This window comes from Sardina pilchardus, chromosome 1 (assembly GCF_963854185.1).
Source record: "Sardina pilchardus chromosome 1, fSarPil1.1, whole genome shotgun sequence".
NCBI lineage: Eukaryota > Metazoa > Chordata > Actinopteri > Clupeiformes > Clupeidae > Sardina > Sardina pilchardus.
Window position 1 is genome coordinate 48,170,831 of NC_084994.1, and position 144,179 is coordinate 48,315,009.

The 144,179-nt window shown below is 41.4% G+C and overlaps 2 protein-coding genes and 2 long non-coding RNA genes across 8 annotated transcripts in view; 1 reads left to right on the forward strand and 3 right to left on the reverse strand.

Annotated features, from left to right (window-relative positions):
* Positions 1–38,983: 38,983 nt before the first annotated feature.
* On the forward strand, positions 38,984–106,536 carry LOC134093969 (NACHT, LRR and PYD domains-containing protein 3-like). 5 transcript variants are annotated; one of them, XM_062547317.1, is made up of 15 exons: positions 38,984–39,137; positions 39,552–39,629; positions 45,108–45,159; positions 47,509–47,584; positions 54,480–54,612; positions 54,909–55,022; positions 78,470–78,583; positions 78,850–78,963; positions 79,239–79,352; positions 81,890–81,973; positions 89,405–91,264; positions 100,251–100,427; positions 100,624–100,791; positions 101,099–101,272; positions 104,593–106,536. In XM_062547317.1, exons 6-15 carry the CDS (start codon positions 54,976–54,978, stop codon positions 104,621–104,623), a joined length of 2,883 nt encoding a protein of 960 aa, XP_062403301.1. In that variant the 5' UTR covers positions 38,984–39,137; positions 39,552–39,629; positions 45,108–45,159; positions 47,509–47,584; positions 54,480–54,612; positions 54,909–54,975; the 3' UTR covers positions 104,624–106,536. The 5 variants fall into 5 exon arrangements, with proteins under 5 accessions (XP_062403301.1, XP_062403293.1, XP_062403310.1 ...); XM_062547309.1 differs by lacking the exon at positions 47,509–47,584; XM_062547326.1 differs by lacking the exons at positions 47,509–47,584; positions 54,480–54,612.
* Positions 70,399–72,823, reverse strand: LOC134079910 (uncharacterized). Its single transcript, XR_009939138.1, has 3 exons — positions 72,367–72,823; positions 72,116–72,155; positions 70,399–71,156 (listed from the first exon to the last, which is right to left on the reverse strand). It is a non-coding gene; the product is annotated as an uncharacterized LOC134079910 (long non-coding RNA).
* Positions 83,158–86,209, reverse strand: LOC134093962 (uncharacterized). Its single transcript, XR_009940398.1, has 3 exons — positions 86,080–86,209; positions 83,830–85,988; positions 83,158–83,749 (listed from the first exon to the last, which is right to left on the reverse strand). It is a non-coding gene; the product is annotated as an uncharacterized LOC134093962 (long non-coding RNA).
* A 31,418-nt stretch (positions 106,537–137,954) lies between the features above and the next one.
* The window catches only part of LOC134094005 (zinc finger CCCH domain-containing protein 4-like), a 9,068-nt gene continuing 2,843 nt past the window's right edge, over positions 137,955–144,179 (reverse strand). Inside the window, exons 8-12 of the mRNA XM_062547362.1 lie at positions 144,025–144,133; positions 143,687–143,784; positions 142,919–143,181; positions 142,597–142,716; positions 137,955–139,137 (exon numbers count right to left, since the gene is read on the reverse strand). Of these exons, the coding sequence (XP_062403346.1) occupies positions 138,350–139,137; positions 142,597–142,716; positions 142,919–143,181; positions 143,687–143,784; positions 144,025–144,133 (1,378 nt within the window). The 3' untranslated portion in view covers positions 137,955–138,349. The remainder of the gene's footprint in view (positions 139,138–142,596; positions 142,717–142,918; positions 143,182–143,686; positions 143,785–144,024; positions 144,134–144,179) is intronic.

Here is a 144,179-nt window from a genome sequence, read left to right on the forward strand (position 1 = left end):
TTGTATTAATCTGAACAACTTTTACATTTAAACAATATAGTAAATCTTAGAAGAATTTGAGTTATGATTATGATTATGATTTTTGCACATCACGTATTTTGAAACACTTCTCCTACACAGTTTATCGAAATCATGTCATATAAGCACTAAAATGATCTTGAGGGGTTGCCTGAGAGGAATTGCGACCAGATTTTTGAATTTCAAAAGTATATCGAAATGGCGAAGGTTTGAATTATGGCGTTTTATTCAGAAACAGGAAGTTGGTGTTATAGGCAGAAAAAAGGTTTTGAATTGGATGTAATTTGGCAGCTATATGTGGAATTGCTTCTGCTAGTCAGAGACAGAGCTCTGGCCTAGGGTGTGGCTTTGGGACTCTATAGCGCCACCTAGCAGCACGTTATCTGTTGTGGTTGACACAAACATTCACGAAAATGAACCAAATTTGGTGGGCATGTGTGTTATTGCTATTGCTAGTCAGAGACAGAGCTCTAGCCAAGGGTGTGGCTTAGGGACTCTATAGCGCCACCTAGAAACCCATTATCTGTTGTGGTTGACATAAACATTCACGAAAATGAACCAAATTTGGTGGGCTTGTGTGTTATTGCTTTTGCTAGTCAGAGACAGAGCTCTAGCCAAGGGTGTGGCTTAGGGACTCTATAGCGCCACCTAGCATATAGGCTGTTGTAGTTGCCACATACATTCACGAAAATTAATCAAATGTGGTGGGCTTGTGTGTTATTGCTACCGCTAGTCAGAGACAGAGCTCTGGCCTCAGGTGTGGCTCAGGGACTCTATAGCGCCACCTACCGCATTGTCTGTTGTGGTTGATACATTCACGAAAATGAACCACATTTGGTGAGCATGTGTGTTAATGCTACTGCTAGTCAGAGACAGAGCTCTAGCCAAGGGTGTGGCTTAGGGACTCTATAGCGCCACCTAGGATATAGGCTGTTTTAGTTGCCACATACATTCACGAAAATTAATCAAATGTGGTGGGCTTGTGTGTTATTGCTACCGCTAGTCAGAGACAGAGCTCTGGCCTCAGGTGTGGCTCAGGGACTCTATAGCGCCACCTAACGCATTGTCTGTTGTGGTTGATACATTCACGAAAATGAACCACATTTGGTGGGCATGTGTGTTAATGCTACTGCTAGTCAGGGATAGAGCTCTGGCCTAGGGTGTGGCTTAGGGACTCAATAGCGCCACCTAGCACATTGTCTATTATGGTTGACACGTTCACGAAAATGAACCACATTTGGTGGGCATGTGTGCTATTGCTACTGCCTGTCAGGGATAGAGCTCTGGCCTAGGGTGAGGCTTAGGGACTCTATAGCGCCACCTAGCACATTGTCTATTATTGTTGACACATACATACACGACAATTAGGTACGCTTGTGTGTTATTGCTGCCACTAGTCAGGGACAGAGCTCTGGCCTTGGGTGTGGCTTTGGGACTCTATAGCGCCACCTAGCTTGTTGTCTGTTGTGGTTGACACATACTTTGATGAAAATTAACCAAATTTGGTGGGAATGTGTGTTGCTCATGCACATGCCCACCAACAAGTACGTGTTGCTTTGTTAGATTCCGCACATGTCACGGGTCCGCACCGCAGGTGCTCGGGCCCGCCATCGCCGCTTGCGGCTATATTTATTATTATTATTATACTTCTATTCCTCTTACCCTTAACTTTTTTGCCCTTTTTCACCAACTTGGCATGCTCTAACACTCTTGAAATTTGGCAGCTACCTGTAGAATTGATGCCTCTACTGAGAGACAGACCTCTGGCCTAGGGTGTGGCTCAGGGACTCTATAGCGCCACCTACCGCACTGTCTGTTGTGGTTGACACATACATTCACGGAAATGAACCAAATTTGGTGGACATGTGTGTTGTATTATTCTGAACAAGTTTTACATTTAAACTATATAGTGAATCTTAGAAGAATTTGAGTTATGATTATGATTATGATTTTTGCACATCACTTATTTTGAAATACTTCTCCTAGACGGTTTATCGAAATCATGTCATATAAGCACTAAAATGATCTTGAGGGGTTGCCCGAGAGGAATTGCGACCAGATTTTTTAATTTTTGAAGTATATTGAAATGGCGAAGGTTTGAATTATGGCGTTTTATTAAGAAACAGGAAGTTGGTGTTATAGAAAGAAAAAAGGCTATGAATTGGATGTAATTTGGCAGCTACATGTGGAATTGCTTTTGGTAGTCAGAGACAGAGCTCTGGCCTAAGGTGTGGCTTTGGGACTCCATAGCGCCACCTAGCAGCACGTTATCTGTTGTGGTTGACACAAACATTCATGAAAATGAACCAAATTTGGTGGACTTGTGTGTTATTGCTATGGCTAGTCAGAGACAGAGCTTTGGCCTAGGGTGTGGCTTAGGGACTCTATAGCGCCACCTAGCAGCACGTTATCTGTTGTGGTTGACACAAACATTCCCGAAAATGAACCAAATTTGGTGGACTTGTGTGTTATTGCTATGGCTAGTCAGAGACAGAGCTTTGGCCTAGGATGTGGCATAGGGACTCTATAGCGCCACCTAGTGCGTTGTCTGTTGTGGTTGACACATACATTCACGAAAATGAACCAAATTTGGTGGACTTGTGTGTTATTGCTATCGGTAGTCAGGGACAGAGCTTTGGCCTAGGGTGTGGCTTAAGGACTCTATAGCGCCACCTAGCGCATTGTCTGTTGTGGTTGACACAAACATTCACGAAAATTAACCAAATTTGGTGGGCTCGTGTGTTATTGTTTTTGCTAGTCAGAGACAGAGCTCTGGCCTCGGGTGTGGCTTAGGGACTCTATAGCGCCACCTAGCACATTGCCTGTCGTGGTTGACACGTACATTCACGAAAATTAACCAAATTTGATGGGCTTGTGTGTTATTCCTATTGCTAGTCAGAGACAGAGCTCTAGCCAAAGGTCTGACTTAGGGATTCTATAGCGCCACCTAGAGCATTGTTTGTTGTGGTTGATACAAACATTCACAAAAATGAACCACATTTGATGGGCTTGAGTGTTATTGCTGCCGCTAGATAAAGACAGAGCTCTGGCCTCGGGTGTGGCTTAGGGACTCCATAGCGCCACCTAGCGCATTGTCTGTTGTGGTTGACACGTACATTCACGAAAATGAACCAAATTTGGTGGGCATATGTTTTGCTATAGCTATTCAGAGACAGAGCTCTGGCCGAGGGTGTGGCTTAGGGACTCTATAACGCCACCTAGTGTGTTGCCTGTTGTGGTTGACATATACATTCACGAAAATGAATCAAATTTGGTGAGCTTGTGTGTTATTACTGCCGCAAGTCAGAAACAGAGCTCTGGCCTAGGGTGTGGCTTAGGGACTCTATATTGCCACCTAGCGCATTGTCTGTTGTGGTTGATACATTCACGAAAATGAACCACATTTGGTGGGCATGTGTGTTATTGCTACCGCTAGTCAGGGATAGAGCTCTGGCCTAGGGTGTGGCTTAGGGACTCTATAGCGCCACCTAGCACATTGTCTATTATGGTTGACACATTCACGAAAATGAACCACATTTGGTGGGCATGTGTGTTATTGCTACCGCTAGTCAGGGATAGAGCTCTGGCCTAGGGTGTGGCTTAGGGACTCTATAGCGCCACCTAGCACATTGTCTATTATGGTTGACACATTCACGAAAATGAACCACATTTGGTGGGCATGTGTGCTATTGCTACTGCTTGTCAGGGATAGAGCTCTGGCCTAGGGTGTGGCTTAGGGACTCTATAGCGCCACCTAGCACATTGTCTATTATTGTTGACACATACACAACAACTAGGTACGCTTGTGTGTTATTGCTGCCACTAGTCAGAGACAGAGCTCTGGCCTTGGGTGTGGCTTTGGGACTCTATAGCGCCACCTAGCTTGTTTTCTGTTGTGGTTGACACATACATTGATGAAAATTAACCAAATTTGGTGGGCATGTGTGTTGCTCATGCACATGCCCACCAACAAGTACGTGTTGCTTTGTTAGATTCCGCAAATGTCACGGGTCCGCACCGCAGGTGCTCGGGCCCGCCATCGCCGCTTGCGGCTATATTTATTATTATTATTATACTTCTATTCCTCTTACCCTTAACTTTTTTGCCCTTTTTCACCAACTTGGCATGCTCTAAAACTCTTGAAATTTTGCAGCTACCTGTAGAATTGATGCCTCTACTGAGAGACAGACCTCTGGCCTAGGGTGTGGCTCAGGGACCCTATAGCGCCACCTAGCGCGCCGTCTACTGTGGTTGACACATACATTCACGGAAATGAACCAAATTTGGTGGACATGTGTGTTGTATTATTCTGAACAAGTTTTACATTCAAACTATATAGTGAATCTTAGAAGAATTTGAATTATGTGAGATTTTCTGATTTTTGCACATCATGTATTTTGAAATACTTCTCCTAGACGGTTTATCGAAATTATGTCATTTAAGCACTAAAATGATCTTGAGGGGTTGCCTGAGAGGAATTGCGACCAGATTTTTGAATTTCAAAAGTATATTGAAATGGCGAAGGTTTGAATCTAGGTGTCTTATAAAAGAAACAAAAAGTTGGTGTTATAGGCAGAAAACAGTGACTAATGTGGATGAAATTTGATGGAGTATTAGTTAGTGTGTTTGTAGTGACAGTCATATACAAAGTTTTGAATTTGGTGTAGTTTGTGTTTTTTAAAAGCGTATTAATGATTGTGGTGGACACAGTTTTAGCTAAAATATTTTGAAGCGAGTTGATGAATAATTATAATCATATCAACCTATGCTGCCATTTTGATTTCAACCATGTTAACAGAAAGTGAGATATTTAGGTTTATTAGGTTTTTATAGGTCTGTGTGCCTAGCCGCGCACGGTCTGGCTCCCTCACTGTTTCCCTCCCCCCACAGTTCTTTCCACCCCTCCCCTCTCTCCCAGCTGGATGTCTCTCTAACCTCCCCCGCTTTCCACATAGAGACTCAGACACAGACACAGACACAGACACACACACACACACACACACACACACACACACACACACACACACACACACACACACACAGGTTTGAACCTAGGTGTCTTATAAAAGGAACAATAAGTTGGTGTTATAGGCAGAAAGCAGTGACTAATTTCGATGAAATTTAATGGAGTATTAGATAGTGTGGTTGTAGTGACAGTCACATTCAAGTTTTGATGTTGTTTGGTGTGGTTGTGATTTTGTCACTTATAATAGCATATTAATGATTGTGGTTGACACATAGTTTTACCTAAAGTATGAGATGAGTTTACAAATACTAATAGTCATATTAACCTATGCTGCAATTTTGACTTTAAACACATTAACAGAAAGTGAGTTATTTAGGGTTATTTGTTTGATGCCCTAGGGAATGAAACTCAATTGTCTGTAAAAGTCTCTCACTCATTTGACATTCTGTGGTCGAGAGCACTGTCCCCGCCCACTACACCATGTGATTTGTTAGTCAGTGCAGATCCAGGCGACCCCATAGAAGTCTCAGTCAATGTAGCTCTATACTGAGTGTTTTCGTGGATTTATATCGTGGAAACAGTGCAATCATTTTGACTTTTTGTCTACGGAGTTATTCTTGAAAGTAAGGTAACAGTTTTGTTGAAACGCAACTTTGCAAGCTATTTGATGCGGTTCAATAAGTTGGCTAAAGCGCTCGTTTCCTCCATCTAGCTAACTCCAAGTGATGTACGTTAGTGATATGGTGTTTACTAGCTAGTTTATCTCAGCTTACAAATAGAGCCTTGATAGCCTAGGTGACAGCCTAACTGGGCCTACTGAAACATAATCCAAACTTTTGACAGTTGTAAAATGTAACGTAAAGTTCAAATGTGTCACTGTTTGGGAGTAGCCTGCCGTTTGGGAGCTAACGTTATAGCAAGGCAGGTTTTTGTCACGTTCGGTAATTAACAAGTCCCAGTGCGATAACGAACGTCAAATAGCCTACTGTAGTTGGTCTTGTTTGAAAAGGTCTAGCGGAAAACACAACAGGCACCTAGGGCCAGCCGTAGTAAATTCGACCTGGTTTTAAATCTTGGCCTAAGCTAGCTAGCTAGCTAGCTAACTCCAATTGATGCACGTTAGCGATATGGTGTTTACTAGTTTATTTTAGCTTACAAATAGAGCATTGATAGCCTAGGTCTCAGTTTAACTCCTGAAACATAATCCAAACTTTCCACAGATGTAAAACGTAATGAGAAGTTCAAATGTGTCACATTTTGGGAGTAGCCTACCGTTTGTGAGTGGAAGCTAGCTAATGCCTTAATTAGTGGAGGACGTAAGTTTGAAACCACAACGAACTTACTCTGCCAAACTGAAGGAGGACGTTTCTCCATGGACATCTAGAAAGCAGGAGAGAAGATGACAGAACTAGAACTGGCCGTCTGCTTAGCTTTCAATCAAGGTAAGAACATTTCCCTGCAGTGCAAGGCAGGTTAATGTTATTCAGTTGTGGTGATTAATTGCCTTTAAATTGAGTGAACCATCTATCTATTCAAAATAATCTAAACGTTTCCCCTATCTGGAAATACGTTAGTTTGGTGCCACCGATTCATATGAGCAGTCGTGCAATGTGTGTGTGATCCAAGTGAAACCATACGAGGCTAGAAACAACCATATTTTTCAAACGATTGATTCCTGCAACTAATACATGCAAACAGCATAGGCAGACTGCCTAATCCTAGTTTTTGAAACGATTGAAGATGGTATGAACATAGTTTATCCCTTTGCATGCGTTTGCAAACATGCTCTGGGTAGACTTCAAAACGTTTTTTTATTATTTGATCTGCCATCACTAAGCCTAGTTAAATTAGGCTATAGGCCTATGCATTAATAACCTTGCCTATGATGGACTGAGAAATTTGCTGTCGACGTTAGGCATGAAACGGTAGGCTCAAATTATTTATTTAAAATACGTAATTTATGAAGTTGTTGTTGGCTTTGCCACGCGTTCGCATCCAGTTCGACGTGTCCGGATTTTCCGATAATGACGGCAATCTCGTGATGGCAATATTGACTTTTAATTTCTGCGCGTGTAAACTAGTCTAGGCTACAGTGCCTGAAGTTAGCTGTGACAGACTAGCCTACTGGTTTTCATAGTTTTAGCCACAAAGCCTGTCTAACCTAGGTCAACTGAATTGTTTAGTTATCACCTTGTCATTTCGCGTTTTTCCAGCCTTATCTCCGTGCGCCCCATTCAAGACGTCATTCAAAACATATTTCGGGATAGCCATCTCACTATGAGAAAACGTATGACGACAGTGCTAAGAAATTAACACATTGGCATGCTTGGTAAACTTGTCTTGCACATAATATTGAGCTGATTTTTTTTAGTGAAAATGGCCTGTAGCATTGTGCTGATAGATGAAAAAAAGTCGCCTATTTAAAGGCACAGTTTGAATTTTAATCCTAGCTCTCCATTTAGTGTGTGCACTTGAACAAATGATGTAGCTTATAACAGTAGGGCCAGACATTTGTTTTTAGGAGGAAAGGTGATGGACATATTACTTTGGAAGGATAGGGAGTGGTGCAATTTGATTTTCTTTGGAACTTAAATATCATCAAGCAACCTCTTCAAACAGCATCAATATATCAATAGGCCTATTCACTATTATATTGTACAGGACTAGAGCTAGAGGACTAAGGGGGTAGGCTATGTTATCAAGTAGGTCTATATTAAAACATGTAGTCAACATTATAACTTTATGTTGGTTTAAGTGAAAACAAAGCATGTCATGAACTAGGAAAATCCATGGTTCTACATCATTGTTGGCAAAATGATCATGATAGCTGCCCTACATATTTCAGCCATATCTGGTTTAGTCTTGAGTAGGCCTAGGCTACTTTGCTATAAATTAGTCGTAGACTTATTACAATATAGTCTATGTATATATATCGAGGGCTGAGAACCACAGGGGCGTAAGTGACATTTCACCAACTTTACAATAGAGCCAAAACAAATCTAACTGCTTATGTTCACAGTTAAAGACCTTTGGTTTTTGTTTTTGTCAATCATTTAATATTTATAAATATTTTACTTCTATAATTGTGTCAGCTAAAAAGAGCTCATCAAGAGCTTTCAGGTGATATATATAACTCAATTTTGACCAAAATGTCACTTACGCAACTGCCCCTTTGGTTCTCAGCCCTCGATATATGTTATAATGTTTATATGTATCACAGTTTATCAACAGTTCTCATAAAAGTCATCTGATGTTATCATTTAAGGGGTCATTTTTGAAAACTTTCTCCTGAGGGTGCTGGGTATATTTTCCTCTTTTTTGTCCTTTGCCAATCACACCCCTGAAATATGGTGTGAATCAATCTCATCGAGTGCTGTCATTAAGAAAAAGAACAAGGAAACTTGATATGACAGAGCAGGAAAGACTCATTTTCTATGCCCCATTCAGTTAACCTAATCATAGTTGCTGGTTCAGTATTCGGCTAAGGTTGTATCAAATTTCCTGGTTCTTTATCCTACAGTGACCTCAAACAACAGGGCTTTGAATTTGTTCACACACAATTTCAATACTGGAAAACTGGTCTTGAAAGTCCTTAAAAAGTGCTTGAATTTGGCCATGACAATGGTGTACAAAACCTGTGCATGTAAATTTAACGGTCTATCGTAGCAATAACAGCAACATTTTCTTTTATTTGGACTTCGAAAATACTTTTTATGAGGAACATTTAAAACCCTTGAACTAATAAAGTAAATTAAGTGAGAGGAAGTGTGCGGACCTTTTACTCTTTTTTTGAACATTTAAAACCCTACAATTTATCTTCGTGGCAGAAGGCGTACTTTAGAAATTTCACAGACAAAATTGTTTTTGCTACCCCTAGTCAGAGACAGAGCTCTGGTCTAGGGTGTGGCTTAGGGACTCTATAGTGCCACCTAGCAGATTGTGTTGTGGTTGACGTGTACATTCACGAAAATGAAGCAAATTTGGTGGTTTTACGTGTTATTGGTGTCGCTACTGAAAGATAGAGCTCTGGCCTAGGGTGTGGCTTAAGGACTAAGCGCCACCTAGTTTGTTGTCTGTTGTGGTTGACGTGTACATTCATGAAAATGAACCAAATTTATTGGACTTCTTTCGTATTGCTATCGCTAGTCAGAAAAGGAGCTCAGGCCTAGGGTGTGGCTTAGGGACTCTATAGCGCCACCTAGCGTGTTGTCTGTTGTGGTTGACACATATATTCACGAAAATTAGTCACATTTGGTGGGCATGTGTGTTATTGCTACAGCTAGTCAGGGACAGAGCTCTGGCCTAGGGTTTGGCATAGGGACTCTATAGTGCCACTTAGCACGTTGTCTTTTATGGTTGACACATACATTGACACAATTAAGTCCCTTTCCCACCTAACTTCTAGAAGTTACCCGGACATATTTACCCGGTAGAGGCACGACACGGACGTTTCCCACATGAGCTTTATGTCCGAGTGAGATACGGGTAATTGTGTTCACACTAGACCCGAGTAGGAGCCGCGAGGGGTGGGGCAATGTCAGCACTTGCAGGGGGAGGGAGATGACGCTAAATAAATGCGTTGTTGTGCTGTGTTGCCTGGATGATGCGAACTTACATCAGATCCAAAACATCATGAAACAACAGAAGTAGTTAGCTCGCTAGTCAGCGGGAGCTAGCATAGAGGAAAAAATAGCTAACGCCAGGACCACAGTATAAACAAAGCTCTACTTCAACCCTCTCTGGTATAAACATCCAACACAACAAATTAATAGAAAATAATGACACACCTGGAAAATATATAAACAGCACACAGAGGTCTGAGGCTGAGGCTCCTTCCCAACTCTTACAAAAAGCAACAATGCTAAATAACAGCGACGTTAACTATTAGCTGTTAATTGCTAACCACTGTAATAAACAGCTAGTTGCAAGCTTATCGACAACACTTCAAGCTATTCACGTTTGCAAGGATAATCCTGCCTGTCCCGCAACAAACACAACAACGTGATTGCAGTTTAAATTTTTATTGTACGTACACAACAAAATGTCACTGTTTTCTGTACTCCGGTGTTCTCGTCTGTGTTCATACTCGTAGGGCAATGTTTATCGTTACCATGGCAATTTGTACTTTCTGCCTCAAGCTGCAAGCAGGCTGCAAGGGCGCATTTCTATACGTCATCGGTACGCCCCCCATCTCTACCCAGAACTGTGCCGGCTGCGTTCCCACCTAAGCGCACCCGGGTAACATCTAGAAGTAGTACTAGGGGGCTAGTAGGGTGAGTTCCGGGTAAGAAAATACCCGAGTTTTGCGTTCCCACATACAGCCACCCGTTTGATATCCGTTTGACATCCGGATGTCTCGCTCATGTGGGAAAGGGACTTTAGGTAGGCTTGTGTGTTATTGCTACCGCTAGTCAGGGACAGAGCTCTGGCCTAGGGTGTCGCTTAGGTACTCTATAGTGCCACCTAGCATGTTGTCTTTTGTGGTTGACACATATATTCACAAAAATGAACCAAATTTAGTGGGCATGTATGTTGCTCATGCACAGGCACACCAACCCACACATGTTGCTTTGTTAGATTCCGAAATGTCACAGGTCTCCGCACCGCAGGTGCTCGGGCCCGCCATCGCCGCTTGCGGCTATATTTATTATTATTATTCTTATTATAGTATTTTCCTCTTACCGGACATGTTTTGCCCTTTTTCACCAACTTGGCATGCTCTAAAACTCTTGAAATTTTGCAGCCACCTGTGGAATTGATGCCTCTACTGAGAGACAGACCTCTGGCCTAGGGTGTGGCTCAGGGACTCTATAGCGCCACCTAGCGCGCTGTCTGTTGTGGTTGACACATACATTCACGGAAATGAACCAAATTTGGTGGACATGTGTGTTGTATGAATCTGAACAAGTTTTACATTTAAACTATATAGTGAATCTTAAAAGAATTTGAGTTATGATTATGATTATGATTTTTGCACATCACGTATTTTGAAACACTTCTCCTAGACGGTTTATCGAAATCATGTCATATAAGCACTAAAATGATCTTGAGGGGTTACCCGAGAGAAATTGCGACCAGATTTTTGAATTTCAAAAGTATATTAAAATGGCGAAGGTTTGAATTATGGCGTTTTATTAAGAAACAGGAAGTTGGTGTTATAGGCAAAAAAAAGGTTATGAATAGGATGTAATTTGGCAGCTACATGTGGAATTGCTTCTGCTAGTCAGAGACAGAGCTCTGGCCTAAGGTGTGGCTTTGGGACTCTATAGCGCCACCTAGCAGCACGTTATCTGTTGTGGTTGACACAAACATTCACGAAAATGAACCAAATTTGGTGGACTTGTGTGTTATTGCTATGGCTAGTCAGAGACAGAGCTTTGGCATAGGGTATGGCATAGGGACTCTAAAGCGCCACCTAGTGCGTTGTCTGTTGTGGTTGACACAAACATTCACGAAAATTAACCAAATTTGGTGGGCTTGTGTGTTATTGCTATCGGTAGTCAGAGAGAGAGCTCTGGCCTACAGTGTGGCTTAGGGACTCTAGAGCGCCACCTAATGCATTGTCTGTTGTGGTTGACACGTACATTCACCAAAATGAACCAAATTTGGTGGGCATGTGTGTTATTGCTAAAGTTATTCAGAGACAGAGCTCTGGCCTCGGGTGTGGCTTAGGGACTCTATAGCGCCACCTAGTGCATTGTCTGTTGTGGTTGACACATACATTCACGAAAATGAACCAAATTTGGTTGGCATATGTGTTATTGCTATAGCTATTCAGAGACAGCGCACTGGCCAAGGGTGTCTTAGGGACTCTATAGCGCCACCTAGCACATTGTCTGTTGTGGGTGACACATGCATTGATGAAAATGAACCAAATTTGGTGGGCTTCTGTGTTATTGCTATCGCTAGTCAGAGACAGAGCTCTGGTCTAGGGTGTAGCTTAGGGAATGTATAGCGCCATCTAGTGCATAGTTTGTTGAGGTTGACACATACATTCACGAAAATGAACCAAATTTGGTGGGCTTGTGCGTCATTGCTATCGTTAGTCAGAGACAGAGCTCTGGCATACGGTGTGGCTTAGGGACTCTATAGCACCACGTAGCGTGTTGTCTGATGTGATTGAAATATACATTCACAAAAAATAACCAAATTTAATGGCCATGTGTGTTGCTCATGCACATGCCCACCAACCCACACATGTTGCTTTGTTAGATTCTGAAATGTCACAGGTCCGCACCGCAGGTGCTCGGGCCCGCCATCGCCGCTTGCGGCTATATTTAGGGCCCGAGCACCGAGGTGCGGCCACTGAAAGTGGCTGCACCGTAGGTGCAAGGCCCTATTGTTTTTGCTCAGATTATTATTATTATTATTCTTATTATAGTATTTTCCTCTTACCGGACATGTTTTGCCCTTTTTCAGCAACTTGGCATGCTCTAAAACTCTTGAAATTTGGCAGCTACCTGTGGAATTGATGCCTCTACGGAGAGACAGACCTCTGGCCTAGGGTGTGGCTCAGGGACTCTATAGCGCCACCTAGCGCGCCGTCTATTGTGGTTGACACATACATTCACGGAAATGAACCAAATTTGGTGGACATGTGTGTTGTATAAATCTGAACAAGTTTTACTTTGAAACTATATAGTGAATCTTATAAGAATTTGAGTTATGATTATGATTATGATTTTTGCACATCACGTATTTTGAAACACTTCTCCTAGACGGTTTATCGAAATCATGTCATATAAGCACTAAAATGATCTTGAGGGGTTGCCCGAGAGGAATTGCGACCAGATTTTTGAATTTCAAAAGTATATTGAAATGGCGAACGTTTGAATTATGCGTTTTATTAAGAAACAGGAAGTTGGTGTTATAGGCAGAAAAAAGGTTATGAATTGGATGTAATTTGGCAGCTACATGTGGAATTGCTTCTGCTAGTCAGAGACAGAGCTCTGGCCTAAGGTGTGGCTTTGAGACTCTATAGCGCCACCTAGCAGCACGTTATCTGTTGTGGTTGACACAAACATTCACGAAAATGAACCAAATTTGGTGGACTTGTGTGTTATTGCTATGGCTAGTCAGAGACAGAGCTTTGGTCTAGGGTGTGGCGTAGGGACTCTATAGCGCCACCTAGTGCGTTGTCTGTTGTGGTTGACACATACATTCACGAAAATGAACCAAATTTGGTGGGCTTGTGTGTTATTGCTATGGCTAGTCAGAGACAGAGCTTTGGCCTAGGGTGTGGCGTAGGGACTCTATAGCGCCACCTAGTGGGTTGTCTGTTGTGGTTGACACATACATTCACGAAAATGAACCAAATTTGGTGGGCTTGTGTGTTATTGCAATCGGTAGTCGGAGACAGAGCTCTGGCCTAAGGTGTGGCTTTGGGACTCTATAGCGCCACCTCGCAGCACGTTATCTGTTGTGGTTGACACAAACATTCACGAAAATGAACCAAATTTGGTGGACTTGTGTGTTATTGCTATGGCTAGTCAGAGACAGAGCTTTGGTCTAGGGTGTGGCGTAGGGACTCTATAGCGCCACCTAATGCGTTGTTTGTTGTGGTTGACACATACATTCACGAAAATGAACCAAATTTGGTGGGCTTGTGTGTTATTGCTATGGCTAGTCAGAGACAGAGCTTTGGCCTAGGGTGTCGCGTAGGGACTCTATAGCGCCACCTAGTGGGTTGTCTGTTGTGGTTGACACATACATTCAGGAAAATTGACCAAATTTGGTGGGCATGTGTGTTGCTCATGCACATGCCCACCAACAGGCACATGTTGCTTTGTTAGATTCCGAAATTTCACAGGTCTCCGCACCGCAGGTGCTCGGGCCCGCCATCGCCGCTTGCGGCTATATTTATTATTATTATTATAGTTTTTTCCTCCTTACCTGTCCCACGGCCTTTTGGCCCTTTTTCACCAACTTGGCATGCTCTAAAACTCTTGAAATTTGGCAGATACGTGTGGAATTGGTAAAACTACTCAGAGACTGAGCTCTGGCCTAGGGCGTGGCTCAGGGACTCTATAGCGCCACCTATCGCGCTGTCTGTTGTGGTTGACACACGCATTCACGAAAATGGCCCAGATTTGGTGGGCATGTGTGTTCTATTAATCTGAACAACTTTTACATTTATACTCTATAGTAAATATTAGAAGAATTTGAGTTATGATTATGATTATGATTTTTGCACATCATGTATTTTGAAACACTCCTCCTAGACGGTTTATCGAAATCATGTCATTTCAGCAGTAAAATGATCTTGAGGGGTTGCCCAAGAGAAATTGCGACCAGATTTTTGAATTTCAAAAGTATATTGAAATGGCGAAGGTTTGAATTATGGCGTCTTATTAAAGAAACAGGAAGTTGGTGTTATAGGCAGAAAACAGTGACTAATTTGGTTGTAATTTGGCAGCTACATGTGGAATTGCTACTGCTACTCTGAGACAGAGCGCTGGCCTAAGGTGTGGCTTAAGGACTCTATAGCGCCACCTAGCAGCACGTTGTCTGTTGTGGTTGACACATACATCCACGAAAATGAACCAAATTTGGTGGACTTGTGTGTTATTGCTACTGCCAGTCAGACAGAGTTTTGGCCCAAGGTGTGGCTTAGGGACTCTATAGCGCCACCTAGCACATTGTTTGTTGTGGTTGACACATACAGTACATTGAAGAAAATGAACCAAATTTGGTGGGCTTGTGTGTTATTGCTATCACTAGTCAGAGACAGAGCTCTGGCCTAGGGTGTGGCTTAGGGGTTCTATAGCGCCACCTAGTGTATAGTTTGTTGAGGTTGACACATAATTTACGAAAATGAACCAAATTTAGTGGACTTTTTTCGTATTGCTATCGCTAGTCAGAGACGGAGCTCAGGCCTAGGGTGTGGCTTAGGGACTCTATAGCGCCACCTAGCGTGTTGTCTGTTGTGGTTGACACATACATTCACGAAAATTAACCACATTTAGTGGGCATGTGTGTTGCTCATGCACATGCACACCAACCCACACATGTTGCTTTGATAGATTCCGAAATGTCACGGGTCCGCACCGCAGGTGCTCGGGCCCGCCATCGCCGCTTGCGGCTATATTTTCTAATTTATTTCTTAATATCAGAGACCTGTGCTTTTCAGATTACCACAACTTTCAGTAGACTCTTCATATTATCTGAAATCTTGACTTTCCTGGTGCTTTTCCTCAGAATCACACAGAAGACCTGTAGAAGACTTCACCATGAGAACCCATAACAATGTATTGTTTTCTGGACAGTTACTACAGTGGCACTGATTTTAATTCTGCTTTTGAGCAGCCAGAGATTTGTTTGCTATGGTCTTAATCACCTGGTTAGATGTATCTAAACTCCAAAGTGTTTTTACTTTATGTGATCTTACACTTTCACTCAGCGAAAGGAACTGCCTGCCCTCAACATTTAAAAATACTTCTTTAAAGTGTAATGTGAAACAAAGATTGTTGATTGTCCTACTTCTGTCTTCTATCTGGAAATGTGCAACCAAACCCTGAACCTGAACTGCAGTACACCCAGACCCCGGCAGATGTTAAATTAATGCCTGGTCTCAAAGTTGTTCATCTTAATGTACGCAGCTTGCTACTTAAAATGGACATGGTCAAAATTTGGGTTAGATCAACAGACGCAGATATTGTGATCATCTCTGAAACGTGGCTTACAAAATCTATTACAAATGATGACGTTAACATAAATGGATACAATATTTATCGTACAGACAGGCCCAAAAAAAGTGGTGGACCATATATCATTTGAAATATCACAATATTCATCTGAAACTCACCCGCAGGACAGCATCTCCATCTGGTCATCATTTTGTACGTTTTTACAGCTATGACTTCACTGGCACTCTTTGCCTGAGACCCTGATCCCATGAGCCCCCAATGAAAAGGTGGTGGAGTAGCTATCTATGTTAAATCCGGATTTGATGTATCAATTTTCTTGTCTGAGCAGATGGAATTTTTGGCCTTAAATGTGGAAATAGCCAAATCCCTCAGTATAGCTATTGTTGGTTGTTATACTGTAGGCCCCCATCCACCACTAAGGAAGCGTTGTCATCCTTAAGGAAGCTTCTGTCCAGATTAAATTACAACAAGCTTTTAATGGCAGGAGACCTAAATTGGGATTGGTTAAACACAACTTCTGTAGAATTTAAATCCTTTTGTGACTCTGTAAATCTTAGCCAGTTGATCAATCAACCAACTAGGCCAAATATTAAATGTCTTGAAAAATCCACATTGATTTAATTTTAACAAATGTGCCACATAAATGTTCATCCCTTGGCGTTTTCTGCAATGATTTGAGTGACCACTGAGTAGTTGTAGCCTGCAGGGACACAAACATCCCCAAATGGAAATACAGGGTGATTTGCATTGAGCTCAATGAGCATCAAACAGGCTAATAGGCTAATTGGAAAAAGCACCATGCCAATCTCTAGCTATGGTGAAGGGTATGTGATGGTGTGGGGCTATTTTAATTCCAAAGGCCAAGGGAACTTTATCAGAATGCAAAATATCCTGGATCCATGAAATGGCTGGCCTTTAAAAATAAAAACATATAAAAAAAATCCTCCTGCTCCTATGGGAATTTAACATAGGGGTCAAATACTTATGCCCCCTGTATTTAAGGAAGAACATTGATCTATTTACGATACATTCTTCAATCACAAAGAAAATTAGTGTCTTTAGCGGTTTGATTTTTACTCATTTTTTTAATTAAGGCATTACAATCAATTCTCAAAAGATGATTTTATATTCCTCTTTTTAGTCAACTTTAGCATGGGTGTGAATACTTACTGAACCCACTGTATGTTGTAAGTAGAAAACACTGGTTCCCAAAGACTGGGTTGCTCGCGACCCACTGGTGTGTGTTGCAGAACAGTCATTAGTGGCGTGGTGCCCCCTAACGATACAGCATACTGTAGCAAACAAAAGTGAAACTAAATCTCTTCTGTAAATCATCCACCCACCCTCATCCGCCCAGAGAAACAGACTTTGTCCATCAGGTACACCTGGTCAACCCGCACAGTTTGTGTCAAGGCTAGGCTACGTTATAGAACTAGTTACAGAAATCAATCCAGGTTATGACATCTTGAATCCTGGTGGACAGGTAAGAGCAAAACATTATTGTATAGTCTAGGAATCAATTTTACACCCGAATTAGAAAATGTGTGATATTGTGTGATAAAATTGTGTTTTATTACCCTGTTTATCTATTAAATGTCTATGCAGGGATATATTGCAGGTGCATACGTAATAGATATCCCCACAAAACTTCCACGGCTGATTATTTACATTAAGTCAAGGTTTTTGGTTTCTGAAATTTTAAATGAACCATTATCTACTGAAATATGCAATCATTTCCATACATTTCAGGGATGCACTGATTAAAAAATTCTGGGTCGATATTGAAAATGAATACACTCTTGTATTCCGAATATAGTTCTATACTCCTTGCACACCTTTGGAATGATTATGCTCTTATACTTAGTATGCAAAAATCCGTCTGAATACCCTCTTGAATTCCTGGGCACTTAAGTTACTGTTCGTAGAGAAGAAAAGACTCAAAGACAGGTCTTTGTTTGAAGCAATAAGACACAACAACAGTGTTCTCAAAAGCTCAAAGTTCTTTACAGGAATCGATCAGTAGACTAGATAGAAGAAACGGAGTAGTACAATGGACTACTTCACAAATCTTACAATGACACATAGATCAAATCAAATCCCAAAAGAAGTGGTTTCTCTGTGTGAGTGTGTGTGTGTATGAGAGAGATAGTGATAGAGAGGCTGTGTGTGTGCGTGTGTGTAAGAGAGAGAGAGAGAGAGTGATAGAGAGGTTGTGTGTGTGTGTGTGTGTCAGAGTAGGCCTCAACCACAAACAGAGAATTTCTCAGATTTTCCCAGATACCGACGCATAAAGTAACTTTGGCTGATAACTGACATCAGTGGACACTTCTTTGTGTTACTTTGTGTTTGTTGTTAAACTTTAGTAGAGTGGAAAGTAAAACTGAGCCATTTATGTCTTTGAGGCCTTCATAGTACATTTACATATGCAGAATTGATGCATTACATTAACATCAGCCCCTGCCATCAGTAAATGCCATAAATTTGCTGAATGCCAATATCAGTAGCCTAAACAAGAGTGATATCGGTACATCCCTAATTTCAAGTGCAGAAACCTAAATACTGCATAAATTCATATTCAAATTCAAAATTCTTGTTTTTGTCTCTCGTTGTGGACATATCAAAGTGAAATCACGTAGGGTATTTTGAATTTTGGGTATTTTGAATAGATCCGAATACTGCCAAAAGCCATCAAAGAAAATCTGTCTTCTTCATTTTCACAACTGTGAGCTAGATGTGGCGCCCTCCAATGTACGGCTGACTACGCCACCCCTTGGGTAAACTAGAGCAAGGTGGGTAAACTCATGCAGCCCGATATGCCGACGATTGTACTTCGCCCTGCAGCTCACGCTGGAAACCTGCACATTTACGTCTCCTGCTTCCTGTCCACATTTGCCGGAACCAATCACAAGCTGGCTTATCCATCAAGCGCACCCGGATTGTTGGTCTGATTGGTTGAAGATTGAACTTGGTCTGGTGATATAGCCAACTTGACCACTTTGGACAAGGAGGGATTTCCAAGCCCTATACCTGTCCGTGCCCCCCAATAAAATAGTATCAAAAATAGAGAAAATAAGAGTGCAATGGTGTTATTACTTGCCTCAAATGACAAGTTCAAATATAAAGTAAATAGGTGTGTGAGGTGCAATTGTGTTATCACTTAAATTGATCACTTTGCAATCTCTTCTGAAAAAGAGCAAATGCATTTGGCAAGACGAGCAAGTGAATGTATGAGTAGCATCACTGCATTAGTGACTGCAGTGAACCTGTTTTGCACATCTCTTCCAAACTGGCGTCGCACGTTTGACACTCTTCAGCTGATCAGTACTTTGTTTTCAGTGAAGCAACAGATAAAAAGTCCATCTCACAGAGAAGAGATGTGGTGAAGGGGAGATAAATATGCACAGTTGCACACACCTCTCTGCTCGATGAGAATATTCCCTCTCCACTCCAAGCCAGAAGCTTGCCTCAGACATACTTTCCTCTTACAGTAAAAGATCTGAATCTGCTCTGAATCTTCCATCTCATCACAAAGTGCAGCTTTCACAAGGGAGCTACACATGGTCCGTTCGCTGCAGCAGTTAATAATCACTATAATCAATGGAAGTAGCTACACCAGACACGACAGTCGAGTGTACATTTAAAAAAAAATGGACAAGTCTTCTAAAATGGATTTTACGCGTCACGAACGGAACGCGCCTGGATAGCTCCCCTGTCAGTGTTGCGCTTTCAGTCTTGGGTTTTGATCAAGTTGACCATGCTCACAACTTCTGCTCCAATCTCATAAATTGATTTCACAAATCCCCCTGAGTTGATACACTGACAGTTCAAGCCAGAAATCCTCACAAATTACCTTTACAAAGTGTTTTGCTCATAATATGTCTTGTAACACATAAAAAAACATATGTACATGTCAAAAGGGCCTAACGTTTTTAGTCTTTCAATAACTCAGAGACATAAAGAAACAAATGACAAAATGTGAATTTTCATACTTGGAATTTGTTTCATATTATTCCAACACCACATGAATGCTGTACTAATCAAGAACCCATAGCTTGACAGATTGAGCTTATGGTGAAAGCTATCTTGACAGGTGATAGGCCTGGCTACTTATGACCCCCTGTGTGTGTGTCTCTCTCTCTCTGTTCTAGACACACGTTAATGTAAAATTAATGTCTTGTTGTTGTCAGTGATGTGGTGGCTGCTGCTCTTTCTACCGTTCTGTCAAGGTGCACAAAGTAAGTGTTTTTACTCATTTTATGTTGCTTCATCCATATTTACATTACATTACATTTGGCTGACGCTTTTTAACCAAAGCGACTTACAACATGGTTAAAACATTCTAAGCTTTTTAGAGCACTTCTAACAACAATTAAAAAAAAACACAATAAGTGCATCAATGAGTGTAATAATGCATCAATGAGTGCAATTGTCTGTAGTAGTGCTAGAGGAGAATGTTCTCTGAAGAGCTGGGTTTTAAGACATTAATTCATCCAGCCTTGATAAAGTACAGTAGCCTACTTTAGTCATTATTTTCACACTTTGGTTACATTTTTCTCCTGGTCCCCTATCTAATGTTGTTCTACATAATTACTGTAGGTAGACATAATTCTACATATAGTGACAGTGAACCGTGCCACCCAGGGTACGAGTTAGGGGGGAGCAGGGGGAGCCATGGCTCCCCTAGTGGCCTCCTGAGCTCCCCTGGAAACATGGTTTGTGAAATTTTGGGGGAGCTCTAAAATATTAATGATTGCCAAATAAATTTTGACCATGGTTTTCCCTCAAAGGTGTAAAATCAGATAAATAAAATTGTATTTTGAGTTCATGATTCATGAAAAAAGTGCCTGCTTTCGCGCTTGAAACGTGGGGACGCTGCCCGCAGCACCACCCACTACACTTATGATAATGGCTCTGTGCATCGTTGTGTTGTGTATGGCGTTGCGTCTCTCCAGGCAGGGAGAGGGTTGTGTTGTGCCCTGTATTGTAAAGGCTTTGCCATAATTTGTTCATGGTTGCAGCCGCTGGCTGCTCTTATTTCGTGTGTTTGGCTCTGTGTACAGGATATCCCATGTGGTTGTGAAACAATTGTTGAGTAGCCTAATTCTAAGTTGATTCAATTAAACAGTCAGAAGACACATTATTGGTGGTCCGTGGATTATTTAGCCTACTATCAAGTTCACTGAAGTTTGCGTAGCCCATTCGGGAAATCTGTTGACGTGATCCATCAGGGTGTTTCGTCTAAATATGGCTATATAGCTGTTAGACCTATCGCACCCGTGTGCAACAAATTTTCTCTTTATAATAGGCCTATGCCTATGCTGTTGCAGGATCGGCATTTAAACTTTGCCCCCCAAACCCCCCCCCCCCCCCCCAAAAAAAAAACCCCGCCCCGCCCCCTGGCTCTAATCAAATGTTTATGGTATGTTGGTCTCAAGGGCCCGCATCAACTTGGCTTATAACCAGTCATTCCTTTGACTTGGGTGTGGTTGTTTTGTGAGAGTGGGAGTGTAAGATCTTTAATGTCAATAAAGTAAGACATTTATAAAGATTGACAAAAAAGTTTCTCCAATTTGGTGCACCCCACCTGTCATGACTTTGAGAACTGCAGCAAAACTACAAAATGTGCCAAACATGAATGTGTTCAAAATCAAGGATATAGACAACAAAAGAATTTTCTATGAGAATTCTTGCCATGAATAGTATTCCTATACAGACAAATTGACAGACCACTCCTAAGGATTTATGTTGGATACAACTATTCATATACAACATAGCCTATAATATTTTCATTGATATACAGTATGTGCTTCTGTGTGTTTTATATCTACTTGGTTGGCTTAGAGTCCTTAAGGCCTCCTGACATTAAATGTTTTTGCATGTTATTTAGATTTTGTAGATGGACAGACATGTTATTGCTACAGTATAAGATATATCAGTATGAAGACTGTGGGGAAACACAGGTTGCCCTCTCTGATTCGTTCTTTCTGTCTTCAGTTCCTGACACATTCACCTTGTCTGTTCCTGATGGCCCACTCTCTGTTCAGATGGGATCCTCGATCATCCTGCCCTGTTCTTTCTCTCCTGCATTCACTGTATCACTAAAGGTTGACTGGCAACGAAATGATGAAACTCCAGTTCTGCATTATGAGAAGCAGCAGGTGCAGCATCAGGCTGCTGACCCTCAGTACAGGGGCAGGGTGTCCCTGGTGGGGCAGCTGGAGAAGGGGAACGTGTCTCTGAAACTGGACAACGTCTCAGCGGCAGACAGTGGAGAGTTTGTCTGTATCGTTGCTGGGGATAAGTGGTTTGAGCAGGCCAGTGTTCACCTCATTGTGAAAGGTGGAAACAAATAACAATCAATCAACAAAGTATTAGTGATTGCATTAGTGATTAATAATATTCATGTTGCTCAGTCATTGTTGATAACCCACTATAACATTATACTGTAGGTGATACAATAACAAACTTCCAGTCTCTTCAAATAAATGTGTAGATTAATGGATCTTCCTTCCTGTCTCCTCCACCCTCTCCCGTCAGCGATGGGTTCCCCACCGGTCCTTTCAGTCACTGATGGTGGCAGTGGGCAGGTGAATGTTACCTGTGTGTCAGATGGTTGCCTACACTCACCTGGAGAAACAACAGAGGCACAGAAATCCCCCGTCAGAACCATCACAGTGCAACAGGTGAGTGCAGTAATATACTGAAATACAACAATCAGTTTAAAAGATATACACAATTGCCTGTCTGTGATGTTTTTCTCAGATGCACGTGGACTTGTGAGTGTGTCTTCCTGGCTGCTGCACTCTCCCTCTGATTCTGAGTGGGTTGAGTGCTCTGTTGGTCTGTCTGAAGAGGAGAGGAGAGAGAGCAGGATCTTACCACTCATCTCTAGGACTGACACAGGTGTACTTCTTTGTAGGTATTACCGTATACATGTTTGAGTAAGACTTTGTTTTTGTGATTCATCAATAGTATGCGTAACTTACTGCACTGATATTACTGCTGTATTTACCATAATTCCAATCGGTATTATTTTGGGTGCAAAGGGGTTGAAAATGGCAAGGGAGGCAGTGACAGAGAGGCACACTGAAAGGTGGATAGGGTGACTTTGTTTGGTTATTGAGTTGGCTGATTAAAGAAAATGTAACTGTACATTTCACATTACTGTAACTGACTGAAGGTACATCATCATTCTACATATTCTGCAGTGTATTGTGGTGCTTTATAGAACACATTTTGTTTTTCATGGTCAAGTGGATCTGGAGAGGACACTGAGGGACAGAGAAGCAGAGCTGGAGACTCTGAAACAGAAGAGTAAAGGTAAGAGAGTTCTGTTCGGAACTGTGAAGATTCCACCACACAGTCACATCATCAAATATGGTCTCAGATTTGATGGTGCTCATGTCCGTTAAAGACTCACTGTGTTGAATTCTGTTGGAAGGCTTGGAAGAGAGACTGATTGCCAGTGGGTCAGAAGTTGAGAGACTGAAACAAGAAAACACAGGTTTTAATGCTCACATTATTTTAAATGCTGAATAGATTTTTTTGTGGGTATCATCAAAGATACCAACCCTCAACTCTGGTATTAATAGAGTTATGAGTTATGTTTCACTTTAGGTTCCTGTTTTGAACGCTAAAAGCAAAGATTCGCTTTTTCAACTGTCTCTGCTAAAATTCTGCTTTCTTATCGGTGCAGGTCCTTGGAAAGAAGTTCTCATTAGTGTTCTGGTTCTGTTGCTTCTTTCTTCCATTGCTGCTATCCTCATCTTGTACAAGAAAGGTTTGATCAAAATGCACAAATCAAATGAAATAATGTGAAGTAAAATGATAGGTAATAGTAATCGTATTAGTAGTAGTAGAAGTAGTAATAGTGGCAGTGGTATTAAAATCAGTAGGCCTACTATTAAAATTCAGTTCATTAGCACAATGCATAGGAATTCATTCATTTACTGTACATCATCCAGTCATATATGCAACTTGCTTATCATGTGAAATCATGTCTGTATAATGTTCACATTGCTGTTTTATTGTCACAAATATACAGTATATTTTGTAATCGTACTACTTGTACAGTATGTTGTAGACTAATAGAAGACCATTTTCTTGTAGGTTTTATTAAATGTAAAGAATTGCATGCCAGTGAGAAGGAGACAGAGAGTGAGTAACTACAGAAAAATTGTTGCTCTTTCCCACAAAATCCCATTATGATCATTTGTAAAGAACAATCAGAATGGTCATTAGTGTTTTCGTCAACATTCATCATGTCAACATCATGTGACAACAATAATTTCTGCCATATTCCAGAGTCAGTTGGACAACAGGTGGAATTGCGCGCCAGTGAGTGGGAGACTTAGTGTTAACTGCTGAAAGATCATTGCTTTTCCAGCACCCTTTTCCTACTCACTGGAGACTATTAGTGACTGAGAGGCAAAGCACAACAAAGACACTAGGATGTTGAGCTATCTAACTAAACATAACCTCAAATGTGCTCTATTCATAATCTCATAATGTAATTCCATCATGATCTTTTGTAAAGAACAGTCAAAATGGTCAACATTATATCAACATCATGTGATAACAATAATTTCTACCATATTCCAGAGTATCAACAGGATGAATCGCGTGCCAGTGGAGGGGAGACAGGGAGTGAGTATTATTAACTGCTGAAAGATCATTGCTCTTCCAGCACCTTTATACTCACTGGAGACTACTAGTGACTGAGAGGCCAAATGAGAGGCAAAGCACAACAAAGACACCAGGATATGTGGTGGCATCTGTAGTCAAGGACTCAGACATTACTGTACTGAAGCCTCCTGGGCCTTGCTGGTTAATGTTGACTACATTCACATGGACAGATGCATATAAATGTACCTCATGTCTCATTTGCCAGACCTACTGAAGAATAAGGAGGAGGTGAAGACTCTGCAGAAGAAGAATACAGGTATAGCTCATACTCAGTGTAAACAGCACTAGTTTATTGATCAAACCTTGTGATAATATAAATCTCCTGCTGTAAATGTATTTTGTACATTAAATCATATCTGCATGTCAGGACTGCAGACTCAACTGGATGAGAGAACAAGAGAAGTGGAGAGACTGAACCGCCAAATTAAAGGTAATGCCTGAATATTTATCACCATGTTTCTATTACCCATGAAAATTTAAATAGACATTTTGAAATAATAAATGCATTTTTATTTAACATATACCGTATTGCTTACACCAACATAGAGGACCTGTACAGTATGTTATTGTGTGTGCACATGGAATGGTAGGAAGGTCCCATGAAAGAGACATGCAACCCAAAATAAGAGCACAGTGGTCCTGACTAAACTATTATAATGTGTCTCATGATTTATCCACTGCTGAGTTATTTATAAAAATGTAATGTGTGATTTGATTTGTAAAATGCAAAATAACAGCTGATGAAGACGAAAGAAAAAAACAGGAGGGAAAAGTGAATGACATGGAGAAAGAAAATCAGAAGCTGAAGCAGCAAAATGAAGGTAACACATTGATATGAAAGCTCTGGAACACAGTCTCATGATAGTTCATTTATTTCTAATGTCTTTCTTATAAACATTAGCTCAGAAATAGCAATTTCTCTATCATTGCATTTCTGGCATTCAGGCATTTGTGTTTGTGTTGAAAGGCAGTCATACATGAGGGTGTTAAATGAGTGAAACAGAGGCATTCTGGCCTTAGTAGTAATGTACTCAGATATACTGAAGCCTCCTGGGCCTTACTGGTTAATATTGACTAAATTCACATGGACAAATACATACAAAATGATCTTCTGTATTATTTTCCAGAGCTGAAGAAACAGAGTGAGGAGGTGGAGAGTCTGAAAAAGGAGGAGACTCTGAAACAGAAGATTACAGGTATTGCTCGTACTCAGTGTAAACAGCACTAGTTTATTTATCAAACATTTTGACATAATAAATTGACTCCTGGTGTAAATGTATTTTACACATGAAATCATATGTATAGGCCTATCTGTATGTCAGGACTGCAGAGTCAACTGGATGAGAGAACGAGAGAAGTGGACAGACAGAACTGCCAGATTAAAGGTAATCATGTTTAAAATGAAAGAGGCATTTTAAAATAATAAATGCTTTTTATTGAACATATTGAAAGAGACTCTCTCCTTAACTTAAGTGGTCCTGGCTGCACTATTATAATGTGAATAATATACACTACTGAGTTATTTATAAAAATGTAACATGTGGTGTGATTTGTAAATTGTAAAATAATAACTGATGAAGATGAGACAAAAAAATGGAGGGAAAAGTGAATGACATTGTTAAAGAGAATCAGAGGCAATTAGGCCTTAGTCATGGAGACATACTGAAGCATCCTGGGCCTTACTGGTTAATACTGACTACATTCACATGGACAAATACAACATTACCTTCTGTCTCATTTGCCAGACCTACTGAAGAAACAGAGTGAGGAGGTGAAGACTCCAAATGGAGAGGAGGCGGAGACTCTGAAAAAGGAGGTGAAGACTCTGAAACAGAAGATTGCAGGTATACTGTAGCTCATACTCAGTGTAAACAGCACTAGTTTATTTATCAAACCTTGTGACATAAATTGACTCCTGGTGTAAATGTATTTTGTACATCAACTCATATCTGTATGTCAGAGCTGCACAGTCAACTGGATGCCAGTAAGGGAGAAGTGAAGGCACTGAATCAAAAGATTAAAGGTAAAGCATGAATATGTTTTATCGTGTTTCTATTGCCAGTAGCCACATACAGTATACCAACAAAGAGGACCTCTACTGCATTGTATATGCACATGGAATGGTAGGGAGGTCAACCAGGGGCGCAGATGGGTGGGGGGACGGGGGGGATGTGTCCCCCTCAGATTCTGATTGACCTCGATCTGCGCCCCTGCATTCAACCCAAAATAAATGCCTTTTTACACTGATCTGAAAGATCTGGAATACATGTGTTTTATAACCCTTCACTTACAGTATTTCTAGTTTCCTTCTTAATATCAGAAAGCTTTTCAGATTACCACAACTTTTTTAGACTCTTCATAGTAATCTATTTGAAATCAATCTGAATCTCTTTCCAGGTTCTTTTCCTCAGAATCACAGACTAGTAATCCTAGTAATACCGTGGAGGACAGCGAGACGTTATAGAGGTAAAGATGGAGAATCTTCATACCTTCACATGTGCATGATATCAAACAGGACTCCTGTTTAAACCGGTTGATGACCGGTTTGAGCGCTTTGTGAGTCTTGCTCTTGCTCTCTCTTTACAGAAAACCTCACCATGGATGAAGCCAGTGTAAAGGGTGGCCTGAAAATACATACTAGGGGGAAAGGAGTGAAGTGCACTAAACTAAACAAAGATGAACCACTTAACACTGACCATGTTCTGTGTAAAGAGACCTTCAGTTCAGGAAAACACTACTGGGAAGTGAATGTATGTGAGAAAGACTCCTGGTTTGTAGGGGTTTGCAGTGACACACTGAGAGGACAGAGTGGAGTGCCTTTGACTCCTCAAAATGGCTGCTGGCTTCTCTGTTATGACCAAGACCTGCGTGGTCTCTATGTTAACACTGATCCGGAAATCACTTCAGTCCAGGAGAGAAAGCATTATCCGAAAATAGGAGTGTTTTTAGATTGTGATAGGCATTTTTTGACCTTTTATGATATCAATTCTGAGTCATGCCTCTGCACTATCTGTGATGTGGGATCGACTCTCGGACTGGTTCCTGTGTTTAGCCCTGGAGGGAGAGACACGTATGATTTGAAAATTATGTATTGAAATGATTGGTTGTGCATTGATTTCTTTGGTTCTTTGGAATTTCACAAATGTATGTAATATTCTGTTTTTGCTATAGTATGTAAAAAATAAAACGCATCTTAGTAGCAGTCTTCATCCATCTAAGTTGTAAGTGAAGAACATTGGTTCCCAAAGATTGGGTCGCTCGCAACCCACTGGTTTTTATCTCCACTGAGATTTTGTAGTCGTGATGCAGTTCCGGAAAAAGAAATAGGTGTACCACAAAGCAGTACAAAATATGACCACTGCTCATTCCTGTTCATTTTCTCTGCAAAATAATAAATAATGTTTGCCAGTTTGTCTAAAAACGGGTTAAATGAATTAAAGCGGGTTCAGTTTTCTGTGTGTGTTACAGCCAGCCGAGCTAGATGCTACAAAATGACCCAAAGTCACAGAAGTTTGAATATCTACAGGGGTATTTATTATGACCGCCGCACAGCGAAGTGTCGCTGGTATATAGGTTTATTTTATTTTATTTTTTTTGCGGAGCAAATTTCCATCAAGGATTCCTGGGAGACTGAAAGACCAGGGTGCACGAAAACTTGGTGGGCATGTAGCCCCACATGGATAGCATGTCGCCATTTTTTTTTTTTTTTTTTCATTTTTATCCATCGAAGTGTCGGACCATTGTGACACCCTTTGAATGTATGCCAAGTTTTGTGGAATTTGATTCATGGGGGACCATTCAATAAATTAATATGTACATTTGGTGACTGTACACCATGCACACGCATGCACAATCACATTTAAAGATACATGCACACACATGCAGGCACACACACACACACACACACATAGACAAGCACAGACACATACATACATACACACAGGTACACACACTCTCATATTCATGCATTTACACAGGTACACACACTCTCAAATTCATGCATTTACACACAGGTACACACACTCTCACATTCATGTTGTCGTGTCTCCTAGGCCCCACCCATGGAGCACCGAACGCATGCGTGAATTCGCGCCCACTTCGCTGCTTTTGCGTCAGCGCAAATCAGCCAGATGTGAGATGTCCTCTCAAGGAGAGACACCTGCCTCGAAAACTATGATTAAAGCCTACCTTACATTGCCAGACTTTGCAAAGATTTGGAAAAGATTTTTGAAAAACTACAGTCTCAGACCCTCTCACATCTAAAGACAATTCATTGAGTTTTTAGTCACAGGCCAGTCTCAGATTAGGATTTTGCAAAGACTGTGGGTCACTATTTACAAGACTGCTGCTAGATTCCTTCAAATTATTTCCATCGTGCAATAGGCTACACGTCATCATTCACAGGAAATCACATGATAGCCTACTCATATCAAAGTAATTTTTTCGCGTTTCTGCAGCATTGTTTGATGTGTGACATCACTAACAGATATAGAGCTGTTCTGTCACGTAGAACAACCGACTAATAAATTATAAGAAATGAAATAACAAATAATCATAAAGGCTACAGCTGTCGCCTATTTTGCCCCTTCCTGTTTCATGTTCGCGCAAGGTTACTATTGGTTTTTAATGTTCACGTCACTATTTGCATGAGCCACGACTGAAAAGACTTCCGATAATATCAAACATGTTTGATATTGTCGTAACGGCAAAACTAGAAAAAGACTGCCTCCGACGGACTTAAAACCGCTAAGATTGGCACCTTACACTAAACGATTTAGATGACGGGAGCGCGCTGCGATTTCAGTACAACTCCCAAGATTTCCGCCCGATTTTGGAAATTTAGTCGCCGACTGTTAAAACAGACCAAAATCGTGCAATGTAAGCCAGCCTTAAGTAGATAAAGAAAGTAACATAACAGAAACCATATAGTACACTGTTGTCCCTCTAACCACTCTTGACTGAAGTGCGCCAGTTTGAATGTAAGAGAAGGAATGTGTGTAACTGTTGAAGAACGTGTGTGATTAGGCCTACTTGAACAAATAGCTCCGAAAGACTGAAATGAACGCTTGGTGATGAGGAACGTGTGAGACTGAAAGTTGTGAAGACTGGATGAATGACACTATGAAATTCTTATCCAATAAACGACAGAATGACTGAACAAAATGTTATGCTATGAAAGTGCCAATACAACATACAAGAAGTGTTACGTTAGATATGGGGTTTTGGGGAATAATGTGTAATAAAAATGTATGAAAATACTATAAAACGACTTACGTGCCTTCAATAAAGACATGCCTCTTCTTAGCCTACCTGATTAATAAACCACGACAATGTAACCAAATGCAATGAAATACTTATAATCCTGAATGTAACAAATATACTCCCTGCGAACGCAAATGTGTACGATGTTTGAACGTAACCAACCAACATGTTTAAGTAGGCTATACACTGTTGAATGTAACCAAGTACTCTTAATAGAATGTAATATGCAGGCTATATCTTAATGTGTAATGCCTGTTATCAAATGTAAACTGTTTGTATGTTAAAACCTGTAAATGCCGAGATTGAATGCATCTCTGTCTCAACTAGAATGTTCTCGTCAACACTGAATGTATGTAAAACTCTGCTTTGTAACCCGGAGATGTGTGCCTTTGACTGTCTAGAACAGGGGTCGGCAACCTTTGAGACATCCAGTGCCAACTTAAACATTTCTAGTCAATGAGTGTGCCACTAGCAACAATGGTTAAAAAAAAAACACACACAAATATACTTCTACAAAATTGGAAATTTATTTTTCATTGAAAATGTGCTTTAATTTTAATTTTTATTTTTTTTAATCATTATTATAGCCATGCATAACAAAACGGCCACAACATTTTTAGGCAATAGCAGGCCTATTTAACAGAACTGTGGGCTGAGGCTAAAATGAATTATAGGCTATGTCTCAATTAAAAGTATCTTCAGTGTGATCCCTGTCCTTGCTTATCTTGGGAGAGCTTTTTTATTTGGGGTTCGTAATTTGTCACTTTTAATTGTAAGCACGACTCGGAATTGTCCGTGGACAAACGGCTGCGGATAGGGCTGAGCACACTTTTCATGTGCGAAAATACCTGCTCACACAGGTATGTTGAGCCGAACACTGACAAGAGCGCCAACGCAATGCTCTTGAGACAGCCGAACTTTTCTGGTGCAGACGTCCAGCATGCGAGGATGCAGGCTCCGTGTTGTTGCACAGGGGTGGATTCCAACTGCTTTCGGAGCTCTGCAAACTTCGTCACCCACAACGATGAGCTCTTCAGCTCTATCAGCTGCATCTCCACGTCCTGTAGGCCTACATCCATCCAGTCGAACAGAGCTACGTCCAGGTCATGTCCATCAAAGCTGTCAGGCTTGATCAAGTAGGAGAACATCGGACCGTAACGTTTAAAATCCACAAAGCGGGTCGTGAACTCGTCTTCCAGCGCACGCATGTATTCGGCTATTTCAGCGGTGCTGATGCTGCGATGTGAGGACAACTCCCTCAAGTGTCGGAAGTAGCGGAAGGTGGAGGAGGCAATGTCACCTGAGAACACTGCAAGCTTGGTGACAAAAGCAGTCCACGTTTCAAACATGTCCAGAACAGTTTGTCCTGCACCTTGCAGTCTGAGATTTAGCTCGTTGAGGTGCCCGGTGATGTCTGCAAGAAACAAAAGTTTCACAATCCACGTCTCGTCCTCCAGTTGCGGATAATGTTGCCCCTTCTCAGCCAGAAACACCTTGATAGCATCGAGGCAGCTGACAAAGCGCTTCAGAACTTTTCCGCAGCTCAGCCATCTCACTGCCGAGTGGAGAGGGAGATCTGGGTATGCACTGTCCATTTCCTCGAGCAGGGATCGAAACTGTCGGTGTGTTAGCGCAGATCGTTTGACGAGGAAGTTGATCACCTTTGCTACTGTAGCCATGACATCATTGAAATCCGTTTTGGACATTTTTGCACACAGGTTTTCCTGGTGAATAATGCAGTGGAACTTCATGACGGGGTGGCCAACTTTTTCTTCAATTAGTTTGACGGCTCCCTTCTGCTTGCCAACCATTGAAGGAGCGCCGTCTGTAGTTACAGCAAACACCTTCCTCATATCAACTTCTCTCTCCTCAAAATGTTGCATAATCGCAGTGGCTACGTCCTCGCCTTTAGTTGTGTCTGGCATGGGCTGTAAACAGCAGAGTTCCTCTCTCACGGTTGTGTCACAGTATCTTGCCATGACAGCCAATCGCGGGATGTCATTGACGTCCACACTCTCATCTAGGGCTAGGCTAAAAACACTAGCATCTGTCAGTCCCTTTGTTTGCTGGGCCCTAACATCACCTGCCATTTCATGGATGCGTCGCTGAACAGTACGAGCTGACGTGGGCATGTCCTTTATTCGTGCTTTGATGGTGTCTCTGTTGGGAAAGTTGTGAAAAAGAGTCTCTGCGCAGCTGAGAAAGGCCTCCTTTATATACTCCCCATCAGTAAACGGCTTCCCATGCTTAGCAATGCAACTAGCGAGATTATAACTGGCTTCTGTGACATGGCCTTGGCTGTTCGCAAACACTTGAAGAGAGCTAGACTGTTTGCCATACCTGGTCACGGCACGTTTAATGGCTTCGGCTCTATCGGCGGGGTCTTTATACGTCTTGTCATGCTTTGTCTCGAAATGTCTCTTAAAGGTTGGGTACGGAATCCGCAAAACGGACGGCAGAGTTTGAACATATACAACCTCAAGTCCCGCCCTCCATGCACGAGCGACAATTCAAATGCGCAGCGCGAGAGCGAGCCAGGCTAAATGAAATGCCAGCCTGGCGTCTACAGCACTCCATACAATCTACAGTCTCCATACAATCACTCACATCAACTTCCCCAATTACATTCTTTATTCACCTCCAAAGGGTTGTAGTACATATGGTTCAGTAGCCATAGGTGTGTATATTTGAACAGAATCTGGTTTGTTCTTACCAGGGCGATTATCTCCTGAAATATCCGAGTTTAGTGCTGGCCCGTTGGTTCGCCTATTCCACTGTAGCTCCAAGCTGTTAAGTTTCGATTTCATGTTTACAACACTCTTCGTATCACGGTAAAATGTCATTTTTGCTACATAGCTTATTTATTGCGTGGGTGATTGAGTTTCCGTAGGTATCCGCTGCCTTAGTTAGTTTGTATAGAAATGAAGTGACACATACAACAAGGGGAACATGGACGTGCAGCAGCAGGCAGTTGGTTTCGTTTCAGCACTGACTCGCGGTCACCAGCTTTCGAAAGGGTCGCGCGCGGTGGGGAGGGGGAGGAGGAAGAGGAGTAAGACGTTAGATTGACGAACGAGCTGCGAAATGATGGTATGGGGTGAGGAATACTATTGGCTGGAGTTTTTCGAGCCCTGCCCGTTCCGCAGATGATTGACGTGTTTAATTTCCATTTCAGTGCTTCCAACTTAGTGGCTATAAGTGGGTTAGGAATAGGATTTCAAGTGATTTTGCAAAAATGGCCAACAAAGCTAATTCCATACCCTACCTTTAATGCTGGAGGTTCGGCACACAACATTTTCACAGCACAGGGTACACACAGCACGGTCTTTGACACACACAAAACCATATTCATCGGTCCAGGAGGGCTGAAATGCCCTAACTTTCGTTTTTTTAGCAAGAGGCTCTGTCATCATTTATATGCTATCGGTAACTTAGATTAGGCCCTATCTATGCTAATTTTACACAACAACGGTCTGTGGGAAAGTGGGCGGGAGTGCGTTCGATTGGAAGATCCTGCTGTCAGTCTGAGATTATTTTTTTTTTGCCGATGCTGATGGCGCGTGCCAGTGATTATGCCTCGGCGTGCCAGCAGTGGCACCTGTGCCATAGGTTGCCGACCCCTGGTCTAGAATGTTCTGAAGTAAGTTTCGTCTCCATAAAGTTCTGTGAAGAGGGCACCGCCCCAGGAATGTGTAGGGGAGGACCATGGGGTCACGGAAAAATCAGGACTATAAGTAGCAGGTCAACGAAAGTTCGGGGCTGCTTCTTCTTCTTTCCTTGTCTTAAGTGTTGTGTTACTCTGTTGCTCGTGATAGTCATTATGTGGACTCCGTACTTCATCGCGAAGCCAAGGATGCGGGACTTACTGTGCGTTCACACCAAGACCGTCAAAAGCGGCAAGAGCGCCGGAAATCATTCATTTTCTATGAAGAGTCGGCGTTACCGGCGTCAAAAGCGTTCTGGGCGTGAGCGTGGCTTCATGAGCTTCACGGGCGTCAAAAAGAAGTTGAGCCTCAGTTAACTTTATGCTAATTAGCTATGACACGGTTCGGCGTCAACTAATCAGAATGTCAAACTCGCAGGATTGCTGCTTGTGGTTTGTCCAAATGTTTCACGTCATGGCTTTGACGCTTTCGGCGCTGAACTGGGTTGAGCGTCGGGCTATGAGCTTCACCAGCGACTTTGACGCTTTTGACGGTTTTGGTCTGAACGCACAGTTAGTGCTCCAGTGAACATCGGAACTCCGCATCATCCACCTGCTTCTCGTGGCCTTGCACCCGGACAAGGGAGATCACTGAACGAGAATTCATTTGGACTCTTTGGTTTTTTCGACACTATTGGATTAATTTCTTTCGTTTTTCCTTTTTCAACACAAAATGGAATTACGACGACTATTGGATTAATTTCTTACGTTTTTCCTTTTTCAACACAAAATGGAATTATCTTTTTCCTACATATTATAACCAACAAGCTGTATTGTGCCGCATTTTTGCTGTATTTAAAAATGCTGAATTATAAAACTATTTAAATCCAACGTCCGATTCTTTCAGCTTGTATTCCGTTTTGGGACGAGGCTACCACTTCCCAAACAGGATGGTAAAGATAACGTCTCTCTTCTGTGATTCTTTTCTATTCTTTCTGAGTCTTAGTTTAAGCCTTGAAACTAAGCACCTCTTATAAATGACCTGAGTTTCAGCTGTTTACTGAGACCGAATATTTTACGCGTGAGTTAACTGTCAGGGCCTTGATGTTCCACTGCCTTCTTATATACTAAAAACCCTGGTTATTCTCCTGGAAGACTTGAGCACCTTCCTCTAGACAGTCCGGGGTTTATCTGTATACATAGAAGTCTTAGGTCATTGACATCACAGAGGTCGGAGCGTAACCTAACCTGACAGTAGGTGCCTGGTATTATAGTTCAGCTATAAGATTCGATTGTGGTGGCCGGTGTACGTGCGGACAGCTGAGGGCGTATCGTACAGGCCATCCTTTCAACTCCAGGCAACAACACAATGTACACACACACACACACACACAAAGACACACACAGTAGACAGACAGACAGACATAACCACGCACACACACACCTGCATGTACTGTACATGCACACATGCACAAACACACCCCCATGCACACATAGACCCCCCCCACACACATAAACACACACACACAGAAATACACACACCACACACACACTCACAAGTGAACATAGACACACACACACACACACACACACACACACACACACATAAAACACACACAAACGCAGGCAAGCAGACGCACACACATATACACACACACACATCCCTTTACCCCCAACACACACACAAGCAAAAACTCACAGACAGAGAAGCACACACACAAGCAAGCGCACACACGGACACACACTAATTTACACACATCAAAGTTGCAGCAGGGGATGGGAGATGGAAACAAATTGACTGACAAGCATGTTTTATTTTTGTGGAGAGAATGTGCAGGACTCCGCTGTGGTCATATTTTGTGCCGCTTTGCGGTACATCTACTTACAAATATATACAGATAATAATGCAAATAAGGAATTTGCAGTGACACAAAATTCAACAACCTCAATACTCAAGGCACTCTGTTGATTCAGATGTTGATACAATATACCCATTTAAGTTATTTGTGATTAGACTTGAAGACTAGTGCAGCCAGTCAAAATACAATGGAGCCAATAAAATGGACAAATAGAATACCCTATTAGTCCAGGGCCAAATGGCCTGTTTATTCATGTACTGTACAGTTGTAATAATTGTTTCAATAATGTTGTCAACATCACACTTGTTACAACATTAGGAAGATCAGATCTTATCTGACACAAGATTCCACACAGCTTCTTGTACAGGCCATGGTTATCTCCAAGCTGGACTATATTGTAATTCACTGTTAGCTGGCCTACCTGCTTGTGTATTAAGACCATTTACAATTGATTCAGAATGCTGCAGCACACCTAGGATCAGGATCAAATGGGCATTGTCGCAAGTCACTCGCGCAAGTTTCTTTGGGGACGGTCCTAGCGCAAAAGGCTATAATGACAGCGTGAAAAGTGAACATTACGCTTGGCGCAAAGTGAAAAGGGGTTGTCTTAATTTAGTTAATTAGTCGTGGGTGTCTTTTGGGCGTAGCGTGCAATAAACCAATTAGATTTCACACTCCCATTCCCTTTAAAAGCCTGGCGCATTGTTCAATGGCCTGTCGGTATTATCATGGCGGATTTACCTGGGCGTCTACTCCAGAAGAGACCGACTTGCTCGTGTGTGAGGCATGGGCGGCGCGTAATGGAGGCTTGGGCCTTCCCAACTTTTATGCTGGGAAATTGTGAAAATAATGTACATGATTTGTGAATATTATTTTCTAACATGGATAGTTCCGGTCCTTGATAATGATTGGCTGAATCGCGTTCGATGCTGTTTTAAAATCCAACACAAACATACCGCATTTCGTTAATGCACTACCACAACTTGCACAAAAGTTAAAGTGGCTGCGTCTCGATGTTGCATGGCAACCATTCATATGGAGGAAATATTTATTGGCGGAAGAATGATTATCTATGAATACATCGACGTATAGTTACCGTTTTAGAAAAGCAATAAGCCACTCGGGTCCGTAGTTTACACTGATTTTAGAACAGCTAAGGGGGGTTTTAGGCACGTGCCTACGGTCTCTCGGGGCTTATGACTTAAATAGATTATTTCAGAATGAACGCAGAAGCCGCAGCAGTAGCCAGAAGCCAGTTCTCACTAGTCTATGAGCATGGTAAAGTTGGTTTTATATTGGATGTTGGATATTCGACACATTCGAAAAACCTATTCAGCACTGGCTACAAAATGACAAATTTGTGTCAAACCAACGTGCACGTGTTACTACAAGGCTTGCCTACATAACACAAAGCTTCATTTGTCAAAAAAACTTATTTTGATTTTTAATGTTGATACATGCTTTTTAATCTATTCTGCGACTTCATTTTTTGACTTACCCATGTCAAATAGGGTGAATTCAGTTAACTGCCCCACACATAACACAAAGCTTCTTTTCTCCAAAAAACAACCTTTGATTTCATACAACTTTTAAATGTTCAAATGCTATAAATCTATTGTGCGGTCTGACCTTTTGACCTACATGTCAAAACACATATGGTGAACTCAGCTAACTCTCCTACACATAACACAAAGCTTAATTTCTAAAAACCACAGTTTGAAGTTGTTTGTTTCTAAAAGCCACTGTTTGATTTTATATATTTTTTAATATAAATACCATGCTTGAAATGCTTTAAATCTATTCTGCGGCTTGACCTTTTCGCCTACCCATGTCAAAACACATCTGATTACCTCAACTAACTGCCCCACACATAACACAAAGCGTTTTTTCCCCAAAAACCAACCCTTAGATTTTATACCATTTTTTTTATGTGAAAAAAGGCTATAAATCTATCCAGCGGCTTGACCTTTTCGCCTACCCATGTCAAAACTCATCTGATGATCTCACTGACTGCCCCACACGTAACACAAAGCTTTTTTTCATTAAAAAATTGTATAAAATCAAAGGTCAAGCCGCAGAATAGATGTATAGCCTTTTTTAACCATATTAAAAAATGGTATAAAATCAAAGGGTGGGGTTTTGGGGAAAAAAGGCTTTGTGTTATGTGTGGGGCAGTTAGTTGAGATAATCAGATGTGTTTTGACATGGGTAGGCGAAAAGGTCAGGCGGCAGGATAGATTTATAGCCTTTTTTCACTTAATTTTTTTAATATAAAATCAAGGGGTGGGTTTTTTGGGAAAAAAAGCTTTTTGTTATGTGTGGGGCAGTTAGTTGAGATAATCAGATGTGTTTTGACATGGGTAGGCAAAAAGGTCAAGCCGCAGAATAGATTTAAAGCCTTTTTTTCACATTAAAAAATGGTATAAAATCAAAGGGTGGGTTTTTTTGGAAAAAAAGCTTTGTGTTATGTGTGGGAGAGTTAGTTGAGATAATCAGATGAGTTTTGACATGGGTAGGCGAAAAGGTCAAGCCGCAGAATAGATTTATAGCCTTTTTTCACTTATAAAAAATGGTATAAAATCAAAGGGTTGGTTTTTGGGGAAAAAAAGCTTTGTGTTATGTGTGGGGCAGTTATTTGAGATAATCAGATGTGTTTTGACATGGGTAGGCGAAAAGGTCAAGCAGCAGAATAGATTTAAAGCCTTTTTTCACATTAAAAAATGGTATAAAATCAAAGGGTGGGGTTTTGGGGGAAAAAAAGCTTTGTGTTGTGTGTGGGGCAGTTAGTTGAGGCAATCAGATGTGTTTTGACATGGGTAGGCAAAAAGGTCAAGCCGCAGGATAGATTTATAGCCTTTTTTCATATAAAAAAAATGGTATAAAATCAAAGGGTGGGTTTTTTGGGGAAAAAAGCTTTGTGTTATGTGGGGGGCAGTTAGTTGAGATAATCAGATGTGTTTTGACATTGGTAGGTGAAAAGGTCAAGCCGCTGGATAGATTTATAGCCTTTTTTCACATAAAAAAAATGGTATAAAATCAAAGGGTTGGTTTTTGGGGAAAAAAAGCTTTGTGTTATGTGTGGGGCAGTTATTTGAGATAATCAGATGTGTTTTGACATGGGTAGGCGAAAAGGTCAAGCCGCAGAATAGATTTATAGCCTTTTTTCACATTAAAAAATGGTATAAAATCAAAGGGTGGGTTTTTGGGGAAAAAAAGCTTTGTGTTATGTGTGGGGCAGTTATTTGAGATAATCAGATGTGTTTTGACATGGGTAGGCGAAAAGGTCAAGCCGCAGAATAGATTTAAAGCATTTCAAGCATGGTTTTTAAAAAATATATAAAATCAAACAGTGGCTTTTTTTTAGAAATTAAGCTTTGTGTTATGTGTAGGAGAGTTAGCTGAGTTCACCATATGTGTTTTGACATGTGTAGGTCAAAAGGTCAGACCGCACAATAGATTTATAGCATTTGAACATTTAAAAGTTGTATGAAATCAAAGGTTGTTTTTTGAAGAAAAGAAGCTTTGTGTTATGTGTGGGGCAGTTAACTGAATTCACCCTATGTGGTTTGACATGGGTAAGTCAAAAAATGAAGTTGCAGAATAGATTAAAAAGCATGTATCAACATTAAAAATCAAAATGAGTTTTTTTGACAAATGAAGCTTTGTGTTATGTAGGCAGGCAAGCCTTGTAGTAACACGTGCACGTTGGTTTGACACAAATTTGTCCCTTGTAGCCAGTGCTGAATAGGTTTTTCGAATGTGTCGAATATCCAACATCCAATATAAAACCAACTTTACCATGCTCATAGACCCCTCCCCCTTCAAGTAACCGACAGGTCTCTTTCCTGGAAACCATGTGACTACCCTCCCAGTTGATAATGCTCACATGCAGCGATAGCAGCAGCACAGCCTCAGAGATTCAAGAGAGTCACTTCAGGAGTTTTACAGCACAACTTATTATTATTTTAAGGTTCAAGAGAATTACTGAAGAGGAGCATAGCCTTCAGGCAGTCACAGATCAAGAGAAGCATAGGCTACATAAAGCAGTCACAGATCAGGTAGGCCCTATTTCATACAAGAGTTCATATTGTACAATACATTGCACATTATACATAACACTCCTACCTTATCACGTGACATATTTTTTCAACCTTTCAGTTGTGTTGATAATGCTGTCAATGTAATATGCTTTTCTTAATTGAGATGCACTGTAAAGTAGAACATTAATATTCATACATTATGTGTTTGACCAGTAAGTTGCCTAAGCACGAGACTTATAGAGATAAATAATCAAGAATGGCATTTTGCTATAATTGCTACACATTTGACGTTCACTACTGTTGTTCGTACACAATTCCATGTGAGGTGAAATGTTACTTGCCACACAGGCGGTTAAATTGATACACTGTAAGAAAATGTGATATAGTCATGTCTTTTGCTGAGTGTTTCTCTGCTTCTTGTAACAACAACAGGCCTGTTTCCTGGAAACCATGTGACACAGAACACAGACTAGCCCCACCCAGATGGACTTCTAAGATGTTATCTAAACGGTAAAACATTTTATGACACTTGCCACAGGAACATAGGCCTACTGTTCACTCCAACTTAACCAACTAAAGGGTTGAATGTCGTCCTTGTGCTGTATTCCTGCCTGTTCCATGCCATGTGACCTCATACTGGAACACGTCTTTCCAAATGTGGTGTTTAGAATCTAACAGATGTACATTGTTTGTTGGTACCAAGTAAGAAAGAGAAGAGGTACAGAAGTAGAGAAGAGGGTTATTCATATGTGTGCTTTTTTTTTTACATCTGATTACTAATTGAAATCAAGTACGTAACCGAACAAAGGAATCACAAGCTGTCTCTTGGAATTCTAGTGAAACTTGATATGCCTAAATATCTTCAACTGCAAGTATGCAGTTAATAGGGAAATAGATTTGTTATTTAGACAAGGTGCACTTCTCCCCACTGTGGAATGTAGAAAGGTAGGCTACAAGGATTTGAATTCAAACACACCCAACAATGTACCACTTGTTGATGTCATTGTGGTTCATTGACATGCAGTATGTCCTTTTTTCTGTTAAGGGCTGATTAGAGGCAATATGATTGGTTGTCGTTGTCAGTGCCCTTTACTTTGTGAACTTGCACAGGAAAACTTGCTCATAACTGAAATACTGCGAAACCATTGTTTTACTAATAAACTATTTATTGTAGTATCTACTTTTTTTTCAGTGTGCCCACACCCCATACACTCACTACATTAACTTGTGCTGCACAATTCCCACATCTCTGAAACCAGTCTGAGCAGTTTCATTACTTTCGGGCAACAACAATCTTGTTTGGGCTTTGTTATTATTGGGCTAGGCCTGAGTTTCAGTTGACATTCAAGTTGGACTGCCTAAAGCTATTTGGATAAATAATTTGGATAGGGAACCTACTTCCGGCCTATTGGACCTAAATCGCAAAAAAAAAAAAATGAATGAGGGTCAATGGAGAGATAATTATTATCTTTTGGTCCCGTTCGAATTGTACTATGGATTTCACGTATGATGTGTGGGAATTTAAAAGATAATTTTTCACGTCAATAAAGTACTGTTATGCAATAGACTTTAAAAGTTATGCTAGTTTTGTGCGAATCCGCCCAGTGGACTACATGTCTCGTCTCAAACGATGTACGTCAACAACATTAAACGAGCGGCTTGCTAGTTAGTTAGCTGTTATGCTAGTTAGCGGTTACATCTTGCTGCCAACTATGTCACTTTACTGTAGCTTATGTACAGTCTATGGACGAATAACTCATTTGGAGTGTTTAATGCTCTCACTCATGGTATTTTCACCGGCAAGGGGGGAAGTTCAGACTGCTGTTGCTGGTGCCGGTGGCTGTGGCTGACTGCCTGTGAAGTGGGCTAATGTCACTAACGCGACTGATGTGTTGTAGTCGTTGGAATTAAGATATTTCACAATGTTGTAATTCACTAGTTACGAAATGAACTGCAAATGTCTTTACATGAAAATTTGTCTTTAAAGGGGACATATTATACCTCTTTTTAAACAAGTTAGAATTGGTCTATGGGCTATACAAAGCATGTTCATGAAGTTCTTTGCACAAAATCACTCTAACATAAAGATATTTCACCAGCTCTATTCTTGCCAGTTTCGGTCTCTTCCAAATTGAACCGTTTAAGGGCTCTGTTACTTTTATGCAAATAAGCTGTTGCTGGCCACGCCTCCGGCTGTGTGTACTGTTTACGCTGCTCGTTTCACACAGAGCCGGTATCCAACCACATAAGATAGACCCTGGTGCCAGGGTTGGTCTATGCAAATTTCCTTAGTATGACATCACAATAAGGGAGCCATCCAAATGGCTCACAGCAGCATACTATTCTTGACACCAAAGTCTTTCTACTGACCTACAGAAAACGGATGGATGTTTTTTTTTTCGCGTTTGGAGTGTTTATAAGAACAGTAGAGGCCCAAATATGAACACAAAGGCCCCCAAAAAGTGAGTTTTGCATAATATGTCCCCTTTAAAATTGACAAACATCATATGTGTAATTCATAGCACAAGACGATCGGGACCAGAAAATAATTTATATTTCTCCATAGACTCTCATTCATTTTTTTTCCGATCTTAGGTCCAGTGGACCGACCGGAAGGGGCGGTCACTTAGGTTCCCTATACAGAGCCAAGACCATCATAAGTCTTTGAAAAAAACAAAAGACCTATTGTTTACCCTATAATAATATAATATAATAATATAATAATAATATACCTTATTAAGCCCTGTCCATCGAACGGACTAACAGCCGCATTGAGATTTCTTCAGCCTTTTTATTTGCCTCATTCATACAGCGGCCAAGTGTAAACTAAAAGGAGGCTGTGGGGTACACTGACTATCATCAACATGTTCTCAGCAATTACTGGCAGATGCATAGAACACAACAATTAAATGGTTTGCGTACCCCATGGAGGTATTATAAGAAAAGAACTGGAGAAAGTGAACAAGTCCCGCCCCCATTCATTTGAATGGGAATGCTAGGCAAGTGAAAATTGCCAAAATTTAACGATTTCTTCAGGCTTCAACATGGCGTTTCAAGGGGCTTGTTTCCGGTGCCGTTTTACTTAGCCAATTAAGTGCCAAGTTACTGATTGACGTAAGGTACAGAAGGAGAGCTCGTACCCACACTAATGGTGCATTCCTTTTTTTAAAGTATATTTTTTGGGCTTTTTATGCCTTTAATTTTGACAGGACAGTAGAGAGAGACAGGAAGCGAATGGGTGAGAGAGTCAGGGTGGGATCCGGAAAGGACCACGGGGCGGGAATCGAACCCGGGTCGCCGGCGTGTGGTGCAGGTGCCCCAGCCAGTTGCGCCACGGCTGGGGCCTAATGGTGCATTCCTTTTAGTGTTGTCAGTCTCGTACGTTTACCCGCCCGACTTGTGAGAATGTGGCTAGCGTGAACTCTGGAGTTTGTAGTCTTTTGGGAAAGAACATGGATGCCACCAGGGCAGCAACTGTCTCTTAGTGCTGGACATTTGTCTAGAACACAATACGATGCCCCTCATTCTCCCTTGTTGGGTATGGTAAATGTGAATGAATAATAAAACCATTTTTGAGCAATTTCAACAAGTGGTGTCGCATTTCTAATGAGCTAGATGGGCATTAGCAGGCTAGCTAGTCATTGTTATTGTTTTGCGCTAGCCTCTTTAGCAAACCATCTGGAAAACAGATCATTACATTGTATTGCACGCACAGCAAGACCGTTAAATGTATGAATTGGTGACCGGATTGAAGCAGCAATGTAATCTAGTGTGTTAAAGCATTCCATTGTCATTAAAACGACCAACACGGTACAAATACAAAGAAAACACATGTCATCTCATCTCGACTATGGGCGCAGCCATGTTTGTTTACAGGTCGTAAGCCCAACTCGGGGTACTCGCAAGTACTCCGAGGTAAAGGGGGCGTTCCTCCGTAAAATGCCGCAAGAAAGCTGGGTAATTTACACTTTACAACTCGGGCGGGTGACTTACGATACAAATGGATCGCAGGGTAAGCTTGTGCATGAGCTGAGAGTGGAACAGCCACCAATCAGCATGAGGAAAACGGCACAGGACATGATGTATTTCTGGAAATATTCTGGAAAATGGCGACGAGGAAGTGCCTTGCTAATCGGTGAAGCTAATCAGTCAAATCCTGACCCCCTGGCGTATCCCATAGCCTAGTTTTGGTTTACAGTGTCCGCAGCGTGAATAAGGTGAACAGAGATGATTAGATTTAAGTTGAAAACAACATGAATATTAATTCAACACTGATATGTGGAATGTTTGCTTTCAGTCTTGTATATTCTCTCTGTAAATTAGGCCTATGTTAAATTAAATTCCTTCCTCCCGACTCTAGCCTATTCTAAGCAGACGTCTGACTGCATGTAATTGCCTAGGTTCTGAAAATGATCAGGGGCCGGTTTCCCGATAACGTTCACTCTTAGCGAGCTACGAAGACTCCAAAGGTATAACTTACCAAAGTTGTTTACCTTTCTAGTCGTGGTTCCCGAACTATCACTTAGGAGTCTTCTTACGAAAAGCTCCTTACGTCCGACGTATAAGGCACTGTCCACCATGAAGGTGCTGAATTAGGTGACATCGATTGCTCAGAAATCGATTTTGTATTTCACGCGGAGGCTTGACAGACTTAAGAAAGCGTTCTTTGCACCAAAAAACACTGCTTATAATAGCCTATCGCCCCCACAACATTCACGCAACTTCAACGTGGATGAACTTATTAGCACACAATGATAAAAAAGTAGTCTAGAAATTAAATGATCTACGTCCACCAAGTAGGCTATGTTTTCATCTGGGTTTGTTTGTTAGTGTGTTAGTTTGTTTTCCGCATGGATAAAAAGATTCGAACGCTTCATGTTTGAAAGCGTTTGAGTGCTTTTCTAGTTTGTTTGTTTGTTTGTCTGTCCGTTTGTTTGCAAGATAGGCTAACTCTAAAAGTTAAAGATGGATTTCGATTAAATTTCCAGGGAAGATCTGAAATGACCCAAGGAAGAAACTATTTAATTTTGTGAGTGATTCGTATACCGTCTGGATGCAGGAGGCGTAGGCTACATGTGTTTGCTTGGGGGAGGTTTGTGCTTTTCTAGTTGAAATAGGCTATGTAGACTTTTTTTTAAATCACAGCTGATTGACCAACATCCTCATTCAGTATTGTGTGCCTTTGGTTAACATTAAACATGACAGCAAGCCAGCACATTAGGCCTAAACATTGTAGGAAGGTGGGGGGAAGCAAAGAATAAAGCGCTTTTAATTATTTTCAAATGCGTGCACGTTTCATATTTGTATGAAAACATTTCTAGAAACTATTTTCTAAATTAGCATACTTACATAAAATCATTGGCGAACCAAAATAGTGATTTTGTATCATATGAGTTGCATGCGTAACCGAAATTGCTGTAGGGTACAGTGGCGGCGACTAGCGTCGCGAGTCGAAACATTGCTAAGGTGCAGCTAAGAGAGATCTGAGAGTGCTCCAGACCACTCTTACCAACGAACGACGTGCGAAAGACATTCGTAGCAAAGAAGGTTTCGGGAAATGCGTGAGGTACTTAAGGTAGAGCTTAAGATAGAGGTTACGAACTACGTAGCGTTAAGAAGGCTTCGGGAAACCGGCCCCAGATCCCCTTTGTGAGTTTCTCTTCCTTTTATCATAAAATTATCAATTGTTATGAATATTTGCGTTTAATGTGTAACTCCAGCGAAAATTGACTGAGTCTGGAGTCTGGAAGAAAATACATCAACTAAGCCGTGGAGACGTTGATCAAGCACTACAGAGCTAGCAATGGCATAATCTAGAGCCTAATTGCAAACAGTGGGTTAGCTAAGGGCCGTGAGCCAAACACTTTCAAAATAGTATTTTTAAACCAGTAATATTGCTCAAAACAGCGCCACGTTAGTAGCTAAACAGTCCTCTGTAATAAACTCTGGTTCGTAAACTTCATTGTTGGTGTTTTGTTTTATGTGTAGGGACCCAGAGCAGGATCAGGAGGAGCATAGCCTTCAGGCAGTCACAGAGCAGGTATTTGTTTTTTACAATACAACTGTTCATATCTTTTAAAAGCCCTGATGAAGGCCACTGCAGGCCGAAACATGTTGGCAAACTGTTCAATTATGAACTAGCTCTAATTTAATTAAAAGCTTTTTTTTTTTTTTTTTTTTAAAGATTTATTTTTGGGCTTTTTATGCCTTTATTTGGACAGGACAGTAGAGAGAATGACAGGAAGTGAGTGGGAGAGAGAGTCGGGGTGGGATCTGGAAAGGACCACGGGGCGGGAATCGAACCCGGGTCGCCAGCGTATGGTGCAGGTGCCCCAGCCAGTTGCGCCACTGCCGGGGCCAATTAAAAGCTTTTTAATGAAGACAAAGAGTGCCTTTGATTTCTTCAAAACCTCTAGACTAACTTACGTTCAACCAAAGAGCACCTTCGCACTACTAAACAGAACGCCGAAGCCCTCTGACCTACATCTTCTTTGTCAAGTCAACCCAACTTCGGAGGAGCGCCACTTTTTGAAGTGTTGAGCATCACCTTATAACAAAGACCTACACAACATACGGTATGGAATCGATTACTTTTGCTTACTCAGAAGAAGATGGCAAACGAATCATCACAAGTGCCTCATTACTAGAGGATACGGGATTAATGGCTACCACGGATAACCAACAAGCCCGTGAGATATGTATGGATTTAAAACGCCTACAAGAAAAATACATTAAATTGGACCTTAACGCCATTACCCTATCGGATTATTGGAGGACAGGATATACCCCACGCGGACTCAGAATTAAGAAATTCCCAACATTTGATGTAACTGAGAAAAGTGAATTTAAGGTTAAATGGGAAAAGATTCTAAGTAAGTGTTCTTTCCATGGAGGTATTATAAGAACTGGAGAAAGTGAACAAGTCCCGCCCCCATTCATTTCAATAGGAATGCTATAGGCTAGTGAAAAGTGGCAAAATTGAACGATTTTTTCAGGCTTCAACATGGCGTTTCAAGGGGCTTGTTTCCGGTGCCGTTTTACTTAGCCAATTAAGTGCCAGGTTACTGATTGACGTAAGGTACAGAAGGAGAGCTCGTGCCCACACTAAGCTTGTGCATGAGCTGAGAGTGGAACAGCCACCAATCAGCATGAGGAAAACTATGGGAAAACGGCACCGGACATGATGTATTTCTGGAAAATGGCGACGAGGAAGTGCCTTGCTAATCGGCGAAGCTAATCAGTGAAATCCTGACCCCCTGGTTCTTTCGATTTAATGCTTTTATTGATAGAGGAAGCAAAAAAAGACAGAGTTGTCACTCAACAGAAAATGGATGACCTCAACAAAAAACTGGAAGAATTTAACAACAACAAGGAAATCGAGGACCTACGGCAAAGACTGGATGAGAATATCAGCAAATTTAAAGAACAAATAAAACAAGATAAACTACGAAAGTTCCAAAGGGACGAAAAAGACTACAAAGAAAACAAAGTTTATCTTTGGAATAAGGAGAACACATCATACTATCACGAAGCGCAACAAAGAAGACCCAGAACTGTGTCATTCAACTTCACAAGTGACGAAGAGGATCGGGATATGCCACACACATCCACAAGAGACCAGTCGGGAAACGACATGACTCCAATGCAGAAGGAAAGACACAAATCGATGAGAGGAAGGGGGAGGGGACGTGGAAGAGGAAGAGAACAAGAAGAGGTCGAAAGAGATCCAGTGCCCTATCCCATACGGAGTCGCAGGACTTAGTGATAAATCTCTCAGACACACCCCTTTCAGAAGCACAAATTAGTGTTCTATCAAAAGGACTTACCTATTCACCGACCACTTCCTCAGATATCTTTGATGTCAAAATTGAGCTCTTTAGATTTTATAGATCGCTACACCTTAAAGCATGGTATAAGCTGAATCCTTCTGAGCCCCCAGTGAATTATTCCAACACACCATTTAAGCCCAAATCTACTTTTTGTAGTATTGTTCAGAATGCCACTCTGAATACTTTTGAGAGGAAAGTGAATTATGAGATAGAACAAGTGCTCACAAAGAAAAACTCTCAGCACAAACGAAACTTGACCAAGGATGAAAAGGACGCTCTTAAAGAACTAACCGACAGTAAAGATATTGTGATAAAGAGAGCGGACAAAGGAGGAGCTATTGTGGTATGGGGATATGAAAAATATGTCAAAGAAGCGCAACGACAACTCAATGACGAGACGTTCTACCGACCATTGAAAACAAATCCAATGGAAACATTAACAAAGGAACTTCATGAGAAATTACGGAAAGCGAGGGAAGAAACCCTCATCTCACCTCAAGAACTTGAATTCATTTATAAACCTTACCCACGGATGGCCTCTTTTTATCTTTTACCTAAAGTACACAAAAACATCACCAACCCCCCAGGGAGACCAGTTATCTCCGGAAATGGAAGTCTACTGGAACCAATATCTAAGTATGTTGATTTTTTTATTAAGCTGCTACTCCCAACACTGCCAGCATTTATACAGGACACAACTGATGTTTTATGCAAAATCAAGGACATGACTATCAGCCCTGTAGCACCGCATTATGTAATAACACCGCATTATGTAATAATGTAATAAATGTGCACGCCATTATGTAATAATTGCCGCATTTTGTAATAATCTGCCGCATTATGTAATAAACTTCTTGAACGCAATATGTTATACGTTTTGCCGCATTATGTAATAAGTTATTACATATTGCGGTTGTTACTACATAATGCGGTTGTTGCGGGGGTTTTTTTTTGCCAAATGTAACAATTGGTGCATTATGTAGTAACCAACCAAAATTGACATTTTCATTGATTAAGAACAGCATGATAATGTGTATTTTACTCAAAAATGATAAGTAAGGGGACAGTATGTTAACTATTGCTCAGCTTACATTGTAACAATCCACCTTTTAACTTTGGTTGTGCTCATTTAAATGCACAAGGGGTTCTTTTCAATTAATATTTGCAGTCATATTAGTCATGAGATCAAGTTTAGAGGTAAGTGCTTCTGATAGTTAACCACTTTATACAATTGTCAAGTAAATCTCTGTCTTTGCTCAAGCAGCAGCAAAGATAAGACATACAGCACCAAATTATTAAACATGGGCTGTGCACATGATGGGTGTGCCATGCATTCTGTTTTCTGTTAACAGATATTATTATATTATTGGCTAAGTTAGCTGGTGTTGACATAGCCAACCATAAGCTAAGCTAACATGTTACACATTAACATAAAAGGTTTTCTTTTCAAGTTCATTGAGGACACAGTATCTCAGTCTAAATCCTGCTTAGTTTGTTGTAGTACAACAAAACAAAATTAATAATAATAAATATAGCTGCAAGCGGCGATGGCAGGTCCGGTCATTTCGGAATCTAACAAAGCAATACGTAATTGTTGGTGGGCATGTGCATGAGCAACACACATGCCCACCAAATTTGGTTAATTTATCATCAATGTATGTGTCAACCACAACAGACAACAGGCTAGGTGGCGCTATAGAGTCCCTAAGCCACACCCCAGGCCAAAGCTCTCTGACTAGCTGCAGCAATAACACACAAGCCTACCTAGTTGTCGTGAATGTATGTGTCAACCATAATAGACAATGTGCTAGATGGCACTATAGAGTCGCTAAGCCACACCCTAGGCCAGAGCTCTGTTTCTGACTAGCGGTAGAATTAACACACAAGCTCACCAAATTTGATTCATTTTCGTGGATGTATATGTCAACCACAACAGGTAACACACTAGGTGGCGCTATAGAGTCCCTAAGCCACACCCTCGGCCTGAGTTCTGTCTCTGAATAGCTATAGCAAAACACATGCCCACCAAATTTGGTTCATTTTCGTGAATGTACGTGTCAACCACAACAGACAATGTGCTAGGTGGCGCTATAGAGTCCCTAAGCCACACCCTAGGCCAGAGCCAAGGGGGCAGGCATATTCCCGGAAGTAGAGACACGAATTGAGCTGGTTATCAACACTCTGCTAACTCCCATGGACGGCCATAGATTGCAGATTTTTTTGCGATCCCATAACTTCATGTAACATGTGCCCTGTGTCGCCCTTATAGCTTCTGTGTATTCTACAGTATATAGGGTATCGAAGGCAAAACTAATTCACGTCTTCCCCGTATATAACGTTGGTTTACCGCAAAAAAGTATAGTTAGCATGTCGGTTGGAGGGAAGCTAATGTTCGACAGGAGATTCCCCGTAATGTTTGGATAAGAAGCTCAGTCCAGCCTGCACGAAAACCATGATGGAAAGTCATTCGCAAGATCAGTGAAAAAGCGTGTAGCCTACGGTAGCCTACTGTTTGATAGGGTAAAGCATTACCTAGAGGCAAGTAAACAAAATAATAATATTAATTAATAATGGATTGACAGTTGTTCTGAAAATCCCATCTATCAGACCAGTTAGGCTACAGCAATGTACAGGATGGCTAACGTCACAAAATGAGTATGAGTCTGCGCAGTAAGTAAAGTAAACAGATTTTTTTTCAGCCCCCTCCCATTGAGAATAACGGAGTCTGTTTGTTCATTTCTTTTAGGTCTATGGCCAGAGCTCTGTCTCTGACTAGCAATAGCAATAACACACAAGCCCACCAAATTTGGTTAATTTTCGTGAATGTATATGTCGACCACAACAAACAATGCGCTAGGTGGCGCAATAGAGTCCCTAAGCCACACCCTAGGCCAGAGCTCTGTCTTTGACTATCGGTAGCAATAACACGCAAGCCCACAACATTTGATTAATTTTCGTGAATGTATGTGTCAACCACAACAGACAACACGCTATGTGGCGCTGGATAGAGCTCTGTCTCTGACTAGCGATAGCAATGATATACAAGCCCACCAAATTTGGTTAATTTTCGTGAATGTATGTGTCAACCACAACAGACAACACGCTAGGTGGCGCTATAGAGTCCCTAAGCCACACCCTAGGCTAGAGCTCTGTCTCTGACTAGCGATAGCAATAACACATATAATGTGCCCACCAAATTTGGTTCATTTTCGTGAATGTATGTGTCAACCACAACAGACAACGCACTAGGTGGCGCTATAGAGTCCCTAAGCGACACCTTAGGCCAGAGCTCTGTCTCTGACTAGCAGAAGCAATTCCACATGTAGCTGCCAAGTTACATCCAATTTAAACCTTTTTTCTGCCTATAACACCAACTTCCTGTTTCTTGATAAGACGTCATAATTCAAACCTTCGCCATTTCGATATACTTCGACAATTAAAAAATCTGGTCGTAATTCCTCTTGAGCAACCCCTCAAGATCATTTTAGTGCTTATATGACATGATTTCGACAAACCGTCTAGGAGATTTTTTTCAAAATATGTGATGTGCAGAAATCATAATCATAATCATAACTCAAATTCTTCTAAGATTCACTATAAAGTTGAAATGTAAAATTGTTTAGATTAATAGAACACACCACCACAACACCACATGTCCACCAAATCTGTAACCTGACTTTCGCCAGATCCTGTAGTTCGCTGTCTGCTTCACACAAGGATCTGGGACTTCTCGATAGGAGATGTATTTCTGAAGGCGGGTCCTTGTAAAACATCCTCGCATGTGATTTGATAAACCACTTGCCTGTTATCTTGAATGACGTGCTAGGCTTCTTCAAGTTCTTGCCAAACCCGGTCGGAAGAAGAGTAAAAACATCCTTGCCACCAACAAATGTCTTCAAAACTATTCTCTGAAAGAATGAATACTCGATAGATTCGACAAAACGGTTGAAATAGCAGAATCAATGTCAGCACAAGACTCCTCGCTGCGTGCCGCCATTGTTATTTGAATCAAACACTCGCATCGGCGCTCCTGATTGGCTGCTCATTTTTTGATCACTGTGGCAGGGGTTTGGATTGCCCTTGCGTCCAGACCCTTGTGTGGAGCTCAGCGAAACGCCTCTGGTGGAGCATGGCGGAACTACAAGGGTCTGGCGAGAGTCAGGCTACCAAATCTGGGCCATTTCCGTGAATGTATGTGTCAACCACAACAGACAACGCGTTAGGTGGCGCTATAGAGTCCCTGAGCCACACCCTAGGCCAGAGCTCTGTCACTTAGTAGTGTTACCAATTCCACACATAGCTGCCAAATTTCAATAGTTTTAGAGCATGCCAAGTTGGTGAAAAAAGGCAAAACGTGGCCCGGAAGAAATTTAATCTGAGCAAAAACAATAGGGCCTTGCACCTACGGTGCAGCCGCTTCAGCACCTCGGTGCTCGGGCCCTAATAACTTACGTTTAAACATTGCCTTTCCACTAGCAGGCCTAGCCTAGCCAGTACTGAGTCCCAATCAGTACCTTGCAGGAGGAGCAATATCAAGTACTGGCTTAGGCTAAGTGCCTGAACAGCATAAATCAAAGGGAATTCTGATAGGCAGTTCCCTCCATATACTGATAGTTTGGCTATACTGTATGTGTGTGAAATTTGAGTCATGGCCTGTTTTACTGTAGGTAAAGAACATTGTTAAAATTCACTTTATTATTCTGCAATTCCTTTGTGTGATCAGTGTGTTAGGCTGTATGTTGCAGCTGAATTGTTTTTCATTTAGTTGCTTAAATACTTAATTGCATCCTTAAATTAATACTTATTTGTAAGCATTAATTTGGAGTAAAATACACATTATCAAGCTGTTTTTAATCAATGAAAATGTAAATTTCGGTTGGTTATTACATAATGCACCAATTGTTACATTTGGCAAAAAAACAAAACGCAACACCCGCATTATGTAGTAACAACCGCAATATGTAATAACTTATTACATAATGCGGCAAAATGTATTACATATTGCGTTCAAGAAGTGTATTACATAATGCGGCAGATTATTACAGAATGCGGCAATTATTACATAATGGCGTGCACATTTATTACATTATTACATAATGCGGTGTTATTACATAATGCGGTGCTACAAGCCCTGAGTCGTATTTAGCTACTATGGATGTTGAAGCCCTATACACCAACATAGAGCACCAAGAAGGTTTGGCGGCGCTTGAGCACTTTCTCAACACTAGGCCCCACCCACATAACCCACCTACGAACTTTCTAATGGACTTAACAGAATGGACACTGTACAACAACACATTTTTGTTCCAAGATAGACTTTTCAAACAAATTAAAGGCTGCGCTATGGGTGCATGCTTCAGCCCGTCATATGCCGGCTTGTTTATGGGTAAATGGGAGGAGGACTATGTGTTTGGACAAAGTAATACTTATAAAAATGATATTATCTGGTGGTCTAGATACATTGATGAAGTCATTTTGATATGGAATGGAAGCGAAGAGTTGATAAGCTTTCACAATTATCTCAACAACACCAATGTGAATATAAAACTGTCACTGGAATACAGTAAAACTAAAATCAACTTCTTGGACCTAGAAATTTCGAAAGACATTCACGGGCACTTACATACTTCCATCTACCGTAAAGAAACACACAAAAACACACTAGGCCTACTACACGCAAAAAGTTTTCACTCTCCATCTCTAATTAACAATATCCCCTATGGACAATTTCAAAGGCTGCGCAGAATATGTGACGAGGAAGACGACTTTGAAAATAAAAGTAAGGAGATGCTGGATCGCTTAAAACAACGGGGTTATTCACCTAAGGTCCTGAACACAGCCCTCACTAAAGCTCAAGCGCAAGAGAGAAGCAACCTATTAAAGAGAAAAGAAAAATGTAACGACAACAACAGAATCTTTTTCTCAACGCGCTATAGCACAGAGGCAAATGACATCCGCAAGGTCGTCAAAGACAACTGGACCCTTCTGCAATGTGATGTCACCTTAAGAGACATTTTTAAAGAACCCCCTATTTTTTCGTTCAAAAGAGCGCCGACCATAGGCGACAAGGTGGTGCGGAGTCACCTATCCCCTAGGGAACGTACAAGGACGGGATTACCCAGAAGCCCAAAGGCACATTTAAATGCGGGCCTTGCAAAATATGTGACATTGTGGTGAAATCCACGAATTTTACACACCCAAGTACACAACAGATTTTTACCATTTATAAGACACTTTATAAACTGCCAAACTACCCACGTTATCTACCTTTTGAATTGTACTCTTTGTGAAGCCTTTTATATTGGGCGTACCAAAAGACGCCTTAAAGAGGAATAATGCAGGATTGGCGATTTCATCTCTGGTTTCGGTTTCGTTTTTCGTTTTTGCTCGTTTTATGCTTGCATATTTCTCTGCAGAGCTTCCCCGACAGCTTTAGCGTGTATATTTATACATATAGGCTATATATAAATATATAAATTGCAAGCGCGGCTCTTCGTCTCAGACTTCCAGATGTAAACAAGGAGCGATCGTCTCCTCCAGAAAGTTGCATTTTTGGGCAAATATATAATTTCATTGAGAGATGAGAAATATGTTATTCATTGGGGTTTTTTATGTCATGGCAATCTCAATAAGGAAATAAGATGTCAGACAGAGTTTCCTATTATAGTCACAAGACACAATTGATATCAATATCTTAAAATTAGAAGTATTTCCTATGTTTTCATAATTTGGGTCCATTGGGCAAAAAGGTTGTTAATATATGAAATTACCAGGCCCCCTGCTAAACCTTTAAGAGTCTACAAGAAAAAGGACTGGAAATCCAGAGTTCTCGCGAGAGCACAATTTGAATTGTGTCCGCAAGACACTCTGGCCATGAGCAATGATGCATGTTACGTTTACCCCAACATTCTGGGATAACCAAAAAAGGTGAGCTGAACTGATGACGACAGCTTTACAACTTTCGTTTTTGGTCGTAGTGTTATCCAATTGCGTAGAAGTCCAGACTAGCTATCCACCGCAGTAGGGCACATACAACTAAATAAAGTCTATTTATTGAAAATACAGTGTTATTTTATTCCATACAACAACGGATTTTGTAGAGGGAATCAAACAAATCCGACTTTATCATACAACACAAATGTTGTGAATCTGTGATGCTTGGTGTGAATTTTAACTGGCAGTTCTTCGTTTCGTTCACACATAGCTCATTAACATAATAGCCGGAGGTAACACTAGGTAGGGGGGTAATGTAAGTAACGGGGTACCAAATGTCCCGTTAAGTGATTCACACATGTGGGCTAGCCGTGTACCTCCGTTTATCCTCCGGCTTTCCACGTATGTGTGAAAACACTGGGTAACACTTTTTTTTAATGTGTCACTGTTACAGTGTACCTACCTAATTAGGTACACTTATAGTGAACGCCAAGGTAACAACTGTGAGCAATTAGTAAACAAAAGAGGGGAATGGGTGATGGTTCCAATCAATTTTTTTAAGTATATTTTTGGGGCTTTTATGCCTTTAATCTGACAGGACAGTAGAGAGAGAGACAGGAAGTGAGTGGGAGAGAGTTGGGGAGGAATCCGGGAAGGACCACGGGGCGGAAATCGAACCCGGGTCGCCGGCGTGCGGTGCAGGTGCCCCAGCCAGTCACGTCATTGCTAGGGTATCACATTTTTATTTGTTTTAGTGAATTGATGATTACAGAACTCCTGTTCCTATACAGTCTTGCGGTTCCTAATATTTATTATAGATACAGTATGATAACCTCAACTGATTGTTAAGACTCTGATCCACAAGGGTCTACCATGGTTGCCTTAAGTTTTGCTTCCTTCAATTCTTCTGTAAGTAACTTCTGTTCTTATAGTCTGTTATTATTATTTTTAAAAAAAACTTTTGCTCCTTTGCAGTCTTTACATTATGATCAGTAGACTTAAAACAAAACTTTTCTCTGATCCTCAGGGCTGTTCTCTGATTTAGGGATAAAGGGTCCACCTTGGAGCCCCTGGGTCCATCCAAAGACCTGAAGATGGATCACAGTGCAGAGAAGAAGCTTCAGAAGAAACTGAAAAAAAGGTAAAATAGTTGGTAAGGTACACTGGTTAAAGGGGGAGAAAGGGTCAAATAGTTGTCCTTTAGGTACACTGGTTCGATACAATAAGTAATTGCATAAATATTCACCCACTTCAAGTCAGTATAGTAGATGTAACTTTCACTGCAATTATAGCACAGAGTCAAATGTTGGTCAGGCTTGTTGAAACAGTTGGCTTGATACCAATGGAGGTGTCGGTGAGAACAGTTCAGTCCAGTTGCTTTTAATTCCATAATTATTGTTTACTGTAGTAAAATCCAGTGTGGTTAAGGTTGTGTGTGTAAAGATATATGTATGCATGAGTGGATAAGTATGGGGGATGTGTGTGTGATAGGAGTAGGTGTGTGGTTTCTATGAGGGAAAGGATAGGGGATACAATTAGTTCCATACTGTTGTTCTTCTTAAAGATGAACTGAACTGAAATAATTAACTTTGATGAAGTGTTAGTCATCACAATTACAAATAAATTGCACATAAATGTTTAATAAAAAAATTCAATACATAGCCTTTTTTAAGCAACACAAAAAATGCGTTTGTTAGTAGGCTAGTAGAACGCTATCAATTCCAGTGACGTCACTGGCATGGTAGGACCTCAGAAGCAACAGCTGCAGCATATGATATACTCACGAAAATTAGTAATTTTAATGCCATGGGTTACACATTTGAGGATCTGATGTCCAGGCATGTAGTGTCTGACTATCACCAGATGGGGGACGACAGTTTCAGGCCCCAGCAGCCCTTCAGTTTAAAAAAAAAAAAAAAACCTTTGACACGAGTCAGACGCATGTTGCTGTCACTTTGCGGCGATAACCGCTATAATACGAGTAGTTAAACAGAAATCACGAGTAGAATAATTTTGTTGACAAGGCAGGGGGTAGAGAGAATAAAATACAGATGATCAATTTCGTCATCATATAGCAGTTTGATAAGGAGTAGCGTTGAAACTGGTTCTCACATTTGTCATCCAGCCTGGCCGTTCAACATATGCAATCCTATAAATAAAAAAAACCCTGTTGCCCAATTATGCCCACGCATTAGTGATGCGCGGGTGGGCTTTTTTTAAAACCGCCCCAACCCGACTTTCAGGAGATCCAAACCGCCCCGCCCAATCCGCAAAAATATGTTCGAATTGAAATCCGACCCGACCCGCGGAAAGGAAAAAAACGCACCTAATGTCTTTCGTAGCCTAATTAGCCTAATTCTCCCACATGAGGACAACAGCGGGTTACAATGATCGGTCATTTTGACAATCTGCGCTCTTCCACACCATTCATAATCTGCAGCCTAGACATAGCCAGTGTTAAATCTCATCTTCATCATAACAAGTTTCCATTCATATTTCCCCTTGCAACTTCATAGGCTAGCCTACTTTTGCGTGAAACACTGCCAAGCATTTAACAAGCACAGCTGTTTATTTGTGTATGACAGAAGCGAGGTGTTCTCGCATTGTGCACAACCTTCGATATCCCAGATCATTAGGCTCCAGTCCATGTCCATAAAGTAGCGAATGCGCGATTGACTTTTTCAGTCAGTCACGCATGGCGCAATTAGGTGCTGAATTTAGGAGAAATTATGCTTTGCGCTCGACCACACCTCCTGTATTGCAGGCGTATCGCCACCTAATATGTCGGAAGTTAACAAGTGAGAAATTTGCATTTTTACTTTTTTGACCCGACCCACCCGCAATATTTAGAAAAAACTACTAGGCCTACCCAAATCCGCCCGACCCGCGGGTAAACCCGCGGATATCCGCGGGTAATGGGCTGAACCGCGCATCACTATTACTTAATAATTATGACCGCCGTGGAGCGAAGTGGCGGTCATATAGGTTTTTAATTTGTGTATGATTTATCACAGGCACGGGCAGGTAGAAGGTGGACAGGTGGAATATTAAAGTGCCCATATTATGACTATTTTTCCAGAAGTTAAAATGGGTCTATGAGTTCCAGAAAACATGTTTTTGAAGTTGTTTGCTGAAATAGCTTGTAGGAAAACATTCTTACCGATTTATAATATCCTCTAATTTAGCCCCTTTCAGAGTGTGCCGTTTTTGCTGCACATGATATATTTATGAACTGCTGCTCATTTAGACACGCCCCACTAATTAACTGTTAACTCGGTCATTATGTGCCCAATCAACAGATTTGTCAATTGCTGCGTTTACATGAGAGCTTTAATTCCGACTAAAACCAAGTTAATTCGGAATAAAAGTTAATTCCGCTTTAAAAGAGACCATGTAAACGCTTATTCCGCTTGAAAATGATTGTTCGGAATTAAACTTAATTCCGATTTAAGTGGTTGATTTATTCCGATGTTAAAGCGGAATTAACGCACTCCTTGATCATGTAAACCTTTATTCCGATTCAAAGTTTATTCCGTTTGTTTGGCGTATGCTCATACAAGGAGGGAGAAACACATGCTCGTTTCATTGCTAATTCGGCTCCGTCTTCTTCCCCCCTTCTCCGGCACTCTTCTCCTCCTCGGCTAGGAAACGTGAAGCTTGACAATATTCTCGAGCTGCTTAAATAGTAGGCCTATTATCAGAATTACTGCGAAAACCGTTTTCATTATGTTATTGCCCATGCTGTAACGTTAAAGAGGAACTATGCATGATTGGCGATTTCATCTCTGGTTTTGGTTTCGTTTTTCATTTTCGCTCGTTTTATGCTTGCATTTTCTCTGCAGAGCTTCCCCGACAGCTTTAGCGTGTATATTTATACATGTATAGGCTATATTTAAATATATAAATTGCAAGCGTGGTTCTTCGTCTCAGACTTCCAGATGTAAACAAGGAGCGATCGTCTCCTGCAGAAAGTTGCATAGGGTCTCTTTAACCCGAGATGACAAAAAAGCTGCTAGCCAGCTAAAGTTTGTTTTCTTCCGGTAGACCTTAATTAGGCTGCGTTCATGCGCCGCCTGTCCAATCGGAACCCTTCCCGATCCCCAGACGTTCAGCGGAATACAATAAAGCGGAATTAACCTATGTTCCATGTAAACGCCAATTCGGAATTATTATTTCCATGTAAACTCGAAGGAGAATATTTTAATTCCGATTTATTTAATTCTGAATAAACTAATTCAGAATTAAAAACATCATGTAAACGTGGCCAATAATGCTAAATATTACCCAGCATCTACTGTGCAAAGTTTTAACCTTGCATCAACATTATTTTCTTTATTATAATGAATTAAATTCAACTTTATCGTCATTGGGGAGAATAAAAGTGAAGACAAGAAGTAGAACATTTTCTTTTCAACATCCAAGTGTGTTTAAAGTTGGACTGCTTTCATATTCCCATGATGAGAGGCTGGTCATTTTGCAATTGCTTTACAAATATGAATTTGCTATGAATGGACACAGCCATGGGTAAGCCACTCCAATACCAAATATATTGAAACAACATATGAACTAAGGAATCTTGTTGTATTTTGGGACAAAACATTATAATAACCTTACGGGGTTTTGAGACGTAAGACTATTATAAAGACTAAGGATATTATAGAGATGATACAGAACATCACGGGCTATAGGCTACACAGTCGTTGTCATAAGGGTAGCTTTACATGCTAGACTTCTCCATCATGGTGACCCATCTCATAGCCACACCCACACTCACAGTTCTCATTGCCCCAACCAAACAATCATCACCCATAACCAACAGAACCAGTATTTTAAAGCCTACCTTACATTGACAGACTTTGCAAAGATTTGGAAAAGATTTTTGAAAGACTACAGTCTCAGACCCTCTCACATCTAAAGACAATTCATTGAGTTTTTAGTCACAGACTAGTCACAGGCCAGTCTCAGATTAGGATTTTGCAAAGACTGTGGGTCACTATTTACAAGACTGCTGCTTCCTTCAAATTATTTCCATCGTGCACTAGGCTACACGTCATCATCAACAGGAACTCACGTGAAACCTACTCATATCAAAGTCATTTTTCGTCATCGCGTTTCTGCAGCATTGTTTCATGTGTGACATCCCTAACAAATATAGAGCTGTTCTGTCACATAGAATAATTAGACTAATAATTTATAAGAAATGAAATAACAAAAAATCATATAAGCTACAGCTGTTGCCTATTTTGCCCTTTCCTGTTTCGTGTTGGAGCTAGGTCACGATTGGTCTTTAATGTTCACGTCACTATTTGCATGAGCCACGACTGAAAAGACTTCCGATAATATCAAACATGTTTGATATTGTCGTAACGGCAAGACCGACTCCGACGGACTTAAAACCGCTAAGATTGGCACCTTACACTAAACGATTTAGATGACGGGAGCGCGCCGAGATTCTAGTACAACTCCCAAGATTTCCGCCCGATTTTGGAAATTTAGTCGCCGACTGTTAAAACAGACCAAAATCGTGCAATGTAAGCCAGCCTTAAGATGAAAAAATTCTTATAGTGATCATGTAGATTTTTTCATCTAAATTATATAATATAAGATGTGAAGAGCTTGTGTACAGTGACTTGTTTATGGTGGCACACACTCTCCTCACCCTCATGAAGAAGTCTAGCATACAATGTCAAACTCTCTGAATGTAAATAAATTCTAATGAGTTTCCCGTCTTCATTAGGCGTATTGAAACGTTCAACCTTGAACCCTATACGTCTGTTGATGACGCCAACGGTCTTGATTTTCCAAAATAAGTATGTGAATTTTACATCCCCGTAACATACAACAACTTTTCACATCACTATTTACATAGAACTAGGTTTCCTCAAACGAAGCACTTAGCTTTGTCAAAATACAACTAGGGGCTTCTAAATGATTATGTTTGTACGCAGACTAAATGGCAATTTGATTATTTAGCGTTCATGTTACAGGTGTAAACAATCTTAAAGGGATATTCCGCCATTTGTGGAAATACGCTCATTTTCCACCTTCCCTCGAGCAAAACAATCGATATTTACCTTGTTCCCGTTCATCCAGCCATTCTGTGAGTCTGACGATACAACTTTTAGCTTCAGCCTAGCATAGATCATTGAATCGGATTAGACCATTAGCTTCTCGCCTGCTAGCTTCATGTTTAAAAGTGACTAATATTTCTGGTAATTTTCCCATTTAAAACGTGTGTCCTCTCAAGTTAGAAAGTGCAATAAGACCAACAGAAAATGAAACCTGCCGTTTTTCTAGGCTGATTTGACATGGAACTACATTCTCATCTGGCGTAATAATCAAGGCAACTTGCAGCTACTGGCACTACTACTGCTTGATGTCTATGGGGACTATTTTCAGATGGTGCGTACGATATCACTGCGCCTATGGTACGTTTGCAAGTTGCCTTGATTATTACGCCAGATGAGAGTGTAGTTCCATGTCAAATCAGCCTAGAAAAACGCCAGGTTTCATTTTCAGTTGGTCTTATTGCACTTTCTAACTTGAGAGGAGACACGTTTTAAATGGGAAAATTATCAGAAATCTTAGTCACTTTTAAACATGAAGCTAGCAGGCGAGAAGCTAATGGTCTAATCCGATTCAGTGATCTATGCTAGGCTGAAGCTAAAAGTTGTATCGCCAGACTCACAGAATGGCTGGATGAACGGGAACAAGGTAAATATCGATTGTTTTGCTCGAGGGGAGGTGGAAAATGAGCGTATTTCCAAAAATGGCGGAATATCCCTTTAAGATTCAGGTGGGTTCAATCAGCAATCAGATTCATTTCAATCAAAACAAAAGTGTCCATGTAAACTTGGCTATTGACTCAAGGGAGTCAAGGGAAGTATTACGTGTAGCCTTTTAAAGCGCCCAGATGTCACTGAACAGTTCCATCTCTCACGCTGCAGGTAGCTAATGCAGCAAGAGAGACTCTTCTCCCGGTGTAAAAACTACACTCTGACAGCGCGGCCGCATTTCTGCCCAGCGAATCAAATGCCCAATTGATGGAAATTCTACGTTAGATGTGAACAACAGGAGGCCGTATACATTTTGCATGCTTCATGTCTGAATGTCCGCTACCGTCAAAAATGCAGCAAGCAATTATAGCAGAATGTGCGTAAAACCTGTCTGAAAATTGCTATAATGAAATAATTGCTGGCTGTGGCAACAATTTGTTTAAAAGAGTATAGTTTGCAACATATTGAAAAAATGAACTGAACTAGTTCATTTTTAGAGCTGTGAACTTCGTTCATAATTTGGAATTATGAACTATAAACTGAACTAGTTCATTTTAAAATTTGTGAACTATGAACTGAACTAGTTCATGTAGAAAGTGAACTTTTCCAACACTGCTTTTATTCATGTATTGTTAAAATATGTTGTAAGTATAAATCCTTATCCCTGCCCACTTCGAAACACCTGATTGGTTTCCATTATTATGCAAAAGTTAGCTACAGATGGTACGGGTTGAGAATGCTCCTTTCTTTCCCGCACATCGGGACTCCCGAAGCATCGGGACTTTAATTAAAACTGCAACCGCAAGGGGGCAACATAAGACCGCCTTATTAAAATGAAGGTTCGGCTCATACCGGAAAACACGGAAAAACCCGAAGACACCGCGCTGGTGACAAGCGGAGAAAAGAGACATCACGCTCGGCATGTCAGATTGCAGTTTCAGAGTTTTCGAATGTTTTACAGCGTACCTCACAGCTGGCTCTCTCACTCGACGTAGCCTATAACTCAGTCAGTCCAGCAGAGATGCCAGAGCAACATTTTGGTCAATGGAGAGGGAGAGAAATGCTCCGCATATCCGTCTCATTTAATCCGTCTCATTTAATCATTAAAATGAAGGTGATGACTGGCGAAATTATAATCAAACGACGTTTCAATAAACCATTGTTGAAATTAATGAAAATGGTTTTAGAAGCCTTCAATTCAACCTGAAAGACTCGATATAGGCAACCTTAGATTAATTCATTAATTCATTACGGTTACAAGACCGCATTTCCGTGAATAGGCTATTATTGTCAAGGCGAAGACGAAAGAGATGGACAAGATGGACATTTAGACTACATTTATGCTAGGAATACTTAGAAATGTGTAGGCCTATAGGTTATTTTAAAACGGAGGCATGTTCATTTTAACCGGCGACGCTGGGTAGCTTACCCAGCACTTTATCACAGATTTTGTCCCCACCACTTTTGACAACTGAAAATAAAATGTATTTTACAGACATATCTTTAATATGCCTACATGCCTATCATGTCACTTTACTTATAACCGTAGGCTACATGCATGGAGAAGATCACGCATTTTGTAACATTGTAACAATGGATGGTCAGATATGCGATAGGGCAGTGAGGGTGATTCATTGTAACCATCGACTAGTAGGCCTAGCTCCGCAAAAGAAGTTTCTAGCAACTTAGAATATATGGATCTCGTTATGCATGTTCATGTTGATTCAGAGATAGACATAGACTACCAGATAGACATAGACTACCGTGGGCTACTGTGCGTCAATATAACAGCATTTTATCATGTGGTGAATTAGCCTAATGACTAACGTCAGTTTAACATGTCAGAACTTTTGATCGGCGTTTCAAGTGCATGCCGCGAGTAAATGAACATGACTGACTGAATCCTTTATATTTCTTGGCTAAGTGCGAAGAGATTGACACTTGAACTGTGGCGTAACTGGTTGAAGCATCTTAATCATACGTCAGCGACCGGGGTTCAAAACTTACTCTACGCACCTCCGGAACCCATTAAGACAAGGGGCATTATTTTATTAAAAAGTTTTGCGATTTTTTTATGATTGCGATGTCTGCTGAAAAGAAAAGTTAATATGTGAATTCGTGGTTCAGCGCACGCACACACACACACACACACACACACACACACACACACACACACACACACACACACACACACACACACACACACACACACACACACACACACATTTTTACATTTACATAATAGGGCTCGGGCACACGCCTTGCATTCTAGGAATGTCGCCGCCATTTGGTAGCGCACTGAACGTAATATCCATTCATTCAGATGCACAAGACAAGAAGCAGAAATATAGTAGCGATTTATTCTTTTCCTCTTGCGATCGTGGGTTGCACTGTTACACCCCACTTCACAGCAACATACTACCAAGAAGGCAAAAACTAAGTAACAGGAACACACTAAAAGGCGGGAGTAAATCCATAGTAATCCATAGTAAACTAAGGAGTGAAGCTGCCAATGTGGCTGTGCCCGCGAAGTTTTGATGTCATGATCCCGAGCACTGTCGGGTGTCTGTCGAGAGAGAGGGGGGAGGGAGGCAATCGTCCTCAATGCCTAGGCTATAATGTCTAGTGAACTGGTTAGACAAGTGTGGGGGAGGGGGAATGATCGCACAAGACAATTGCTCTTCATGAAATGGGTAGTCTCACAGACGTTTGTCGATGTTTAAACGTAGCCTACTACATCACTTGCGAAATCGGACGTGGCACATAGAATTATTAGGCTACTGGATTTAATATAGCATAGACTTTGTTCATCCTATATTAGCCTATATTAAAATGTAATGTGCTGCGGGGAAGCATTGGGGAAGTCAGTTTAAGTTGTCCTGTAACAATTTGCCTCTTATTATAATCAAGAGTAGGCTATGCAGCCACGCACATAATAGTCTAGATGCGAGCAACCCCATGCAAAAGAAGGCCTTAAGTTAACGGACTGAAGGCCTGTTTACATGTGAAACATGCATTAAATCTAAGAAACGAAAAACACAAATATCATGTATTGTGTCGTAAACAGTTAATGACTTCGTGGCCACTATGCGCAACTGCATCGCGCAGTGAGCTGAAGGATAGGAGGACCGACACTTATTAACACAAAGCTTTGTAAGGCACTAACAACCACCCCTCAAAGTTCATTGTCCATAAGTCCAAACAATAAGTATAAAAATCCGACAATCCAAAACGATAACGAGATCTCCCAGAAACGAAAAACAAGTTTGTTGAGTAGCCTAGTCCTTCCAACAATCTCAGCTTTTGCGTTTGTTAGATAAAAGGCATTCTGCCCTGCTGTATTCCAATGAGAAAAAATCATCCACAAGGTAGGCTAAGGGTCACGGTAATGCAGCATGCAGGAATCTATATACGCACAAAACGAATGAATGGGTTATATCGGCCAAAACGAATGAATGGGTTGGGAGAGTCGTCTGGCTGTGTCAGCAGACTGCAGTCGGTCTCGAGGGGTTAAATAGCGCACGTACTTGAATTTTAATCTGAAGAAGACCACACGAAAATAAAATCAAATCAAAAAAGAAGGATTTCAAGTGTGCGAACCTTTTTCCATTTTTGTATGATTTAGCCTACTCTTGTTCTGCACCTTGACCGGGGATGTGCACAAACTTTTTTACTACACTTGAATTTTAAACCAACTCTTCTCTAGCCTATATCCTATAGCCATACTTTAATAATCAGATGTTATGCTCATTTTTGTAGGCTACACCTCACCGGCAAGCACGCACGCAAATGCTGCTTTTGCACATCTACAATATTGGCCAGGCTATATAGAATAGGTTTTTAGGACTGTATTTTGCCTTCGTGCAACTTTAGTTGTGCTCAATCTAAATTATTGTCAGTAAGGATAGGTCATATTACCAAATGGCGAACCTCGAAAATTATTTAGGATATAGAGCCGTGTCCATTACGCATGCAGTTATTTTTTAGGCTATTGTTTTATTTGAGTGTTTTTGTCTACCATGGCAAACATAGTTGAAACGTTCGCTCTAAACTTATGTATTTCCAATCGGCTTTCACAAAACCGATGAGGTCCAGATCTCAGTGGCCTCATAGCTGCTTACAGCCATGCATAGTAAGCCTAATGATAGCCTAATAGTTATGACATTAATAGCCTATTAATGACCTCATGTCGCAATGGCACGTTGTTTGAAAAAAAAAAAGTTAAATAGGCCTAGGCCTACCGCCGAGTGGGGATATGTCGGAATGAACAGCGGATACCAGCTGGGTTGTAAAACATTACTGTATTCGTTGATCTTATCGATGCAGTCCTTGCGGCCACTTCTCCCCATCGAAGGAAACTTTCTGTTAAGTGTTGACAACACAAAGGCCTTCACGTTGTGTGGCAGTGCTTGCTTGCCCTTCGATCCATCCCAGTTGGTGGTTTTGCACCTGTCCCTGAGTTATAGTCTATATGAGTAAGCGCTTATGCTCTAACCGCATAATAAAAGAAGCACCTGCATTCCACAGCAGTGCTTATGGCAAGGCTATTAACACCTGTCACTGAGCTATGGACAAGCAGTTATGCTCGAAAATTATCATAATAACAGACACACCTAATTGAATGGCTCTATGTTTAAACACATCAAATTAGCAAGCATTTCCTCCCGATAGCAGCAACGTTTGCTTTCTTTTTCTGTCGGTCCGCGGTTGCTTGGTCAATTGTGCAGCAAATTATCAGATCACCGGACCTAATTTCACTCCATGTCTCGCGGACCAGCAGCAGTCTCCACGTTTCGCGGCCCATAGTTTGAGAAACGCTGCATTAAAGTGTCATTTGGTTGTAGGCTATATGTTTAGCGATTTCTTTGTGTGTTTTTCATTGTATTGTGTGTGCATTGAGTAGTTCCTTAAAATACGGAACAAAGGGCTTCTGTTCAATACGGAAGAAGACTACTATTAGGCTACCTAGGCTATATATTTCTTATAACGAAACGCGAAGAAAAAATACGAGGACTGACCGTCTCGTTTCTCCGCGTTTCCCCCAATACCATGGCGACAAAGAGAAATAAATATGATTTGACATTTAAGCTGATTGCTGACAAATTTGCCACACAATTCGGGAGAAGCAGCGGACAGGAGCGCCACCACAACCAAGCACTTCTAGCCCAAATTAACATGGCAACATTGCCTATGACTAAAGTGTCTAAGTAGGCTAGTCCTACTAATATTACATTTGATTGGTAACATGTTTGTAGCGCGCCAGTTTACCCACCCCCTACATCAAAACAGCTTAGAATCAATCAAAGAATCAGCTGTGTCGGCGTTAGGCTGTAGGCGATTTTCTATAACCACTTTCATTCATTTCAACAATGGTTCATTGAAACGTCGTTTGAATAATTTCGCCAGTCATCACCTTCATTGTAATGATTAAATGAGATTAAGGAGTCGACTATTGACGGATATGCGGTCTTCATCATTTTGAAATGCGGGATGAAACTTTCTGCCACCTGGTGGTTGTTTGGGTACATTGCCTACATTGCCAAAAAATCGGCTTGACGGCCTGCGGGATCTCTTCGGGAGTCCCGCGGGAGAAGGTGCATTCTCAACCCGTACCCACTGTAGAAATCTAGACGCACCCTAGTGGCAGCATATGTAATTTGTAGCCTTTATCTTGATGTGGGTCTGGCCCATCAGGCTATCCAAACGTAATCTATCCCCTAAAAGGACGTGGTGGGTGGGAATATTTAAATGTTTAGAATTGTGACGTGTAAAACCTAGCCGATTTTGAGTAGCTCACCTTGAAGGCTGAAGTCAGGATATATTCAGAAACATGTATCTCACTCAAAACAGCATGGATCGGTTTTTTTCCAAGTTTGCATGTGTGTGGAAGCACCAGAGACACACAATAACACATCAAATCCCAGAAAATATGGGCACTTAAACAGATCCGGGCGGGTACTGATGTAACTTTGATATTATCACGGGTTAACGGACGGGTGTGGTTCTGTACTGTGCGGGCGCGGGTGGGTTCGGGTCTCCAAAAATAGATCTGTCCAGGACTCTGCCAGACTGGACCCTCGAAAGGATGGTAGGGCACAGTTTCTTTGAATATCTCAAGAACTGTAGGGCCTATAGGAGGACCACCTGTTTTCTATGTTGGTCCATGTTAACCCATCCCATAACCACTCATTTCATGTATAGCACCACTTAGTTAAAAATGAAAAAGCAAATATGCGACACGCCTTGCATTTATAGGAAGTTAATGCACGTTTGAAGTGGTAATAAGGTCCCGACACCGCAAAAACTTGCCGTGTCACATCTTGGACATTGAGGGAAAGAAAATGCTTCCTGTTAACAAAGGCACATTTATTTTCACTCTGTGCTCTTATAGCAATATGATTCCAGTCAATTGCACGGATCACATTTGGGAAATTGGACTTTGCTGCAAATTGCGTGTCTTTATTTGCCTGTTCACCCACCATGTAAGGAAAGTTGATGTAGTTTGGTGATAAAGATATTACACCTCCTAACGTCTGGCAAAATTTGGCTGAAGGTTGTCTATCCCAGTCCCATCAGCGAGTTCTCGCTGAAAAGTGCCAATGGCAAAAAAGCCGATGCAAGACAGCACTTGCAGCAAGACTGGGATGGCATGGCATGATTCTGGCGTGTACCTCTCGGCAAATCCCTCTTACACCATTTGCAAGCTAACAGACATTGTTGAGACTTTTTGACAAATAAGACATGCAGGAAAGCATAAGTGGACAATTAACAAAACATACAATGTGTATAACCTATCAACATGTCTTTCTTGCCTCAAATAGGATAACATTTTTGACAGGTGCACCAAACAACAATCAACCATGTTAAGTCAATGTCTTTGATGCGCGTCATTGCGCAATGTCATGCTTGTGTTCAACTTCAATTTCGGGTAGTTGTCCCCATTTCCTCCTGAGGTCGCACTTTCTGCTTTTCCCTTTTTTTGTGTGTGTATGCATGGGTCAGAGCTTGCTTGGAGGTGCGCACATTTTACCGTCAAGTTCACTTTTTATAAATACCAAAGCTTGTGTAGAAAGAGGCGTACACATTCTTTTGTGCATACGCATCGTTTAGAAATGAGGCCCCTGGGGTTGCTATGCACAAAAAAAGTTGCGTGAACGGGGCTGAAATGTGCGTACACTCTGGATTTATAAAGAAAATCTATGCGGGAAAATATGTGCATTTCTACGCATCCTTTTGACCGTCCGTAAAGCTTACGCAAAGTTTTTCACACATGAAAATAAGCGACATCTAATGATGAAATCACAAAATAAAGCTCAGAGGGCATTAAAAAGGTCAACACTTCAACATTTCATTATGTTACTACCTTCGTGTAACCTGACTCTCGCCAGATCCTTGTAGTTTGCTGAGCTTCACACAAGGATCTGGGACTTCTCGATAGGAGATTTATTTCTGAAGGCGGGGCCTTGTAAAACATCCTTGGATGTGATTTGATAAACCACTTGTCCGTTATCTTGAATGACGTGCTAGCTCTTGCCAAACCCGGTCGGAAGAAGAGTGAAAACATCCTTGCCACCAATAAATGTCTTCAAAACCATTCTCTGTTCATCTTGTAAAGAATGAAACGGTTGAAATAGCAGAATCAATGTCAGCACAAGACTCCTCGCTGCGTGCCGCCATTGTTGTTTGAATCAAACACTCGCTTCTGTGCTCCTGATTGGTTCATCATTTTTTGCTCCCTGAGAGGAGTTTGGATTGCCCTCGAGCCCAGACCCTTGTGTGGATCTCAGCGAAACGCCTCTGGTGGGGCATGGCGGAACTACAAGGGTCTGGCGAGAGTCAGGCTAACCTTCGTGATCACTATCATTCATTCATATCACAGGCTATGAGGTTCGTAGCCAAGGCTGCCGACAAATAGGCCTACACTGTAAATCTACACTAAACTGCAAACGTTTTCAGTAAATCACGTTTAGTAATATTGATATTGATGTCCCTTAATAATAGTAATAGCCTAAATCATGCCTCTCCCGACAGTGCGACGCTACTTGCACTGCTTGTCTAAACTAGAAAAGTACTCCGAGAGCGCAGATCTCCACCAAGTGAAAACGTAACCGCCTTCTGGATCAGACGATGATTCAGATCACTCCCAAAATATAATAGTTTCTTCCTAGGGTCATTTCAGACCTTTCCTGAAAATTCCATCCATAACTTTTTGAGTTACCTTGCTAACAAACAGGCAAACATAACAAACCCCGATGAAAACATAACCTCCTTGACGGAGGTAATAAAGTTCATGATCATAGTGTACCATAATGCAAAATTCATTCGAATTAATGCACATTTTTTTCTGTTGATTTCGGCTGACATTGACACCCACGGATGTGTACAGAGATATTGCTTTCGTGAACCAAGTAGGCGCCTATAATAATACGAGGCCAGAAAACATTATCCCTTACAATTTATATTATATTAACGCATACCGTGCAAGCGTCACTACACTAACCTTACGTCTTTTCTCTCATTTGGGCCACAGGTTATTAGACTGCAAGGTATTCCGAGACAACCAAACCCATCTGACATAAAATAATGTCCACACATTATTATAATCGTATTTGTTTCAATAGCCTACAAATATTAATACTTTGCACCTTGGTGCTATGGTGCACTGTATATGATGAGCCCAAATACATGGCAAAACGTACGGTTATTCAGTTATTTTAATACAGAATTATTTCACTCGGTACGGTAGCCTATACTTTTTTCACATATAGGCTACACTTGTCCAATGTGATATATCGCTGTCAGTAAACTTTCACTTCCTTCTTCAGATTGATGTGACGTCTCCATCATTTCAACGATAGCCAATAAAATGATCGGTATACATGTTAGAATATTCATGAACCGTTTTGCATGAACCTTTTATGGGATATTGTGGGACAACAATTGGAGGAGTGTGGTGCTCGTGCACGCACACACTATTCAACTCAGATTGGTATTTATAAACAGCCACCTGCGTAAACTTGTGTGCCGCACGGTTTTATAAATCAGAATATTTTTGTGCATACGCAAATGCCAAGGTTTGGGCTTACTCAATGTTTTAGGACGGAATCTACGTAGAGTTTTATAAATGAGGCCCCTGGTCTTTTTTGAAAGTTATTGCGCTGTCAGTATCAATCTTGTAACACCAGTGGGGTATACTACGAATCTCGCTGAACATAACCAAGCTTTTCTTTGGATGACCAAATACGAAAGTCACAATCAGAGTTGAGTGGTATCACGAAACTCACTCACAGGTGAATTAAAACTAGGCTTTTAGCTCAGATTTGTGCCTGTTCTCGAGGTTTGGTAGCCTAGAAATCTAGACGCCCCTAGCGGCAGCAAAACTGCGGGGCAGTCTAGGCACGATCCATAGAGCTTAGGAGTTGAGAGCTGGAAAATCAAGCGTGTATAAAATCGGTGGGCGGGCTTAACATAATGGTGACTGACATGCAACCAGAAGTTGCGACGGTAACGCATTCTGCTATTTGAAAACAAGCAGATGATTCGTTTAGCGTTATCCTATTGCGTGGAGAGGGAAGGTTACGCAGCAAACAACTGTTTATCCCACCCCTCCAATTGAGCCCTGACTACGGTGAGTTCCCAGACCCTACATCTTGATGTGGGTCTGGCTCGTCAGGCTAGAGGTTTGGGTGACGTTGCCCAGATAGCAAAACCACTCTGGCGTGGACCTGGCCCACACCTATCATGCGGTCCGCCCCGGATCCGTCTCACGGACACGGTCCAGCGTCCAAACGCACAGCGGGCCGATAGTGGTCAGGATTCGTTTTATGGCTCTGCACCGGAGATGGGTCGGCGCTGGCCCATTCCCGTACCAAAACAGTAAAACTACACTGGGGTGGATCTGGCCCACACTTACCGTTCCATCCGCATCTGATCCGTTTAACGGACACGGCCCAGCGTCCAAACGCACATCGGCCACGAAGTGGTCAGGCTCCGTTGCACGGCTCCGAATTGGAACTGGAACAGCGCTGGCCCAGTCCCGTATAGATGCGGCATGGAACCGCGTACCGGATCGATGCCAGCTATGCCTTATTTTCGGCATTTATAGTTAGGCTACATGATGTTTAGTCTATGATGTGTTTGGGCTACCTTATTTAATTACCCTACAGTCAGAAGCAACAATCATAGGCCTACATCCGCATAAAGTAGCCTTCACATTTAACAATCTAACATTCTCGCTTGGTGTCTTTAAAACAAGGCTAAGAAAATTACCCAGCGACTAACATAGTCCAATACCCCAATAACCCTAATCAGAATCGAAGAAAATGTTTACTTTTTTTTCCAAAAAAACTTTATTCAAAACATGATGATCATCAATGAATCTAGCTTGCTCCTTCACACTGGCGTTTGCGACGTCCCCCCTTCTCGGTCATGCGCCAGCACATTGGTGAATGTTACGGTATCCGTTGCCTGGGCTGTCACTGGACACTTGCGTACCGTTCCTGTGGAAAAAGAAAATACGTTATATTAGTGTGCTACTAAATTATATGGGCAGGCTCGCACTGGTGCACCTCCCGCTGCTCGGGTGGAAGGAGTTTTCATTGTAGACAATGCATGCAACTTTACCAAACTGTAGCCGTTTTCAGACAGACGTGTATTTCCACAATGTCCACGGTGTGTAGGCTACGGTAGGGTTGTCTTTGCTGTGATGTCTGAATTCATATATCCGTATACTATCTACTTTCCTGTAGCTAACCTGGTAATTTCGCCGTAATGTTGTCGCCACAACTGTCCTGTGAATCCAGTCACGGAAACATTCAAAGGCTAGTGAAAACGACACTCTTCCGCGGTCAGGCATTAACGGCGCGGCCGCATTTGACAGAAATTGACAGAAATTCTAAAGAAGACGTGAACAACAGGTGGCCGTACATTCCGCATATCATGTCTGAATGGCCCGATTTCTCTCGCGCACACTCAATGGACACCCGCCCATCAACAAGCACATGCAATCCGAATAAAACATTCACAATCGTGAAAACAATGATGCATAGAAGACGACTAGCTGAATTAGCGTATTATAAAATCCGGTTAGCAAGCGGCGCACACTCTTGCATTCAAGTTGACTGATCATCTCAGTACCAATGTTTTCAACTCAAAAGACTCAAAAGCGCCTCTCTCAAGGACACAAGTATTACTCTACTTTTAAACTTAAACACACATGGGGAAACTTAACAGTCCAACCAGTAGACTATGACAAGCTAGCCAACTATGTTACTTTGTTTACAATATTTTGAGGCTTCAATCAGACAGCTGAATTAAAGAGGTGGAGTTGTAATGTGAATATAATCTGCATGAAGTGTGCGGTCATGAATATCAGACATTTCAGCATGTAGAATAAATAATTGTATATACATATAGGCTATATATATTTTATGTTGAATGTATCTCAATTCATCCTTACCTAGAGACAGCAGTTGCAGAGGCCTGTAGTTATTTCTCTTCTGAAATAAAAAATATGTGCATTCCATTAGCTTTTGAGGCATAAGGTGGATTTTTATTACAGCAGACAAAGGGATTCATGTATGTTGACATGTACCTTCAATTAATCCTGAACTGGTAACACCACTTACAAAGGCATATCACATGGTTATTTGTATTATTAATGTGTGGACCAAAAGTCAAATAGATCAAATGTAAAACTGTATAGCTTACTTTGTGTGGGTGGCAGGACAGGATGAGCTAGGGTAGACCCCCAAACCAGACCGGAGCCACTTGTGACTTGTGACAATGACCTGTAACACAGATACATGAATATGCATTACTTTCATCATCAGAAAGAAATAGCCAAATATTTATCAATACCAATATTACACCCCATTAGAAAATAGCATTATTTTGGGATCCAGAGAATATTTTCATTTTAGCTTCCCTTCCCATATATTCTAAACATTGAAAACAGTCTGGTCTATGACAAGGCAAAGCGAAGATATGCATCAAGTCAACTACTGCCTCTTCTATATTGCCCCTTTTCAGTCAAATCTTAATCCAAGAAACTTTCAACATCATTAAATGAACTTGTAGACGGCAGTATTTCTGCATAAAACAAATGGCTTCGGGATTTGTGCCCTTACACTTTATAAAAGTTAGGGAGGAATCTCTACTATTCAGTCCAAAAAGTCACTTGGAAACAAGACTTTTTAGATTGAATAGTAGGCCAGTTAGCGGGTTTCTCACTAACGTGTACAAAATATAAGGGCACGAATCCCGAAGCTTTGATCCTTACCTGGAAACAGCAGTTGCAGAGCCTGTGGTTATTTCTCTTCTGAAAAAAAAAAAAAAAAAAAGTACATTTCTTTAGAGAGCTTTTGAGGTATAAGGTGGGTTTTTATTTCAGCAGACAAAGGCAGTCATGTATTTTGACATGTGCCTTCAATTCATCCTGAACTGGTAACACCACTTACAAAGGCATATGGTTATTTGTGTTATTAATGTGTGGACCGAAAGTCAAATAGATCAAATGTAAAACTGTATAGCTTACTTTACTTGGGTGGCAGGACAGGATAAGCAAGGGTAGACCCCCAAACCAGACTTGTGAATGACCTGTAATACAGATACATAAATATGCATTACTTTCATCATCAGAAAAAAATAGCCAAATATTTATCAATACCAATATTAGACCCCATTCTAAACATTGAAAACAGTCTGGTCTGTGACAAGGCAAAGCAAGGATATACATCAAGTCAACTAACTGCCTCTTCTATAATGTCCCTTTTCAGTCAAATCTTACTCCAAGAAACTTTCAACATCATTAAATGAACTCGTAGACGGCAGTATTTCTGCATTACACAAATGGCTTCGGAATTTTTACTTAATAAAAGTTAGGGAGGAATCTCTACTATTTAGATTGAATAGTAGGACAGTTAGTTGGTTTCTCACTAACGTGTACAAAATATAAGGGAATGAATCCCGAAGCTGTTCTGTTCCTGCCTTCTAAAAGTGTCAACAATGTCTGAGCATGAGGGTGACAGGGCGCATAGGTTTACGTTTTGGAACCAGCCGCTAACGTCGTTCATAATTTAAAATCAGCATTTCAAATCAGGACAGGGAAACAATGTGAAATCAGCCTCCCTCCCAGAATGAAATGAGGTTTAAACACATACGAAATAGCTTAAGTTTTCTCTCGGGAGATAAGACTCCCGAGTCCAACATCTAAGCTTTCATAACGTTAACAAAAAACTATTATGTTTGTGTAACAACTTTAAGTTATCGTTGGTCAACAAGCTAGCCTGCTAATGCTAGCTCACGCAAGGCAACTTTTGTTGTTCACGGGCAAACACATAAGGTTACCGTCAAATCAAGTTGCGCTCATTTTAAATTCAGTATTGAGTTAATTATACATTTCTAAAAAAGTTCATAAAGTTGGACAGGACTAAGTGAGCTAAATTAGCTTGCGCAAGCTACACGTTAGCAGCTAGCTGCTAGCTGGTATGTAAATGTGAGCTACCATCAGCCGGCCATTATAGCACATTTTCGGATTACATCAGCAAACAAAGCTAGATAAGTAGGTAACTTGTGTTATGGAAGTACGTTTTCACTGGATAGACTAGGTAATTGCATAAATAAAGCATATAGGAGCATACTTACAGTGAGCCTTCAGACGCCACCGTTTTGTCTCACACTCGGCAGCACTCCATCAGCGAAAAAACTGATGAAATAAACCGTTAGGGCGCGTTCGGTGTCAGTGATGGGCAGTAACGCGTTAGAAGTAACGCGTTACTGTAATCCAATTACTTTTTTCAAGTAACGAGTAAAGTAAGGGATTACAATGGCAAAATCAGTAATTAGATTACCGTTACTTTAGGCTGCGTTACTGCGTTACTAAACTGCGATTTTAATTGCTTTGTGAGACTGTCTGGTGACAATCAGTATAATGTCCAACGCATTGCCAGAGATGTAAACAACAGACGAGACAACAGAGTGCGGGAGAGAGCATGACCATGCTGCATTTAATAGCCTACGTGAGTTGGGGTTTTCCTAAACTTTTATCCATAGTTCGGGACTTGGACTTCTTTTGCTTATCTTTACTTCACTTTTATTGTTCTTTCTACTTTCATTTCATTCGATGACTTATGCTTTCACTCTGGACTGATGCTTCAACTCAAATGTCTTTTCAAATTCGAAATTGGGGTCGTTGACGCAACTTGTTTTCGGTGGACATAATTAAGTTTGTACCGTCGGAGTCTTTGCGAGACAATGAGCAAAATGTCCGTAAATAATAGAGCCTGTATCATCTGCGTTCTCTGTAGTCGATTTCAGACATAACCCCTGCGATAGCCTATGAGGTTTGCCAGACGGAGGTCCGACTCTTCGGTTAATTATAGGCTACAGAATCTATGTATGTTTGAGTGAGGGGTGGCGCAGAATGCGGCTGCTGTCACAGGACTTACTGTTTTTATTTTACCACCGACAGCGCGCCCGTTCCGAATTGCAACAATGCAGCATGTATTCTGTTACATCCGCAGCATCGATGAAAGATTGGAGCGTGACATGCAGGTTAACTGAGCAACGTTTAATTGAAACTCAGCAGTGACGCTCGTTGTTCATTTCACATAATCTGAACGAATTCACGTTCTTTATTTACAAATGTGTTGCATGCAGTTCACAGAACTCGTTTATGCACAACACTGCATTTGATTCTATTTTATATTGTAGCGCCGAGGAGAAGTTAGGAGACAGAGGCTGAATGTCGTTCCAAAAGCTCCGGTAATTTATTCTCTCAATAAATTACAGGCTAGTACACGGGCAGCAGGAGGTGTCCACTCAAAAACAACAAAGTGCTCACTGCTAATACCTAATTTGCTAACTCAGTCACTCAATCACTCAACACAACTCACTCGCACGTAATTTACTTCAAATCTGATAAAACTTAGTAAACGTCTTAGAATCCCTTATTCTAATCCCTCCCCTATCAATAACTAACCTATCTGATCCCCTAAATATTCCCCCCTGGACACCTCCCCCCAATCACAACACATCAGAACTGATTGACACATTCTATGACACAGGAGGGAGAGGGAGACACAGACGCACACACACACACACACACACACACACACACACACGCGCACAGACCGGGAAAACAGGAGACACAGGAGAAACAAACAGAGCAGTCCAACAAGGGGCCTATAGCCTCGGCGCTACAATATGATGGAATATGCAGAAAGAATAAAATTAGTCTGAAAGGTGTATTGCTCAGGTTGTGTAGCCTAGTTAGTGTGTTTTTGAAAAGTAACTAAGTAAAGTAATTGTAAAGTAACTAATTACTTTTGGGAAAAAGTAATCAGTAAAGTAACAGGATTACTTTCTTGGACAAGTAATCAGTAATCAGTAACTAATTACTTTTTCCAAGTAACTTGACCAACACTGTTCGGTGTACGCATCCGTACAGGGTCCGTCGCGGACCCGGTGAATGAAGGCGCGCTGGCGAGGCGGAACGGGTCCGGTGCCCGTAGCCAAAACGGAGGTAGACTGTCAGGCGGATGTGGCCTTATATGGACCTTATATGCTGTATATATTTTTAAGGATGTATTCTATTTGTAAAGCAGTTGCCTAGTTGTCAATAGTCCAGGTAGGCGTGCGATCAGCAAGCAGGTGGCCTTTTCATGGAAAATTGCTGCCCAAACAAACCAACAACAACAACAATAAAAACAACAACAACAAAAACTTTCCTTGCACCCCCCAAAAATGTTAGCTGGATATGATTTTGAAATCATATCTAGGGTGATTTTTTTACCAGATTATCTGGAAATAAACGAGGATCAGTTATAAGTTTTGTTTGTAAGCTATTTGGCTGTGATTGGCCGTTGAATAGTTTGAAGGTGGTCTAGGTCCGTATTACAGATGTGGGCCACATCAGTGAACTGTCTTTGAGGAAGCTTTGGTTCCGATGTGGTAAGTGGATCTGGGCCAGATCTGCTGATCGTAAGAAAAACAGCACTGCAGTTAAAGCTGAAAAGTCTAACCGGCCCAGATCTGGTCCTTAGCCAGAAACCGTGTGTAAGCTACGTCCGGATCTAGAGGCTTTTATGCGGGTCCGGCCCAAAGGGGTTTGCTATCTGGGTGGCCAATCATGAAACGTGGAGATGCACAAGACCGCCTATATTAAAAAAAAAATGTATGATATTGTATGAAAAAAGGGAAAAGCAGAAAGTGCAACTCAGGAGGAAACAGGTACAACGACCCGAAATTGGTTCAATAATCGAGTTTAACTCATTGGCTGCCAGCGATTTTCAGTGCAGAGCGCTCCATACTGCCACGTTACGTGACGTTTTACAGCATTTTGACTGTTTTTCCAAGATCCACCGAACGGTGAGCTTTATGACTATGTACACACCGAAGGTACCAAATGAAAGAGTAGACTCTCTTCTTTCACCAGGAAAAAACGGTTTGTTTCTATCGTTTTCCGTTCTTTAGTAATAGTCAGTAGAACATGGGTTAGTTTTGCTAAAAACACCTGTTTTTCACCAAAACATGGAGAAAACGATCTTTTTGTGAAAATCAACTTTTTAGCGATTCAGTAGTATGTCAACCACGATTGCACTGTTATCTCGTCAGTCTCAAGGTTGCTAGGGACTCTGATGGTCGCTATAGACTCTGAACAGGACGGTAGACTTAGCAAGCTAGCACTAGCAAAGTTGTTGTTAGTCTATATAGCAATATCCAATGTAAATGGATCATACCGTTCACATGTTTTCCATCCTTGATGTAAGAAGTAAGCATATTTATTCCCTGCATCCGTGCAAACTAGATCCACTGTGGTCGATCTTCAGTGTGTTTACTTGCTGCATGCTGCATGCTGTCTCTGCATATGCACTCTAGGCAGATACTAATCATCCAAATGGCACTGCTGCCATCTAGCGGTTCGGATCGCTAGTACAGTCTGTTTACAAGCCTGAAACTCTGCCAGATCGTTCCCAGATCGAGTTAACACAAACATAACAACGCGCAATGACGCGCATCAAAGACATAACTGACTTAACCTAATCCTATTTAAAATCTAAAACGTGGTTGATTGTTGTTTGGTGCGCCCGCAAAAAAATCCCATCTTATTTGAGGCAAGAAAGACATGTTGATAGACTATTACACATTGCTATGCACTAGCAGCTATAATAGACCTTGACTTATAAAGGGAAATTGGCTTGGAATGTACGCGCACATGGTTTTATAAATCAGAATATTTCTGTGCGCACGCACTTTCTGAGTTTTGTGCGCACGCCATTTTCTGGCGTATATCCTGCGCAAAGTTTTATAAATGAGGCCCCAGAAGTTATAACCTAAGTAATTGGCTATTTTGTTGCTCTGTTTGGTTAGGTCTATCGAATGAGTGCAGAGCCAACCCCCACTGAAGCTATTCCAAAACATTAAAGAACTTACTGGCTTAATCTCATTGACATGGATATTGAAATCTCCGATCATAGCTAGTGATGATTAGCGACATAAGTTCAGAAAACTGGTCAGGGAGGCCAGTTCATAGTTTAGGAGAGCGGTATAAGGCCAATAGGAGTATAGGGTCAGACTTCAGAGTGAGGGTGATATTCTCGAAGGAAGCGAAAACGCCAAAATTGACTCTAGTGAAACTATATTTGTTTGAGAGAATGGTGCCACCCCCTCGTTTACCCTGTCTAGTTGAGTAGAAGAATTATAATTTGGAGGACATGTTGCCACAAAAACAGCTTTGTGTGTTTGTGTGTGTGTGTGTGTGTGTAAAGATTTGTTATCTAAATCTATTGGTCTCCTCTCCCCCTATAACAAGACCACAGACACACAGACCAGAGTCTCCAGTGCCCAGCTGTGTGTCTATGAAGAGTGATGGATCCATGTTTGAACCACCCAGATTCAGCAGTGGATCAGTACAGTCTAAACCACAGTGAGCTCTGTTTGTGTTAGTGGTGTTTATGGTGTTTATTGTGTCTGTAGGTGTGTGTGTGTGTGTGTGTGTGTGTGTGTACTGTATTTGTGTGTGTGTGTGTGTGTGTGTGTACACTGTATTTGTGTGTGTGTGTGTGTGTGTGTGTGTGTGTGTGTGTGTGTGTGTGTGTGTGTGTGTGTGTGTGTGTGTGTGTGTGTGGTGCTTTGGTTGTAACTTACTGTAAACTATTGTGTGAACTGTTCACAATGTCTCCCCATAAACAGATCGAAGGCACAGAGAGCTCCATCTCCAGTGCCCAGCTGTGTGTCTATGAGAAGTGATGGATCCATGTTTGAACCACCCAGATTCAGCAGTGGATCAGTACAGTCTAAACCACAGTGAGCTCTGTTTGTGTTAGTGGTGTTTATTGTGTCTGTAGGTGTGTGTGTGTGTGTGTGTGTGTGTTGTATTTGTGTGTGTGTGTGTGTGTGTGTGTGTGTGTGTGTGTGTGTGTGTGTTGTATTTGTGTGTGTGTGTGTGTGTGTGTGTGTGTGTGTGTGTGTGTGTGTGCGTGCGTGCGTGCGTGCGTGCGTGTGTGTGTGTGTGTGGTGTTTTGGTTGTAGCTTACTGTAAACTATTGTGTGAACTGTTTACAATGTCTCCCCATAAACAGATCGAAGGCACAGAGAGCTCCATCTCCAGTGCCCAGCTGTGTGTCTATGAGAAGTGATGGATCCATGTTTGAACCACCCAGATTCAGCAGTGGATCAGTACAGTCTAAACCACAGTGAGCTCTGTTTGTGTTAGTGGTGTTTATGGTGTTTATTGTGTCTGTAGGTGTGTGTGTGTGTGTGTGTGTGTGTGTGTGTGTGTGTGTGTGTGTGTGTGTGCTGTATTTTTGTGTGTGTGTGTGTGTGTGTGTGTGTGTGTGTGTGTGTGTGTGTGTGTGTGTGTGTGTGTGTGTGTGTGTGTTAGCAGGGACGTGCACAGAAATTTTGATGGGCAGTTGGTCTGACCTGAAAAAACAAAACGTATCACTAGGCCTATCTGCCCTCCGCTGGTCCACATTTTCCGTGGTCTGGAGGCTTGTGGCTGCTGTGTGATGCTGACCTTGTTAAGATGTCTTTTAAAAGATGTGTTATCTAAATCTATTGGTGTCCTGTCTAACCAGACCACAGACATTCAGACCAGTGTCTCCAGTGCCCAGCTGTGTGTGTGTGTGTGTGTGTGTGTGTGTGTGTGATGCTGACCTAAAGATGTTTTTCTAAATCTAAATCTAAAAAATGTGAATGAGAGTCAATGGAGAGAAAGTAAGGCTATCTTCCGACCGAGCCGAGGTGCATTCAGATCAGGAAAGCAGAGGTAGGTTAGAAGTTTGTGGTAATCGCCTGTTGCTTCGCATTTTCATTTCAGTTTAAAACGAACAACGTAGAATCCACACAACACCTTTCAACTTTAAAACGTCAAAGATAAAATCCACCGGGACGGTTTGCTTTTATGTGTATGTAACGGTATAGTGACGCATTTCATATCGATGCACTTTTTGACATGTCAGTTAGCCGACTCGTTTGCATCACTGGCTTGATGTAAAACTGCATTTCGTTACTGGTATTTCACTTGTGCCATGACAGTAAAATTGAATATACTCAAATCTAAAAACTCAGGAATAAAAAGAAAAAACTCCATGGCATGACCTCTTCCTAACTGACCCCCATTGAAAAGTCAAACTGCATGGAATTGACAGGGACTATGGCATTAATAAGGATTCTAAAATGAAAACGGTAATTGTTTTATGTTGCACTCAATCTTGTGGCCATATAGTGATGGTCCTGTTCTTCATTTGGAATTTGCGAAACAAATCTTAAAAAATTTACGAATGAATAATTGTACATATTTCCATGTCAGATGTCCCGCAAATTGACAGCATAGACTAGAATACCCTACCTTTAACCAAGGGGGCAGCAAACGTTCTGAGAGTGTAGACAGTAGCCTATGGCGGCCGCCATGCTAAAAAGTAGACCAGTGCTAGTTAGCCATTCCATTGAATCCTATGGGGCGTAAGCGCCACTTTTGACATCAAATTACGTTACAGCTGAAGCGTTTTAAGCCTTTACATGAACATTTTCTATTGTCGGAGTACATACTACATTGTGAAATTGACATCATAATCTCGTAACTGTCTTATCGGCTGAGTAATAAACGTTTTCCGAAATCAATGCTAAAGTGTTAATGCGCATGCGTACAGCGAGAGTAAAGCGTCGCCATAGGTCAGACTCGGTCAGACTACGTGCCTAAGTCACATGTACGACACCTGAGCCTGCGCAGGAGACCTACGACGGAAATAGAAGACCTAAAAAAAACGTTGAAATTTGCTTCCTCGGTCTCTGCTGCCATCTACGTGATAGCTCTGTCCATATCTTTTACTGTCTATGCCTTTAACAAGTACTGACCTTCAAGTCAATTTCACGAGAGCCAGTCCACCCTAGCTCGAGCCGGCTCGGGCAAAGCCTACTAATCGACAGCCAGGCTTGCTGTAGGCCTCCAGTTCCTCGCTGTATTACGGCTCGTACAGGTAATCACAAGCATCGAATTCACAAACCAGATCTTCAGAATCCCCATTTGCCATATCAGTTTCAAAATTACCATCCACCATCGTAGTTACTTATCAGCTTTTTCCGCAGACCACAAGCCTAGCCTGTTAGCTTAGCTTACGGCTACATTCACACATACCGGTACACTGGTATTTTCATAAACTAATATTTCCTTACCTCCGTTTTCAAAAATTACATTGTGCACACTTCTCAGTTTTTAGAAAAGTTTTTGTTGACACTAACTCGAGTATATGCCATCAAGAGCATGTGAAACCTGTAGGTAGTGCAACAAGAAGCTTGAGCCCACGTTAGCCAATCAGAATCCCGAAAAGAGCAACATCAACAAATCACTTCCTCTGTTTAATTTCAACTGTATTTGCAAATGCAAAAAAAACCTGATAAGGGTTGGCACAAACATTTTGCGACTGCTACTCTGAATGCATCCATAATCACCATAGCCAAATGAAAATGTAAACATTGGTCACACTTTTTGAGCAGATGCAAGTACTGCCACATACTGACACATTTGCTGCCTAGAAGGCATGTCGATTGCCTAAAACTATGTTTTTGGTCGTTTTCCTCAGTTCACATTCATACGTGAAACAAGAGTTTTCCTAAATCTCTATTTCGCTGAAGTTTTTAGAAAGAATCTGGTGTGTGTGTGTGTGTGTGTGTGATGAATAATGTAATGAGTTGAGGTGGTGATGGAGGTTGTTTTCTGCTTGTTCTCTAGAGTAATATCTGCTCCTGAGGAGGGGGGTGCTGCCTCTAACACCATTCTCTCTGAGGAACAACACACCAGCCATGGAGCTACCAGGTGAGGAGTCTCAAGGGGTTGGCGAATTGGGCGGTCACCCAGGGCCTCGCGCCCAGCCAATGATGTTAACATCTTGACGATGATAACGGGGCATATATGAAGGGAAAACGTCAGGGTGTTCAAGCTCATATATTACGTCTCAATTTTCGAGCTTACTTCATGTCATACGGTTGTCACAATCTCAATTTGACTCTTGGCTAAGAGTTGTCCAAGAGTGATGTTTGGTACTGCACAACGACTGTATACTCTTTGTCTTTTCGCAGGCTCAGTCAAATGCTGGGAAATACTCAAAGCCAGAGTGCCATATCCCACTGTTAAAACCTTATGTCTGAAACTCGCTGGGAATATCGGGTATAGCCTAAGTGTGAAAGCAATACAATACTAATCAAGTGATATCGTTGATTCTTGAAGTTTCAGAGGAAAGTAATGACGGTAAAATTAAAAGTGAAGCCATGTTGCAGGCTATTGAAATACAAAACTCTTTGGTGATATGGTATGATGTTCTGTTTGCCATAAACACAGTTTGGGAACATGTTTGGATTTCTTTTTGAGATCAAAAAACGATGTGGCATGGAAGAGGGAGATCTGCACAGTGCGTAAGCCTGGGCGATGCTCTGAGCGCGTCCGAATCCCATGACACAAACCCACTGGATCTTTTCCAGGAGCTGAAGGTCTTCGAGACAAAATTCCAAAGAGGAGAGATAGTGCACTCAAAACACTTTGTTTCCTTAAGGGGATAGAAGGAACATTCCCAAACTGCGAAATTGCTCAGCTCTTACTGACATCTGTAGCATCGGGGAAACGGAGCTTTTCAAAACGGAAACGTATTAAGAACTAGAAAAGCACTCCGAGAGCGCAGACCTCTGCCAAGCGCCTCCTGGATCTAGACCGTGATCCGGATCACTACTAAAATGTAATCGTTTCTTCCTTGGGTCATTTCAGACCTTTCCTGAAAATGTCATCAAAATCCATCCGTACATGTTATCTTGCTAATGTGGCAAAGTGAATGGTTTGCTAAATTGACACATGTCGACTACGCCATCTGAGGCCCTTCCCCTCAGAATATGAATGGTTAATGGATTTAAACTAGCTACCAGGTAACACAGGATCGGGGTCACGGAAAACCAGAGAGGCGTGTGTCCAAAATAAACTCTTTATTACAATTAAGAACATAGGGAGTGAGTTCTCTCCAGTCTGGGTTCGCTCAAGTCAGTATATCATTCTCCAGTGTGGATTCGCTAAACAGCAGTAGTACTCTCCAGAGTGAGTTCGCTAAAGTCAGTATGGTGGCTATTCAAGGAATGAGATACTCGTGAATAAATAGCACGTCAATGCACAGCACTCAGTTGTCACAGCAAACAGTGTTCACAATCACTTCAAGCAGGCTTATGGTGACAAATTATGACACGCAGTGCAACAAGCTAAGGATAGCCTCCACAACCGAACTGAATTCGTAGTCACTCGTTAAGCAAACAGCACACACCTGTCGTCACTTCAGTTAATCAACTTCGTGGCGGCTAAACACAGCCGACTCAAACGGAATAAAACCAACACAAACACAAACACCAAACAAAACAAAACAGCAGCGTTCGTTCGGAACTGGACCCAAGAAGCCTTGATGTTGCCGCTCCCTGTTACGCCCGAGATCTGCTACACAAAGAACATACAATTAAATCCAGGAAAGCTACAGATTAATTTAAAACAGTTAACGTGACCTACCACTCAGATGTGGTCAGTTATGAAGACCCATGCCATGTTCAGCGACTAGCTGCCGTCCTAAAAACCCCAAAGTGTGAGTTAGCCAACTGAATGATAAATAAACGTAGCCTACTACAAACCCAATGCCAATCGCCTACCAGGAAGTCGGCGGAAACAGAACCGGCCAGAGGAGAAGCCAAGACAGGGAACGGTGAGGCTGGAGTCAGGTTACCAATGTACCTACGACATCAGCCGTCAAAATAAAAGCTAAACCTTTATAGTCGTTCCCCCGTACTGATTGGCTCACTCTGCCGAGCTAACTAGGGGCGTGGACCTAGTCCTGTTACATTCTTCCCCGCCTTCCTGAATCGTCGTCCCGACGATTGATGGTCTAAGCCCCACAAAAATGAGGAGCAAGGATCCAGGAGGGCCTCCACACTAGACCCCGCTAATGGCCCTCACCTTGACGGTGACCCATGACCCGAAGGTCTGCAGGTGAGGAGGCACTACAGGCTGCTTGACTCACTTAAAAACATAACCCACGGCTGGTCTGTAGGCCAAAACGCCACGACAGGCAGGAGCCAGGGGGACTCGACACCCAGACCTCGCTAATGGGCCTCACCCCGACTGGGGTCCCATGTCCCGAAAGTCCTCATAGGAAAGAGCCACCCCTAGCTACTATAACACACAAATTACTAACACGCGGGTGGTCAGTAGGCCAAACACCGCGACACCTGACAGGAGGGGATCTTTCCAGACCCCGCTAATGGGTACCACAGCCCATGCCCCAAGGTCCCCATCGGTAGGATCCACTCCTTGTCAAACTGTACGCATAACATACAACACATAACACACTGCGCGGGTGGTCAGTAGGCCGAACACCGCGACAGAGGCCCAGAGCCTCCCAGACCCCGCTAATGGGTACCACAGCCCATGCCCCGAAGGCCCAATAGGGAGGAGTCACTCCTGGTTCCTGCACACATGACACCGAACACACTGCACGGGTGGTCAGTAGGCCAAACACCGTGACACAGGACAGGAGGGGATCTTTCCAGACCCCGCTAATGGGTACCACAGCCCATGCCCCGAGAGTCCTCATAGGAAGGATCCACTCCCGGTCCATCTATACATAAACACAAAACGCACTGCGCGGGTGGTCAGTAGGCCGAACCCCGCAACACAGAGGCCAGGAGCCTCCCAGACCCCGCTAATGGGTACCACAGCCCATGCCCCGAAGGTCCCAATAGGTAGGAGCCACTCCTGGTCAATCTGCAAACAGACAACAACACGTGAGTAGCAGCCAATCAATGCTGCAGACACACACACACACACACACACAACCGAAGCTGGCCATGCACCAACCAAGCCTACCTGACTCCTTCTTGGTCCAACAAACAGCTGCTGTTTTGTCTGAGAAAAATAAAGATAAACCAATAGTAATACGACAAAGCAAAGACAAAGTTACAAAAGACAGAAAAAACACTGGAACACACGTCTCTGGCTTTGCTATGTGATCCTGCCGACTACGCCAAATGTGGCAAAGTGAATGGTTTGCTAAATTGACACATGTCGACTACGCCATCTGAGGCCCTTCCCCTCAGAATATGAATGGTTAATGGATTTAAACTAGCTACCAGGCAACACAGGTTCGGGGTCACGGAAAACCAGAGAGGCGTGTGTCCAAAAATAAACTCTTTATTACAATTAAGAACATAGGGAGTGAGTTCTCTCCAGTGTGGGTTCGCTCAAGTCAGTATATTATTCTCCAGTGTGGATTCGCTAAACAGCAGTAGTACTCTCCAGAGTGAGTTCGCTAAAGTCAGTATGGTGGCTATTCAAGGAATGAGACACTCGTGAATAAATAGCACGTCAATGCACAGCACTCAGTTGTCACAGCAAACAGTGTTCACAATCACTTCAAGCAGGCTTATGGTGACAAATTATGACACGCAGTGCAACAAGCTAAGGATAGCCTCCACAACCGAACTGAATTCGTAGTCACTCGTTAAGCAAACAGCACACACCTGTCGTCACTTCAGTTAATCAACTTCGTGGCGGCTAAACACAGCCGACTCAAACGGAATAAAATCAACACAAACACAAACACCAAACAAAACAAAACAGCAGCGTTCGTTCGGAACTGGACCCAAGAAGCCTTGATGTTGCCGCTCCCTGTTACGCCCGAGATCTGCTACACAAAGAACATACAATTAAATCCAGGAAAGCTACAGATTAATTTAAAACAGTTAACGTGACCTACCACTCAGATGTGGTCAGTTATGAAGACCCATGCCATGTTCAGCGACTAGCTGCCGTCCTAAAAACCAAACCAAACCAAAAAAGTGTGAGTTAGCCAACTGAATGATAAATAAACGTAGCCTACTACAAACCCAATGCCAATCGCCTACCAGGAAGTCGGCGGAAACAGAACCGGCCAGAGGAGAAGCCAAGACAGGGAACGGTGAGGCTGGAGTCAGGTTACCAATGTACCTACGACATCAGCCGTCAAAATAAAAGCTAAACCTTTATAGTCGTTCCCCCGTACTGATTGGCTCACTCTGCCGAGCTAACTAGGGGCGTGGACCTAGTCCTGTTACACTAACAAACAGACAAACATACCCCGATGAAAATACAACCTCCTTGGCGGAGGTAATATTTATTTGCGCACCTCAATGTCGTAGGACAAATTATGTGGGCTCGCGCTTCAGTCAATTTTTTATGTGTCTTTTAATGATATTTCCCCTTTTAAAGACATGTCGACCATACATGTATTATACTAAACATACACAGACAGTAGCATATGTGTAAAGTAGGCTATTGTATGATTTCATGCACGTAACTGAAAAGGGTCTTGCACCCGTCAAGTTCGCACAGAGCCTCGCACCCCCCTTGCGACGGCCCTGTGTGTGTGTGTGTGTGTGGCAGGCTTTCTCCTTAAATTATAATACCTCATCTCCAATGACCATAATCACTGGGCCCCACAGGGCTGTGTGTTGTCTCCCATGTATGTGGATGACACTGCCCTTGTGGGGTACCTAAAACCTGAGAACACATTGTTGGCTTTGAGGAAGAAGTAGGAAGCTTTAAAGGGATATTCCGCCATTTTTGGAAATACGCTCATTTTCCACCTCCCCTCGAGCAAAACAATCGATATTTACCTTGTTCCCGTTCATCCAGCCATTCTGTGAGTCTGGCGATACAACTTTTAGCTTCAGCCTAGCATAGATCATTGAATCGGATTAGACCATTAGCTTCTCGCCTGCTAGCTTCATGTTTAAAAGTGACTAAGATTTCTGGTAATTTTCCCATTTAAAACGTGTCTCCTCTCAAGTTAGAAAGTGCAGTAAGACCAACTGAAAATGAAACCTAGGCTGATTTGGCATGGAACTACACTCTCATCTGGCGTAATCAAGGCAACTTGCAAACTACTGGCACTACTACTGTTTGTTGTCTATGGGGACTATTTTCAGATGCTGTGTACGATATCACTGCGCCTATGGTACGTTTGCAAGCTGCAATAGTGAACATTTTTCCCAAGGAAATTGAATAATTTTGACCACATTTATATGTATGTGAATTCTGTTCACACCGAGGTTAAGGGATTTTCGTGTAAATGAACATGTATGCATTTTTCCTGTGTGTAAATGGGACCTTAATGTTGATCGTTATGTCCTGCAGCTGTTTCATAAAGCCGTCCTCCAGAACATCTTGTTCTTTGGTGGTCATACATTGGCCGCTCAGTTGTGTAAAGATGTGACATAGAGCAAAGCTGAGTGCATCCTCAGCAACCCTTCACATCCACTTTTCAGAAACAGTAATTTTCAGTGATAAAACTGTTAGTGTAAGTTACATGAACATATATGCGTTTTTCTTATGTGCAGAAAGGTCATCAATAATAATTTGTCCTGTCGCCACAATCAGGCTCTTAAAGAGACCCTATGCAACTTTTTCATAGTTATAAAATCGCTCAGAAATCGTTGTTTTGCTTAACTGACCAGTTTCATCGAAAACGGTAATATTTCCTCCCGCCCCCAGTGGGTTCCGTATCATTGGTCCGACATCCCATTAGTCCGACATCTCATTAGTCCGAAAATGAACCATTGACCAGAGATCCCGTTAGTCCGACATCCCATTGGTCCGAAAAAAAGAGGCCCATTGGTCCGACATCTCATTAGTCCGACCATACAATGAATAAACAAATCCACATATGTGATGTTGTATGATATTACACTTTCTAGCAGACTAGTGTAGACCATCCCCAGGACTTCTTTATTGATGTCTGTGGGATAGATTATGTTTCTCATTGTATTAACCATTTACTATAGCTTACATATATAGTGAAACCCAGGTTACCATCCTTTACCTTGGAATGTTAAGATGGCCCCTGGGTCAGGTAAAAGCCCTGACACAAACATGGCTTCGGTTGAGGGGTTCTTGTAAACATTCTTATCTCTGTTAATTGCCAGTTGGTTAATGAACCACTGGTAAGAGCATCTGGTGATGTTCCATATACGTGTGTGTTAGGGTATAAAAACTGGCTTCACCCACAGTTGTGTGGGCTTGTTACTTTGACTTTCATGTGAGTAACATGCTCCCGGTATCGTGAATAAAGCTGCGGTCTCACACCAGTTGACACACGTCAAAGCTGTTAAGTTTCCTTAAGAGAAACAATCTTTGGGATGCCTTCTTTAAAATATGATCTGTGTGTTCAATAAAATGTAGGTTATGGTCTAGTATAATACCAGCTAGGGCAGTGGTTCTCAAACTTTTTCTTTCATTCCCCACTTTGATTAAGGGGGCTTTCTCGAGCCCCACCTGTCCATCATCGCTCTATAGAATGTATAGGTCAAGCTCAAAATTGTCATATTTATAACGTCACTTGCTAAATATACATCAGTAGGCCTAACAAATAACAGTTAGGCTACTAAAGATAAATATCAGTTCAAAAATAGAGAAAATAAAAATCTAAATCAATGACCAATAACGTCAGTTTTTTGTCATTGACAAGGTGTCAATCCTTGCTTCAAAAAAAGCTGATTTCCAATAATACAGCAAAAGGGCCAACCATATGCTACCATTGTGTTATAAATGAAGTTCAACACTCTCACAACCTCGTTCAAAATCTTATTCAGGTCAAGCCTTGACGCGAGCGCTTCCCTGAATTAAACAGTCTGTCTGTTGCGCATCGGGCACTACCCTCTTTATCACAACGATAGCATTTCTTTTACCTGCTATCGTCTGTGCGCCAACCGAGCAAAGTCCCTCACAGTTTTCCCATTTGATGTCCTCTTCTGCCAGGTAGACTAATTGTTGAGATCAATGTTGAATAGTTCATCTGCAGTGGCCCTACTTTTGGTATACTCGCAGAATAGAATATCCTCGCCCGCTGTCACATGACGTCTCCTCATGACCCTAACCCTAGATTTAACATTTAGATTTAGATTTAATATTTAGATTTAGAATTTTAGGTATATCATTTTTATATAATATTTAACATGTTTTTGACAACTACATATAACGTGTTGTTTTACATGAATCATTCTGTCTCAAATTTGAGGAAAATGAGCTAAATGTGAGAAAAGTGAGCTAAATGTTGAAAATATATCAGCTAAAAAATTGTAACCGAATTTTTACAATCGGCACTCCATAGTACAGTACATGTATGTGTATGCATGAGTGTTCTTGAATGGTTTGATATGGTATTAAATCATGTGTTTTGGTTTTCACACACAGTTATCAGCACAAATCCCACCTGCAGAAGAAGTTTAAGTGTCTGATAGAGGGAATCCCACAGCAGGGAGACCCCAGACCCCTCCATGAGATCTACACAGACCTCTACATCATAGAGGGGGGGAAAGGAGAGGTCCATGATGAACATGAGGTCAGACAGATAGAGAGAGCATCCTGGAGAGAAGCAGCACAAGACAGACCCATCAAATGCAGTGAAATCTTTACACGCTTACCGGAAGAAGAAAAACTCCGAAAAAAACACTTCACTGAAGAGGAAAGACATAGAAAAGAAGAGGCAAAAACGAAGGGCACAGTCTATCAGCCCAGGCAATACAAACCCCTCAGAACAGTGCTGACAAAGGGAGTGGCTGGCATTGGAAAAACAGTCTCAGTGCAGAAGTTCATTCTGGATTGGACTGAAGGAACAGCCAATCAGGATGTCCACTTCATATTACCTCTTCCTTTTCGGGAGCTGAACCTGATGAAAGAGAAGAAACTCAGTCTGGTGGATTTTATTCTGCACTTTTCCCCAGAAATCAAAGATCCCAGAGTCTTCTCAAGTTCAGAGTACAGAGTCATGTTCATCTTTGATGGTCTGGATGAGTGTCGTCTTCCTCTGGATTTCCGCTCCAACCCAACCTGTTGTCATGAGACAGAGCCAGCCTCAGTGGACGTGCTGCTGACAAACCTCATCAAAGGGAATCTGCTTCCTTCTGCTCTCCTCTGGATCACCACCCGGCCAGCAGCAGCCAATCAGATTCCTGCTGAGTGTGTGCACTGGGTGACAGAAATAAGGGGATTCAATGACCCACAGAAAGAGGAGTTCTTCAGGAAGAGAATCAATGATGAGAACTTGGTCAGCAAAACCATCACACATCTGAAGTCATCCAGGAGCCTCTACATCATGTGCCATATTCCAGTCTTCTGCTGGATTTCAGCCACTGTTGTAGAGAAAACTTCAAAAGAATCAGACAAAGTAAAAATGCCAAGGACTCTGACTCAAATGTACACACACTTCCTGGTGATGCAGACAAGCATTAAACATGTCAAGTACACAGAGAGAAAAGAGACAGATGAAGATGTGATTTTCAAACTGGGGAAACTGGCTTTCCAACAGCTGGAGAAAGACAATCTGATCTTCTATGAGGAAGACCTGAGAGAGTGTGGCATTGATGTCACAGAAGCATCCGTGTACTCAGGAGTGTGTACTCAGATCTTCAGAGAGGAGTCTGGGCTGTACCAGGGGAAGGTGTTCAGTTTTGTGCATCTGAGCATCCAGGAGTTTCTTGGAGCTCTGTATGTGTTCCTCTGCTTCAGCAACAGACAGAGAAACATGCCTGACCAACAGCAAAGCTCTTGGCTCTCTGCTCTATTCAGAGCTGCAACACTTCATGACCTACACAAGACCGCAATGGACCTGGCCTTAGAGCGTAAGAATGGACACCTGGACCTTTTCCTCCGCTTCCTTCTGGGCCTCTCACTGGAGTCCAATCAGAATCACTTAAAGCACCTACTGCCAAAGTGCAGCAGCCAATCAAATAGCTCAGAGCAAACGGTCCAGTATGTCAAACAGAAGATCAGAGATCAGGCAGGGTCAGACAGAATCAACCTGTTCTACTGTCTGAATGAGCTGAACCACCATGCTGTAGTGGAACACAAAATGAACTCAGTAGAGCTGCATGTAGAGACACTCTTACCAGGAGAGTGGAAAACTAAGATATGGAAGACATTTAAGATGTCAGAGGAGCAGCTGGCTGAGTTTGACCTGCAGAAGTACATAAAGACACCAGAGGAAGACCAGACTGAACTCCTCAGTCCAGGTGAAGTAATTCAGAAAGTGCTGCCAGCAGTTACATCAGCTCTGTAAGTAACACTTTCCGAGTGTCTATGTTTGTTCAGTATGTGTGTGTGTGCACATGCGTGATGGAAAGTGAGGGCATGGAGTGTAAGCTGCTGCCAGAGAGAATGTTGCATGTCACCCCTCCTGCCTCTTTACTGTCCGCCGTCACACCAGGTCCTCCGATACATAATCCAACAGGCCGGTTCTAGAGTAGCTCTTGTCCACAGGGATGGTGACCATTCCCTCCCATATGGGCCCACAGCACCTGATCACTTCCCCTCAGGAGAAACCACCACTCCTCCTATATGGGGAAAGTGATCATATCATTCTCCCGTTTATGCATCTCATTGGGGGCCAAGCAGCGAAGCTGCGAGGAACCCATAGTGATTGTACGTTTTCTTATTATTGGGGGCCAAGCAGCGAAGCTGCGAGGCAACCCATAGTGATTGTACCTTTTCCTATTATTCTTCTTCTCTAGTGGAAGTCTATGGCAGCCCATAGATCCATACAGTAAAAAGTTCTGAAATTTGGCACACTTATTCTACTCACAAATCTAAGAACTTTCACCAATTTACAGACTCCAGATCTCAAACCTCTAGCGCCACCAACAGGTCAAAATTCATCAATTTCTCAACAACATTAATGCAAATAACTCTCAAATGCTTAGACCTATCAAGCTGAGACTTGCTCAGTGTATTAACGCAAGAGGTATAGCCCCACCCACCAATTAACAAGACTTTTCCACAAACGCTGTAGCGCCACCAATAGACCAAGGTCAAAACTTTCAAAAAGTTTCACAGGTCACACATTTCATCCAATTCTCACCAAAATTTGCACACACCATCTTCAGACCATGCCTTCTTATTGCATTGCTTTTTGGAAGAATTGACCAAATTATTTGCCCTTAACAGCCAATCAAAATCGGCGGCAAAGCCGCCACACAGACATTAAACCTATATCCCTATGGAAGCCATAGAACCATACAGTAAAAGTTTTGAAATTTAACACACATATTCCTCTATGGCCAATGACCACTTTCCCCAATTTACAGACGCCAGACCCCAAAACTCCAGCGCCACCAACAGGTCAAATTTTATACATTTTTCAACAACAATAATGCAAGTAGCTCTACAATGCTTTGACCTATCAAGCTGAAACTTGCTCAGGCTTTAGCGTCACCAACAGGACAAGGTCAAAAACTTTCAAAAAGTTTCACAGGTCACATATTTCATTCGATACTCACCAAAATTTGCACACACCATCTTCAGACCATGACTTATTATTGCATTGCTTTGTGGAACAATTAATGGAAGTGCTCGCCTGTAATAGCCAATCCAAATTGGCGGCGAAGCCGCCACACAGGAAGAGAACCTATATCTCAGGAAGGCTTTCACGTATCAAGACCAAACTTAGTACATGGGCTCAGGACCCAATGAAGAGAAGTCTCAATAAGTCTGGCAAATTTTGACCACTATGTGGCGCTGTATTCAAAGAAAGTAGGCTCATATTTCAACATTAATGTAACACAAACAAACACATCCTCCTCTATGGTGGTCGTGGGGGGGGGGGGGGGGGGGGGTGGTTCCATTTGCACCCGCCCACTCTCCCATGTCATGTCTTTTGACTACTAAGGGGGCGCTATAACCACAGGAAGTAGGCTCATATCTCAGCAACGGTTTCAAGTATCAAAACCAAACTTGGTATATAGACTCAAGACACCATCCTGAGAACGCACAACACATGTCATGTCTTTTGATCACTAAGGGGGCGCTATAATCACAGGAAGTCAGCTCATTTTTCAGTAATGCTTTCATCTCTCTCTCTCTCAAACCCAGACACAAGCACACACACCCTCCTCTATGGTGGTCGTGGGGGGGGGGGCGTTCCATTTGCACACGCCCACTCTCCCATGTCATGTCTTTTGACCACTAGGGGGGCGCTATAATCACAGGAAGTCAGCTAATTTTTCCAGTAACGCTTTCATCTCTCTCTCTCTCTCTCAAGCCCAGACAAAAGCACACAAATACTCCTCTATGGTGGTCACAGGGGGAGGGGCGGAGGGGAGTTTGTCTTTCCAAATTTCCAAAGCTTGGCCCCCACATTGCTGCTCGCAGCTTTAATTAACTTTTGTTTTTGCATGTACCACCCATTGTTGATGACGCATTCTTGGTTCGGTTCAGAACTGGTGAAAATGGGGGCTGGTTCACTAGATAGCACCACGGTTCAAAGACTTTCGAACGGTACCAGTTCAACAGCGGGTTCAATGTCGGTGGAAAACCGCCTAAACTGAGATCAAACTCATGACAGACAGACAAACAGACAGAAGCTCTTGTTAAGCAGTGCTGCACCATCTTGTACAAAAGGGATAGGGTTAACAGTTAAAGGGTGTAGAGTGGTATAAATAGATGTCATTCCTTTTAAAAAGTGGGAGAAACATATTTATCCCCTGGTATACTTGCCATGTGGTTTCATCTTAATTACTATGTTGGGTAGTGGCCTATGTCAGGGATTAGCCATCTTGTAGAGCAGGGAGAGGCAACTCAGTGCAGCCCGTAGATGATCATTTGTACTTTTATGAAAATGCGGATTGTCGTCATTGTAATTATACTCTTCACTGATAGTGCTTCCTATGCAAACAATCTCGGGGCCTTGGACCTTACCCAGGGGCGGAGCGAGGGGGTAGCTTTGGGGACTGAAGCCTGAGTAAAACACGAGTAGTCACACGACCAAGTATGGTGAGACAAAATAAAACGTGGTGCATTTCTAAGCAGGTAAGGGGGATAACTATATTGTGTGGCGCAGTAATATCCTCACTCTTGCACTTTCAGTTTCACTTTGGAGTGATGATATTACTGCGCCGAGTCTAAGTGCTCCCAATGTTATTCCGCCACACAATATAGTTATCCCTCTTACCTGCTTAGAAATGCACCACGTTTTATTTTGTCTCACCATACTTGGTATACTGTACTGTATTTTAACACTAGAAGCGCCGTGCCGTTCTGACCCACTTGTACCTAGAAGCGCCGCGTCCCGGTCATTTGACCACTTTGACGACCTACTAGAAGCGCCGTGCTGGTGTGAACTACTTAAAGCGCGGCTGAGGCGGTCAAAAGACCGCTGAGTCCTTAGACTGGGAGGCTGTTACTTACACATAGCTAGATGGCGCTTCGTGCACGAATCAAATCGTTTGGTCATAAATTCCGTTTGCACTAAGTCATGTGTCATTCGTGTCAGACCATGTTGTTGATAGTCTGTGGTTGTTTCATTATGACATACAGCACGTTTGAGTTATCTGTTTATTTATTTGTGTTGATTTGTGTTGTTTGAGGTAAAAACTCTGGAGGAGTTCTTGAACAAACCTTAAGCAAACTTGACTTTCAACTTTTTTATAGTATTTCATTTTTTATATTTCGTTTTTACATTTTGTATGCTACTTAGAAATGTTATGTAGGCTATTTTAAAACGGAGGCATGCATTCTGTGATTAGGAGCCTGACCCGACGGGAGGGGAAGGATGAAAAATGTCGACCCAACACCGGTTTTGTTGGATCTCGAGATCCGTAACACCGGCCCGCAGTTCGGGTTTGGGCAGGTAATCTAAGCTCTAAAATGAATGGGTGGCTAGTTCTAATTCACTCCCCAAATTGACTTCTATTCATTTAATAGGTAGCCTATATGTTCGCGCCGCCGAAAATTATCGGACCTGGAACAAAGAGCCTAACCTAGTCTCGTTTCAGTTACACAGTAGCCAGGATTTCATGCCGCATTTTACAGGCTACCGCTGCTACTTTCTAAAACAATTTTCATTCATTTAGGGAGAAGCATCTTGTAGGGTCTAGCTACCTCGGAGGGAGGGAGATACAGTAGAGAGAGCAGCTATGCTGAGCAGGCATAGGCGCGAGAAGTAGCCTAATTAAAAATGATGAGTGAAAGATGTTCTCCGTTTTGGCTATGTTTGCGATGTTTGCGAGGCCTATTGTTTCTACAATTTAAGCTAACTTCTATGTGAATTCGTGATTCAGGATTGAGACACACATTTTAATAACTTGGTGGGGCAAAGCTGTAGCCCACTGATTAGAGCTTCAGCCCCCAAACCCAAGGGTTGCTGGCTCGATCCCTGACCTGTTCATGGCTGAAGTTGAAGTATATTCTATTCTATTCTTTTCTATTCACACAACTACACGCATGCTGGCGAATTCGAACATTCTGAAACGCGCATATGCGATGAAACATGATAGCGCATTCTTCCACGAGTTGCCTAAACAGCCAGCCTACAGCCTATGCAGGGGGCAGAGAGAGGGGGTTGGGGTGGGGAGGCAGTTGTCCTCAATGCCGCAGTGATGTCTGTAGCTTAAGTGAACTGGTTAGACGAGTGTATGGGGGAGGGGGAATGATCGGTTTCAAATAGGCTATGTTTGCATTGGATAGTGTGTTATGTATAGACCCCGAAGCCATTTGCTTTGAGAATAACGGCTGGCTGATGAAGTTATTGGCTGGCTAGCTGGCTCAGCCAAAACCTAAATGCTGCTGCAGCCGCCAAAGTTTTCATGGCTGATAATGGCTTTAGTTGCCACTTCATGTCTACAGATGTCTATTGAACTAGATCTCAACACACAATGTTATTGTATTGTTTGGGACAAAGTTCTGCACGTTTCACTTCAATGTAGACTGCATGCGTTGTGAACAGTGCAGCAATCTCTGGAAACGGTGGAAGTCGCAGTAATATCGCGTTCAATGCTGTAAATCCGTCTGTTTCAGAATATTTGGTTCATATCATCAATCTTTGGTTTTGGTGTTTGTGCAACCGGGCCCTGAAGATTTAACAAAAGTCTGAGTAGCCCTACGTAGGAATTAGGAAAGTATGTAAAGCAAGATCAAAATTAGGCTACCTTGTTTGCTTCTTTCCCCCATGTCATCTCAGCGCGAGAAAAAAACATCGCGGAGAACTTGCACTTTTAATTGGTCGTCAACTCACTGTGAGTCCTGTGTATCGTAGCAACGAGCACAATACTGATGTGGTGTATCCAGTGGTAAAATCTCATCGTTTATTTTTTGCGCGTGTCTCTATATGATATAATTATTTTTAGATGCAAAAAGTCTAACTGGCTTAGCCAAAGTTTGTCAGATGGCGGCTCAATTTGGCTTAGAAAATTATTGCCTGGCAAAATTATTTTTCATTAATTGTTAACAGTATTGGGATTCATCCGTTTATTTCAGATAGTTTGTTATTAATTGTTCATCGACGTTGAAAAACAGTCAGTCAGTCAGTGAATTCAGTCAATATAAGCTACAACATTTCGCTCGTGCCGAGATGTGAACCCGGGTCGACTGTGTATTAGACGAGGGAGTTAACGTTGCGCCACTTAAAGTTTCATACTTCATATAACTGGAAATGGGTGTTTGACGCGACGTAACTCAGTCAGTCCAGCAAATATGTAATAAAATGCGTATACATTAGTCTGAGCTTTAAAAGATAGCCTACAAATAGAAGATAAGATATACAACTATGAATGTACGTAGGCATACGCGCCCTTCGTACATAAATAGGCTACGACGAATTTCAGCTGAAAATATTTTTTACACACGTAGGCCTGCCTAATAGAACAACGTCACAACGTTTTCAAAACAAACTTGCATTTTACCACTGTAAATCGCCTCCATAGACTATGCCATGTAAATGAAAAATAGGTATTAAAATAAATCACATATAATACATATTGCACATATATAAATTCTCATGCCCGACTGACAGGAAACCCTTGCGACATCTGCTGTGAGAAAAGAGAATAGCAGCCTGGACAAACATGGCCGAACGAGAGACAACATAGTCAGAGGCGTAGCCAGAGGGGTGGCTCCGGGTGGCACAGGCCACCCTTGAGATTCAATTGGCCACCCCAGGTGCCACCCCAAAATCCTAGTCTACGATTCACCATTACTGTAACAGTCAAAGGCGAGAAATTTCTTGATGCACTTGCAGCACACTAGTTTGAAATATCAGGGTTCAGAAATATAAGCAATCTAGCAAACATGCTTGCAGTTATAGGCTACATGGCTTATTGTTTTTAGCATTTGAGTTTACAATAGGCCTACAGGCTACAGCTTGCGCTAACACGAAAACATATATTTACCTATCGCATCTGCCAGTGCCTATTTATCTTATTACACACACAAAACCCAGTATTGCAATTGTAGAATCACGTAATGTAGGCAATTTTTTATATCTGCCTATTCTACCTACTCAGCTGACACTGTTGTATTGTTATGTTGTATTGTAAATAGTCTACTGCCCTAATGTAATATTGACATTGTGGAAAGTTTATAGCTTAGGCCAGGGTTTCTTAACTGGTGAGTCGGAACCCAAAAGTGGGTTGTGGTACTGATAGGTCGCGGAGCTTGTGGCTAAAAAGAAATAAAAAATCGCCAATTTAAAATGCTACCTGATCAGATCGATCATTGGCCCATTATTTTTATAAACTTTATCCGTAGCCTATGTCAGTCATTGTCATGGCATGGACATAGACAAGTTTATGTGACAGGTCATGTTAGATATAATGTTAGGGAGCTATAGTTTTACAAAAGTATGCATCATTTTAAGATATCATGTGAAACGTAAGTTGGCTGCAACCCTTAAAACTTGAAGTAAGATAGAATATGATTAACTTAAATTGAGGACAATATAAGACAGTGTAGGGTGCACATGAGAGCATAAAACCATCCAAACTAAAGTGCCACTTGGAAACAACGCACCCCTGTCAAAGACAAACCTGTCGAGTAGTACTTTGAGGTAATATCAGCAGTTAAAGACTTCACAAATGTAATGCCAAACATCTGCATTTTCCACACAAATAGGCCAGGCACTTTGCGTGTCTTATGTAGGCTACCTCACCATATTCGTTGGCCTGAATGCTAAATAGTATATAGTTGGTCACAACTTTATGAACTTGTGAAATAATGGGTTCCAAAACCAGACCAGTTAAGAACCACTGGCAAAAAACCCCATTTCACTCTTCCACTTTTGCTCAAATGGCCTAATTTCTGAATGGGTTTTGTTCAGAGCTGAAAATGAGCTGAAAACTGTATTTGACATTTTATCCAATTACAAAGACATTTGATGTGAGAGTATGGTCTTTGTCCTTCTTTGTCCTTCAATTTATGAGTATGGTGCTTGGTGCATGGTTTTACTCATGCATGTGTTCTAATTTAACAACTTGAGCCTGTTTCTGTTTATTTAGATGCCACCCTTGAATTAACCAGTGCCCCACTAGGGCCACCCTTGTTACAAATCTCTAGAATCGCCACTGAACATAGTGTTGTCACATAAGTGAGCGCAAAATAGCTCTAAACTAGCTTGTACCGGTGTGCTTTTGATCATGTAAAAATTCTGGGTGATAAAACACGCGTATTTAGGAAAAGTCGTGAACGTAGGGTCCTGGAATTTAATCGAGTGAAAAGATTTAAGTTTTTTTGTAATCACTGCGGTCAAAAGACCGCAGCCCGGCAGTTCTAGGTATATCTAGGTCAAACCTACACGGCGCTTCTAGTAATACGCGTCAGCGGTCAAATGACCGGCGCTTGGCGCTTGGCGCTTGGCGCTTCTAGTGTTAAAAGGGAAAACATGGAGGTGTTTGGTCGCTTCTAACTTCATCTCTGTTTGGATCCTAATGAATGAACTGGGCTAGCTAAGTGCTAACAAAGTAGCGATGCACGCCAGAGCCAATGAGTGCACGCATTGAAACATGAGAGGTATCAACTCATCTTAGTTAAGGGAATAACATAGTTTAATATGAAAAAACGGTGAAGTGTTCCTGTGATAAGATAGCCAAGTGGTGTAGGAGGAATCAGGCCGAGACAGCAGGTTTAAGAGGGCCCACGGTGTTTTTATTTACAACGTGAAAAAAATAATCAAAATATAGTCCATGGTTCCGATCGGTCGCACCCGACGTGAGATGAAAAAAGATTGACAAACAAACATTTAACAAACACTGAAGTTCAGGTCTCATAAGCAGACCTACACGCAAGGCTCACAGCAGCCTTTTACCGCGCATCTCAAAGCACTTTGCAAAACGAACCCCTACACAGAGGAAAGCTAGCATTTAAATGGCCAATCAATTAATTACTTCCGCCAACACCGGCGAAGTCTAAACACCCATAAAAGGGCACACCGCCCCTACCTGGCGGACATCTACCTCAGTCATCAAACAACACACACATTTACCATAGCTTACATCAACCCCAAACGCCCATGCTCACACATTAAGCAATTTCCTCGCACGCCAAGGAACGTACCCAATAACATGAACACGGCAAATAATACAGGACATTGACATTAAACACATGACATTAAACAAAACTCCAAAATAATAGTGTGATGTGCTGCTGAGGCGGCACATCGTCACAGTTCCTTTGACGAAAACTTACGTTCTGTTCAACAAAGACCATTTCCTTCAGATTTGAGGTACGGCAATGGGCACAACCTTTGCACCAGATTATGCCAACCTCTTCATGGGTTTTCTTAAGTACAGACGCATTCACACACATTTGATTTGCCAAGAACATCATCTTGTTCAAGCACTATGATGATTTATTTTTTTTATATGGAGAGGTACTGAGTCTGAGTTATGCAAATTCCACTGATACATAATCTTGTGGATTCATTTCAGTCTTGAATATGGCAGGAATCGGATACATGTCCTTGTGGGACACTTATAGGTTATACTCCACACTGTACAGAAAACCCACTGACAAAAATAGCTTCTTATATGCATATTGTTTCCACCCAGAGCCCAGCAAAAAAGGGCTACTGTATAGCCAATTTCTATGCATAAGGCGTATTTGTCACAAGGAGTCACAGAAATTATATCAAGACACAACTAAATGCCTTGACAGTGCCCTGACACAAGTTACATCGAACGAAAATTCAAGCCGGCTCTGCGATCCAAAACCTGAAGACAGTGAGGCAGAGAGAGTAGAGGATTGGTGATTGATATTCAGATGTTTAACTCTGTTTCAGGCTGCATAGCTGTGGTCTGACCGATAAGAGCTGTTCCTATCTGGCCTCTGCACTGAAGACATCACACTCATCAAATCTCAGAGTGCTGGACCTGGGTAAAAATAAGCTGCTGGACTCAGGAGTGGAACTTTTATGTTCTGCTCTTTGTCATCAAAATTGCAAACTGGAGGAACTACAGTAAGCATCACTTCATGTAGTCTGTGTGTGTGTGTGTGTGTGTGTGTGTGTGTGTGTGTGTGTGTGTGTGTGTGAGAGTGTGAGTGTGAGTGTGTGTGTGTGTGTGTGTGTGTGTGTGTGTGTGTGTGTGTGTAAACGTGAGTGAGAGAGAGTAGAGGATTGGTGATTAATATTTAGATGTTTAACTCTGTTTCAGTCTGCATGGTTGTAATCTGACTGATAAGAGCTGTTCCTATCTGGCCTCTGCACTGAAGACATCATCAGATCTCAGAGAGCTGCGCCTGAGTAGCAATAAGCTGCTGGACTCGGGAGTGGAACTTTTATGTTCTGCTCTTTGTCACAACTGCAAACTGGAAGACCTACGGTAAGCATCACTTCATGTAGTGAGTTTGTGTGTGTGTGTGTGTGTGTGTGTGTGTATTGGAAAGTGAGTGTGAAGTGTTGGTGGAGGTGATAGGAAGCAGATATTTTAGGAGAGAGTTGTGTGTGTTTGTTTATGAGGTGTGTGAGTGAGAGAGAGGCAGGAGTGTGTGTGGTGACGGGTGGGGGGCAGAGAGAGAGGAGAGAGTGTGAGAGTGAGTGTGTAGACTGTGTGTGTGAGTGTGAAAGAAAGTGAGTGAGGGAGAGTAGAGGATTGATGATTAATATTCAGATGTTTAACTCTGTTTCAGGCTGGATAGCTGTGGTCTGACCAATAAGAGCTGTTCCTATCTGGCCTCTGCTCTTAAGTCTCCCTCCTCAAATCTCACACAACTACACCTAATTAACAACCATATTAGTCCATCAGCTGTTGAGCCGCTCTGTGCTCTAGTGAAGGACCCACACCGTAAACTGAAGACACTAGAGTGAGTAAATATCTAGTATCTAGGTAGCCTAGGTAAATGTGTTAAAGAGGACATAAAATGGATGAATCGAGTTTACTGCGTTCTCTGATGTTACAATATATTCAACTTTGATTTATAAAAATTAAACTCAATTAAAATTTTACAAGCCCAATTATATTTAGCCCCTTATATTTAGGCTGGGTATTAGAATGGTCAGTTTGACTAAAGGGCGCCCTCTTGGCAAACCCAATTGAACTTCAATGGTTTTGCATTATTTGACATCACAAGTACTGTAGGCTTTGTTCTAATTCGCCCATTTTTAGTGGCTAAGTGGCTAAGTTCAAGATTTTCGTATAAAGGAGGGCACAACCATGCCTCATGTTCATGATAGATCTTTGGTTATGCACAACCTCTCCTAATTCATCTGTAGCGGCCATTTCAAACTAAGATTTAACAGCCACGAGGCGAGCGAGTGTGAAGTCCGACGCCCATTCCATGAAAAGCATGCACGGTAAAGTTAAGTAAAATCCAAGGTGATTTATTTCACAGTCCGGTTCACTTTCAACAGAATGATTCAAGCAATAAACAAAAGATGGGTATAATGCTAATTCTTTAACTTGTTATGCTGACAAACAGGCCTAGGTTATGCAGTCGAAAACTATTGCCATTCACCCGCTCTCACCTAATTAAGATAGATAGGTAGAGTCTTTATTGTCCTATAAAGGATATTCTTTTTCACATGTCATTTCATCCATAAAAGATGGCAGCATTTGATGTAACATACATCTCATACATATAACACATCACACATCACACATCACACATCACATATAACATATAACATATAATATGACACCCACCATACCATACACACCCTATACCATACCATACCCCCATCCCTCTAGTTCCCCTCCCTCATCAACACAGTGCAATCAAAAGTGGACAGTGCAGACAACATAACCACAAAAGAATGGAGGGGATGGATTATTGTAACCGGAGTTTGTTAAGTGCAGGGATGGCTGAAGGTACAAAACTTTTCTTCAAGTGTGCTTTTTTTCCAGTCCAGGGCTCTGTATCTGCGGCCAGATGGGAGTAGGGTGAAAAACTGGCTCAGGGGATGGTCAGGGCTGCTTGCCATGGTGCGGGCAAGGCGTGTGATGGCTGTGTCATTTGCATGAGTGAGGCTGGGGGTGGGAAGCTGTATTATTTTAGATGCTAAGTGTGAGACTTTAATGAGTTTGTTCTTGCTTGTGACATTTAGTATGGTGAAAAAACAGGGGGAACAGTAGAGTAGAAGGGGTTGGATGATGCTTTTGTAGAGTAGCAGAAGGAGGTGGGGGCAACAGACAGTGATCTCAGTTTGCGTATAACATACAGTCTCTGTTGTGCACGTTTCTGTGTGATGGTGACATGTTCATTGAAGTTAAGCTTATTGTCAATGGTGAGACCAAGATATTTGAAGGTGCTGACCTGTTCAACTGGTTGACCATTGATGGTGATGTGAATGAGTCCAGGGGGTGATTTTGATGCATAGATTAAATTAGCGCTACATTTCGTGCCACTAGGGCACGTCAAGGGGAGGGGGTCAGACCCCACATCATCAAGGTGTCATCAAGTCAGAGCGTACTCAGGTCAAAAAGTATCTCAACATAAAACAATAATCTTTATAATAGTCATACAATAACTAATTTTCCTTTTTCAGGTCTAGTAACCAAAACTCACATAGGGAGGGAAAGTGAAAACCAGCGCCCCAAGTGGTTGCGTTCCTATCGAAGAGCAGCTCCAATGTTAAAGGGATAGTTCGGGTTTTAAGACACGAAGTTATATGGGTTCCCCGTCAGCAACGTTGTGCATCAGCACTGACTTACCCCGCAACAGCGTCCTGTGAGCCGAGATCCAGCCGGTTTTTGATGCTGAAGAAAGTAGTCCGGCAAGTTTCTGGGGTCACGAAAGTAAAGTGTTTTTCTTCTCAAAACCATATGCGTTCAAAAGAGTGATATATTTGCACCACAAAAACGTTGTCCAGGAAAAATTAAAACCTCATTATCACTTACTTATTTTTCGCGATTCCTATCACTGCGCGCTACTGACAGCTGGACAACGTTTTTGTGGTGCAAATATATCACTCTGTTGAACGCATATGGTTTTGAGAAGAAAAACACTTTACTTTCGTGACCCCAGAAACTTGCCGGACTACTTTCTTCAGCATCAAAAACGATCGAAAACCGGCTGGATCTCGGCTCACAGGACGCTGTCGGGGGGTAAGTCAGTGCTGATGCACAACGTTGCTGACAGGGAACCCATATAACTTTGTGTCTTAAAATCCGAACTATCCCTTTAAGTTCCATAGAGGGACTTTTCAAAAAAATACTACGCAGCTATACCAGCGATCTTATCCACCAAAAATATTTTTCAGTCGGCATACTGTAATAATCTACTAACTGTGAAAATATCAGACCCTATTTCGCCTTATTTAAAAAAAAAAACGTAATTGCTCGTTTCATTTCATAAATGGACTACAACTTCAAGTGACGTGACACCCTTCGACGACGTTACTCACCTAGCATGGTTTGTTTATTAGCCTGTTAGCTAGTTGGTTAGTTAGTAGACAATCACACTTACTGCCAGCTCTTGTGTGAGTAGGAGCACAACACAAGTTATCCCAACATAAAGGTAATTACCACGCGGTTTACATCGCTCTCTGTTATTACAAAAATATGATAAGCAAGTTAAGCAAATTGCCGTTTTGATCAGTTGGAGATGGAGCGCCCAAACTGGTGACGTCAAATGCTACTGTAGCTAGCTACTGTAGTTCGTTATCACCATGTTACAAACAAACTCAAAACAATTAAACTGATCCTAAAAAATAAAGTATGACCACTAGAAGCAATAGAGCTCACCTACATGCATAGCATATTGAAGGCATTTAACTAACTTCCGATCGTGGGCCGAGATATATTTTTTCTAAAAGAAAATCCCATCCACTCCCGCTAGCCTCTAGGAACGCAACCACCAGATGGCGATGAGATTACTTTCCCTCCCTATTACAAAAGGCAAACCTAAATAAACTTCAATATGGCTCCAACATCATCAAAACCAAGACAAAAATGATTTCCATTCTATGTCACCTTTAAGTGACAGAAATGTGTTGAAGTTCTTTCTCATCTTTTACTCCTCATATGTGTGTGTGTGTGTGTTTGGTTGTGTCCCTCTGCCTCAGCCAACACCTCTTCCCCTTTTCCTCTTGTCATCCATTTCTTTCTTTAATATTTGCCTTTCTTTCTGTTTCTTGGTTGTCATGGACACTGATTGATGATCCTCTTCTTTTCTTTGTCCTGCAGAACTGATCATGGAACAGTAAAGTTCGAGTAAAGTGTTGAGCCGCGGCCCTGAGCTTTCCATTTCAAACATGGAAAGCCCAAGGCAGGGAGAGCAACAATAAACCCTCCATGGGCTACAGAACAGAACAAACATCCATGACAAGACATTGAGAAGTCAGAAGTATGAGGGGGTAGACACACAACATTGACAGTCGTTTGCTCAGATCCTGTTAGGACATGTGTAAGGTTCATCAGAGTACTGGGATATGTATGTAAGCACCTGTAAAGTACAGGTTTTTTTGTTTCACTGTATACTCCACGTACCACAATGCTTTGTGGTTGTACATGTGTATTTACCTGATCCAATGAGATGTATTTGTTTGGTTGCTTTTATTTGAATTTTATGGATAACCAATGGTTGGTAGTTATTTTATTGTGCCTGCGAAATCGCGGGGAATACGAACGTTCTACCTCCTCAGCGAGCGAGACTGGCTCGTCAGTCCGAGGCCAGAGAGTGAGGAGTGAGGTCCTCTCTGTGTATAACGCACACCCGTCAAGATGGGGTTACATGTACATTTGTTGTATAAGAGCAATATAGCATGATTGAGGGATTAGTAATGGATATTCCCACAGCTGGTGTTGCCTGCCTACAACACCCAGTTGCACTTTGGGCAATTTGCATAATTATATAGGCAATTAAGGTGAATAGGGTGCAGGTGAATAGGGTAAAAAAATTAAATAATAGATATCACTATGAAACTTTCTTAAGGCTGGCTTACATTGCACGATTTTGGTCTGTTTTAACAGTCGGCGACTAAATTTCCACAATCGGGCGGAAATCTTGGGAGTTGTACTGAAATCGCAGCGCGCTCCCGTCATCTAAATCGTTTAGTGTAAGGTGCCAATCTTAGCTGTTTTAAGTCCGTCGGAGTCAGTCTTTTTCTAGTTTTGCCGTTACGACAATATCAAACATGTTTGATATTATCGGAAGTCTTTTCAGTCGTGGCTCATGCAAATAGTGACGTGAACATTAAAAACCAATAGTAACCTTGCGCGAACATGAAACAGGAAGGGGCAAAATAGGCGACAGCTGTAGCCTTTATGATTATTTGTTATTTCATTTCTTATAATTTATTAGTCGGCTGTTCTACGTGACAGAACAACTCTATATCTGTTAGTGATGTCACACATCAAACAATGCTGCAGAAACGCGAAAAAATTACTTTGATATGAGTAGGCTATCATGTGATTTCCTGTGAATGATGACGTGTAGCCTATTGCACGATGGAAATAATTTGAAGGAATCTAGCAGCAGTCTTGTAAATAGTGACCCACAGTCTTTGCAAAATCCTAATCTGAGACTGGCCTGTGACTAAAAACTCAATGAATTGTCTCTAGATGTGAGAGGGTCTGAGACTGTAGTTTTTCAAAAATCTTTTCCAAATCTTTGCAAAGTCTGGCAATGTAAGGTAGGCTTTAGTTGGTTACTTGTGCTAAGATGAGAAAAAATGTATTGCATGTTTTTTATATTTTAATGTTTACATATGCAAATGAGGCCATGTCTCATTAAACCCCACTATTACTAGCTTTAAATCCAACTTAAAGACGTACCTCTTCTCCCTAGCTTTTGACACTCCCTGACCTCTCCACCTCTCCCTCAAATGTTTCCTTTTTGTTTATCTCCACTGTTGTGTTATCTTCTTAACTTTTCTTGAATTTATTTTTGTTTTTTATTGATTTTTGTTGTTGTTGTTTGTTTGTTTTTATGTTTCATTAATAGTATCACAATGGCCATCTTTTGTCTACTAACACTGTATTATTATTATTGTTATTATTATTGATGATTATTATTATTATTATTAATAATTGAATCATTATTGTTATTTATTTGTTTTATGTAAAGCACTTTGGTGCAATGCTATTGCTTTTAAATGTGCTATATAAATAAAATATGACTTGACTTGACTTGACTAAACATGCGCTAATTTGCATACTGACAAGATCAGATTGTTTAATAATAAATAAAATAAAAATAAAATATTTTTTTTCCAAGGGTAAACATGTGTACTTGGGGTCTGAGTTGATGAAAACCTTTAAGGAACCTGGTCAGGAGGCAGTGTTGACCTATGGATGGACGGATTAAGAAATTAGGTGCTCCATGCAAAATAACTATAACAGCATGCACACACACGCAAACCTTCAAGAACTGTACATAATATGCAAAATAACTATATCCAGCATGCACACGTACACAAATACACATTAACTATACAAGAACTATACAACATATAAAATAAATATGACATTTTAAAGGCACAGGAGCAAGATGTTTTTGTACGGTCACAATTGAATTTCATCCACTAGGCCTGTAGATTACATTTATGCAATAAAACTTTAGGGTACTCTACATTTCTGGGTTTACTATTGGGCCTATGGGGATTACGACTAGACTAGTATGCAAAGTTTAGTTCATTGTTCCAATCCAGCTTTGATCATAGATTTAACAAGTAGCTGAGGACTTTACTGCTCATCTTTATTGCCTTGGTTTTATACAAGGTGCAGTGGACTTTCGGTCTATAGTTTATGCCCAATCCTATATTTGTTTTTCTTTAATGTCAACATAGTACAGGCAAACACTTCTTTCATCACAGCTGCACTCTTAAAAAGAATGTGTTGAAAACAACACAACTTGCATTTTTTTAAAGACATCTGTGTCCACACAGGGGGTTGCAGATGTATTATTTGGGGGCCCAAAGCAGCGCCCCTGCTGACACATAATGCAAGTTAGCATTGAGGCCCAACTTTGTGATACCACCAAAGGGGGCAGATGGATCGAGAAAGTAGTCAATTTTGCATTGCACCCAAGAAGACTTATGTCTACTCTACTCTCTAAAATGTCCATTGTCCATGTTTACCTCGCCAAGGAGGTTATGTTTTCATTGGGGTTTGTTTGTTTGTTTGTCTGTCTGTCTTTGTTTGCAAGATCATTCTTGGTAAGTTAGGTGGATTTCAATAAAATTCAGAAATCTCTGAAATGTCCCAAGGAAGAGATGATTACATTTTGGGAGTGATCCGTAACACCGTTGTAGGCAGTTATAATAATGGTCCTCAGTGATAATCCTGACAATACTCTGAAAATCCCAATAGTGCTTTTGCTCATCAGTTGTTCTATGACATAGACATACACGTCCCAAAAAACACAATAAAGAGTTATAAGGAAAAAAAAATAACCAAGAAAGTAACACTTACCCATAATCCCTAACTACTGTAGCTAGGACCATAACTTGCAATGCTTAAGTTCAGCCCACATGTTATTCAGTAGACTTCAAAACTAAAGTTGAAACACTGCCAAGTTAAAAAAGAGTTCTCTGTACTGATAGCAACAGCTGAAGCCTTGTTAGTTCAGTATTTTGCCAATCTCATAATCAGAGGGTTGTGAGTTCAATCCTCAGATGGGGCATGAATGATGTTATCAACTATCTTTTCACATAACTTAACAATATTCATGTCAATGTATCCTTGCAGTTAGTTCTCTAAACTTGCAAAAAGTAGTTGGAAAATGTTGTCTTAATTTTATTGAGTTAGATCCATGTGATCTACAGCTAAGAAAAGGCTATTACCAAAGCACACAGGAGACAGTCTTTTGCATCAGGAGACTGATACAATTCTTTTTTTCAAGGTGTCCAGCTTAGAGGAAAGTCTTCAATAAAAACATTCAAAGTTATTACTTCCAATAAAAGCTGAAGGTATAAATGCTCCTGCTGCAGGCTACATCCATGTGACAGTTTTTACAGTACCACCCTCAACCACTGAGAGAAATGGACTTTGTACTATGGATTCACCCTGGTCAACCTGCGTAGTTCGTGTCGAGACATTATAGCCTACACTAGTTACAGAAATCAATCCTATTTGTGACATCTTGAATCCTGGTGGACAGGTAAGAGCAAAACCGGCTATTTTAGGCTAGGCCAATCATTGCACTTGGCTCTTTCAATTACAATGTGAAGCTCTTTGCATAGCCCGTGGGTTGACCACCAGGCACGCCTGCAGGTGTTTGGTTGTATGCACTGTGCTACCCAATAACGAGAGAAAATGTCCCTGTCTGTGTGTTTGTACAGTATCCCATTAACTGCATGACAGTAGGCCATTTACAATACAATCTGTGAAGTAAAGTTACAGTAGTGAACACATCAAAATCAATTTAGATCTATATGCACTTAAACACAATTTGAACAGGAAAATATGCACGCAATTACACTGTTGTTTTCTTAAAAGAAATCAGTAAAACAGTATTCTGACAAATAAGCAGCATTTTAATGCCTACTGAGCCTAAGTGATGGGCTAACTATTATTAACATTCAACTGTCTATTATATTTCTTATTTGTAAAACAAACCACAGTGAAACGTATACTGACAAATACTGTAGGCAGCATTGTAATCCATCAATCAGATATAGGCCTATATTCTTTGTAAGAGCCTCATAAAAGGTCTCTTAAAGAGACCTTATGCAACATTTTCATAGTCATAAAATCGCTTAGAAATCGTTGTTTTGCTTGACTGACCAGTTTTATCAAAAACAGTAATATTTCCTCCCGCCCCCAGTGTCCTTATCCGCTAATTGCAGCCTTGCAGTTTGTCCAGGGAGCGATCGCTCCTAGTTTACATCTGGAAGTCTCGTGAGACGCGTGAGGAACGCTTTTGATTATATATATATATACATATTACTGTATAGATATATAGATACACACACGCTAAAGCTGTAGGGGAAGCTCTGCAGAGTAATATGCAAGCAAAACGAGCGAAAGCGAAATCGGCAATCCTGCATAGTTTCCTTTTAAGAAGGGTGACGGCCCAATGTTCAGGCTATTACTTGAATGCTCTCATAACTCTATTTTGTTCTGTATAAAAGTGATCAAGGAGTTCAAGGACTAAATTAAATGGATCAAGTGAACCATTACTGCATAATGTGTATACTGTAGCTGTATGACCGCCACATGGTGTTGCCACCTGCTATGTAAAGAAAATGCAGCATATAGTGCTGCATAAGTTCTCTCTTATCTTGTGTAAACTGCTTCCCTCTACCGCAAAGCGGTACAGAATATGACAGCCGCTCAGTCCTGCACATTCTGTCCGCAAAATTAATCCCAATCCCCTACTGCAACTTTTACAGTATATGTAAATGAGTGTGTGCATGTGAGCGCTTACATGTTTGTGAATGCATGTGCGTAATGTACAGTTACTAAAATGTACACATAATATTCATTTATTGTATGGCCCCCCTTGAACCAAATGTTTTAACCTGTCAATCAAAGATACCTGCAATTACCATGCGTCATTTTTGCTTTTTCATATCTGACTAGGTGGTGCTATACATTAAATGAGTGTTAGGTTGATATGGCCCCTATGTAAAATGTACCCTACAGTTCTTAAGATATTCACAGAAAACTGTGTCCAGCCATCTACAGGCCAGTTGGTGTACAGTCAATAAATGCACACATAAATTCATTTATTGCACACTTCAGACATCTAAATGGCATGTTGATCAAGAGCCTACAGCTTGGCTGGCGGTAGGATAGGTTGCTTATTGTGTGTGTTTGTGTGTCTCTGTTCTAGACACATGTAAAACGAATGTCTTGTTTTGTTGTTGTCAGTGATGTGGTGGCTGCTGCTTTTTTTGCCCGTCTGTCAAGGTCCGCCAAGTAAGTGTTTTTACTAAATTCATGTTACTTCATCCAGCCTTAGCAAAGTATCTGGTCTGCAATAGACAAGGAAACATTCTGCAATTGGTGATAGCTGACTTGTTGCCATGCTGTAATATAATGACATGGCAATATACTATTTATTGCCTTTACCTACAGTACCTGTATAACTGATGTTGCAATGCTACAAACCTTTTCGGTCATTCCCCACTTTGGACAAGAGTGGATTTCCAAGTCCTACCTGCCCCCCAAACAAAATGGTAACACAATTGTAGTAAAAGGTGTTAGGTTCAGTTGTGTTAAATGTATCACTTTGCAATCTGTGCAGAAAAATAGTAAATGCATTCGGCAAGATATATGAGCAAGTGAATGTATGAGTATCATCACTGCATTAGTGACTGCAGTCAGCCTGTATTGCACTGCACATCTACACAAAATGGTGCAGCAACAGCTGAAAAGCCCATCTCACAGAGATAGAATGTGGCCAAGAGAAGAAAAATGTGCAACCTTTCTGCCTGGTGAGAATATACGTTCCACTCTCCACTCCACTCCAAGCCAAAATTAAATTAAATTAAATTAAATTAAAACGGAATCTCTGCTCGAGGTCTGAATCTCCCATCTCATCACAAAGTGCAGCTGTCAGTGTTGTGCTTTCAGTCTTGAGTTTTGATCAAGTTGACCAAGCTCACAACCTCTCTCCGGTCTGGTTTATTTATTTATTTGCGGCATTGTATTTGAATTGGGCTCGCGGTCCGGGCCTTCTTGGGGTGGTGTTTCTAGAGTGGAAGTCCAATGGTTTTAACGATTTTAATTACATTACACCAATGTCCAATGATTTTAACGTTTTTAATTACACTACATCGCCTCCCTACGCCTCCCGACCCTGTCAACAGGATGACAGGATGACACGTCCAAAGACATGAAGCATTCTGGACTTTTGCTCTGGGGGCGCTGCTTCCGGGGGGCCTGGGCGGCGGGGCGGATCAGACTGTGTGTCCTGGTCGGGCCGTGGTGTGTGTTCGCGTGGTGTTGTGGTTGGGGTGGGGCTGGCGCGGGCCCCGTTCTCTCTGCTCGCGGATGGTGGTGGGGGGTGTCTGCGGATGGGTGGCGCCGCCTGTGGGCGGACTCTGGCTGGCCATGCTCAGCCATGCTGCTCCGACGCGCGGTTCAGGGGTGGTGTGTGGGTTCGCCTGGGGGGGGGGCATTGGGGGGGGCATTGTGGGTGGGTGGATGTTGCGTGCGTGGTGGGTGGGTGGATGTTTTCATGCGTGGTGGACGATGTGCGGGATGCCTCTTCGGGTTTAACTGGGTAACCTATTCCTACGCACCTGTCCCCACAAAAGAGGTGTGTAAAAGCGTTTTGTAAACCCTCTATAGTATAACCATTTATATCACCATTGATATACTTATTAATACTTAATATGACTTACAGTAATACTAACACACTCTATTTCTCTTCCCTTTCCCCTATACCTCACCTGTGAGGTAAACCATTACCAGCCATCAACCATCTCTGTGCCTGTCCCTCATCACACCTGAAGTCACATCCCTCTGACTGCCCTACCATCGCCATTGCCTTCGCCATCCCTATGACTGCCCTAACATCGCCTGCTGTGGTTCCCTGCCCGAATCTTTGGCCCTCGGATCCCAGCGACCCATCACCTTCAGAAATAACTAATGGATTACTAATGGACAATTTATTCCCTACACTGGACTATTTGAACTTTCATTGTCATTGTAACTTTCAAACTACAAATGACTGTACTGTAACTGACCCAAGGCAGATGGGTTGGGCCCTTGAGTCGTGGGTCTGTCTGAGGTTTCTTCCTATATGTATCTCCAATTCTAGGGAGTTTTTCCTTGCCCCTGTTACTCATGGGCTCTCTTTGAATGTCTAACACTCTGTAAAGCGCCTTGAGACATGTGTAATGTATTGGCGCTCTATAAGCGACATTAAATTGAATTGAAAAAATTGAAATTTATTTCGGGCCCAAGTTGCCTTGACACTAGCGTTTTCCTGTGAATAATCCGTTTTGCATCAAAGATAGGTGACAGTTCCATATTAGGTGCACCTCATGTCTTACCCGACACTTTGAGAACCACAACAAAACCACAAAATGTGCTAAACAAGAACGTGTTAAAAATCAAGGATATAAACAGAAGAGTTCCCACTTCCCGGTGAGATTTCTTGGCATGAATATTATTCCATTACAGCCTTAGGCAAAATTGACAGACCATTCAGAAGATTCATGTTGGATACTATACTTCCTATACTGTTCTATATCTATAAGACCATGTGGGGAAACACAGGTTGACCTCTTATTCGTTCTTTCTGTCTTCAGTTCCTGACAGTTTCAAGGTGTCTGTTCCTGATGGCCCACTCTCTGTTTGGTGTGGATCCTCGATCATCCTGCCCTGTTCACTATCTCCTGCATTCACTGTATCACTAAGGGTTGACTGGCAACGAAATGATGAAACTCCAGTTCTGCATTATGAGAATCAGCAGGTCCATCATCAGGCTGCTGACCCTCAGTACAGGGGCAGGGTGTCCTTGGTGGGGGAGCTGGAGAAGGGGAACGTGTCTCTGAAACTGGACAACGTCTCACCGGCAGACAGTGGAGAGTTTGTCTGTATTGTTGCTGGGTTTAAGTGGTTTGATCAGGCCAGTATTCACCTCACTGTGAAAGGTGAGAACAAATAATCATTCAAAGTATTAGTGATTAATATTCATGTTGCTCAGTCATTGCTGATAACCAGTATAACATTGTAGGTGATACAAAAACAAACTTCTATTCTCTTGAAACTGGATATTTGGAGATTAATTAATCTTCCTTCCTGTCTGCTCCACACTCTCCCATCAGCGATGGGTTCCACACCGGTTCTTTCAGTCACTGATGGAGGCAGTGGGCAGGTGAATGTTACCTGTGTGTCAGATGGTTGGTTTCCACAGCCTAAACTCACCTGGATAAGCAGAGGCACAGAGATCCCCAGTCAGAACCATCACAGTGCAACAGGTGAGTGCCTGTTCACTTGAAAACTAATATGCATCGTGCTGTGTTTTTTTCAGCCATCAGTTTAAAAGATACACAATTGCCTATCTGTGATGTTTTTCTCAGATGCACGTGGACTTGTGAGTGTGACTTCCTGGCTGCTGCACTCTCCCTCAGATTCTGAGTGGGTTGAGTGCTCTGTTGGTCTGTCTGCAGAGGAGAGGAGAGAGAGCAGGATCTTACCACTCACCTCTAGGACTGACACAGGTGTACTTCTTTGTAGGTATTACTGTATACATGTTTGAGTAAGACTTTGTTATTGTGATTCATCAATAGTATGCGTAACTTACTGCACTGATATTACTGCAGTATTTACCATATTCTGTATTTACCATATTTCCAATTGGTATTGTTTTGGGTGCAAAGGGGTTGAAAATGGCATGGGAGGCAGTAACAGAGAGGCACACTGAAAGGTGGATTGGGTGACTTTGTTTGGTTATTGAGTTGGCTGATTAAAGAAAAATGTAGGCCTAACTGTACATTTCACATTAACTGACTGTGAAGGTACATCATCCTTCTACATATTCTGCAGTGTATTGTGCTGCTTTATCAAACACGTTTTGTTTTTCATGGTCAAGTGGATCTGGAAAGGACACTGAGGGACAGAGAGGCAGAGCTGGAGACTCTGAAACAGAAGAGTAAAGGTAGAAGAGTTTTGTTCAGAACTGTGGAGATTCCACCACACAGTCACATCACCAAATATGGTCTCAGATTTGATGGTGCTTATCCGTTAATGACTCACTGTGTTGAATTCTGTTGGAAGGCTTGGAAGAGAGACTGATTGCCAGTGGGTCAGAAGTTGAAAGATTGAAACAAGAAAACACAAGTAGGTTTTAATGCTCACATTATTTTAAATGCTGAATAGAAATTTGAACATGTTTTATATTTGTTGTGGGTATCATCAAAGATACCAACCTTCAACCGTCTCTGGTATCATTTAATAGAGTGATGAGTTATGTTTGAGTTATGTTTCACTTTAGGTTTCTGTTTTGAACACTTAAAGCAAAGCTCCGCTTTTTCAACTGTCTCTGCTAAAAGTCTGTTTTCTTATCGTGTGCAGGTCCTTGGAAAGAAGTTCTCATTAGTGTTCTGGTTCTGTTGCTTCTGTCTTCCATTGCTGCTATCCTCATCTTGTACAAAAAAGGTTTGATCAAAATGCACAAATCAAATGTTAGAAATAATGTGAAGTAAAATGATAGGTAATAGTAATGGTATTTGTAGTAGTAGAAGTAGTAGTAGTAATAGTGGCAGTGGTATTACTATTAGTACTATTAAAATTCAGTTCATTAGCACAATGCATAGGAATTCATTCATTTACATCATCCAGTCATATATGCAACTTTGCTTATCATGTGAAATTATGTCCATATAATGTTCACATTGCTGTTTTAATGTCACAAATGCACAGTATATTTTGTAATCGTACTACTTGTATGTTGTAGACTAATAGACCATTTTCTTGTAGGTTTTGTTAAATGTAAAGAATTGCATGCCAGTGAGAAGGAGACAGAGAGTGAGTAGGCTATTAACTGCTGAAAAATTGTTGCTCTTTCCCACAAAATCCCATTATGATCATTTGTAAAGAACAATCAGAATGGTCATTAGTGTTTTTTGTCATCACACATCATGTCAACATCATGTGACAACAATAATTTCTGCCATATTCCAGAGTCAGGTGGACAACAGGTGGAATTGCGTGCCAGTGAGTGGGAGACTTAGTGTTAACTGCTGAAAGAGCAGTTAGAGACTATCATCCGCTGCGCGTCGGGGTTCTGTCCGTCCTGTCGGGAATTATTGACCGGCGTTCTATACATTATCTCTTACGTGACTGAGAGGCAAAGCACAACAAAGACACCAGGACATGTGGTGACATCTGTAGTCAAGGACTCAGACATACTGTACTGAAGCCTCCTGGCTTTACTGGTTAATGTTGACTACATTCACATGGACAGATACATATAAACTTACCTCATGTCTCATTTGCCAGACCTACTGAAGAAGAAGGAGGAGGCGGAGACTCTGCAAAAGAAGAATACAGGTATCTCATACTCAGTGTAAACAGCACTAGTTTATTTATTAAACCTTGTGACAATGTACATCTCCTGGTGTAAATATCTTTTATACATGAAATCATATCTGTATGTCAGGACTGCAGACTCAACTGGATGCTAGTAAGGGAGAAGTGGAGAGACTGAACCACCAAATTAAAGGTAATGCCTGAATATTTATCATCATGTTTCTATTACCCGTGAAAAATGAAAGAGACATTTTAAAATAACAAATGCATTTCTAATGAACATACTGTATATTGCTTATACCAACATAGATAACCTGTATTTTATTGTGTGCACATGGAATGGTAGGGAGGTCCCATGAAAGAGACATGCAACCCAAAATAAAAGAACAGTGGTCCTGACTAAACTATAATGTGTCTCAAAATGATTTATCCACTGCTGAGTTATTTATAAAAATGGAATGTGAGATTTGATTTGTAAAATGCAAAATAACAGCTGATGAAGATGAAAGAAAAGAACAGGAGATAAAAGTGAATGACATGGAGAAAGAAAATCAGAAGCTGAAGCAGCAAAATGAAGGTAAGACATTGATATGAAAGCTCTGGAACAGTCTCATGATACAGTTCATTTATTTATAATGTCTTTCTTATAAACATTAGCTCAGAAATAGCAATTTCTCTATCATTGCATTTCTGGCATTCAGGCATTTGTGTTTGTGTTGAAAGCCAGTCATACATGAGGGTGTCAAATGAGTGAAACAGACAGAGGCATTTTGGCCTTAGTAATGTACTGTACTCAGATAGACTGAAGCATCCTGGGCCTTACTGGTTACAGTTTTTGCCCGTTGCTTGAACACATTTTGCAAAACTTCGCTCACCGTACCAAAACTCTACACACTAGTGAACATAACACAACTCTAGGAAGTAAACCTTTCACATCTATGCCAAATTGAAACTCTTCTATCAGTACCTAAACTCTGCGATCAAAACCCAACAATCCTTTGTCAAAATGTAACTCTGGTGACAAAATGAAACACACTTGCATCATATGCATAAACTTGCAAATCAGGAGGAATACACTAGTCTACTTTATATAAAACATATTTGCTTGAATACATTTAGAAAAACTTCACTCATTGTGCCAAAACTCTACACACAAGGAAACAATGACACAACACTGGGAAGTATACCATTCACATCATCATTTCCAATGGCTAAATGAATGGGCTTTTTGTAGATGGCTGATTGGTGTTCAGTTTTGCAAGTAAGTGCGTTCAGGTGTGTATTTGAGCGGTTGCAATTACCCGATGTGTTTTGTATTTTGGATACATGTGTTTAACAAATGGTACTCTGAGATTTCATTTTTGAACGAAGTGTCTATGTATGACATAGAGAGTAGTATGCAGGACCAAGTGTGTTGCATAAAGGAGTAAGTGTGTTGCAGAATTGCAACTAGAGTGCAAAGCAGCACTTTTGTTTAAGGTATAGGTGCATGTGTTTGAAATATGGCAACAAAACTTAAAGTTGTGTTACTTTAGTCTAAGCATGGGTCTATAGTGTTCAAGCAACGGGCAAAAACTGTAATACAGTTTTTCTCAAATGCTAAAACACATTTCACAAACGTTTCCTCCATGTTCCCCAATGTCTAAACACAATACCCTTTTCTAAAGCTACATAAGCACAACCACACCTGCTCACTTCAAAACTCAAACTTTCACACCAAAAGAGCAGCTCGAAGCTTTCAAAAATGTAAACACTATACACATCATTACACACTACAGCAAAACAATTGAAAACACAATGCTCAATTTGTGAGAAGGTTCTTTGTTTCATAACTGCCAATGCATATTTTTTTAAAAACTTTAGAGTACCGGATCTTCTTAGATCTCTGCAGAGGATTAGGCATTTGAAGAGTTCTTTTCCAAAACGCTATATCCACCATTTTTTCTAATGAATTTTCATAAATATATTTTTTACATTTTGTTTTTCAAGTAATCTCAATTAACTGTATTGGGTTATGTTTAGTTACAGTAATTTATCTTTACTCAATAAAAACAAAACAACTGCATTTTTATTACCTGAAACACACAATTACTGTAAATACAGTAACATGATTTGTCACAGTACAGTCATGTCTATAAAATGGATTTACAGCGTTTTGGAAAATAGCTCTTCATTTAGAGTTGTGAGTTTCATATGAAGAGTACAGAAAATTCTCCAAGTACACTACTGTAACACAACTCAATGCAAAAAACATAATCTATTGCACACAGTACTCTTGAAAACGTGATCAGGGTGTGAAGTTCTTTTATTTTCTTCATTCACACCACACACACACACACCACAGTCACTGTGTGCATTAGCAACAAGTGTCTTCATTTTTGAGTCGTTGTGTGTAATGAATGACGCCAGGTGTGTTCATTGTGTTCAGTTATTGCTGACTGTGGCAAGCATTTTGCATCACATGAGCTTTCATTTGAGAATATGTTTTGCAACATGTGTTTTAGCAAGGAAAAATGTGCTTAGATTTATGAGAACGGAGGATTGTGTTTTGTGAATTGTGTCTTCATGTGAAATGTGTTTATGGTATTGAAAAATTGTGGCTAGATTTAGTAAATGTGTTTAGACAACTGGTCATTTGGTTTAGAGGATTGGCTTTTGTGTTTTAGCATTTGAGAAAAACTGTATTGACTAAATTCACATCATGGACAAATACATACAAAATGATCTTCTGTCTTATTTGCCAGAGCTGAAGAAACAGAGTGAGGAGGTGGATAGTCTGAAAAAGGAGAAGGAGACTCTGAATCAGAAGATTACAGGTATTGCTCGTTATCATTGTAAACAGCACTAGTTTATTTATCAAACATTTTGACATAATAAACTGACTCCTGGTGTAAATGTCTTTTATACATCTAATCATATCTGTATGTCAGGACTGCAGACTCAACTGGATGAGAGAACGAGAGAAGTGGAGAGACTGAACCGCCAGATTAAAAGTAATGCCTGAATATTTACCATCACGTTTCTATTACCCGTGAAAAATGAAAGAGACATTTTAAAATAATAAATGCATTTTTTTATTGAACATATTGAAAAAGACTCTCTCCTTAAGTGGTCCTGGCTGCACTATTATAATGTGCAAAGCGATACACAATATGACCGCCGCTCAGTCCTGCACATTCTCTCCACAAATATCAATCACGCTTTTGTTTCCATCGCCTACTCCATCCCCTACTGCAACTTTTATGTATGTAAATGAGTGTGTGCATGTGTGCGCTTGCTTTTGTGTATGAGTGCTTCTCTGTCTATGAGTGTGTGTCTGCTTGTGTGTGTGTTTTATGTGTCTCTGTGTATATGTGCACTGTGTTCTCTGCCGTCACTGTCACTCCAGTATCAGATAACACTCACACACACACACTCACACACACATACACAAATGTGCGCACGTGCACACACACACACACACACACACACACGCATACACAGGCACACACTCACACACACGCACACAAACACACACTCGCACACGCACACACACACACACACTCTCACACACACACACACACACACACACACACACACACACAGGCACACCCAGAGAGAGAGAGAAAGAGAAAGAGAGAACACACACAGAATACACACAGATAACACAGAACACACACAGACACACAGAGAGAGAGAGAAAGAATGAGAACACACACAGAATACACACAGAACATGCACATACACACATATACACACACATGCAAACAAACAGATGGGCACACAGAAACACATCCACACACACAGGCTATAGTACATCACACACACACTCACTTCTCAGCTCCGGTGGTCTCACACAGTGCTGCATCTCACAAAATGTACTCAAAGATGTATGTGTGTGTGTGTGTGTGTGTGTGTGTGTGTGTGTGTGTGCACTGTGCATCTGTGTGTGTGTGTGTGTGTGTGTGTGTGTGTGTGTGTGTGTGTGTTTGTGTATGTGTGTGTGTGTGTGTGTGTGTGTGTGTGTGTGTGTGTGTGTGTGTGTGTGTGTGTGTGTGTGTGCACTGTGTGTGTGTCTGTGTGTGTGTGTGTGTGAGGTGTGTGTAGGTGTCTGTGTGTGTGTGTGTGTGTGTGTGTGTGTGTGTATGTATGCCTGCGTGTGGGCGTGTTTGTGCAATGTTTTATGTACATGTGTGTATGTAGTGGTGCGTCTGTGTGTACTGTAGGTATGCGTCTGTGTGTGTGTATTTATGTGTGTGTGTGTGTGTGTGTGTGTGTGTGTTCCTGCATGTTTGTTGCACCCAGAGCAACCATTCTCTTTTAAAACATATATACTTGGAAACTAGTTGATTAAAGGTTTCTAATGGTGTCACTTATATGTTTCTAGGACAAAAACTAGTAGAGATTGAGATGTTTGGAACTGTTTTTCAAATCCCCAGGGGGGATTTAGACTCCAGAGGGTTAATACCACCATCTACAGGCCGATGGGTATACAGTCCTGAATGTACACATAAATCCATTTATTTTATAGCCCCCATGGATGAAATTCCACAAAACTTGGCATACTCCCAGAGGGTGTCAGGTTAATCATACACATAAAATGTGGTGCAGTTCATAAGAAGATAGGGGCAATTAAAGCAATATTACATTGCATTTTCAATTTTTACCATGGGGGTGCAAATCACAAATGACTGGTTATAAGCTAAGTTGATGCGAGCTCTTGAGACCAACATACCATAAACATTTTGTCATCCTCGGTGCCACGGTTCAGGTAGTTGTGTAGGAAAGATTTTGGGCTTCGGGCGGGGGCAGCGCGGGGGGGGGGAGTGACCCATGGGGACGAAAAAATTTTTTTCCGCACAAGTCTACTGGGGCTACATGCCCACCAAGTTTCATGTGCCCCAGTGTTACGGTGTCCCGGGAATCGTTGACGGAAAATTCAGAATCGATGACGGAAAAAAAAAACCTTTAACAACAACTATATGACCTCTTCGCTACCTACGCTAGCAGCGGTCATAATAATATATACACTACTGAGTTATTTATGCAAATGTAAGACGTGGTGTGATTTGTAAATTGTAAAAAAACAACTGATGAAGATGAGAGAAAAGAAACTGGAGGGAAAAGTGAATGACATCGAGAAAGAGAATCAGAGGCAATCTGGCCTTAGTCATGGAGACATACTGAAGCCTCCTGGGCCTTACTGGTTAACATTGACTACATTCACATGGACAAATACAACATTACCTTCTGTCTCATTTGCCAGACCTACTGAAGAAACAGAGTGAGGAGGTGAAGACTCCAAATGGAGAGGAGGTGGAGACTCTGAAACAGAAGATTGCAGGTATATAGCTCATACTCAGTGTGTACAGAACTAGTTTATTTATCAAACCTTGTGACATAAATTGACTCCTGGTGTAAATGTATTTTGTACATCAAATCATATCTGTATGTCAGAACTGCAGACTCAACTGGATGCCAGTAAGGGAGAAATAAAGGCACTGCATCAAAAGATTAAAGGTAAAGCATGAATATGATTTATCATGTTTCTATTGCCAGTAGCCACATACCAACAAAGAGGACCTGTACTGCATTGTATGCACATGGAATGGTAGGGAGGTCATTGAACCCAAAATAAATGTCTTTTTATTTAACAAATAAATAAATACTCTCTTTGACTTAAGTGGTCCTGACTGAACTATCATAATGTGTCTCTAAATGATATGTCTACTGAGTTATTGATAAAAATGTAATGTGTGTTGTGGTGTGTGAAATGTAAAATAGTAACTGATGAAGATGAAGGAAAACAACTGGTGGGAAAATTGAATGACATCAAGAAAGAGAATCAGGAACTGAATCAACAAAGTGAAGGTAACACTGATCTGAAAGATCTGGATTCTGGAATACATGTGTTTTATAACACCGTTCACTTACAGTATTTGTAATTTCCTTCTTAATATCAGAAAGCTTTTCAGATTACCACAACTTTTTTAGACTCTTCATAGTAATCTATTTGAAATCAATCTGAATCTCTTTCCAGGTTCTTTTCCTCAGAATCACAGACTAGTAATAGTAATACCGTGGAGGACAGTGAAACGTTATTATAAAGGTAAAGATGGAGAATCTACATACCTTCACATGTGCATGATATCAAATAGGTCTCCAAGTTTAAACAGATGACCGGTTTGAGTGCTTTGTGAAATATAAGTCTTTCTCTTGCTCTCTCTTTACAGAAAACCTCACCATGGATGAAGTCAGCGTAAAGGGTGACCTGAAAGTACATAGGGGGAAACAAGTGAAATGCACTGAACTAAACAAAGATGAACCATTAAACACTGACCACGTTCTGTGTAAAGAGACCTTCAGTTCAGGAAAACACTCCTGGGAAGTGCGTGTAGATGAGAAAGACTCCTGGTTTGTAGGGGTTTGCAGTGACACACTGAGAGGACAGAGTGGAGTGCCTTTGACTCCTCAAAATGGCTGCTGGCTTCTCTGTTATGACAAAGGCTGTGGTCTCTATGTTAACACTGATCCGGAAATTACTTCAGTCCAGGAGAAAAAGATTTATCAGAAAATAGGAGTGTTTTTAGACTGTGATAGGCATTCTTTGACCTTTTATGATATTAATTCTGAGTCATGCATATGCACTTTCTGTGATGTGGGACCGACTCTCGGACTGGTTCCTGTGTTTAGCCCTGGAGGGAGAGACACGATTGATTTGAAAATTATGGATTGAAATAAATTGTGCATTGATTTCTTTGGTTCTTTGGAATTTCACAAATGTATGTAATATTCTGTTTTTGCTACAGTATGCAAAAAATAAAACGCATCTTAGTAGCAGTCTTCATCCATCTAAGTTGTAAGTGAAGAACATTGGTTCCCAAAGATTGGGTCGCTCGCAACCCACTGGTTTTTATCTCCACTGAGATTTTATAGTCGTGATATATGCAGTTCTGGAAAAAGAAATAGGTGTACCACAAAGCGGTACAAAATATGACCACTGCTCATTCCTGTTCATTCTCTCTGCAAAAAAATAAATAATGTTTGCCAGTTTGTCTAAAAACGGGTTAAATGAATTAAAGTGGGTTCAGTTTTCTGTGTGTGTTACAGCCAGCCGAGCTTTGAATGTATGCGAAGTTTTGTGGAATTTGATGGGTGACCATTCAATAAATTAATATGTACATTTGGTGACTGTACATCATGCACACGCATGCACAAACACATTTCATGATACATGCACACACATGCAGGCACACGCACACACACACTCATAGACAAGCACAAACACACACAAACTGTACATACACACAGGTACACACACTCACATTCATGCATTTACACACAGGTACACACACTCTCACATTCATGCATACACACACACACACACACACACACACACGAATAAACACACACACACAAAGACACACACAGTAGACAGACAGACATAACCACGCACCTAACACCTGTATGTACTGTACACGCACACATGCACAAACACACCCACATGCACACATAGACCCCACACAACCATTCATCCCAGCGACTGCGCAAATAGTAAACAAACTTTCGGTAGAGAACGCAGGTTGGGTAATACCAAGTAGTCGGTGGGCAGGGGGGTACATTTCAGAATATTTAAAACATGATACTATCTTGCTGGAAAATGAAATGAATAAAGAAAACGAACAAAAAATATTCATCCAGAATATTTCATAATCAGTGTAATCTGAATTATGTGATGATATTGAGGGGGTTATATTAGCTGATATGATTTTTTGGGGGGTCACGACCCCTGTAACCCCCCCGCAAATTACGCCTATGTTTAAAACTATGTTAATTTCAAATTTATTTAATAATTATTTGATGAAGAAAGACCTGGCCTAGTTGTGCATACTGGCTAAATACTGCCAATCTGATTTTGCTATCTGAGTAGGCTAAATGGTTTCAATTTAATTTCATTTATAGAGCGCCAAAACATTTCACATCTCACGGCGTAACAGGGGCCAGGAAAACTCCCAATTAGAGATACATGGCAGATCCATGACTCAAGGGCCTGACCCATCTGCCTAAGTCAATTATAGGACAGTAAAGTCATATAGTGTCAGAAAGTTCAAATAGTCCATTGTGGGGAATGAATTGTCCATAGGGATTAGAAATTGTCATAAGTATGGGACGCTATCGGGTGCCAGGAATCTGGGCAAGGGGACAGCAACAAGCAATGGTAGGCCAGTCATAGGGATAGTACTTCAGGTGTGACGAGGGCCAGACACAAGGATGGCTTATGACTGGTAATGGTTTACTGTACCTCAAAGATGAGGTATAGGGGAAGGAAGATTAAGGCTAAAAAGTGACTTCATACTAAATAAGATGCGAACAGTCATTAGTGGCATGGTGCCCCCTAACGATACTGCATCACAAACAAAAGTAAAACTAAATCTCTTCTGTAAATCATCCACCCACCCTCATCCGCCCAGAGAAACAGACTTTGTCCTTCAGGTACACCTGGTCAACCCGCACAGTTTGTGTCGAGGCTAGGCTACGTTATAGAACTACAGAAATCAATCCTGGTTATGACATCTTGAATCCTGGTGGACAGGTAAGAGCAAAACATTATTGTATAGTCTAGGAATCAATTTCCCACCCTAATTAAAATATGTGATAGCATTGCATCTGGTAATTTTTTTGTGTTTTATTACCTTGTTTATCTATTAAATGTCTATGCAGGGAGGAGCATAACAATCTTAACCACGTAATAGATATCCCCACAAAATTTCCACGGCTGATTATTTACATTACAGTTTTTTCCAATTGCTAACACACTAAAATTACATAGCACAATTATTGACACACAGAAAGCAAAACATCCTCTCAAGTCTCAAAATGTCTAAACACATTTTCAGCTCTACAAACATTTTGCCATTCAAAATGGCACTTTTTGCATGCACTGAGCACGGTTCTCTGCATAAGACACAAAAATCGGACATGAAAACAATGCCATCCAAGATAACACACATGAGCTAATTGACCAATACATGTGCCACCTAGCCAAACACCTCAATGCTTAATTTATACCACTTCCATCAGGAAGTAAGCACTATGAAAAGACCACAGGTAAGGTAAGGCAAGGCGACTTTATTTATATGGCACATTTTGTCCAGCAGGGCAACCCAATGTGCTTTACAAAGATAAAAACAATACAGTAACCATTGAACAACGACCACCTTTTTTACAACAAAAATGGAAGACATTGCAGGGAGAGAGAAGAGGGAGAATGAGAGGGGAAGGGAGAGTCCAATGTAAATATACTTGCTGTGCATATGTTGCACTGACTTGTTTGGTGAAAAGAAAGTTTGAACAGCCTGCATCTGTATCTGCAAATATTTATATGCATGTAAAGAACTTTCTACAATTTTAACTATTTTAGTATTATGGCAAAGCATACTAAAGATAAGAGTGTGTTTCATTATGACCAACTGTGTGTAGTTGGTTAGACAAAAATCTGGTGAATGAATGAAGTGTGTGCCATTTGGTGCAAAAGTTAAAAAAGGGTATTTGGTAATGCTATATGTAGTTTTGGTTGCAGTGCTTAATTTTGCTGGGTAGATTGAGGTATTTCGCAATTTGGGGTGTGGTTTTGTGAATTGTGTGTGAACTTTCAAAATTGTGTTTTAGCAATTGAAAAAAACTGTAAGTCAAGGAGTTTGGATTCTGAAATTTTAAGTGAACCATTATCTACTGAAATATGCAATCATTTGCATACATTTCAGAGATGCACTGATTAAGAAATTCTGGGTCGATATTGAAAATGAATAGACTCTTGTATTCCGAATATAGTTCTACACTCCTTGCACACCTTTGGAATGATTATGCTCTTGTACTTCAAAATCCGTTTGAATACCCTCTTGAATTCCTGGGCGCATAAGTTTAGTGTTCTCAAAAGCTCAAAGTTCTTTACAGGAATCAATCGGTAGGCTAGATATGCATGTATCGATATCATGCTTGACCTTTGGTTTGAACATGGAGAAGAAACTGAGTAGTACAATGGACTACTTCACATATCTTACAATGACAATGTGTGGGTGTGGGTGTGTGTGTGTGTGTGTGTGTGTGTGAGAGAGAGAGAGAGAGAGAGAGAGATAGTGATAGAGAGGCTGTGCCTGTGTGTGTGTTAATGTGAGAGATAGCAATAGAGAGAGATATCTGTTTGCTGATTTTAAATCTTCCGGCAGTGTGTGCAAAACTCGCGTCATCGACAGCTCCGCCCATGTCTCAGCAAAGCCGCCTCATAGCCGGCTCGCGTCCTCACTGCAGTTGAGCCGGCGATATGTGTACCCCCAAAGGAGGACAATTGCCAGCGTAAAATACCTCGTCAATTAGCTGGCTATATCAGTGAGAACAATCGGGACTAGCCGCCTAAAAGCCCGTCAATCGCCGGCTAGCTGTGCAGTCAGAAAAGGGCTAGTGTTGCGCAGTCAGTCTTGGGTTTTGATCAAGCTGACCACACTCAATCTCATAAATTGATTTCACAACCCCCTTGAGTTACACTGACAGTTCAAACCAGAAATCCTCACGAATTATCTTTACAAAGTGTTTTGCTCATAATACTGTATGTCTTGTAACACATACAAAAACACTATATGAACATGTCAAAAGGGTTAAAAAGAAATTCCGTATAGTGAGTCTTTAAATAATCTGGCTCTTAGAGACACTGTATAAAGAAACAAATCACAACATGTTCACACTTTAAATCTTTTTTTTTAATATTATTTCACCACCACATGAATGCTGTTTTAATCAAGATCCTACAACTTGACAGGTGATAGGCCTGGCTACTTGTTTCCTCCTTTGTGTGTGTGTGTGTGTGTGTCACATAGTTAATGTAAATTAATATATTGCCTTGTTGTTGTCAGTGATGTGGTGGCTGCTGTTCTTTTTACCGGTGTGTCAAGGTGCAGAAAGTAAGTGTTTTTACTCATTACATTGCATGTCAATGCAATGTACTGTTATCCCTGTTCTTCTTATCGGGATTATTCTTCTTCCGACTAAAATCAACGATTTATAACGCTAAAACCACTAAACCGTTTGACGTCATTCAAGCACTCCTACAAAGATCTTGTAACGGAGATTTGACGATTGTATTTTTGACATTTGTGAACTTCATACTTTTTGAGATATTTACGATAAAAGAGTTTAAAATTCCCATAGAGTTTACATTAGGACCCTTTGGCGGCAAAGATTAATTGTTACGTCAGTGCTCAGCTGTCAGTAATCAAGGATCTTTTTGCTGCGCTAAACCAGGCTAAACCGTCTACTCGTTTTTAACTAGGCCTAATACAATGTTTTTACACAGTCAGCAACCTTTTTGCATTTACATGCAATGGTAATTCCTTCCATGGAATTACATTTTCTAGTTTTATATTGCTATATCCAGCCTTAACAAAGTATCTGATCTAAAATTCAACAGACATGAGGCGAGTTCATGATGGCTGCGCAGCACAAAAACTGCGCAGCACAAGATGCACGTGGTTAAAAATCTGTCCACGATGGTCTAGATGGGTGTGTTTACGACTCGCCAGTCGATATCACATGGCCTTAACTTATCGCAGGAGCAAGGCGGGGCAAGGCGGCTGCTGAGCAGCGGCGAAGCAGCTCTCTAGGTACTGCAGAGCCTAGACCCTGCCTTCATGACGTCAGGTCTTTGCCCTAATTGGCTTTCACATCCCTGACGTATGTGCAGGTGTTTAGATGCCTCTTCATATCCACAAGGGTCTGTGCGGGTCCGTGCCTCATGTTTCGTCACATGGTCAAGTCTAGACTACGGGAAGTAGAGAGTGTACAACTTCATAGCAGCGTTTGTATCCCCTCCCCTGCTGTCACCGGCAGCTCTCGCTGCTGCAAGAGGTCATTTGGAGTTGAACTTGAACGTGCCTAATGAAACATCCTACTTACTTAGTTTGGTTATAGCCTGGGTAAACCCAGTCCAATCTGCTATTGGGTTTCGCCCTGCAGCTCAGGCTGGAAGCCTTCACATTTATCTCTCCTGCTTCCGTTCGAAATGGGACCAATCACAAACTGGCTATTCCACTTGGTGCACCCAGATTGTTGTTCTGATTGGTTGAAGGACTTATCAAGCGTACAGAGTCATTGAACTATGCCCATTGATGATGCCTCTTGTGCAGTAGAAATACAGTGCAGACTCCCCAGATTAATGTTCAATCTCAAAAGATTGAACTGGTGATAGCAGGCTAGTTATAGCTTACTTGACCACTTTGGACAAGGGGGGATCTCCAAGCCCTACCTGCTTTTTTTTTGCCGAGAGAATGTGCAGGACTGAGCAGTGGTCATATTGTGTACCGCTTTGCAGTACACAATATTAGCTATCGTTGATATTAATAGTATGATTCTGTGTGATTTCTGTCTAAACTTGGTTGGGTTAGAGTGCTTAATAGTCCTCTTGACATTAAATGTTTTTGCATGTTATTTAGATTTTGTAGATTGAAACACATGTTTTTGCTACAGTATAACATATATCAGTAATAAGACTACAGTATGTGGAGAAATATGGGTTGCTCTCTCTGACTCTTCTGTCTTCAATTCCAGAATTCTCCTTGTCTGTTCCTGATGGCCCACTCTCTGTTCAGATGGGATCCTCGATCATCCTGCCCTGTTCTCTTTCTCCTGCATTCACTGAATTACTAGAAGTGCGCTGGTACAGACATGATAAGAATACATCTCCAGTTCTGCTCTATGAGAAGCAGCAGGTCCAGCATCAGGCTGCTGACCCTCAGTACAGGGGCAGGGTGTCCCTGGTGGGGGATTTGGAGAAGGGGAACGTGTCTCTGAAACTGGACAACGTCTCACTGGCAGACCATGGAGAGTTTGTCTGTTTTGTTGCTAGGGATACATGGTATGAGGAGGCCAATGTTCACCTCAATGTGAAAGGTGGGAACAAATAACAGTCAATCAAAGTACTTCATTAGTGATTAATATCCATGTTGCTCAGTCATTACTAATAACCCACTGTAGCATTGTAGGTGATACAAAAACAAAAACAAGGTTCCATTCTCTTGAAACTTTACATTAGGAGATTAATGGATCTTCCTTCCTGTCTCCTCCAAGCTCTCCCAGCGATGGGTTCCCCACCGGTCCTTTCAGTCACTGATGGAGGCAGTGGGCAGGTGAATGTTACCTGTGTGTCCGATGGTTGGTCTCCACAGCCTACACTCACCTGGAGAAACAACAGTGGCACAGAAATCCCCAGTCAGAGCCATCACAATGCAACAGGTGAGTGTAGTAATATACTGAAATGTAACATTCACCTGAAAACTAATATGCATTGTGCTGTGATTGATTGGTGATTTGGGAGACAGACTGCTCATGTACGTTGACAAAACAGAAATCTTACAGTTTTTTCAGCCAACAGTTTAAAAGATACCAAATTGTCTGTCTGTGACGTTTTTCTCAGATGCACATGGACGTGTGAGTGTATCTTCCTGGCTGCTGCACTCTCCCTCTGATTCTGAGTGGGTTGAGTGCTCTGTTGGTCTGTCTGCAGAGGAGAGGAGAGAGAGCAGGATCTTACCACTCATCTCTAGGACTGACACAGGTATAGATGTACCTCCTCGTAGGGATAGTGAGGATAATAAGTAATTGAACCCATGCTAAAGTTGACTAAAAAGAGGAATATAAAATCATGTTTAGGGCCCGAGCACCGAGGTGCGGCCACTGGAAGTGGCTGCACCGTAGGTGCAAGGCCCTATTGTTTTTGATCAGATTCTTATTATTATTCTCTCTTCGTCTTAGCACGTGCGGCCTTTTTACACCAACTTGGCATGCTCCAAAACTCTTGTAATTTGGCAGCTACATGTGGAATTACAGTCGCTACTCAGAGACAGAGCTCTGGCCTAGGGTGTGGCTCAGGGACTCTGTAGCGCCACCTATTGAGCTGTCTGTTGTGGTTGACATATACATGCACGAAAATGAACCAAATTTGGTGGGCATGCGTGTTCTATTAATCTGAACAACTTTTACATTGCGACTCTATAGTGAATCTTAGACAAATTTGAGTTATGATTATCATTATGAATTTTGCACATCATGTATTTTGAAACACTTCTCCTAGACGGTTTATCGAAATCATGTCATATAAGCACTAAAATGATCTTGAGGGGTTGCCCGAGAGGAATTGCGAACAGATTTTTGAATTTTTGAAGTATATTGAAATGGCGAAGGTTTGAATTATGACGTTTTATTAAGAAACAGGAAGTTGGTGTTATAGGCAGAAAAAAGGTTATGAATTGGATGTAATTTGGCAGCTACATGTGGAATTGCTTCTGGTAGTCAGAGACAGAGCTCTGGCCTAAGGTGTGGCTTCGGGACTCTATAGCGCCACCTAGCAGCATGTTATCTGTTGTGGTTGACACAAACATTCACAAAAATGAACCAAATTTGGTGGACTTGTGTGTTATTGCTACTACTAGTCAGAGACATAGCTCTGGCCTAGGGTGTGGCTTAGGAACTCTATAGCGCCACCTAGCACATTGTCTGTTGTAGTTGACACATACATTGATGAAAATGAACCAAATTTGGTGTGCTTGTGTGTTATTGCTATGGCTAGTCAGAGACAGAGCTCTGGCCTAGGGTGTGGCGTAGGGACTCTATAGCGCCACCTAGTGGGTTGTCTGTTGTGGTTGACACATACATTCACGAAAACGAACCAAATTTGGTGGGCTTGTGTGTTATTGTTATTGGTAGTCAGAGACAGAGCTCTGGCCTAGGGTGTGGCTTAAGGACTCTATAGCGCCACCTAGCGCATTGTCTGTTGTGGTTGACACAAACATTCACGAAAATTAACCAAATTTGGTGGGCTCGTGTGTTATTGCTTTTGCTAGTCAGAGACAGAGCTCTGGCCTAGGGTGTGGCTGAAGGACTCTATAGCGCCACCTAGCACATTGTCTGTTGTGGTTGACACAAACATTCACGAAAATTAACTAAATTTGGTGGGCTTGTGTGTTATTGCTTTTGCTAGTCAGAAACAGAGCTCTGGCCTAGGGTGTGGCTGAAGGACTCTATAGCGCCACCTAGCGCATTGTCTGTTCTGGTTGACACAAACATTAACGAAAATTGACCAAATTTGGTGGGCTCGTGTGTTATTATTATAGCTATTCAGAGACAGAGCTCTGGCCGAGGGTGTGGCTTAGGGACTCTATAGCGCCACCTAGTGTGTTACCTGTTGTGGTTGACATACATTCACGAAAATGAATCAAATTTGGTGAGCTTGTTTGTTATTACTGCCGCTAGTCAGAAACAGAGCTTTGGCCTAGGGTGTGGCTTAGGGACGCTATAGCGCCACCTAGCAGATTGTGTGTTGTTGTTGACGCATACCTTCAGGAAAATTAACCAAATTTGGTGGGCATGTGTGTTATTGCTATAGCTATTCAGAGACAGCGCTCTGGCCAAGGGTGTCTTAGGGACTGTATAGCGCCACCTAGCGCATTGTCTGTTGTGGTTGACACACACATTCATGAAAATTAACCAAATTTGGTGGGCTTGTGCGTTATTGCTATCGCAAGTCAGAGACAGAGCTCTGGCCTAGGGTGTGGCTTAAGGACTCTATAGCGCCACCTAGCGCATTGTCTGTTGTGGTTGACACACACATTTACGAAAAAGAACCAAATTTGGTGGGCTTGTGCGTTATTGCTATCGATTGTCAGATTTAGAGATTCTGGCCTAAGGTGTGGCTTCGGGACTCTATAGCGTCACCTAGCAGCATGTTATCTGTTGTGGTTGACACAAACATTCACGAAAATGAACCAAATTTGGTGGGCATGTGTGTTATTGCTATCGCAAGTCAGAGACAGAGCTCTGGCCTAGGGTGTGGCTTAAGGACTCTATAGCGCCACCTAGCGCATTGTCTGTTGTGGTTGACAGACACATTTACGAAAATTAACCAAATTTGGTGGGCTTGTGCGTTATTGCTATCGATTGTCAGATTTAGAGCTCTGGCCTAGAGTGTGGCTTAGGGACTCTAGAGCGCCACCTAGCGTGTTGTCTGTTGTGGTTGACACATCCATTCAGGAAAATTGACAAAATTTGGTGGGCATGTGTGTTGCTCAAGCACATGCCCACCAACACGCACATGTTGCTTTCTTAGATTCCGAAATGTCACAGGTCTCCGCACCGAAGGTGCTCGGGCCCGCCATCGCCACTTGCGGCTATATTTTGGAAATGTATCTTAATTGAAAATTAAAATAGCCCCACATCAGCACATACCCTTTACCATAGAGACTGGTATGGTGTTTTTGTTTTTATATATATAAAATAAAAATCTGCCGACCTCTATGGGAATTTAACATAGGGGTGCAAATACTTGAGCCCTGTATTTTAAGAACAATAAAACAGCAATATGAATGGAGCGAATTGCATAGGACTGGATGATAGGCTTATTATATATTTACAATACATTATTCACTCACAAAGAAAATTGGTTTCCTTAAGGGTTGGATATTTCCTCATTTTTTTACTTAAGCAATTAAGATCCATTTCCAATAGATGATTTTATATTCCTCCTTTTAGTCAACTTTAGCATGGGTTCAAATACGTACTGTATTATACTCACTGTATACATGTTTACATGTTTGTGTAAGACTTGTTATTGTGATTGATCAATACTCTATAGTGTTATTCACCATACTGATACTGCTGTATTTACCATATTTGTTTTGGGAGGTAAGGTGGATAGGGTGACTTTGTTTGGTTATTGAGTTGACTAATTAAATAAAAATTTAACTGTACCTTTCACATTACTGTGAAGACAAATAGTCGTTGTAAATATTCTGCAGTGAATCGTGGTGCTCAAGTGGAACTGGAGAAGTATTTCTTGTTGGTGTCATTTAATATTTGGTCAAGTTTTTGTATTTTTGAGGGTGTCATTTAATAGAGTGATGAGTTTCAGTTCCTGCTTGAACACTAAAAGTCTGTTTTCTTATTGTGTGCAGGCCCTTGGAAAGATGTTTTCATTACTTTTCTGGTTCTGTTGCTTCTGTCCATTGCTACTGCCCTCATCTTGCACAAAAAAGGTTTGGATCATTTCAGTAAGGTGGCACCAATAATGCCATGTTCAAATCAAATGTTAATAAGTGAAGTGAAAATATAGGTAATAGTAATGGAATTAGTCATAACAGTGGTATTAATGTCAGTACTATTAACATTCAGTGTTCATAGCACAATGCATAGGGTTTAATTAATTTACATCATCCAGTCCTGTGCAACTTGCTCCATATAATGTTCACATTGCTGTTTTATTGTAACAAATACACGGTATATTATAATTCTGGAGGGTACAGTATTATTATATGTTGTGCTCATGTATGTTGTAGACTAATAGAAAAACATTTTCCTGTAGGTTTTATTACATGTAACGCCTCAAAGAAAGCAGCAACAGGTAATCCAATGTGTCATTTAATGTTGTCATGTGCTTGTGTCATCTGAGCCCTTGACACAGAGCTGATTTCGATGCGTAATACAGTATTATGCATTTATCATATTTGTATTGATAGTATATATTTTTACATTTTAAAAGACAGAGTTTTACATATTGAGATGTTTTATTATATTATTTTAGGATGCTGAGCTATCTAACTAAACATAACCTCAAATATGTGCTCTATTCATAATCTCATAATGTAATTCCATTATGATCATTTGTAAAGAACAATCATAATTTGTCTGTCATCACACATCATATCAACATCATGTTTCAACAATAATTTTTGTCATGTTCCAGAGTCTCAACAGGTGGAATTGGGTGCCAGTGGAGGGGAGACAGAGAGTAAGTATGAACTGCTGAAAGATCATTGTAGTGTCTTCTTGTATAAGGCACTTCTTAGACGCCATTCCAGGTGGTTTCAATAGTTGATAGTTTATACCATAACATACATTTTATAAATAGTAAACGCCTTAAAGTCCATGAAAACTAAACTTTTTGTAAAACAAAAACGATAATAGTAAATAAAACACGATCAAGCTATCAAGCGATCAAGTGATTGAAAAACCTTGTGCCTGCTGGCGTCTCCAAACTTCCACAACCAAACAAAACCAAGCACCTTTTTCTTAGACCTTAGACGCGCGCTTCCCTAATTAGCGCAGGTACGTCAATTAGCCTTTTGTGTACCAGGCTCCAGTTAAGGCCAAGGCCAAGATTCTACACATTCAGCCAGCAGGGGTCGTAAACAGAAAATTAACAAATGGCTCCTACAATCATTGCTCTTCCGGCACATTTCCCAACTGAAACACACTGGAGACTATAGTGACCAGAGGCAAATTGAGGGAACAGCTGAATGAAGACATCAGAATATGCGATGGCATTTGTAGTCATGGACTCAGACGCCTCCTAGGCCTTACTTAATATTGACCAGGTTGCAATATTTACATGGACATATACATACAACATTACCTTCTGTCTCATTTGCCAGACCTACTGAGGAAGAGGGAGGAGGTAAAAACTCTGCAAAAGGAGGTGAAGACTCTGCAAAAGAAGGCGGAGACTCTGCAAAAGAAGAATACAGGTATAGCTCATACTCAGTAAACAGCACTAGTTTATTTATCAAACCTTGTCACATTATAAATGGACTCCTCATGTAAATTCTTACATCCACTCATATCTGTATATCAGATCTGCAGACTCAACTGGATACCAGTAACAGAGAAATAAAAACACAAAATCCATCAATGGAAGTGGATGGACAGAACCATCAGATTAAAGGTAATGCATGAACAGGTTTTATCATGTGTCTATTACCAACAGCTAACAAAGAGGACTTGTATTGCATTGTATGGAATGGCAGGGAGGTCCCATGAAAGAGTCATTCAACTCTCCTTGACTCCTTAACTGAAGTGGTCCTGACCGAACTATTATGTGTCTCAAAATGATATCCACCACTGAGTTATTAATAAAAAATGTAATATGTGATGTGATTTTTAATGGGATTTTAGGAGAACTGGAGACTCTAAATCAACAGATTAAAGGTAATGCATGAATATGTTTCATCATTACCAGTAGCTACTTAGTAACAAAGAGGACCTGTATTGCATTGTGTATGCACATGGAATGGTAGGGAAGGGAGGACCCATGAAAGCCATTCAACACAACATAAATGCATTTTTATTGAGCATTGAAAAACAAACTCTCTCCTTGATGTAGGTGGTCCTGACTGAACTATTCCAATGTGTCTCAAAATGATATATCCAGAGTTATTCATAGAAAAAAAGTAATGTGTGGTGTGATTTGTGAAATTTGAAATAGCAACTGATGACGAAAGAAAAAAACTGGAAGAACAATTGAATGACATCAAGAAAGAGAATCAGAAACTGACACAGCAAAATGAAGGTAAGACATTGATCTGAACGCACTGGAACACAGTCTCATGATATAGGTCACTTATTTCTAATTTCCTTCTTATGAACATTAGCTCAGAAATACAGTAGCAGTTTCCTGAATCGTTGCATTTCTGGCATTCAGGCATTTGTGTTTGTATTAAAAGCCAGTCAGTAATATGAGGCTGGTGAAATGAGTGGAACAGAGGTGTTCTGGCCTTTGTAGTCATGGACTCAGACAGTACTGATGCCCCCTGGACCTTACTGGTTAATATTGACTACATTCACATGGACAAATACAACATTACCTTCTGTCTCATTTGCCAGAGCTGCTGAAGAAGGAGGAGGAGGTGGAGACTCTGAAAAAGGAGGTGCAGACTCTGAAAACGCGGGAGGGGACTCTGAAAAAGGAGAGGGAGACTATGAATCAGAGGATTACCGGTATTGCATAGCCTTATTTATCAAACCTTGTGACATTAAAAACTGACTCCTGGAGTAAATGTATTTCTTACATCAACTCATATCTGTATCAGATCTGCAGAGTCAACTGGATACCAGTAAGAGAGAAGTGAAGACACTAAATCGACAGATTAAAGGTAAAGCATGAATATTTATCATCGTGTTTCTATTACCAGTAGCTACAGTACTTATACCAACAAAGAGGACTTGTATTGCATTGTATGCACATGGAATGGTATGAAGGTCCCATGAAATAGTCATTCAACCCAAAATAAATGCATTGAACATTGAAATAAATACTGTCTTTTTGACTTAAGTGGTCCTGACTGAACTATTATAATGTGTCTCTAGATTATTATGTCCACTACTGGGTTATTTATAAAAATGTAGCGTGTGATGTGATTTGTAAAGTTTTAAATAGCTGATGAAAATAAAAGGAAAACCTGGAGGGAAAATTAAATGATCTTGAGAAAAAGAATGAGAAACTGAATCAGAAAGCTCTGGAAAACAACTTATTTCTTAAAGCTGCTTTTCAGATTACCACACTCTTCAAAGTGTCTCTGTATTAATCTATCTGAACTCTTGACTTTGAAGGTGATTTTCTTCAGAGTCGCGGACTAGTAATACTGTGGAAGACGTTAACACATTTTAAAGGTAAAGATAGAGAATCTATACTTTCACATGTGCATGATATCAAATAGGACTCCAAGTTTAAACAGATGACCGGTTTGAGTGTGTGAAATATGAATCTCTCCTTCACTCTCCCATACAGATAACCTCACCATGGATGAAGCCAGTGTAAAGGGTGACCTGGAAGTACATACTGGTTTGAAAATAGTGAAATGTACTAAACTAAACAAAGAAGAAACACTAAATGCTATGGCTACATACGTTCTGTGTAAAGAGACCTTCAGTTCAGGACAACACTTCTGGGAAGTGGATGTAACAAAGAAAAAATCCTGGTGTGTAGGGGTTTGCAGTGACGCACTGAGAAGACAGGATGATGTGTCTTTAACTCCTCAAAATGGCTGCTGGCTTCTCTGTTACAACATAGACCAGGGTCTCACTATTAACACTGATCCGGAAATTACCTCAGTCCAGGAGAAAAAGAAAATGAAAAGTCGGTTAGAGAAACTAGGAGTGTTTTTAGACTGTTGCAGGCACTCTTTGACCTTTTATGATGGTAAGTCTGAGTCATGCCTCTGCACTATCTGTGATGTGGGACCGACTCTCCAATTGGTTCCTGTGTTTAGCCCTGGAGTGAGAGACCAGCATGACTTGAAAATTATGGATTGAGATTATCAGATTGTGCATTGATTTCTACTTCTTCAGGGTTCTTTACGGTTTCAGAAATGTATGTAATAGTCTGTTTTTTTTGCTATGAAAAATAAAAAGGCATCTTACTGGCATTGATGTATGTGATGTGAACTGAATACAACTAAAATAATTTCTGTTGCAAGTAGTTTTGGGTTGAGTGATTTTCCTCATATATTGCCAGACTATAAACACAGTAGTCTAGTCGTAATCCCCATAGGCCCAATAGTAAACCCAGAAATGTTGAGTACCCTAAAGTTTTATTGCATAAATGTAATCTATAGGCCTAGTGGATGAAATTCAACTTGGTTGCCTAAAGTTGCACTTTGGGCAATTTGCATAATTAGCATAAATATATAGCCAATTAAGGTGAATAGGGTGCAGGTGAATAGGGTAAAAAAAATAAATAATAGATATCACTATGAAACTTTCTCAGTTGGTTACTTGTGTTAAGATGAGAAAAAAATGTATTGCATGTTTTTTATATTTTAATGTTTACATATGCAAATTAGGCCATATCTCATAAAAAAGGCTCTAATTTGCATACGCACAAAATCAGATAGTGTGATAAAGCCAGGCTCAAAATGTTTCTTTTTTCCAAAGTAAACATGTATACTTGGAGGGCTGAGTTGGTGAAAACCTGTAAAGGAACCTGGTAAGGAGGCAGTGTTAACCCATTGACCCATTTAATCCCAATTGTCATAATTGTGACTGTACAAAAACATCTTGCTCCTGTGCCTTTAAAATGTCATAGTTATTTTATATGTTGTATAGTTCTTGTATAGTTAATGTGTATTTGTGTACATGTGCATGCTGGATATAGTTATTTTGCATATTATGTACTGTACAGTTCTTGTAGGTTTGCGTGTGTGTGCATGCTGTTATAGTTATTTTGCATGGAGCACCTAATTTCTTAATCCGTCTGTCCATAGGTCAACACTGCCTCCTGACAGGTTCCTTAAAGGTTTTCACCAACTCAGACCCCCAAGTACACATGTTACCCTTGGAAAAAAATATTTTGAGCATGACTTTATTATTAAACAATCTGATTTTGTCAGTATGTAAATAAGCGCGTGTTTAATGAGACATGGCCTCATTTGCATATGTAAACATTAAAATATAAAAAACATGCAATACATTTTTTTCTCATCTTAGCACAAGTAACCAACTAAGAAAGTTTCATAGTGATATCTATTATTTAAATTTTTTACCCTATTCACCTGCACCCTATTCACCTTAATTGCCTATATATTTATGCTAATTATGCAAATTGCCCAAAGTGCAACTTTAGGCAACCAAGTTAAATTCCGTCTATTAGGCCTATAGATGACATTTCTGCGATAAAACTTTAGGGTACTCAACATTTCTGGGTTCAAGAAATTACGACTAGACTACAGGGTCGTAGTTTGATGTATATCTCCTCAAAGGCTAAACTTTCATCTGACATTGTTCTGTTGCATTACAGCCAATAGAAAGAGTCATTATTGTGGGCAAATGAGAAAACAAGGTTATTGAAAGCAAGTAAAAAAAAGAATAATTTTAATTTGTATTCAATAAAAACAAATTTCCCACTGTGGCTCATTTATTGTTGTCCAACAAGACACAAATGTAACTACTGTACTTCAAAAGCAAAGCACTCATTCATGCTCAATTTTAAATACAGACAAAATCAAGCTGACACTTTTTAAAAGTATCACTATTATTAAAAAAATAAGCATGACTGGGTTTTGAATGATTGCGGTGACATTCTGTGTAGTGTCAGTAGTCCTGTCCACTAGAGAGGTTGGTGTGGAGGCAGCTGCTTGTGTCTCGTGGTAGAATCCTGTGACCTCAAACCTTCATCACCACTGATCTATAAAGTGTTCTTTATAGTGTAGATCAGTGTTCATCACGGGTCCAGTTCAGAGCTCAGACTCCTGTTCCGCAGCGCTGACCGTGAGGCGGAGTGTGTCGAGGGCACAGACCACGTCGGAGTCTGCACTGGCAGACTGTGCCGACCCTGGGACTCCGCCTGCGTCGTGCTTATTCCTGCCTGAGGGCCGAGAGGGTTACGGCGCCGCACAGCACTCTGGGAATTGGAGTCCACGCTGGGAGTGAGAGCGTTTGAACTGACATCCTGAGGAGAGGTAGAAGGGGGCGGCTGGGCATGGTATGCAGCGAAGGGCAGTGGAAGGGGCGAAATGTCCACAGCGAGAGGTCTGTAGGACCTCAGGGGTTTTCTGATCGGGGTGGAGCGGGGGACTGGCTTTAAAGGGGCGGTCAAGGTGGAGCGGGGGACCGGCTTTAAAGGGGCGATTGGGGTGGAAGAGGTGACCGGCTTTAAACGGGCGGTCAAGGTGGAGCAGGGCACCTGCTTTAAAGGGGCGGTCGGGGTGGAGCAGGGCACCTTCTTTAAAGGGGCGGTCGGGGTGGAGGAGGGGACCTGCTTTAGAGGGGCGGTTGGGGTGGAGGAGGTGGAGGAAGGGACCTTCTTTAAAGGGGTGATTAGGGTGGAGGAGGGGATCTGCTTTAAAGGGGCGGTCGGCGGCTCCCTCTTCTCTTCCTCTTTCTTCATCTCTTTGAGCAGGTCTGGTTGTGCCTTCAGGGTAAGCAGTCGCTCTGGGGCCACCCGTGGGGCCTTGGTGTGACCTCCACTCTCCTCTTTAACCTTGACATCCTTAGCGCAGAGCCTAGCCGCTACAACAACACAAGCACACAGACTGATCAGACTGACTGTTCACATAGTACAGCAAGTTCCTGTGTATTAGCTGCATCGTGTATGAGCCGCAGGACAGTGTTTTATACAAGTTAAAAAAAAAAAACATATTACCTACCCTTGTGTACTATCCTCATAGCTGAGGAAATTTCAGAGAAATTACAATAAACAGAAATAAACATGGATAATTTGGTAAAAGTGGTGTGTCTGTTGGGAGTGGCAGTGTCCCATTAAGTCAGCTTATTCACGAGCAAGGACTCCTGTTTTAGATCAATTAAATGGTGACCTATTTAGGGTTCAACTTGCAGACTAGGTATAAGTAACGGAAAGATGAAGTTCATGCATACCTTACAGGTTACTATAACTTTACAACCTGAATTAACACCATCTGCACTACCGTAATTTCCTGACTATTAGCCAAGGCTTATACATTGATTTTGTAAAATTTCTTCAGCTATGAGGTTAATACAGGGGGGCAGGTAATATGGTGTTAATATGGTAACTTGCATAAAACACTGTCCTACGGCTTATACACAATGCGGCTTAGAGCTTAGATCGGGCCCAAAAAATCAAGCCCGAACCGGCCCGAGCCCGTGCACGTTGTGTCCGAGCCCGGCCCGGCCCAACATATTAACTGTAATTATGAGCCCGAGCCCGATTTAAACCCGACACTTTTTTAAATGCGTGAGCCTTATAACTGACGTTCTCAACTACAACTAGAAATGCAATTCCAAGGAATTACAAGTGCATGAAATGCAAAAATAGATAGATAATGTAGATATGGTTACTAAGGTGTAGCTAGGGTAAACATGGTGGTTGCATAGTTTACAGAGAGTTGATAGTGTGAAGGTAGACAGTTTAAAGCTGAAACATTCCAGTTCTAACTTAACTAATTATTTCTATTCATGTTAAAATGTTAACTATGGTAACAATGATAACCAGGTTGATTGGTTAACTTAGCTACTGATTTGATGCAGTAATGGTAAAAATGTTAACTATGCTAACTATGCTCACATTGCTAACCAGGTTGATTCGCTAACTTAGCTAATGATTTTTAGCAGTTGTGCTAAAATTGCTAACTATGCTAGCAATGCTAACTATGGTAACAATGCTAACTTAAACTAACAATGCTAACCAGGTTGATTAGCTAACTTAACTGATGATTTCCAGCAATAATGCTAAAAATGCTAAAATTGCTAACAATGCTAACCAGGTTGATTAGCTAACTTAGTTGATGTTTTTGCAGTTATGCTAAAAATGCCAACTATGCTAACAATGCTAACTATGCTAACTAGCTAACTTGTTAGTGAGGACTTTTATTTTGAAACATTTGTTGCTAGGGTATCCATGGTGGCCACTATCAGGAAACAAGAAGTTACTGCAGCATAATCATGTTGGTTGCTATGGAAACGGTCATAAACGGTCATTGGTTGCTAGGTACATGGAGGTTTCGTGTAGTTGACTGGAGGCATAGTTGATAACTGACAGTTGGAATGGTTGAACAGTTAAATAGTTGAGTAGTTACAATGGTTAAATGATTTAATAGTGTATTATTGCAGTGAGGACCTTTATTTTGAAACAGTTGTGGACAGAGGAAGTAGTGAAACAGGATCTGTAGTCTTAATGAGATTGTATGCTTAAAGCCTGAGACAGAAGGTGCCTCTCATATAGCATTTACGCGTCCTCTCTCGCTCCTCGATCCTCACTGATCTACATAAAGAATGATGGAGCGGCAACAATGGGATAGTCTAGCCCTTCTTCTATCTTTCTTTATGTAGATCATTGAGGATCGAGGAGCGAGGGAGGACATATAAACGCTGCTTGAGAGGCACCCACAGTAAATACTTTGAACGTTGTATGTAGATAGTCTAATTAATGTTGATAGACAGAATGTTTAATGGATGTTGATAGGCAGATTGTTTAATAGATATTGATTGACAGTTTAATGGGTGGATGAGTGAATGGTCTGAAGAAGATGAATGGATAGAAGGTTGGATGGAATGTGCCTTATATTCTTGTTAAGAGAGACACTGATACAGCTCTCTGAGAGTAGTTGATACAGGTGTAATCAATTTAACTGGCTAGTCTTAAGAGAGCCAGAGTGTGCTTAAAGCCTGAGACAGAGTAAATCATTTAAAAGTTGAATGTAGATAGCCTAATTAATGTTGATAGACAGAGAGTTTAATGGATGTTGATAGGCAGATTGTTTAATAGATGTTGATAGACAGTTTAATGGTTGGATGAGTGAATGGTCTGAAGAAGATGAATGGATAGAAAGTTGGATGGAATGTGCCTTATATTCTTGTAGACTGGAGAGACACAGCTCTCTACTGAGAGTAGTGGATACAGATACAGGTGTAATCAATTTAACTGGCTAGTCTTAAGAGAGCCAGTGTATGTAGCCTGAGAGAGAGAGAGAGAGCTGCTGCACCTGGACTGGCCACCTGGCGTAAGATTCTAATTGCTGCCGTGATGTCATAATGAGCAATGTTAAGTCTATGGGGGAAATTGTAATAGTTTTTAACTAATAGTTTAAAAAGTATAAAAGTTACAAAGTTGAAAAGTCATAGCACACATGTCCTAAGTAAGACCTACGTAACACAGTTTGAATGAAGTTTCTATGTTAAACGTTTCTATGTTAAATTGCGTGCGTTAGAAGAATAATAAGAAGAAGCCCAGGAAGAACAGTATAGTGCATTTTCATGCACTATAATTACGAGTTGTTTGACCTACATAAATCTGAATTAGGCCTATCTTAATGAATAATGAAACAAGGACTAAGCATGTAAACTTCGTTGTTTGTTTATTCTGAAATGGATCACAAATGGATCCGAATGAAGAAACGCAAATGTTAAAACGAAACGCCAACGCAAATGTTGTCACTGTCCACGACTTGTTCGAAACTCTTCCATACGTCCGACTTTCCTCCAGACTTGCTCAAAGTTAATTCTCCTGATTTAATTTTCTTCTTTATATCGTCCATCTCCATGTTGCGCTTAAGCTAGGCCACACAATGTTCTACAGCAGAGCAGCAGTGTGATGCGTGCCAGTGGACGAGACCGTGCGCATGATGTGTTGCATTTTGTAACTTTGTACACATTTTGTTACTTAAGCCTACTTTGCTAAAACATATATTTAATATTTCGGATAATGGCATAGTCTCCCTACCCAGTTAGGCTAATAAAGAAATTATATATTTTTTTAAAAAAACACAAATGCTTGATCAAAGGCCCGACCCGGCCCGGCCCGAGGATAGTGGCGGGAAATATCGTCCCGACCCGGCCCGCGGGTCGGGTCGGGCTCGGGCTCGGGCTCGGGCTCGGGCAGAGAATCTAACCTCTAATGCGGCTTACATGTTTATATTTATGTTATATTACTGTATATAAGATCTATAAGATTTGATAGGTGGACTGCTGCATGCAGGTATTGATGTCTGTTACCTGCACCAGTGCCTGCATCCTGACTACATCCCATCTCTAGATCCTGTTCCTCTTCCTCATCATCAGACCAACACGGACTCAGATGGGTGAAGAGGCTGCTTAGGACTGAGGGAGTGGGGCCTAGACACAAACAAAGCAAGACCGTCAACCATCCACCATAGACAAAAGCATGTCAATGTGCTCAGGACCCCGTTTAAACATTTAGGGAACGTTCTCTGAATGTTTTGTGTTTGTTGGTCATTTTGAAACCCCCTGTCCATCTCTAACACCTGCGTAAATCTGTTGTAATATCACAGCAGGAGCGTTTCAGGCAAATCCTTACCAAGAGGTGTTGAGGGCTTCATCTCCGTTTTGACACTCTCAAAAGACTCTTTGACGTCTCCAACTCCAGAGGAGATGGTGGCCCTTGGCCCGCCGGGTTGCGCTGGTGAGGTGTCCGCTGGTGGGGCAGTTAGAGGTGTGGAGGGCGCAGCCTGCACGGTGGAGGCGGGAGACTCCGGGGTGAACTCGCTGTCCTTCGCTCCAAAGCTGAACCGACACGCGGGCGGCTGCTCAGGGGCCGGAGCCGTGCTGTAAAAACTCAACCTGAGAGAGCAGACGAGGGAGCACGCGGAAATAAACAAACAAACAAATAAATAAAAAGTAAAACAGGAGAGTCTCACTGTGCTGCTGGGGATGGAATAAATAGGGCGCCTGCTCTAGTGTTGCACGAGGAACGGAGAGGAGCCTGCACTGCACACCTTGATAGAATGTACTGCAGGTGCAGTCATTTCACCATACAGTAGCAACTTAGGCGAAGGGGGAAAGCAAAGCACAACACCGCTTCCTAAAGGTTACTCTGATAAAGGTTAAACGGACCAAAACCATCAGTTCATGAATAAATTGGATCATGAAGGAAGCTGTGTTCTGTTTTCTTTTCACCTTCGCCTGATCTAGTGTTAACAGATGCTGGGGCATCAGGCAATGATGTTGGGCCAGAAACTACACAAACTGTTGCTTGTCTGAAGCGGCTCTGTGTGTGGGTCTATGTTTAGCTCTATGTGTGGGTCTATGTGTGTGTGGGTCTATGGGTTCAGTTTCAGTTACATACTTTACAGGATTTGTCACAAAGTCCACATCTGGTTTGGGTTCCGGTTCTTGGATTCCAGGTTCCAAAGTCTCACGATCCACCTTTTGTTCTTCAAGTAACTGAAGTAAACACAAAAACCAGTCAAAGTTGAGTCTTCACTGTCCATATGTTGAATGGTTACAGCACACTGTCAGACTAACAATGAGGTCTAAATGTGTGGCAAACCAGCAAAGACTTCAGGATCTCATGCGTACACCTGTTAGCCCAGTGCATGCTCTGGGACCCCTGGGACACAGAAAGCAGCCAGGATATGACATAACGGGATGTTCATAAATGGTATCAGTCCAAGTAGTACTGACCTTGTCCAGCAGTCCTTTGGTCAGCTCGGTAAGTGCATCGTGAGAGAACTTGCAGTTGTCGCCATGGTGGCACTTCCTGCCTGTGTGGAAGAACTTGCAGGGGAAGGTTTGTGCAAAACAAAAGTCAAGGAACTGTAACATTTAAGAGGACACTT

Coding starts and splice junctions, on each gene's coding strand:
- LOC134093969 (XM_062547317.1), top strand. CDS start 54,976: ATGGATCACAGTGCAGAGAAGAAGCTTCAGAAGAAACTGAAAAAAAG. Junction 100,428..100,623: donor TGCAAACTGGAGGAACTACA/GTAAGCATCACT, acceptor ACTCTGTTTCAG/TCTGCATGGTTGTAATCTGA. Junction 100,792..101,098: donor TGCAAACTGGAAGACCTACG/GTAAGCATCACT, acceptor ACTCTGTTTCAG/GCTGGATAGCTGTGGTCTGA.